Raw genomic sequence first — 116,310 nt, forward strand, 5'->3', positions numbered from 1 at the left:
CACTTCTTGGGTTACTCTTTTACCAATGAATAGTGGAATTGACCGTAACTTTATAACGCCCTCACGGCTGAAAGGGCGAGCATGTTTAGTGAGAGTGAGTTAAACCCGCGACCCTCAGATTAAGAGTCGAGTGCCTTAACCATCTGTCCATGCCGGGCCTTGTAAGTAAGTAATAATTTCAATTACAATCAATCTGGTATACGAAAAGAAGACAGAGTAAAAGCGAGAAAAGAGAGTGCTTATACAAATTACATACCTTCTAACAGGAAAGAAGTGTTAATGACTGAAAAATGAAGACAAAAACATTGGAGTATGTAATATGTTTGACACTTCTAACTGACGGAAGTATCATAATATTTTTATTTAGATGTAGTAATAACTAGCTAAGTTAATCATAAATTTAACACACATTTTTGAAACAAACATTAGACATTATTAAAAAGTTAATTTCACTTACTAGATACTGAATTTCCAAGTGTTTGCCCCTGCATAGTTATTAAACGTCGGCCTATTGATTATTTGAAGAGTCATATATGTAACTCAGCATTAATTATTGTATTATGATAATGGATTTCCTTGTGTTTTTTATATGTTTCACAACTTCATATATTATCTATTTTATTTTTATCATAAACATAAAATTACCTACTAAAGAATAACTTATTTCACAAATATTTAATATTGAGTATTTATAATATAATTGATATGTAGAATTCCGAGTGTTTAAGTGCAAAATTACCATATAAATACGTCGGGGTGTTTTAATAGACTGATTAACCAGAATCCCAAGATTGTTTACTCCATAATACTGTACATGTTATTCTCATCAAAATCATAATTATAACTGAAATGGTGATATTCTACATTTATTATCTTGCTACTTATTCGCCTAACTTACAAAATAATATGCATGCGTTTGTAAAGCATTAATATCCTTCCTATTACAGTCAGTAACACTGAAAACTTCAGTACTATCAACAAAATTAAGAAATTTATTACATTTTCTTTCATATATATAAATCAACAAGAACAAAGGTCCTAAAACTGAACTTTGAGGTACCTCACTTATGATATGAATCCAGCTTAACTGAACTCTATTTTTAACAATCTTTTTCTTTCTTCTGTCCAGCCAATTTTGTGTTTAATGAGCCAAATGACACACTAAATCCACACCTCTTCACTCAGCTACATAATCAGTAATCTTTTTAAAAATTTTAATCCTTGTTAAATCATTTAAAAACCATCCTTTATCAGATTATAATTACATGGACAATTTTTATCACCTCTCTGAAAAATAAGAATAACTTTACCATCTTCTGACACTTGCCCACTATTTAAGAACTAAATAAAATTAAAACATTTCACTAAATGATTCACATATCCAATCCTAAACCTCTTTCAAAATCCTTGGATAAATATTATGTGACCCTGAATATTATTTATTCTTTTAACTTCCTAATATTTTTCTTAATAAGCTAAGGATAGATGTGATTGTCTTGTTCAATATTTTATGTATCTAATAACTTATTACAATGAAGAATATTAGAATGTTGTGTTTCTTTTTAATTTCTTTGAATTTTGAAATTTAACAAAAACCTGATAGGCGGTACTGTTACATTTACGATATTTTCTGCATAATATATCACGATATTAAATCTTTCTAACTTCCTAATTAACTTACACCATTCTATAAAATTAAATCTACCAACACAGACAGTTATCGCTAAACAAGGTATTGTTTAGTATGTAGGGATGGGTCGAGAAAAATTCTTGCTGCAATAAATCTGTCACTCTGTCATGTTTACAAATAACTGCTAAAGTTGAGTCACAGCCTTACTTGAGCACCTAATTGCCATTATCGAGTGTTTCACAGCTTTCGAGACTCCCAATAGAGTTGAAGTTGAAGAGTGTGGCTAAAGTGGAAACTGAGATCTAGCAAAAGAGGCAAAGCGTTTCTCTTTCCTTTTCTTCTGCTACGCTAGCCAACAAATATGATAAAATTTTCAATAGCTTTAGTATGAAAGTAAAGCATTTACAGAGCACTTGGAAACAAGATAACTAAATACGACAGTCTTAATATGTTAGTTATAACTGCCACTATCAAGTAACCATTGAACACAACAGTGCTTAATGTGCTAAAGTTGAGTTATAATTGGCATTAACGAGTATTTCACAACGTGTATAGTATATTATTATTCTGTTATGTATAATATTGTTTTGTTTATACATATTTTTGTGTGGAATTAATAAAAAGGAAAACTACTACTTAGCAGCATATATTTTTTTTATGTTTCGTAAATAACAGTTTCATTTCTGGTCACTAGATAGCAGAACAAATTGTATGACGATCGTTTATGACGTTTTAATTCCTCAAACATGTTTGCTAAAGCAGTTTCAGAAAAAGGCCTGGCATGGCCTAGCGCGTTAAGGCGTGCGCTTCGTAATCTGAGGGTCGCGGGTTCGCGCCCGAGTTGCGCCAAACATGCTCGCCCTCCCAGCTGTGGGGGCGTTATAATGTGACGGTCAATCCCACTTTTCGGTAGTAAAAGAGTAGCCCAAGAGTTGGCGGTGGGTGGTGATGACTAGCTGCCTTCCCTCTAGTCTTACACTGCTAAATTAGGGACGGCTAGCACAGATAGCCCTTGAGTAGCTTTGTGCGAAATTCCAAAAACCAAATCAGTTTCAGAAAACTAAATAAATAAAGAATAGTCTAAAATAATATTCAAGGTATCAAGGAAACCTAATATTTACAAAAAGTGACAGATTTGTGTAAATGGTATTGATGTTTCAGCTTTAAATTATCAGCTTATTAATTACCAAAATAGTACATTATATAGCGACCTACTTTTCTTAAACTTTTCACTTGGGCTAGGTCCGGTAACTGTGTGTGTATATGTATGGTATTATGTCTTTTCTATCAATTAACATGATCCTAGCATGTGGTGGAATCTATTGTATGCACATTCAGTAAATTGGATTTGGAAGGCGTTGGTTCTATAAATATCCCCTTAACGTCAATCCAGCACTTAGGGGTACTTGTACCATTCTAGATGAACCTTTACAGCTTCACTTAAAATATAATACAAAATGAGAAAAACTGATGTGATATTAACAATACATATTACCGCTGAATTATTAAAATAAAACGAATATTCAATTGTCAAACTACTTCAATGAAATTCTTTAAGAAAAAGAAAGATGTAATTTAAAAGTTGCAAAAATTAAGTATGTTCTAAGGATTCCAATGCTAAAAAGCACAGAAACATGGTAGGAATGAATATACAAAAATCTCTACCTATGTAGCCAGTAAGTACAGGATCAATCTTACAAACTTGTGGTCATTGTCCACTGTACAGCACTATTCAGTTTTAATGGTTTTACTTAAATTTGAATTCATATAACTGATGGAAATTCAACATTTATTTGTAGGCAAAAGTTATTCTTGGAAAGATATGGCTACTTATATAGAGATATTTGTATACGGTTTTGTGTATTCATCTTTAACTTGTTTCTGTATATTTTGGCATTACTATCCCTACATCATACTTAATTTAAGCAATATTTTTATTAATTCTACAAAATAAGAATCAAATTTTTTATCCGACAGCCAACCAGTCTACAAAGAAATCCCAAAACTTCTTGTCATTTTCTTTAAACAATTCTACTGTATCTTATAAATTTGACTGGTCATAAAAAACAGCATTACTAGAAATTAATATAAAAAACGTATTGAATCGAAAAATACAAAAGACTCACGGTTACAAAACTACCTTATGCCACAATATCAAAAGCGGAGATTGTAGAAACAAATGTCAAAAAGATAAGTTATCAATTAAAATCAATAACACTGGTACACTATTACGAAATGACACTCTATTAGACCACCACAAAAGTTACCAGAAAAATGACATAAACCTCAGCCCAATGTTATGTATTCCTGGTGCAAACTTCATTTTAACAAAATTAACACCACTCTAAAAAGCCATATACAGTCAATTGGAAAGAATGCCTTGAAACCAAAGAAAGAATAAACGCCTCAAAAACTCCATACCAAAAATCGTAAAAGACACGGGTGAAATCTCGGTAGGTATATTGTATAATGTAAGTTCATCCACTACTAATCAAGAGAATCAAACTGGCAGAAATATAAATAGAATTACTTATTTAAAACTACAAAACAAAAATTCACTCTTCTACAAAAAACAAATAACAAAATATTATAACTGCACATAGAAATCTTCAAGAAAAATAACACCTTACCAGCAAACAAGTTCGTTATAAATAACTCCGAACAAGCGACAATATAATCACAGAGGGAAATGTTTTGTATTCTTGACCAAAAACTGTTACAACTCTAATATAGAAAAACATCTTCAAGACACATCAATCTATGTCAAAACCGTCAAAGAAGCTTAACTGAAAGATTCTCAAAGTCCAAAAGAGAAAAGTATTTTTTGAAAAACGACTAACACAATTAAAACCTTCCCACAGTTATATACCAGAACAAAATAAAGTTCGTAATGATGCATAAACAGGATTAACCTTCAAGATTCATAATGTTAGCATATAACTCTGTAGCAGAAACTATATCCTGATTATTAGATCAACTGTCGAAATTGTTGATAAATTTGTACCATCATAATTAGACTATGTAGAAGAATTCCTAGAAAAGTACATTCTTCAACATAAGTAATACTTCATAATTCCATTTTAACTAACTTAGTCGTGACCGTTTCGTACCCATCCATACCTAAAGAATAAGATAGAAATACCATCACTATCTACAGATCTTCACTTATAGAATACATCTTTACAGCGAACATTACCTTAGAAACCATCTGTAAAATACTCATTTTTTACTGTTCAACAAATACTTTAAATTCGGAAGCACTTTGAACAAACAAAAGAAATGAGTAACAATGAATAACAGCAGTAGTCACATTTGCAGTAATGTTCGTTCATGCAACTGATCGAAAGTTTTTAACACAAATAGAAGTAAATTAGATTTAATTCTAAAAGTCCATTACGGTATTTATATGAATAATTATAGAAAAATTATACTACAATACAATAGTTTTACTCATTCCTAAACAACCTTCGCCCATCATTCAAGTTCATACTAAGGCTACCTAACACAAAAGAAAAATTAGCTTTCTTAGACATAATCCTAAAAGCCCAAGACAGAAAAATACTGAGATATATGTATAAAAACGAATATAACCTTACACTAACCATGTCAAAATGGAAACAATAATAAGGGTCCTAAAACGAATAAATCGAAACTGCTATACGCTTAATGGAATTAAAATGGCATAAAAATATTTTAAAACACTGCTGTTCAAAACGAGTACTTTCAAAATTACCATATTACAAAGGAACAAAAATGACACAGCAGCAAGAGATACAAAAAAGGGCAAAAAGAAACATACAAAAACATCCCTATAATGAGTATTTCTTTTATAAGCAACACAACCACAACGAAAATTCGTAAAGCCAATAACCAATCCTAACTGAAAAACAGTATAGCAAAAAAAAAGGTAAAACACTGAAAAACAATTTCCTTACTCCTTATACAAACAAACACTGCTGTGTTCGAGAAAACAGAAGATAAGAAAGTCATACCAAAAACGTAATCTATCAAATCATATTTGGGGAGACATGCACTCAGTAGCCACTTTATTAGATACGCCTGCTCTTTAACGAAAATAGCCAAAAATCAAATCATGTGGCTGCAACTAAATATATATAAAGTATGCAGACACGGTCAAGAGGTTCAGATGTTGTTCGACCAAACATATGAATGGGGAATGTGCGTGATCTAAGCGATTTTGACCTAAGAACGATTGTTGGTATCAGATGTGATGGGTCTGTCAGCATCTCAGAAACTGCTTACCGCCTGGGATTTTTACTCACTACAGTGTCTAGAGTTTACAGTGAGCGGCAGTTCGGTGAACGAAATTGGCGAGAACACCTTGTTAGTGAGAGAAATCAGAGGACAATGGTCAGAATCATTCAAGCTGACAGGAAGCCCAAAAGTACTCAAATAACCATTGTAACAACAGTGGTGTGCAGAAGAGCATCTCTAAATGCACAATGCGTCCAACCTTTAAAAGGATGGGTTACAGCAGTAGAAGATCACGCTGGGTTCCACTCCTGTCACCAAAGAACAGGAAGATGAAGCTATGGTGGACATGGGACCACCAAAAGTGGATGAATGAAGATTGCAAAAAACTTCGTCTGGTCTGATGAATCTCGATTTTAACTGCGAAATGCAGACGGTAGGATCAGAATTTGGCATAAACAGTATGAATCCGTGGAGCCATCCAGCCTTGTGTCAACGGTACAGGCTGGTGATTGTGGTGTAATAATGTGGGGAATGTTTTCTTGGCACACATAAAGCCCCTTAATACTAATTGAGCATCATTTGAATGCCACAGTGAACTTGTGCACTGTGGCTGACCATGTGCATCAGTTTTCCATTGATTACATACAACAGAATAATGCGCCATCTCACAAAGCACGCATCATCTCAAGCTGGTTCCACGAATACGACAGTTACTCCAGTTACAGTGTACTCCAATGGCTTGCACACAGGGGCGTAGATTTTTTACTACCGATGGGGGGGATGATTTTTGCAACCACTTATGTAGACCGTTCAATTTGCAAATTGGTAATCTTGTTGCCACAATACTTCAAGGTTTCCATGTAGGTTTGTATAATTGAGGTGTTGCGAACAGTTTTCAAGATGTTAATAGAATAAAGACAAATGTGTCACAAATTAACTGCCACATGAATTTATTCCTGCACACTGCACAGTATAAAAGATGGCCATTATACTTGACAAGGTTACTAATAACTTTCATTGCATGAATTACATTTTCAAATATTAATGAAATTAGTAATTACCCTTGATAAGTTTATATCTACTGAAAAACTGTTCATGTTGTTTGATAAAAATAATTAAAATGTCTTTGCAAACTCTTGAAAATTACGCATCAATACAATGTAGCACGTAATTATTCATACTTTTCATTGAAGTAAGATTCATTTAGTCCTCTAGTCTACATGTTCCCAAACGTAGACCTCCTTTGTGATGATCTGTTTATGAATTCTTTCACAAGCTCTTCTATATTTATCTTGTCGACCTCATCTTTGTGACTGTGACAAACTGCCACATGGTTGAGGTGGCACTCGGACATAGTTGATCTTAACCACGTCTTAAACCGTCTTTATGCAGAAAAGCTGCGTTCACATTCGCAGCTAAATACTGGACATACAAGCAAAATTTTCATGAGAACAAAAACTTCACTAAACATCTGCTGGCTTGTGTCATGCATTTTACAGTAAGCATCCTTCGCACCTTTCAGAGATACTGCTTTTGTTGTTCCTTTGAACATGACCAACTGAAACTCGAGTCGTTGTGCAGAGATTTCTGGATAAAAGTTTATAACCGAGTTGTCAATCTTGCCAGATGTGATCATGTTCTCAAGTGCCAGATATTGCCTGAAGTCATTGTTGTCTGCATTGAATCTAGTGGTTAGATGTTCTATGACTGTGTCCACAAATTCAAAATATTGGCTTCTGCAGTAATCTTTAGCTGTTGCAGAACGGTGTGCTAAGCCATCACCTGTGATCCTTCTGGAGGGTCTGTGAATGCGTGGTAGTTCAATAGGCACCAGATCTAGGGAAGAAACCTTTTTTCTCAGCTTCACAAATATCTTGTAATTTTCCTCTGTTCGCAATACCCACAATTGCTCAACTGTCATTGCAGATGCTGCAATCATGCCAAATACTGTCGCTGATTTTGCTTGGAACGCACAGTTGAGTTCCTCTAATGCAGTTAATGGATGCTGAGCCATCAACAATCCTAAAACTGTCTTTTCTTTGTCAAATCCGTCCAGCAGATCCCGTGCTTTCACTGATATCTCTGATTTTTCATTTGCTAATCCAGACAAAGAATCGACAATGTCCCTGTAGTGATCATCAGCACATGTAATTGCAGATAGGTGGCACAACAAGCGTGTTGGACACAGTAGGCGGATGTATTTAACTGGACCATTGTGGCTGTCTGACGATACAATATTTTCAAATATTGTCTTGTATTTGCCTGACCTCTGAAGAAAGACAACAAGTTCATGTTCCCACTAAATAGAATCTCAAACACATTCAGAAGGTTCAACTGCATTTTACATTCTTAAATTAGCCTTGTGTACTCTGCAGTGAAAAACCAAAACGAACAAACATACAATTTGTAAGCCTGTGATGCAATAAAACAATTCAACAGACCAAACTGTAAGAGGGGATGATTGTATGCACCATACCTCCACCTAAAATGAAGGGGGATGTATACACCCCATCCCCCCAGGATCTACGCCCCTGCTTGCAGATCTCAATCCAATAGCATATCTTTGAATGAGATACAACGGGAGGTTCGCAGCATAAATGTGTGGCTGACAAATCTGCTGGAAATGCATAATGCTATCAAGTCAGCATGAACCAAAAATTTTAAAGAGTGTTTCTAGCACCTTACTGAATCTATGCCACAAATAATTCAGGCTATTCTGGAGGCAAAAGGGGTCCTACTCGGTACTAGATAGGTATACCTAATAAAATGGCCACTATGTGTATATGGAGAGAAACCGAAGGGCTTAAACACACGCGCTGTTACCTTGGCAATTAGTTAATTCGAATTATTGGTAGCAAAATTAAGGATTTAGGTTTTTATTACTTTATGAAGGTTGTTCTTTTTAAACTGATATGGCGTTTAATTATTTTAGTACAGGACTTAGAAGTTACTGAGAACAATTATTTCAAATATTTTAGACAACACATACATTATTCCATATAATTAGCTATATAATTACCTCCTTTTTTTCCCTTTCCTTTCAGATTCTGTGGGGATAAATTTTAAACTTCGAATGCTGACCCAAATTGGAGCTCCAATACTCTTACAGAGCATTCGGCTTGTAAGCTTTCCTGCCTTCATGAAGTTGGCAGATAAGAATAGCATCATTAAATTTGTCTAGTATTCTATTTTTCTATTTATTTAGAAGTTATTCAAGCTGCGTGTGATTTTGTTCAAGATTCTCATCCTTTACAAACGGTGTTTAAGTTTCAATGATACATTTTCCCTTCAACTAAGAATGATTTCTATGAACAACTGAGTATAGTCGTTGTCTTTGCAGCTTTATTTAGATACGTATTTCAAAGAGTGGTTGAGATGCATTGCTGAAAGTTTTGGACAATGGAATCACGACCCTGTTTTTTTTTTACTGAGATTAAATTCACTTTAAGCCTTAAAAATAAGTTACCCTGAGCAAAGGCTTACATTTCTTAATGTTGTCCTGAATGTCAATGGTTACAACCCAGCGTATCCCAAACTTTCTCGGTTCACGGCACCCTTAGTGTCTCAGCAGTTTTTTCTCGGCACCCCTAAGCAAAAATAAAAACTTAACAGTTCCGTTTATTAAATAGTAGATTCAAATAACTTAATACTTAATAAGTATTTATTTACTAACAACTTTGTAGCCGTTTGAAAGAATAATACACGTAAATTGAAGGTAAAAACAATATTTTTATTTCATTTTTAAATAACCACAATTACTAATTGGATGTATACGCTTGTTGGGCACTGCACAGCTTTTCAAACCTTGGGATCAGATTGGACACCACCACCCTCATTTCCTGTTACACGTTGATTTTCGCACGGTACTTGTTTTTTATCACAGCAACCGCCGAAAACCGACATGACATCGCAAATGGAATTAGGATTCGCTGAGCTATAGCACTTAGCAGCCGATATACATCTTTTGCTAATATCCAAAACAAGATGCTCGTTACAAGACTTTAAAAACAAAATTTGGCAGCTCAATAAGATTTTCTTCTTCTGCAGGGGTAAATTCAGATGGGGTCTTAGCCTTGAGTGGGTCTTGGATCCATGCAAACTTCTCCATATCTTCTGGAAAGTAATTTACAAACCAATCACTGAACTGTGTTAGATGCTTTTCAAAAACGGATTTTAGTTCATGATTCCAATCAACTTTAATGGATGTAATAAACTGCTGCAACAGAGAGAAACAGTCTTTGTCATTATCTTCATTCATTTTTCTTCTCCATTGTAGTAACTTTATTTCTGAAGGCTGAAACTTTTGCGAGTTCCAGAATGTGCGTGTTGCCTCCCTGCAGAAAGAGATTCAAGCATTCAACCTTTTGAAGAGATTGCACAGGTATGCTAATTTTGACAAAAATATCAGTATCCAAGACGTTTTTAATACATTCGTCTTCTTCTTCTCTGAGATAAGAGCAGAGTTTCTGTCGTAATTCGAACACACGGGATAGTACATTCCCACAAGAGAGTCATCGTGAGCTACAGTAGAACAACAAAGACGTGTGCTCAGATCCCATATTCTCACACAGTTTTTTTAGAAACCTCGCCTACTGTGGCCACGTTTTTATAAAGTTCACCACTTTCATCATACTTTCCAGAACTAAGGAAAGTTTTTAGTTTTTCAATATATATTTCTCTACAAGTGGGTTTACTCGACATCACCAAAGCCCATTCATTGCTGTTTCAAGTGATCAGTATACTTACGTAGAAATGACGCAAGTATGCATTATGAGATGAATAGATGGATCCATTCGAGTATGCACCCCAATTCATGAATTTATGCAGTTCCTGTTGTAACTCGTAATTATACAATATTTGTACAAATTAATTATAGAATAGCTGACTTATGTGTAAAGATAGTAATTATGCCTAAACCGTTTTATTTCTATAAAACGAAGATCCTAGGGTTAGCTTGTTTAATGTGAGAGATGAAATTGCCTTATCAGTGATATATTCAAGACTAAATTGCATTAATTCGACTGTCAGACTAGAATGATTAAACTAAAAGGCGGTGGATACCTTAGACTTGATAAGAACAATGTTACCGTTCAGTGTTAGAAGTGAAACTAAATGTACAGGAACATGATTACTCGATTGGTAAGAAGTGTTAACTACGAAAGAATCGCAGTTAATTCAAACTGTAACTCTAGAGTCGGATATTAATGAGCTGAGAATTATCCAAGAAGAAACTTAAAATTTGTCCTCTAAGAGGTCAGGGTTAAGTGTTAAGAAGTTTTGACAACATGTAGACCGCTTAAGAGCTACGGCTTTAATTTATTGACGATAATATTATGCTTGGTAGTAGTACTGGTAAGTGTAATATTATATAATGCACATGATAAATTTGCTTTGATAAAATTTGTGAAGTTAGATGGGCTATGTAAATTTAAAAAGAAAACCAGAATTGGGGGAAAGACAACAATAAAAGATTGGCCTATTAAGAGGCCACTAAATTGGTTGACTTAGATGACAGTGACCGATCTAATTAGAACGTAAACTGATGACAAAAATTGGATTAGTATAACGAATCGAAGGACAGTTATAATTTTAGTACTCTATTTTCTAGCCTGGCATGACCAGGTGGTTAGGACACTCGACTCGTAATCTGAGGGTTGCGGGTTTGAATAACCGTCACATCAAGCATACTCGCCTTTTCACCCGTGTAGTTGTTATAATGCGACGGTCGGTCAATCCCACTATTCATTGGTAAGAGAGTAGCTCAAGAGTTGGCGATGGGTGGTGATGACTAGCTACCTTCCCTTTAGTCTTACACTGCTAAATTAGGGACGGCTAGTGCAGATAGCCATCGTGTAGTTTTGCTTGAAATTTGAAACAAAGTGTTTTCCAAGGAGATGATGAGAGAGAGATATATTTGACACATTAAGTGTTGTATCGCTCATGTTCACCACATTACTTGGGAGAAAAGTATGACTTAAGTGACTTGGTGGATTTGTGTTGAGAGCTGAACCAGAACTACATCAAGCTGTACTCCAAAGGATTTGAAAAGACTCGACTTAACGCCAGAATGACTGGATTGCACTATGTAGATTTGGAACACTTCGGTTACCCAGCGTATTGATGGATGACTCGTAATGATTATATTATTTGTAACTATCATGTGACATCGTTCAAACACTGCACAAAATGTAATTTTTGTGTGTCGTACCAGTGGATCATTAACAGCTCCGTTATAAACTACTTCCATAGAGAGTTCTAAAGAAAAGGGCATCCAGATCCAAAAGAAGACAACCACGAAGTGAAGAGAAAAAAGAAGACATTGATTGTATGCTTGTTTGCAGTGTTTTGTTTATATTGATTTTGTTTGCAATTACGTACAAAGCTACACAAAGGGATATCTGTGCTCTGCCCACCACGGGTATCGAAACTTGGTTTCTAGCATTGTAAGTCCACATATATACCGCTGTGCCACTGGGGACATATATTGATTACAGCTTTTTATGATAGTAATCAAGCTAATTTGTGCTTACAGCTTATTTAGTTACTACATAATAGTATTGAAGTGTAATCTGTATATTTAATCAGTATTGGTGTTATCAGTTGAGATATATGATGATATTGATATGCATTTGTTACTACCTATTGAGTAAGGTGATAACAATAATGATGTATAGAATTTAGAGACAGGAGTTATATTGTTCGATCTGATAATAGAGTGAAGGAATGTTAGTTCCAGTTATTGGTTTTTTTAAAATCAGGAATAAAAATTTCCTGAGAGGAAGGAGAAGTGAAGCATTATGGTATTTTTCGTAGTTTGCAGGTGGACATATAAACTATTTGAGAAATCACAAGAATACCAAAGAGAATTAATACATGAATCCTGTTTTAGGCCAGAAAGTGATTTAGAAATCAAGGTTTTAGCTACCAGTCACCTAAGAGTTGTTCAACCAGAAAGAATCTGTCACTGAAGCTGCTGTCAGTTGAATTGTGAAGTTGAGTTCTGCTGCCGAAAGTATAATGTACGGAACAGCTACGGCATTTTCTCTCCTGCGAGATCCCAAGGATATGCATCGTTCTAGCTTTATGAAAGTAATCAATGCTACCTCTCTTGAACTGAAGAACTTAACTAAAAGTTGTTATGAAACAGTATGTGTGAAACATATAACTCAGAAGTATTTTTTGTTGAGCTCAGAGTAGTAACATTTAAAACGAGAGTTACTGAAGTTAATAAAAGATTGGAAACTATTGTAAGCAAATTCAAAAACTGTTGTAGTAAACTTTGATGTATATTCTGAGCCACAGTATCAAAGTCAAATTTTTTATTCTAATTGTAAACTTTCTTGAGTTAGTGTATTGTATGCTTCAGTCGCAATTGCATACATATGTTTGATATAAATTAGTTCTGACTTGTGGCAAATTCAACTAGTCCACATGGCCCGCTTGTTACAGTTTAAACTGATGAATATCCATAATCTTACCCAGAACATATTTGTAAACATTCATCCATTTTCGATCAACAAAATCTTCACAATATATTTTTCTCTCAGCTTTCTGGTCTTCTAGAAACTTCTATCTTATCTCTGTCATATTTATCTCGTGGGATTGTTTAAGCTTTTTCCATACTGCATCACCACAACAAAATACATTGAATATAGTACACGCATATGTAAGGAAGACATAAGTTTTTAATTTATAACAGTCATTTTGTCTTTGCTTCCTTGTCTGTGCTAAAGTCGTGAACATCTCGTCAATTTCAAGGATATTCTTCTTCACATACTTGTTTGTCATTGTACAGAGGTTCCAGAATATCCAATGTTCTTATAAAACCTCAGCTAAAAGTAAAGCTGCATCCGCCTTAGAACGTTGTGCCTGACTAACTCATTTCGGCCTGAGAAGGTAGAGCATATTTTGATTAATGTCTTTTTAGTTGAGAGTCTGCCATATGGCAAATCTGCCTTTTCAACGTTGTCAGTTGTCCCAATGTATTTGGATTAGTAACCGTGTCACAAGTTGTGGTTTATCTAATGTTTGATCCATGTTAAAGCCTGATTAATTACTTGCAAATAAAAAAAAAAAAGATTTACCACCATAAATATTTATGTTCTGCACTAATTTGGTACGATTCTGTGAAAGTCAAACTAAAAGTAACACTATTTATGTTATACTCACAAGCTAAAATTAATATTAACAAGAGAGCGACTATTTATTAATTTCTAACTTTCTACTTAATATTAGATCATTAATCAATCAAATATTTCCACATTTTACATTTCTAACACTTCTATACATACAATTTGGAAGGTAGCTTTATATTTTTATAAAATATAACCACTTAGAACACAGCTACATTAGAAACATTAGTGGTCGCTTATTGTAATAGGCCTGTGAGCTCTGTAATATAGTATTTTACAACAATAAAAACATATATATCTTGTAAATTACATAAAGTATATTACAATGAAATGTGTTGATTAATCAATTTTATGGACATTCATGGAATTGAAACTTATTTTAAAGATATGTAAACATATATTGTCAAGTACATGAAAATAATGTCAAAAATGACGCAACACTTCTCAAAAAGGCCAATTTGAAGGGGTATATACAAGGAATAGCCCTTCATACGATAAACAAATTGTCATTTTCATCGTTAGAACAACTAACTTAATGTTTCTGTAAGGGAGTAGACCAAATATATCTCTGGATTTTAAATTAATATTACCCTCATTCGTAGCTTATAGATAACATGCTTTTGTTCAGCTATGATTGCCGAAAGTTTACATTTTTTTTTTTAAAGATAATGCTTAGTAAAGTTTATTTATTTTGTTGTTAAGCGCAAAGCTACACAGCGGGCTATCTTTGCTTTGTGGATATCGAAACCTAATTTTTAGCGTTATAATCTCTCACACTTAAGATTGAGCCACTAATGAACAGTTATTATGACACATTTATTTAAATAATATCTGCACTAGCTGTCCTTAATTTTGAATTAGTGGATAAAATGGAAGGAAGTTTGTGAAGAGCACCACTAAGCGTTTAGGCTATTCTTGTCTGACCGAATGATAAGGTTAAACCGACATCATTATGACACAGTTCCCAGTTCTAAAGTACGGATCGCAATTTCTTCTTTTCTATTTTTTATGTGATAACAGAACAGGAGCATATATAAAACTGTACTCTAATCACTGACTAATAAGTTACACATTACATATACTAGTCAAGAAGTGTTGAAATAGGTTTTTCAGGCAATACGATAGATATCGAGTTAGACAGTGAACTAAAACTGCTTGTAGTATTTTTTCATGTTCGTTTGAAAGTCAATATATTAAAGTTGTGAGTTAATAATTTAAATGTGTTAAAAATATTTAATAAATTAGCAACTCTAAGTCTAAACTAATTTCATCCATACACTATCGTGTCGTAAAAGTCAATAAATTAAAATAATTTCGGAATTTATTATTTCTTTAATAACATGCAGTTCTCCAATTCCTTTTCCTGCTTCTGATTATTGTAAACATTCGATTTTTCATAGGATTACATCTTTATCGTTTAGAAACTGTACAAAAAAGGACTTGAACGTTATTGTTAGTTTGTTTATATAACTATTTTGCGATATTGCCATTATAAGTTTGAACTGACAGATAAACCTCACTTATAAAAAAAACTGTACATTCATTTTTCATAACTATTGAACAAAGATTATAACGCTTACAGTGTACGACTTATTAATTTCTGTAAAGTTGGCTTTATCACGACAATAACAATTCTTAATTTAAACATAAATTAAAGTCCACTAACCTGTAAGCATCCCTTTCACGGTTCACTAAATGTGCAAAATAAATAAACAACTTAATTATCGTCAAACAAAATAAAAACAGCGTTTGCACAAAAGAAAGTGAAAGTTGACCTCTAATATCCCACGAGAGCTTGAGGAATTCTTAGTGAGAAAAACAAAATAACATATACTAACTTTTTATAAAAAGCATTATACATTAATTCGGAAACAAAATGGCCCATAGATATACCAGGCAATTGCCCGTACTGCCAATTCGCCCCTGCATGAGTATAATAGGAGATTTTTTACAGAAGATATGAAAATATTCCATAAAATCTTGGTTAAATCGTGTATGCTTTTTGTATAAAAACTACTTAAAATCTACATATATCAAATTCTAAATATCTGTAATTATGTATAAACTATTTTCTTTCAAGCCCCAACACTATCTTAAATACGACAACAAATCCTCAACTTTCTAACTTGGCTACTCGATTTTTATCTATTATCTGATTCGCTGACAAGAATAACTCCACTCACTAATTAAAAACAAAGTTGTCATTCTTGTAAGAGAATAGTACAAGTAATGTCTTAAGCCTCGTTTAGCCTAATTTGCCTTTTACGAAAACTAAAAGTTAGTAATTCAGTTGAACATAGTTGAACCACAGAAGAACGAGAAATTACATAATTTTGTTAATTTTGCATTTTACGTAAATGAGAGATGAATATGTAATATGTTCAACATAAGAGAACGTATTATTACTGTACTGGTACATCACTACTAAATAAACAAATAACTCATCTTTAGTAATATGATTGCCTTTTTAGTTCTCTTTATGTTTTAATCTGATAGTTATTCATCTGCTTAAGTAAATTACAACATTCATGCTGATCTTGTTATTAATAAGTGATAAATATTTTTCCAAGTTTTGAAATTATTAGGATATAAAATTTGCCAATAGGTTTTTAAAGATTCTTAGTCAAATTGGCATCTTAGAAATTTTTATTTCTTGGATTTTGAAGGCTCACATAAACGTTAAGGGATTCAATAAGATTTCTTATCTTTGTAACCATTTACATACGTATAAAATATTACAAAATATCTTGTTAATAACGTGATATTGATGTAGTCCAAGGAGATTATATAAACTAAAAGAAACTTTTACGTAACTTCTTGATGTCATTATTGCATATGAATACAATCTGATGTAATGAGAATGACTAGTCACATTGGTAGCAATGACCGTTCTGGGTAAATGTGAGAGTTTTGCATGATAAGAAAATTTACATCTAGCCAGTCTTGTTTGGAATAGAATAAGAGTTCATTTGTACGTGAGCTCAATTCTCGCGATAGATACAACAAGTAGTTCACTGTAGCCTTGCTCCAAAACTATGTTTCTCAGCCGAATTTGCCAGACGATCCCTGCGTCCAAGCTTTGGTAGTCGTGACTCCCATTCCCTTTACAAGATTGAAAAACACGGAAATTTTATTTATTTAGATAAAATGTTGTTGTGCACTGGTCACCATTGGTATTGAAATCAGGTTTATAGTAGTATAATTTCACAAACATACCGCTGTACCACTGGGGGGGGGAGGCGATAAAATGTTGACTGAGAGCAGGCAGTTCAAACCTTATAAACCTGCTCACAACCCGTTAGAAGTTGCGACCCCCTGTCTGAGAAACAATGCACAAAAGAAAACAACAAAGCAGTTAGCTACAGGTGGTCTAGTGAAATAAGATGCTATCAAATTCATGGAATAAAATTTCGATAACATTGCAATCAGTATGTTGTAAGATACTTTTTATTTTAATATTTATTGATTTACTTTAATAAATTTAAAGTTGTACTTAGGAACTACCTGAAAAAGTGAAGTTTGAAATATTAAAAGTAATAAAATTTATAAACTGAATCATTTATTTATTTGTAATAAAGTAAATAAAAGTATTCTCTCTTTCAACAGGCAATGTGCGCGATATTTCATGATCTTGTCAATAACCGTCGGAAAATCTATGAAAAAGTAAGAGGAAGAAAAAGATGGCGGTATTTCAGAACCCATGGCAGCGGAATTTTCCAATGAAGAAATCTGGTGGGCAGGAAGAAGAATTGTTAGTATTTGGATATTCTTGCAGGTTATTTCGAGATGATGAAAGGGCTCTTTATATTGATCAGGGAAAACATCTTATACCTTGGATGGGTGATGAAAATTTACTGATTGATAGGTAGGCCAATACGATTAATATTGGTGAACGTAGAGAATAACTATTCGTATTAATAGTAAGATAAGTTTAAACATAAGGATTATACCTTTAATTTAGGTTGAAGTTACGGTTTATCTCATTATTAAGGAGGCATACTAAATAGTGCTGTATTAGGCTTAATTATAGGACCACAGATATCGCAGTAGTAGTACTACTATTGTTGATAGAACAGGGTGTCCCATAAGTCCAGAATCAGAGGAAAAATAATAAAACTTGTCACTACAAATGCTTTTATTCACAGAATGTGTTCAATGTGTCTACCATTGTTCCTGATACGTAAATCCAGACGAGATACCTAGTCATCAAGTATATGGTGAATGATGTCAGGAGTAATGGTGTTACATGTGTCAATAGTGCTTTGTTGCATGTGTTTGACACTGAATTTTCTCTGAATTGACTAGCACCTTCAAGTGGCCCTGGAAATAAAAATCCATTGGTGTGAGATCAGGGCTTCTCACTGGCCATTCTACAGGCCTTTGACATTTTATCCAATGATTAGGGAATTGTTAGTGCAGGAAGTCTTACATGGATGCTGTAATGTTCAGGACCACCATCTTGCTGTAACCGTGCAGTGAAATCTTCATCCTCTTTTAAGACACTGGAAAATGCTTCTTTGTTGAGCATGGGTAAATAGGCATCTCCAATAACATTTTCATTAAAAAATGAGAGGGCCTATGTTGCAGTCTTTCCACATGGCATACCATACCATTACATGAGTAGCACCTTGTTCCTTTGAAGAAGTATACCAGTGAGCACCTTTTTGAGACCTGTAGTGGATGTTTTATCGATTTACCTCACCGTTTCAATAAAGAAACAGCCTTATCACAAAACAGAATGGTGGATAGAAAATTGGCATTTTGAGCATATTGTTCCATAGCTTATTCACAACATTCCACCTTTCTGTTGGGTTCATTTTTGCTTAATTTCTCAGGATCTGAAGTTTGTATGGATGCCATTTGAGAGCCTGAAGAATGCAGTGGATGCTGCTTTTTTGACATTCCTGTTGCAGAAGACATTCACTGAAGGGATTTTTTGGGACTTCAGCCAAAATGAGGAAGGATGGCAGTAGTTATGTCATCATAGGTGGACCTCCTTGCAGGGCCACTGCATGGTTTATCTTCTGTGGATCCTGTTTCCCTAAACTTTGCAATAAGTTTGCTAACACAGCAAACGTCTTGGGCCTGAAAATTGTAAAAAAATTATCAATTACTCATATTTCCCTATGATTCCAGACTTAAGGGACACCTTGCATAAATACTACCACCATGCTGTTTAACAAAAGTTTGTAATATTAAGGTAATTTGTTAAGCTTAGTTTATATTCATAATTCACATATCCCCACATTAAAAGTAACAATAAAATAAATCATTTGTATTCTATTAATTATTACTATTAGCTAGAGTTAAAATTTAACTAAATAATATTACTTAGGTAGTTTTCAGTTTTGGTTTAAGGACTGGACAAATTTACTTGAAAAATTAAATTTAATAAATCATAAATGTTGAAAAGTCATATTAGTTTTATCATTTTTACTGCAAAAAAAGAGTGGTAGGTTTTGAATTCTTGTGGACAATTTATGGTAAAAGATAACCCCTACATAAAATATAGAGACCATTTTATATTTTGTTGATTATAAAGAGCAGTGACTTGTCCTCTCCATAATGGATATGAGTGATCATGTTTAAACAAATTATTTATATTTTAATTCTTTACTGTTACATGAATCTTTTTTTCTAAATTGTCTCATGTTCAAATGTTAAAATACAATGCAGTTGAGTTATAAATTTTTTTCAGATGTTTTGTATACTGGAGTTGAACAGTTATAGACATTGTTGTTTAAAATGTAATTTGGCATAAATGAATGGTCACTAAATTCTGCTTATATTAACCTTTTTGTTATGGGCTTGGTATAATATGCACAAGTTCGTCTACACCTTTGCACACATTAAGTACTTGATCTATAATTTATGATACATGTGTATCTTCACAAAATTTGGTATAATTTTAGTAAAGATTACTAGTATTCTGTATACAAGAAAAAATCAGATTTTATAGTGAAATATTTTTACTAAAGAATTGTTTGTGAAAATAGGCTGTTTCATTACTAGTCTGAATGTAAAGTAATTACATGTTGTGATTAAAAACTATACCGCATCCCATAAATCTCAAACATTATTTGTATAATCTATAAAACCTCCTAAATACATTTCAAATACAGTGGTACCTCGTTTCTCGAATTTAATCCATTCCAGAAGGCTGTTCGAAAACCAAATCAATTTTTCCCATAAGAAATACTGTAAATTAAATTAATCGGTTACAGACCTCCAAAAATTACGTATTATGAAGCATTTTAAGTAAAAATATTGCTTATTCATACCTGTATAATAATACTTACATGCATAAAGTCAACTACAAAAACTATAAACACAATAAAAAAACAATAAATGAAAATTTAACTGCATTTTACCTGTGCTGAGGAGAGCTGATGGCGTAAGTGAAAGATGGTGAGGAACGTGGAGAGTAGGAGGGTTATTATTGTTTGGAAGGGGAGTCACCTTTCATAAAAACGTCAGATAACTCTCTTTCTGGGCTTCTTTCTCTTTTCTGTCTCTTTGCACTGCTACAACCTGCTTGAGATTCACTGGTCCTATTTCTCACTAAAAACTTATCTAATGAGGTTTGTTTCTGCCTGCACTTTAAAATGTTTTGAAGTGAGGCATGGCATTGCCATTGAAAAGGTTTATGCCGTGGTTTGCTACAGCTTTGTCAGGGTGAAATTTTTCCACAAAACTTTGTAAGTCTCCCCATTTTCCACACATTTCCTTGATTAGTAAACTAGGAACATCCTCCCTTCCCTCCTCCTCATCTGAAGACACTTCCTCAGTTGTCTTCTGTTACTGCTCCTTCTGAAGGTCTTGGAGTTCTTCCCTAGTGAGCTCAGTGTTCTGGTCTCCCACCAACTCTTCCACATTATCACCACTCATATTCAAGCCCATACACTTGCCTAGTGAGACAATACCCTTAACAAGAGGCTCAGCCTCAAAGCCTTCAAAATCTCTATCTGCTACTGAGTCTGGCCAAAATTTCTTCCAGGCTGAGTTCATGGTCCTCAAAGACTCTTCCTCTAGGCTTTGTCTATGATCCTCAAGCAGTGGAGGATATTAAAGTGATTTTTCCAGAACTCTCTGAGGGTTAACTTTGTGTCAGAGGTCACTTCAAAGCACCTTTGAAACAATGCTTTGGTGTAGAGTTTCTTAAAGTTCGATATGACCTGCTGGTCCATGGGCTGAATGAGAGGAGTCATGTTAGGGGGCAAGAGCTTCATCATAATGAAACTGTACTCCTCCACCAACCCATCCTCCAAGCCTGATGGGTGAGGAGGTGCATTGTTCATCACAAGAAGGGCCTTGAGTAGCAACTGTTTTTCTGTGAGGTAATTCTTTACACTTGGGGCAAACACATCATGGACCCACTCCATAAAATATTGCCTGGTTACTCATGCTTTACTATTAGCCCTCCACATGACATTTAGTTTACTTTTCAGGACATTATTTTTCTTAAAAACTCTCAGGTTCTCAGAATGGTACACAAGCAAAGGCTTAAGTTTTAAGTCCCCACTTGCATTACTACGTAACAATAGAGTTAGCCTGTTCTTCATTGGCTTGTGTCTTAGCAGTGACTTCTCCTCCTTGGTGATGTAGGTCCTCTTTGGCATTTTCTTTTAAAAGAGGCCTGTCTCATCATAGTTGAACACTTGTTAGGGAATAAAAGCCTCAGCTTCTACATAGTCCTTAAATTCAATAACAAATTTATCAGCAGCATCTTTGTTAGACCTGGCACCCTCCCCATGTCTCACCACACTATGTATGCCACTTCTCTTCCTAAATTTTTCAAACCACCTCCTACTAGCCTTAAAGGCATCACTTGTATCAGCACTCATTCCAGGGGTGTTTTTCAGGAGGTCAGCATGAAACTGCTTTACTTTCTCACAAATAATGGTCTCAGAAATGCTATCACCAGCTAACTGTTTTTCATTTACCCAAATCAACAACAGTTTTTCTACCTCTTCCATTGTTTGTGATCTTTGTTTCGTAAGCACTGTCACTCCTTTTGCAACATCAGCTCCTTTGATGACCTCTTTATTTATTAGTATGGTGCAGACTGTAGACTTCGCCATACCAAACTGTGTAGCAAGGTCAGACATGCAAACACCACTCTCATACTTTGCTATGAGATCTTTTTTCACCTCTATTGTGGCTCTAACAACTTTTCTTTTTGGTTTGCTGCTTTCATTATCCTTCTTCGACCCCATGGTGGCTTATTTAATTAGAATATTTAGAAAACAAAAGAAAAACAAGAACATTCACAGCAGATTTTAGCGGGAGTGTGGACTGAGTGACAGGTGCAGGTAAAATGTTTTGGGCAAGCCTGGCGTGGGCCAAAAATGGTTGTTTGGGTTATCAGTCGGGTTATTTCTGGGGTTCGGGCCACAACAGCTTGGTTCAGGAACCAAGACATTTTTTCCTCAAACAATATGTTTGAGAAGGAAGTCATTCGAGAACCGAGGTACCACTGTATTTGTTTTCAGTAAGACTTTATATTTTATTTTCTATAATCTAACTATGTGAGGTCTGTCACTTGACAAACCTCAACCATCATAAAAAAATTAGGAAATATGAATTATGATATTTTAACAAAAAATTCAAATGTTTAGTCTAAGAAGCTAAGCCTCATAACACTATTTATTTTTATTATTATTATATTGACCTTATAGTCATAGCTAGCTAACATTACATAACTTGCACGTGCTCTCGTTACATACACAGTAATATAAAACTGACTTGTAGTCTTCCCTGTCTTAATAAACAAGTGTTTTGTAATATACAGTCACATTTCAATTATTATACATTTTATATATACATATATAGATTATTACTATATAAAATAAATTATTAAACTTTTTTTTTTAAATATAAAACTGTACATCAAGAAGTGAAGCAATTATTCCTTCTTATTACGACCTTTGTTCTTGGTTGCTGCTGGACATAGATTTCTAAACCTTTTAAAATTTTGTACCTGAAGGATATCAAACAACATTTTTTTAAGTTCTATATATACAGTTGAATAACCAAAAAAATCATAAATAACTATATCAATATCATAGAACTTCACTATAAGTTAAGTAACTAAAATGTACTTAGATTTTGAAAAATAGGAAACATCTGGCAGATTAAAGACACAACCTAACTTCTTGAAATCTTGGGGCAAAAGAACATGGTAGTCTTTTTCATGGATGAAAATGGCTGAGAAAACTATTCTGGGGACATTCTAAGCTGTTGATTGGTTATTTACTTTCGTATGTCAAAGTAAGTGTCCATAAGGGGCCATTTAAAAAAAAGGAAAGATTTGAATAGAGCCACTGTGTTTGATTCTGTACGTAAGCCAAAGCTCAACAAAATTAAAAGATATGAGATTCTTATTTTATATTATAACTTATCAATATTAGTAATTTGAGTTCCTAACTTGTATGAAATTATAGACTTATTTTTTGACATCACAGACATCTAATTTTAAACAATGCTGTCTTCAACATACTACATTACTAATTAAAATCTATATTTAGGTGGGTTCTTTTAATATTTACTTTTAAGAAATTAAATTTTGAGTTATAATCTATGATTTTATTCCAAACAGTGACATAAATTCAAATACTAATTCAGTAAAGATTTGAATGAAAATAAACAAATGCAATGACATGGCCTTTGACCCTGACCCATTATGAAAAGGTTGATCAAACTTGTGCCTCTTTGTTAAACTGAAGATGACCTAGGAAGGTCGAAACATTGTTCTCTGGTTATCAATAAAAGTGTTAATACCCATACCAGTCATTCTGATATAGAAACTTATGGTTAAATCAATGAATTTCATGAAAGTAATCAGCTAATTGAAATTAGTGTTTTTGATTATTACTGTTTTTAATTATTCCACCTACACAAATAGCTGTATTGACATTATGATTTCTCATCATTTCAATTAATCCAAGGTTGTTCCCCAGAAAATGATCAAGTAATTGAAATTGGTGTTTTCAGTTATTTCAACTTTTCATGTCTCATGTGAGAATAATCAGCAAGTTCAACTAATTGCTGGGCTTTACTTATGTACATTTTGATCATTTTACACAACATGGTCTTATTATCAGCTGAAGACAATGTTACGACTGACAATTTTCATATGAGCCATCCAGGTTTCTCATAAATGATGCTAATTATGTCCCTGCAACTTTATAAACTAATAAGAGAAATACAACTTTTTATAAAATTTAGTATAAGCTTGTGCAAATATTATTTAATTTGAATGAATTACTTAACAGTGGGGTCAAGCATTATGTTTTGATGACAAAAAATAGGACAGTTGAAATGTGTTTGTTGAGGAACCTGTTGCTATGCAAAATAAGCCAAAAAAAGAGAAGTCTTTCATTTTGCTTATTGTGACATTATTTAGATTTTTTTTTAAAACTATATTAAAAGTTCCAGTAGCATTTAGTAAACAACCATGATTAACTACATATATTTGAGACCTGTAATTGTTTTTATGGACTTGAAACTTTTTGTCAAAATGTACAACTAGGGAGATTTTTTGTTTGAGGGTTTTCAAAATCTAGTTATGTAGTTTATTTCAGTCAGGTTCTGAAGTTTCATCTTTCCTAAAAGCCATTATATTAATTTTGTAGGTTAGTTGACAGCATGGTTTGAATTTTCTCTACAATGAATTTTTATAGGTACTATTAAGGTAGAAACAGACTATATAACACACCTTAAATGCTTGTTGTTAGAACTTGATAGTGGTGATATCCTGAATACATATTTTCAGTTGATCACATTTTCATTTAGACTGTTACATAAAGTGCTGTTATTTACTTGTTACAGGATTTCTTTATTACCTCTAACTTTTTGTGTTAGTCGTAAGACAAAAATTACATTCCTCCTATGCTAATAAAATCAGAAATTTGTTAGAGATTTAATGTGTTTATCCAGTTTTAAGGATTCTCACAGATGCCAACTTTATGATGCAGTCATGCTGGAACTTTTGGTGTAGAAGGACTCCAGGATCTGCACTGGAGCCAGTGGCTGCCCTTACCTTAGATACAGGTTGAAGATTGTCAGCCTGAGGATTGAAGAGGAACATGTAACTGATCTGGGAAAAAAGGATTCTTTTATGTTTAGGGTATGAGGGATTTTGTAACACACCTCAGGGAATATGCAAATTTGCTTCTATTTTAAATTAAAAAGGAGGCTTGTAGCTCTAATAGCAATATAAAAGTGTAAAAATTTATAAATTAAGATTTGAGACTGATTTTGTTGTTAATTTTCATAATTCTTGTGTTTGTTTTTTAATAGTTACATTTTGAAAAAAATTTTAGATCTTTGATCTGTATTAATGTGAACTCACCTCCAAAGTTTTGTTTGGCTGCAAGAGTTAAGTTTTGAGTTAACTGAATATTTAAATATGACATGAAAGGGTGAGATTTGATCTGATCTAATAAACCTTAATAAAGGGATTGTCAAAGTAAAAAACATTCAAGTGCACAGTATTTATAGATGCAAGAGAATACTGTACATGGAACTAAAAAAATATTAGAAATTTCAAGATACTGGTTTTTCATTTTGCCATGGAAAAACCTCATGCCTAATATTTTATCTTGAGGTGAAAAATATACTGTGATAAACACCAGTGTAATCTGTTAAGTAATTTACACAGTGTTATATTTCTTTATTATGATTTTACCTCTTTGTGGTTGTTATAAATATACTATAGAAACTGTCAGTAAAATAAAATGTCTTATAAGGTTTAATATAATTGCATATTCCACTCTAGGCATGTTTGTTATGCCACATGTAACAAGCTTAAGAAGTTAAAGAATTAAAATATACTTTTAAAACTGTGATACAGTTCATAAAAACAATAGCAATTATGATATCATTAGGATTTGGCCAATGTCACAAAATGAAATTCAAATAGTGAAGCAGTTTAGCACATTCCCTGGGATGATGAAATGTTGTTAGTCTTGGTATAAAAGCATTATAAATTCTTGGTAAGTATGTTATAAAACAGTGTTGATCTTCTGAGGTTTATCATGCATACTTTACTGATTTGAATCTTCTCTGTTACATTTTTTCTCCTCATACTTTATCATATGTACTTTGATTATTGCTAAGAATTCTTTAAACTTGATGGTTCTATTTTTTATTCAACATTTTGTTTAATAATTAAAACATAAACAGTAATGTTTAATGAACATGTATAAGACTACTGTGTCCAGTTTGGATAATTGCACTGGATTTGGTTTAAAAGCAAAATATATTTTGAGACTTCATTGAAAGAAAAGCTGATAATCATTTCTTGACCACTTGATCATTGAGAATGATCATCTTTAAATCTTATTACATTTACCATGTTTAATGTAGCATTTGCATTAGTTTTAAATCTGTTTTTATTTCTGTGTTTACTTTGGAAATTGTACAGTTTTCTGAATTGGGTGCTTAGTATATACATGTTTACATGTATATTTTCTCAAACTTTTCTTGGACAAAGATCAATAGTTGTTTCATTGTGGTTCATTACTTAATAGATGGTTCTTTATTACATTAGCTACCTGACTCATAGATAAAATAAAATCAGTGTGTGAAAGATTTATTCCTGAATTTTTTTGTATTTTAGTAGTTACCAGCACTTGTAAAGGCTTCTAATCTTTTCACCAATCTACAATTCCAATTTACTTTACAGTGACAAAAAATAAGTATACATTATGTATTACAGGCTTTAACATTACTGTCATGGATTAGATAGGTCAACAGGTTCAGTGTTTAATAACTTGAATGAGAGTGTGAGACAACTTACATGTTGGATTTAATAATTCTAATGAAACACCAGTTCCTGGAACAGTTGGTTATAAAATATGGAAATTATTTCCTATTAAAACTGCTATTCAGTATCATCACTTTCAGTATTTTCCTTGTTAGAAAAAACATAACATGAATTACCAAAAATTATAATGTTTAGACCAGTGTTTCTCGTTGTCCCACATTGTATTACTCCCTTAGTGATCCCAGGCTATTCCAAATCTCCCCATCTTTAAATCATCATGGAATAATAAATTACTTGCATCATTATGCTCCATTTTTTACAATACTGATTAATGAAATTCTGTTAGTCTGTAAGACAAAACAATTGCATTATAATTAAGGTGACTATTTGACTAAAAATGAAAGAAAATATGAAGCAACTTTTATTTTTACAAAACAAAATGCTCAATTAACAAATTATTAAAGGTGATTATTTTACCAAAAATTGAAGTAAAAAAGCCTTGATTTTAGGATTTATACTTAATATCAGATTTCCATTCAAATTATGCAATTTTAATGAGAACTTTGAGCCTTGTGCTGAGAAATTAAATGAAAACTTAAAAAAAAAATGTCAGTTTTGCTCAAAGATTTCCATTTTCATAAACATTGATACATCTGGTCTTTTTTTGTCAAAATATTCATAACAGCACTGAAAGCACATTCAACCAAGCATGTAGTCGGAAATAGCAGAAATACTTGTTGGGCACCTGTAACTAATTTGTTATATTTAACACTGACTTAGGGATCCAGCCAGATCAGTTGTATATTTGAGGCATGAATCAGTTTCACACTGTCATCATTTTGCAAGTCCATCATCTCATTGATCTGATCAGAGTCCATAGTCAGATACTCATTATTTTTGCAGTTAAATAGAAATAACTGAGTGTTTCAAGAGGAAAAGTTCAATTGCTGGAGATTGGTAAATCTGTTATTCAACTCAAAACACAGGTTGGAAAGATGTTTATAGATGATTCTGAGAACATCATCTGATGTTTCACATTTGCTGAGATGTGTGAATTGGGACAGATTATTCTTCAAGATCTAGGCCTTCTAAAGGTTCATTTTGTTTATAAAACCACAAATTTTTGTTTTGCAGTCCATGAGAGTTTTTTTTGTTCACTCTGCAGTTTCTTATTTAAAGCATTCACTTTACCAAAAATATCTGCAAGATATGAAATTAAAACCTTGGATTCACTGAATTTCAAGAAAACTGAAAGACCTCACAGTCCCAAGCAAAGTCTAACAAGATGTCATACAGAGTGATGAACCTTTCCAGACATTTACCTTTTGAGAGCCATCACACAGTCTCATGTAGTCCTCATTCATATCCTGACAAAATGCTTTGAACCAGTCTTTCAGTTGACAACAGGAAGGGCTTTGATCACCTTTTTCATCATTTGGTCCAGCTTAGGACTAAAGGTTGCAGCTGCCACTCTTTCTGTGAATGACATAGTGGACAGTCATCCGAATTATCATCTTTCAGTGGTTTAAGTACTCCCTTGTGTTGTCCTATCATTACTAAAGCACCATCTGCAGCAGTGGACACAAGGTTGATAATCGGAATATTATTATAGATATCTTGTGCTGTGGTGTTAGTTGTCAAAGAGTTGCAAAGCATCATCTCTTCCATCAATTTTGGGTTGTGCTGGAATCTAGCATAGGTCTGTAGAATGGCTTCACTGTTTCAGACGGTTGTGTTGTTGAGGGTCAGTGGAAATTTGGTCATTTGGAAGATCACAATTAATTGTGTTTTGATGTCACCTGCAATTTCATTGATGAGTGACATGCAGTATTGTTGTTGAGGGGTAAGGTGGCAAGTTCCCAGTTAGCCCTTTTGTAATCCTGTATTGTCCAGAGGTATACCTTAAAAGCTGGTTTCAGCAACTCTTTGCCATTGGTGTGTGGTCAAGATTTTTTAGCAAGAAGAAAACTGAGTTCATAGCTAGCTTGGAGCCCACATTTGTACTAGTGTGTGTATTGAACATTATATCAAGCAGCTTCTGTTTGCTCTTTGACCTCTGTTCATTTAGGTCAGGGTTTCCAACCTTTTGGCACTCGCGACTTGAAAATGTAATTGATGAAATAAAATTAATGTTATCCCAAGCTATTTCTAACAAGGCTACGCGACTCCCCTGCCAAGGCTACGCCCCCCCCCTGCCAAGGCTACACAATTCTTTGGGGGTTGCAACCCACCGGTTGGGAACCCCTGATTTAGGTATTTGAAGTACATGGGGGATTTCTCTGCATATTCTGGACTATGTTTTTGAGGTGTCCTATCAGTTTTGCTGACCTCATGGAAGCATTACAGAGAGAATTGCAGCACAACAAGCAATAAGATTTGGTTTCATCAGTAGCATTATGAACAAAATCAAAATTTGAAATAGTCCACTGAATATTGGCAGACTTTATTGTTGATGTTTGCAAACAGCAGCTGCTCAGAAAATTTGATACAAATGTGGAAAAACAGAAAACAGACATAACACAAAAACAGAGATATTTTGCAAACAAATTTGAAAAAAATAAAAAACATAAATATAATAAAGCATGACAAATTCACAATATCCCCTCCACCAAACAGCTGATCACGTATCACATCTAGACACAATTCAGTGGCCCACAACTAACTACTGTATGTGGATGTGAGATGTATGAATATCAGTGGCTACCATAAAATCACCCACAATCATGGAAAATACTGCTTTGTACATCCACAATCCTGTGTTTACCAAAATATTCCAATACAGTAGTATAATACACCCACTGCCAGAAAACGTAGATTTTAGCAATTTAGCAGCTTTATATGCTGTGTCAGGCTAATGACACTATATCACCTTGTATATAACTTAATGCTGTACACATATAGATGATATAAACTATTGAAACTAGCATAAAACCTAAAGAAATAATAAGAAAACACAGGACTATTTACCTCTCGGCACACCAGACATGAGGAAAGCATTGGCTGAGTGCAGTTAACCTGGTGCTCACCATGTGGTAGCAAACGTCTGGTGCGGTTTTCATGGCCAGAGAAATGTACCTGCATGTCATGTCCAAGGAAAAGTTTGTGAAGGTACATAACCCTTCCCAATTCCTCCTCTTGTTTGAAATCCTCCACTTTGGGTCCAAGTGGACCCTGTTGAGAACCACTGGTTTAGACTTAACTGTAAAGACCAGGAGATCTCCTCTACAGTTTAACACTGTTCATTAATTTTCTTGAATTCTTTATCTGAGGTAGGCTTGTGAAGTGTCCTTAAATTTGTATACATTAAATATCAAAAAATATGTTTATCAGAAGTTAGTAAAGTTTGATCTTATTAAAGAATGCAAAGATTATGTATTTGTTTTATGCTTGTGTTTTTGTAAACAGAAAACACTTGGTACTGGCTATCTGTATGTGTAAGCATGATGTTACTTTTTTGCTTTCTGTCTAGGAAACTGCAAACAAGGATGGAAATTTTATAGAGCTAAGTTAAAGTAGTGAATTTTTATTCTTTTGATAGTGTCTAATATGAATTGTTTGTTCCTTTCTGTGATGTGGGCAGATATGATGCTCGTGGCTACCTGTATGACTTGAGAAGATACGAACCTAAACCTGATATAAATCCCCTAGAAGGTTTAACAGAAGCTGAGAGAAAAATAGAAGAACGGTGTGAGGAAGAAAGATATTTAGAACTGTACAAAGATGTTCAGGAAGAGGAAATGTATGAGGGTAGGTTGTGTTGATGTAATAACTTTCATTCATTTCAGTATAAGTTTTATTAATGACAACTTTATATTGACACTATGCAAGTTTACCAGTGTTAAGTTTCTTGCACTCTATAATGTAATATTTTCTAAAATTGTTGCTTTATAAGTTGTGACAGCATTTTATTTAGCACTTTAAATAAACATGAATTGGGAGTAAAGTAAAACACATTGTCAAACAATTACTTAAAACTAGTATGTTGTATTAAATTATAATTAAGGTATAATATTTTTACACTTTATAAGAAAGTTGATGGTCATGTATAAATGAAACAGGCAGATTATTATGCCAACCACGTATTATTTCAGGAAAAGTTATATTCTCATAAAATATCAAGAAGAGGTCTCATCCAATGCTTAGGACATCAGATAACTGGAAAAATATCATTAGTAAACATAAAACACCATCCATTAATTGTTATATTTGTTTAGAGATAAAAAAAAAATTAATGTAAATTCTGTAGCTAAGAAACATTTTATAGTAATATTAACACATTTGGTGTTTAATGAAAAGAAAGTTGAGTAGGAATCTGTCTCTCTGCTGTAGTGAAAGAAATAATGGTGTGTGTGTGTGTGTGTAACTATTTGTTATTGACAGTTTACCATTCTTATGTTAGTTCCTGTTGAACTATGTTGATACATGCTAAATAACCATCTTTTAACAAAATTAACCATATACTGCTATATCAGTTCCTGTTGAACAGCTCAAACATGTCAGTAACTGTGTTATCTGTCGTTAAAAGTGATATAACATTGTCAGTTACTGTTGAAAAGCATATACAAATGTTAAACAGTTTTTTCCAATCTTAAACATTGGTTCCTGTTGTACTATTTTGAGGCATTAAACAGGTGCTACCAAGCTAAGCATCAGTTCATTTAAACAAATTTGAGACATTAAATAGCTGATATCACTTCTAAGCATCAGTTCCTGTTGGGCAAAAGTGAGACATTAAATAACTGTTATGAAGCTCGAATAGCATTTCTTGTTGAAGAAACCTTACATATATTAAACAGCTGGTATGAAGTTTGAAATCAATTTCTATAAAATGATCTTGAGATATCTTAATCAACAGTATTAACTACCTGACAAGTCTGTCAGGCTTTTCCAAGTTTAATTAGTAATGATACAGTTGTCAGATCCTTTTATATCATTAAACTTCATGTACTCAAAGAATGTAATTGGGCTATACTACTTTGTAGCAAAAATTTTGTTTATTAACAAAGATATGACAGTATGAATAAGGATAGCTAAAAAAATAGATTGAGTACATGGTTGAACCATGGCAAGTGTATTACCATAAATGTCTTGCATCTAATGTAAGATGTATACACTTTTACATTTTAATTAAATCACAACAATCTGTAATTAAAGAAGTATCTCTAGATGAACTATTGTCAAAAAGTCATAATAATTTCACATATCATTATGTTTTCATATATTTATTTGTTGTATTATTTGTAATTTACTACTTGTAGTGCCTTTCAGGTCAGCATATATTGAAGCCATGGGGAAGTGATGCAAAATGTCAAGGCTACCCTTCTCAGACTTAGAAAATTTTGTTAACCATTGCAAAATGTGGTAAAAATCATTTCAGCTTCTTGAAGTTGCTAATTAATTTATATTTACAAGTGTTATGAATGTCTTGAGATCTCTAAGAGAGCTCTGTATATTATACATATAGACTTGACAGAACATTTATTGTAACAAGTTTCTTTCAACTTATTTTGGTAAAGTCATGAAATGTTTAGTCATTTGAGTGTAGCTCTCTTGAGTAAAGTTTGACACTTCAGTGCAAGATTCTTCAATGTACTTAAATCCCATCTTGTAATGTTTTCCTAACTTGCCACAAAAGTGTGGTTGTACCATGTGCTGTTGTAATTTTTAATCTGTTTTACTTAACAGAGGAAGAAGTGAAACGACTGAAAGCCTCTCTGGCATCGGGCAAAGCATACCATGAAATTGGTTTTAACTACGAAAATCGAGAAGATGATGAAAGTATTGAGTTGGAAGAGAGGAAAGGTATGCCATTAGGCTTCTTCTGGTTCAGGTTAATAGGGAGTTTTTATAATTTAATAAGTTGATGTATCACAGAAATTAAACTGTTGTAGTTACTTTACAGGTGTGTGTGTAATTTTGAGTGTGTATATAAAGAAGAAAACAGAAGAAGGAAAAAAAACCTGTAAATATACAGGGGCTCTTTCCTGATCTGAAGTATTAAACTCATAAAAACTATCCAGAATTATAATAAATTTTTCATTTAGAGCTTTTTTTTTTTAATATAAAAATTTCTCTTTTGTATGGTGTATTTTCTAAAATACACTGCTAAATTAAAAAGTGGGCATATTCAGGAATTACTGTCATTTGATACAACTACTGTAGACTTGCATTGAATAGGCTAAGATGTTACCAAGTACAAAGTTACTAAATAAATAACTGGGGAGACACATTAAATTATCCTTATAAGATGGTGTGTGTAGTGGCTGTAAATGCAATAACTGTAAGTGTAATAATAATAATAATAAAAAAAAGGCTGACTATAAATGTAGTAAATTATTGTGAATTTTTAAATATCCATCTGTGAATGGTTTGGTAGTACCAGAGGATGACTTGGTGCATTACTCATGTCACTTTTTTCCTTACATAATTACAACCACGTGACTTGTATAAATTATATAGTTACTTTAAAGAGACTACCCTAACAGGTGATGATGCAGTCTGAACACACACACACATAGTGAGATAGCAGATTCTGTTTTTATTTGGTTATGGTTTTGTTTAGCATTTATTTATTATTCCTTCTATCATTTAACTCATGCTAGCTCAACTTCTAAATATCATGTTTATTTTAAGTAAATATGTATGTGTTATGAAACTGGCATCAGTTTCCCCTTGGGAGTTGTCAATCAGGTCCAGCTTTGTCCGCTTCACTTCTGGGATATGGAGCAGGAAGTCAAGAAGGCTGTACCTTCTTCTTTATCTATGCAACAAGTTCTGTCTCTTTTGGGATGTTGAGGAGGTCTCTCTGCATCTTAACATCATGGAATCTTTAGTAATTTATTGAACTGTGTATCATTTCCTTTTGCTACTGTTGGGTAGGTAGTTATGGTTCATTCTGACAGCTGCTCTGTTGTTAGACATGACGGTTCTGGCATGTTGTGTTTTCAGAATTATGAATCTTGTGGCTAATTGCTTATTTTGTCCCAATCATATTCTCTCAACAGAGTGGTTCCTTCATCCACAGGTATTTATGTGGGTGTGTTCTCAACTCAGGACGTTACATATATATATGTGTGTGCCATTCACTAGCATGCTAAACGTTCTTCCTTTTGGTTTTCAGTTCCTCACCCCTCAGCTGTAGAGGTGGATGCTTTCAGTCGAGATTGGTGTGGTCTTCACCTATATGTCTACCTTCCAATCAGACTATTTTCCAGCATCATTTCTTCACATGTGGCTGTCATCCAGTCCCTTGTTTAATCTCAAGGACTTATTCCTCATGTAGTGTCTTTCTTTGCCCATACCATTTGCCATTCTTCCTTGTCTGTATATCCATGGCATTGGTTTTACTTCAGACTTTGGACTATTTATTAGGCTTTTGACTGTCCCACCCTTCTGTTACTTTCTTGTCCCAGTTTTTTACCTTGTTCTTTGATCAGAGTTTGTCCATATCATCTGTTGCTTATTATAGGGTTGTCCTGCTGAACACCATTCTCCCACTTCTGAAAAGCCTTCTCTTCCCCAGTTATTTCCCTCTTTTTTCATTTGTTTCATCTGGTCCATCTGCCACATCCCTTTGTTCTGCTGGATTGAGATCTCAGTGATGCTTTTCATGCCCTGTCTGGTTCTTTCTTTTGGTGAAAAGTCACATCATCATGTTTGTTGACTCACATTCAACATTTTAATGAACTATTATTTTATGAGTATGTTCTTAAGCTTGATATCAAACTGTATATTATAATTTAAATTTTCATGTTATAGATTATTTAATTTTGTAATTTAAAAGTAAATATTAAAAAGCACACTTAAACAGATTTTTTTTGTGTTGCATGTTATGCTAAATGCAGTACTAGTCTAAATTAGGTGTTTGTGATATCAGAATACAAAGTATATAGTTTTATATTAATTAAGGACTTAAATTACTAATATTTGAAAGCTAGATTTTAGAATGGAAACCTTTAGTCTTTTGTATTTACTGAGCTATCACTATATGTAGTGAATCAAAGATTGTGGCCCACTCACATGTTTCTGTTTTTGGAAACAGCCTTTTATATGTACTTCTGTATATGACATGTGAATAACCAATCAGGACACTTTGTAAAGACTGAAGGGCAGTTTTATATTATTGAATATGGGTGACATGAGTACATGTACACTGTATCATTGTAACTTCTGTATTGTTAGCCAGGCACAACTTAAAACTTAGTGTAATAATAGTTTCTATAAATGTAATGAGGTTTAAGCTATTTAGTCTATAAACATTTATGGTTTCATGTTATATATGTAGTCATTCTAGAATGAAATAGGCATAATTTATATTCATTTCCTAATTTTATGTAATGGTAGTGAGATGAGTCAAATTACCTGAATCTGTACAGAAATTCATTGGTGAAAATAATATAAAATATAAAGTTTTTGCTTGTGAAAGTTGAAAATTTTCTGATGCATAAAAGTACTTTTATTCTTAAAATTATTATTTGCCCATTGGATAGGTAACATGCAAAAATAAAAAAGGCACGAGGAGAACATTGATGAACAAACTGTAAAACTTAATAATAAAAAAATTGCTCTTTTGTGTATGAAAGCATTATAATGTGTATTAAATTAAAAGTTATAGTATGAAAACTGTAACAAGTACTAAATGGTTATGAGATCTGTTACAGATACCAAGCCCATGCTGAAAGGGTTAAGTCCTATTTCCTCCCTCTTCTGGTATGCAGGTGTCGTAGTTTTGATATTTATGCTATTACATTTTCCCACATCTTTTACCATTCCTCATATGTTATCCTTTACATGGATCAGGCCTTCCTCCCAAAACATTGGTTACCTGGGAAGGTGGTTTAGACTTTCCTCCTATTTCTTACTTTCTCATATGGATCTGTATTGACTACTTTGCCCAGTTCATTCACTGCTATGTTATATGATGCATGCTGCCTCCTTTCTTGGTTTTTATTCCTGCCTATTTGTTCCATGGAACTTGTGTTTCCTGTGAATTGTCATCTGTTGTGCTTATTAGTTGGACTCTTTAGCTCACACAGCTAGTGTATTCTGATGCATCCATGAATGATCAACATCTTCTTAATGTTTCTTTGCACCAAATTTTTTGTCTGACTATATCTATTTACTCAAAGCCACCATTCTTTGGAGGAGATCATTCAGGCTGGTATGTAGGTAACTCTCCAAACATTTGTCACACATTATCTGCACAACCTAGCTGTGTTCTCCTATGTTGTTTTTACATGTATCTGTTTGCTTTTTACTGGGATCAGTCAACATTTTATTTTTTTATTTTTTCATTGATGTACATCATTTTTCATGATCCCATCAGGTGGCAGGAGTTGTCTTGTCAGGTATGCTTATTGTTATCATATGATATATTAGCACTAAATCTGTATACATTTATAATTCTCATTGTTGAGATGAGGTGTTTCTTTAATAATTGAAATATACCTATTGGAAATACATTTTCAGTGTAAGAAAATGTTAACTTTCACCAATATGGTGAAAATTTAAAATTAAGTAAAATGATGTGTCTGGCATAACTAACCAAATTCCATTAAAAAAAAAATCAAGGTATATGCAGATAAATTTCAGTAATTTTTAGCTCTAGAAATTGGAGAGACACTGTGCATTAATGTAATGTTTTGTTGGCATATGTTTAAGATGTTTAATAATAATTGAATCATTAGTAATTGTATGCTGGAGTATAATAATGAAAAATAAAAAATGTTCAGGATATAACAAAAAACGTGTATACACTTAAAAATCTTCACATTGTTAATGTGTTTTGGGATGAACATGTTAACAATAGAATTGAACCAGAGCCTATTTTGTCTTCAGATTTCTTACTGACATTAAGAACACTATTTTAGAACAGTTGAAGTCAGTAAATAACTCACCCATACACATTTTGGAATTAAAGATGTGTTTAAGAGAAATGAAAAGTAACACCCCTGCGAAAGATGAAATTATCTTTAAAAAAAAAGTAATTTTGCAATGTTTGCTAAATTATGTTTTGTATAATCTGTCTTTATTTTCTGGTTATATACCAAAGAATTAAAAACTGCAGTTTAACTGTAATTTATAAGAGTTGTAAACTATATGTCAGTAGACTTAACAAGTTGTTTGGGTAAGTTATTGGAAAGAATCATCACTAATAGGGTAAATAAGTATGTGGAAGATAATGAATTAATAATCCCAAATCAGTGCTATTCAAGAAAAAATAAACTATTGACCATTTGGTCAGATTAACAAAGAGTATTTACATTGGATATAATGATGGTCATGTGATAGCTGCTGTATTTCATGATGTTGAAAAGTCTTATGATACTGTTTGGCATAATAGCCTAGTATTTAAACTATACTCTTCAAAAAAAGAAATGCAAAAGGCAAAATATGAGACAAATTGTTAACATGTTTATTTTGGGTAGTTCTGTATGACATTTGTGAAACTTTGCATATTCACTGCTGAACATCCAAAGTCTGCAAAGGCGAAGTCCACGCTCACTAGGTGAAGTTTAATGACACTCAATGTCAATAATGAGTATGCCCCCCGTGAACACCAATAACTGCTTGGCATCTCCTGCCCATGGAAGCATAAGATGACGAATCACATCCTGTGGAATGGCTGTCCATTCAGCCTGCAAAGCTGCTGCAAGCTGAGGTAGAGTCCGCGGTTGAGGTTGGCGCCGTCGCAGACGTCGGTCCAACTCGTCCCAAAGATGTTTGATGGGGTTTAAATCTGGTGATCTGGAGGGCCAGGGAAGAACGTTGATGTTGTGGTATCTCAACAAGACAGTGATGAGTCGGGCTGTGTGAGGACGGGCGTTGTCATGTTGAAAAACGTCGTTGACGTTCACCATGATGGGTTGCACATGGGGCCTAAGAATCTCGTAGATGGTTGCATACGGTCTGATCGAAATTCCTACGCAGCCCTGGTATGGTTGAGGCAGTAGACGTCGCAGTGGTGGTCCTATCCCGAAAGTGACGTAACCGGATGTTGCGATCTTGTGTGGGCGTGGTCACACAAGGTCTGCCAGATCGTGGACGGTCACGAGTTGATCCATGTTGTTGGTAATGATTCCATAGCCTTGTGATGGTGCTTGGGTGGACATTCACAGCTCTGGCAACATCTGATCGAGATTCGCCTGCTTCCAAGCGATCAATGGCGTTGTTGCATTGTGCTTCAGTCAGTCTTGGCATAACTGTATTGTGTGTTGGTGGCTTAACACTGAGCTATGGAAACCGAGAACCCGTCACTTTTATAGGGATTTTGCACATGTTGCGCTTGCAGAACATACAGATTTCTCAAACCAATTTGTTGGATACCCATGTGTTTTGGCGAAAAATCCGATGTTTTCCTCCGTTTTCAAAGTGCACAAATTTTATTGTCATTTTGGTCTGACAATCAGTGCCTTAACACGTGTGGCATCACATACTCTGAGCTTGTAAAGTTATTACATATATTTCTCTTTAAAATAACAAAAATATCCCTTTTGCGTTTCTTGTTTTGAAGAGTATACTTGCTGAATTCTGTACAAGTTTCATGTTCTTAAGATGAATAAAAAGCTATCTAACTGGAAGAAATGTGAAAATAAGAGTAAATGATGCCTTACCTGATAATTTTACACCAGAATAATATGTTCCTCAGGGTACTGTTATTAGCCAGTTGTTATACATGTTATATGTCAATGATTTATGTTGTCCTAGCTTAAAATTATTAAAGGAAATATATATTTTTACAATTTGCTAATGACATTGCATATCAGCTTAATTCAAAAAGTGTTGATAGAGCAACACAGAAAATCCAGTTAGCGTCGATTGATAAGGCACACTGGGATGCATTGTGGAAAATAAAAAGTATGGTCTAAAATGTACTGAGGTGAGTCATCATTTACTATTCCTACCAGCAACATATATTTGTTACATTTTTATATTTTTTGTATGAAGTATAACATTTTCTTTATAACTTTTAGACTATGTTGAGATGCTTTGGATTTTTTTCAATTTTTATTTAGGGAACAGATAATCAACTAATTTTCATTGAACCAGTTTCACAACTGTTGTGTTAAGTAGACAAAAGATGCTGTATTTAAAAGTTGTTTTTGTATTTCATATTTACAGAGGAGGAAGACTTAGATGAACCATATAGTGTTCCAGAAGGATTAACAGTACCTGCTGGCTTGGAACTGGTAAGTAAACATCATTGTGCTAAATGTGGCACTATTCTAAAAATTGTATATTTAGGTAGAACAGTTGCTGTGCTGTAGAATGTTAATTATTTCAGTATTTCTGACAATAATAGGATTTAAGTTAGTCATAAAACTGTATTTCCATCTTAATATTATGAATACAGGAGCCTCAGGCCATTAGTCTTTCACCAGTTAAATTGTTAACATTGCAAAATATATTGCATTTTTAAAACTTTAGGTAGTGCTCAATAGACTAGCTTAATATGCTTCAAGATACAACACTGAAAATGTTTTGAGTTTTTAGATGTCTCTGATCTACTTAATTTCATCTTGTAAAGCATTTGAAAAGAGGTACTTCTTTCTTTCATTTGTTATGTAGCCACAGACATTAAAAGCCCATACCATAATTGAGAAAACAGCCATATTTGTGAGTCAGCATGGTCCTCAGATGGAAATAATCTTAAAGACCAAACAAGCCACAAATCCCCAGTTCAATTTCCTTTCTATTGATAGCCCATTGTATCCATACTACAGGCATCTTGTTGTAAGCATTAGGGCCGGAACTTACAAACCCAAACCACCTGAACAGCCCAGTAAGTAACAAGTCTTTAATAACTTTAAATAAAAAATAACTTCTCTTGGAAGATACTATAGGTTATACTTAGATACCTAAAACATCTTATGAATTATACCTATATTTTTGATTTCTTAAATTTACTGCCTAAAATTTGTGCTTAAATTCTTGAGAAAATAAGGTTCCTATAGTCCTTTGAAATGTTTCTGCACTTTTATTTGTTAAGAAAGGGTTTTCACAGGTTCTTAAACCTGAAAAGTTATGGAATTACAAAGTCTTTTCCAGGGGTTGAAAAGTTGTATAAAATCATGAATTCCAATCAAAAACATAAACTCTGTGTTTGGTTAAGTCAGTTTGCTAATTTTGAAGGAATATACTGATTTAATATTGCAGGCATCCACACATATTTTTTGTCTTGTCTTGGCAATAAGTCGAATGTTTAATTAACTAGTGTTTTGATCCATCTAAATTTTGCAAGACAAATTCTATTTCAGTTCTCATGTTTCTTTACTGTATAAAAAAGCTTTATGATTTTTAGACATATTCTTACTTCATACATTATGCATCTTTCTAGGTTGTTCATACATTTAAAAAAAGTATATTAATTTTGTGTGAATGGAAGAGATTTAAGCACATATACCACAACCTTTTATATAACGAAATTCTGGCCATACTGTTACAACAACCAGTTCTTTGACAGCAGCAATCATAAGAGCCAGATTGAGATCAGATGAGCTGTTTTCTGCCCAAAAACTTAGCAACCAATTCATGTAACTTTCAAAACAGTTGGTAGTGTTGTCAGTAACTAGCTTGTTTGCTTTCCTGATATACAGCATTCATGACTAAATGAGGCTCTGTCTTCTGGAGAAGAGTATTTATTTCCAAATTACACTACCTGAATCAGTTTGACTGTCACACTGTTATACGAATTTATAGGGTAGAAAAATTAAGCATTTTAGAAACTTAGTAATTTACAGTGTCCTAGCTTAATTCAAAATACATTTTTTTTTTCTCAGAGAAAAAAATGAAGTATTGAAGATGTATATAAATATATACATTAATATACATGTGAAACTATAAGCACGTTTTTGATGAATCTTAGTAACATCTCAGTTTTGAGGTAACATGCTGCTGAACTGGATATGCTTTGGTCACTAGCTTACATATACACTGCTGGCCAAAATCTTAAGGCCAATGAACATAAAGAAAAAATATGCATTTTGCATTGTTAGACTCAACCACTAACCACTTATTTGAGTAGAGCTTAAAAAGATGAAAAAAGAAAAGGGAAAATAAAAATAAAAACCTTTTTTAGCATTTAATAGGGTAGATGTGAACACTATGAAATTAGCCTAAATACTAGCTGGTCAAAAGTTTAAGACCATACCAAAAAGAAGCTCTAAACTGGGTAGGAAATGCCCAACAAGTGGTCTCAGTAGTGAGTTGCACGGCCATTATTGGGAATAGCTTCAAACATTGGCTTTGGCATGATCAATATAAGTGTTTGCAGAAGGCTGGTTAGAATGTTATTCCAAGTGGTGAAGATGGCTTCACGAAGATCATGCACTGTTTGGAATTGACGTCCGTTTCTATAGACTTCCCTTTCCATCCACCCCCAAACATTTTCAATGGGGTTCAGTTCAGGTGAACACGCTGGATGGTCCAAAAGAATTGCATTATTCACCATGAAAAAGTCCTTTGTCCTGCAGGCATTGTGGATTGCAGCATTGTCCTGCTGAAAGGTCCATTCATTTCCACACAAATGAGGGCCTTTAGTCAATAAGGATGCTCTCTCCAACATACCAATGTAGCCAGCTGCTGTTTGATGCCCCTGTATAACCTGAAGCTCCATTGTTCCAATGGAAGGAGAAAGCATCCCAGATCATGATGGAACCTCCTCCACTGTGTCATGTAGAAAATGTCTCCAGTGGGATATTCTTATTGTGTCAGTGATGTTGAAAGCCATCTGGACTATCCAGGTTAAATGTTTTCTCATCAGAGAACAAAACCTTCATTTGCTATTCTACATCCTATATTTGGTGTTTCTCAGCAAAGTTTAACAAAGCTGTTTTTCATGGTGTGGAAGGAGGCATAGCCTTTGAAGACATTTATGGTTTTTAAAGCTTTTCTCTCGTAGATTCCGTCTTATTGTTCTTGAGCTACATTCTGCATCCGTAAGGGCCTTAATCTGGATTTGACGATCGGCTGGTGTCTTGACGGACATCCTGTCGAATCCTTCTGCTCAACGCCACTGAAGTTTTCTTGGGCCAACCACTTGAAATTCTTGTTCCGTATCCCTCAGGGTCTTTCAAGAAATTTGCAACAGCAGTTTTATTACACCCAATCTCACCAGCAATGGCACATTGAGAGAGACCTTGCTTTCGCAGCTCGACAATTCTGCCACGTTCAAACTCTGTCAACTTTTTATCCTTTGCCATGTTTTTACCCAATGTAACACAGGAGATGTCAGTGAGAGATGTTGACAACACTAATGCTTCAACACAAATGACTAAATTTTGTTACGTATTTACCGATTAACACTACGTTTAAGTATGGTCTTAAACTTTTGACCAGCTAGTATTTAGGCTAATTTCATTGTGTTCACAGTTTTCCTATTAAATGCTTAAAAAGTTTTTTATTTTCCCTTTTCTTATTTTCATCTTTTGAAGCTCTACTCAAATAAGTGGTTGAGTCTAACAATGCAAAATGCATATTTTTTTCTTTATGCTTATTGGCCTTAAGATTTTGGCCAGCAGTGTATCTGTATAATGATACAAAGGTAAATGTTACATAAATTACTCATTATAGACACGAAAGAAATGAGTAAAATGCTTCTTTAATTGTTTAGGCAGAGTATTCATGATGAAACTTTGTAGAATGAACAGCAACTGCCTGTCATGGAGACAAAAGTGTAGAGGGCGACATTTTGAAAGTCTTCTTCCTTTTGTCTTCAGGCGGAAGACTTTTGAAGCGTTGTCCTTTACACTTGTGTCTCCACATCAGGCAGTTGCTGTCCATTCTACAGAGAGTAATATGCTTGTTGGAAATAAATTCGAACAATAAAAGGTTTACACATAATCTACTTTTTAAAAATAAATATTGAAAACAAGTCAAACATATGTACAAAATATTCTTTACACTATAAAGTATCACATTTGTATCTAAAACTCTAAATAATTCTCTTTTCTTGTCCACGTAGGCTGATTCAATTACTTTAGAATCTATTTGACAAGATGAAATATTTTTCTCTTTTCTACTTCTCATTATATAATATGTGATGAATTTACAGTTGTGCATAGAACTTTAAATAATAATTTAATTTTCTTCAAAGTCCAGATATGCAGATTCAGCTGCTTTAGAACTCTCTTTCACTAGACAAATTAGTATTTTATCTCTGTTAAACTGTGAAAATCACTTGAAAATATCAGTTGTTATACAGATGTGATATACACTCACTGGGGCACATACATATATATATATATATATATTACCCGACTGAAGCTCAGAACTTCCTACAAACTATGAGACACATGATTTAATAATACTCACTTAAGGCAGTAAGAAAAATATAGGTTTCTTCAATGTGACAATGATTTACAACAGTTGAACTAAACACACAGTGTTTAACTGTTACAGAGTTACATAAAATTTATCATAACTGTTGCCTTTGAAGTCATTATTTTTAACACTTTTTATGAAAACTAAATAATCATTAAATATTAATCACTAACTCAACAACTTTTCCACTAAACAGTCTTGTATGATGAACAAGGTGTCTACTCACTATCCCAGTTTCATGACATGGCCAGCATTTTCATATGAGGATTTAGGAGACTTTAGCCCCAAGAGCATCTCTGTTCATTAGTTATCACTAGTCTTTTCTTCTAAGAACCTTCTAATACAGGTACAGGGTAAAGTATTGACCCTGAATACCTGTTGCTCCCACATTATTGTACTATTTTAGAGATATCTTCCCAATTTGAATTTTACATCCTAGAACTAAAATAAATTTCAAACTTCTGAAATATATTCATGCTCACCAATCCACAAGCAGGTAATGCAGGGATTTTCCACATCAGTCACATCTTAGAAATCTGATTATGGTGAGAAAACTGAGTTTATTTTTGTACATTTACTTAATGCAAGAATACTATGTCAAGTGGGAGAATGGACAACACTGGGTGAGTTGAAAGGTACTCTGTATTGTGTCAAGGACATTCAGAAATTAAAGCCACATGGTTGTTGACAACATGAGAACAAACTCAGTAAGGAAGGGTTTTTATTGTTACAGAGATTGAAATTCATTTTAGTTTTGAAACTCTAAAACTCTGCACAGTAATGTTATATGTTTCCACCTATTTCAGCAATGTGTGTATAAAACTAATTTAGAAGTATAAAATTTACAGTTCAGACATGTTGAGATAAGTTTGAAATTAAATTTGAATGCTATATGTTTTTCTTTATGAATAAAGTACATAAGTAAATTATATAATGCTAAAAATATTAATTCTACAGTATCTTTGAATGACAAATGTAGAAATACTTTTTAAAAACAATTTTGAAAGTTAATTTGACATTAATATCAGTTTAGACATGGCTATTTATCTTTTGATTTGTCTCCTGCTGGTACAGCGGTGAGTCTACGGACTTACAACACTAAAACTAGTGGTTTCATTTCCCTTGGTGGACTCAACAGATAACCCAATGTGGCTTTGTTATAAGAAAACACACTCGCTCTTTTGATTTGAAGAAAATGTATTTTGTGTTTGATAATTCAATCTGTTAATAATGGAAGCTGCTCAGTGTGGTTTCATGTTGTGTGTGTAAAGTCAGTAAATTGGTTCTCTGGTTCATGCTTATGATTGTATAATCCATACAAGTGTTTTTCTTATTCCTCCAACTATGGCAAATTTAGCCTTCATTGTATTTTCAGTTAATGAACATTACTTTCTCTTTTGAGCTGGTAACTGAAGAGAGATCTGTCTTTTTGTCAATTTGTAAAACTAAATTTCCTCTTCATGGACTTGTTAAACAGAATTTTGCTCTTATTTTCTTTACTTTACCAGAAAAACATGATGAAGATGATGATGATGACCATTATCTCCATCCTAGTCTGTTTGCTGCTAAACCTCTGAAGGAAACACCAGTAAGAATTTATCTGATTTTACATCTTTTGGTTAAAGTTTACTAAAAGTTTTATCAGGCTGTTGCCTATAAAATGTTGGATTTTTACAGGGAAATGTGAAACAAGTACATTGTTTTTCTTGTTTAATATACACTTGTGCCACTGACTTGTAAGTTTATAACTCCCATCTTTAAATTGTTGGATGTCCTTTGATGCAGTAAAGTCTTTAAAGGTACTTTGATTTACAAACGTTTTTTTACTTTAAAACATATGTCAATTTTTCATCACAGGTAACAGTTCTTTAGAGAAACAGGTCATTTTTGTTGTTAGTAAAGAGTGTGAAAAAAAATTCAACTCTTGTTTGATGGTTTTCAGTCAATCTATGAAATATCCATTTATCAAGTTTTTTTCACCTTACCTATTGCTTCAAGATATAAGGAAACTTTTGAATAATGAACATTAAGTTTATCTGCAAGTTCTCTCATGGTCAAGCGAGTATCTGATTCAATTAAGATCTTCAATTCTTTCTCATTAATGGCTGTCTGAGGGAAGCCCTGAGGCTCATTTTGAAGGCTTGTGTCACCATAGCAAAATCTCCTAAACCAATGCTGTGTTGTGCACTTATTAACTGTGCCATCATTAAATGCATGGTTGATGTTGCAAGCTGCTTTTGCTGCATTGTAACTAAGGTTGAACTTGTACAAGAAAATCACATGAATGTCAATTTTATCCATAGTGACAGAAATCAATATAAATATGGTTCACTTTATGAAATAAGAAAAATAAAATGAGTGTGAAATGAACCAGACAATATACTATATTATTCTAACAAAGTTACAATAATGCTTCTCTTTCTGCCAGTTTCAAGTTTCAAATTTGCACATGAAAATCTGACATTGCATATGCAACAGCCTGATAACTTAGACTTTGAACTCTACATGAATGATTGAACTATTACATTAATAAAAATAGAATTATAAGCATTCAGTTAATTAAGAATTTTGCTTCTCCAAGAAAATCAGTCTTTTATTCTGCAACTTCATTTTATATGTAATTAGAATTTTTTATTTTATTTACAAAAATGTAGGATTTTACTGTAAATGTTTAACAGCTGTCATATTGTGACTTTAAGGATTTACAGTGTGTATTACTTCCATAAGCATAGGATGTAAAAAAGAATACATACAAATTTGATAAATGTTTTTTAGTTTATCTATTACTCAGCTTATGTTATAAGATGTGACATTTTTAGAGAATTAAAATACACTTTCCTGTTACTTTAACATTATATTCCAGCAGTCTATACATTTTGCTGTATTTTAGAAATGGTGACTTGCAAAAATCTGTTCAGTGTTAAAATGGAAACCAAATTTTTATACTGTCTGTCCAGAGAGAGAGAAACAAAATGTGTTTGTTTGCTCCCTAACTCCTGAGCCTATTAATCTAATCTCAACTAAAATTTGTATGTCAACACTATTAACTATGGGGAATATCCTAAGGGGGTCAAAATAAAACTTATTCCTGTTTCTGTATTATAAAGCCTATTGGTCATTTACTGTTGGCCTCTATTCTAGAGATTCAGGGTCAAAGTTGCTGGATCATTTCTCAAACAACCATGCTTTTCTCATTGACAGAAAAATGATGGTTGTTGATCCCACCCTCAAACACCCCAAAATCTTTAGTTGTTGACAAATGAGAATCAAACTGAAAATGTTGTTTATGAAGAAGCTTTGTTATACTTTTAAAACTGATATAAAGTTTATGTTCAAATTATTGCTCTAAAATATATGATTGCTGTCAAACTTACATTGTTTTAATTAAATTCAAACATCCCCTGTCATTTGATGGGTATTTCAGCTTATTCAGCAACAGTTGATGCCAAGAGTACAGCAGTCATAAATTACAAAATAAACCTGTTTTAAAAATGTTGAGGAATCTTGTATTATAATAAATACTCTTTAATTTAATGACAAATCATACTAAAAGTAACAATTATTGCTTCAGTTTACCCTCCCAAATCTTGTGTTCCTGAGGGGAAATGAAGATGATGCATATGCTCGTCTAGTGAAGAACCTGAAAGACAAACTTGTTGACTACAGGAGCAGTTCTCCAGTGCCACTTGAGAAACAAAAGAAACATTCAGGTAAACAGAAAATCATATCACAACTAAGTTGGAAGAACAATCAATTTACAAATAAGGTTCATCACATCATTTTGTTGTCTATTTTTCTTTCAGATTTATCAGTTTCGTAATGGCTTAACCCTTTCACTACAAGCTCAGTATAACGCGCTAGTTCATTTACATGTTTGCACACGTTAAGTATTTGCACTGTAACTTTTGACACAGTATGTATATCTTCACAAAATTTGGTAGACTTTTAGTAAAGATTACAAGTTTTTTTGCACGCAAAAAACAGATATTTTAATGAAATATTTCTACTAAAGATTTGTTTGTAAAAATAGTCTGTTTTGTTACAAATTTGAGTCCAAAGTAATTTCATGTCATGATTAAGAAAATTATACTTCATCTCCAAAATCTCGAGTATTATATTCGTAATCTCTAAAACCTCCTAAATACATTTCAAGCATATGTTTTGAGTAAGACTTTATATTTTGTTATTTTCTATACTCTAACTATGTGGGGTTTGTCACTTAATCAACCTTGTAATCATCATAAAGAAAAAAAGGCAATAAATATAAATTATGCTTTTTTCATGCTAGAATAAGTGCATAATACAAAAATACAAATGTTTCGTCTAAGTTGCTTAAGTTTCATAACTTGCATTGACAGGGTGCATATACACTCAAGTCATGTATACAGTAATATAAAACTGACTTTTAGTCCCCTGTCTTGGTTGTATTTTAGTGGACTAGTATTTTGTAATATACAGTCACATTTTAATTATTATACTTTTTTGTGTATAAACATTATCACTGTTTAGAAATAAATTATTAAACTTATTTTTCTTAAAATATAGAACAATAAATACAGAAATAAAGCAAACAATTATCTCTTCTCACTACAGCCTTTGAACTCTGTTGCTGCTGGATGAGGTTGCTAAGCCTTTTAAAATTTGGCATATGGAGGATATCAAACAAAAAAATTTTAGGTCTTCTATATTAAGTTTAATAACCAAAAAAATCATTAATTATACTGGTACCACAGAATTTTTTTTTCACTATAATTTATTAAGCTTAGTAACTAAAATATACTGGGATTTTATTAAACAGGAAACTTTCACCAGACTAAAGGCATAACCTACCTTCATGAAACTTCAGTTTGAAAGAAAATGGCAACCTTTTCACAGATCACAATGGCTTAGAAAATCACAAAGGGGGCATTCTAGGCTTTTTTTTATTCACATATACTGTAGTAAGAGTATATAAGGGACCAATTCAAAAAATGGAAAGAGTTGTGCAGCACCACAGTGTTTGTTTCAATGCATAAGCAACACCTAAGTAAAATAAAAAGATATGGGGTTCTAATTTTATATTCTAGTTTGATAATATTAGTAATCTGGGTTCCAAATTCGTATGAAACTATAATATTAGTATTCTAACATCACAAATATCTAATTTTAAACAGTGTTGCATTCAACATACCCCGTGTCTCACTAAAGTTTATATTTGGATGTGTTCTTTTAAATCAAGAAATTAATGCACATATAATATTAAAGTTTGTATTATAATCTACAATTTGATTCCAAACTTATTGACAAAAATTCATAAAATAGTAGTTCAATAAACGTTTTAATACGAGTTAACGTATGAGATGACGTGGCCTTTGACCCATGACCCACCTCAAAATGTTTAACTGCACTTATGAAAAACCCTTCTATATTAGGTAAAAGTGGCAATAATTTAAGGGTAATTAAAAATTCTTCAATAATCATTGTTCATCAGTTCATCAGCATGAAGGATTTCCCTTAAATTTATTCAAAGGAGATTTAAACTTCCTTTTGAGTAAAAGATCTGTTTTAAATACTTTGGCAATGAGAAGTTGATGAGACTATTTTCTCTTATATGTTTGTAAAACAAAAAGTATTGTGTAAATATATTATTGTGAAGAACATCACAGGTAAAAGTGGAGTGTTATTGGCTCACTCTTTTTGCTAACTTTGTTTTTCTAAGAAAAACCTTTCAATGCAAAATATCAATTTTTTTCTGTTAGAAATTTTAAGATCTCTTAAGTAATGTTTGTATAGTGCATTTTTTCTTTTCAAATATTGACTATCCAACGTGCAAAGTAATTTTGATTTTAAGATTAAAAATACTTTTATGTGTTTGAACATTTTAAAATTTCACATGCAACATCTTTATAACCACCAAATAAATATCAGATATTTTCCTTAAAAAAAAATTATCTTATTTTCACCACTGTCTCTCTGATGGTTGGGTCAGTTTGACTGACCTTACAACCACCATAAAAATTAAGAAATGAATGTTTTCATTCCAGAATTATTACAAGTTAAAACTTGGTCACAGATGTTTAGACCAAATAGCTTAAATCTCATAACATTATACATTTATATATATATTTATTAATTTTTATATTGACCTTTCAGCCATTTCTGGCTGATGTTGCAGAAGTTGTAATGATGCAGTACACTGGCATTCATGTTACCAATTTAAAAATATAAAACTGGTATTTACAAAGTTAACTGTTGTGATTATATTTTAGTAAAATAATACAGTCTCAGTTATAATACATTACCTATGTATATACATTATTACTATTAAGAAACAAGTTCTTAAACTTATTTTTCTTGGAACAGTAAGTGAAGAAGTATAGCAAACAGTTCACTTCCAGTTACAAGCTTTGTACTTGTTTGCTGCTTGCCATAGGTTTCTTAGCTTTATAAAATTTTTCAAGTGAAGGATGGGAAATTAATTTTTTTTTTATGTTTTATATATACATTTGTAACAACCAAAAATCATAAATTATTATATCATTACCACAGAATTCTGCTATATAAGTTATCAAATGTAGTAAATAAGCTCTATTTGGGTCTAAACATGTATGAAATTTCAACTCATTAAAGTGTCAAATTACATGCTTTGAATCCAGAATTGAAAATAAAGGATTTCCCATGTAAATATTTTGGGAAGGCTCAGAGAAGCACATAGATTACATTCTGAGCTTTCATTGGTTATTCACAAGTCGCAGACAGAAGTAGATTTACATAAGCATTTTCTAAATTTGCTATATCAATACCATAAAATTTCACTATAGTTTATCAAGTTTAGTAACTAAACTATACTTGGGTTTAAAAAATATGAAATTTGAAGCTCACTAAAGTTTTATCTTACCAGTTGGAATCTTGTATAAAAAGAAAGACTTCTTTATTCATATATTTGAGAAAGTCTTGTTAGGGGAACATTCTGATATTTTGATTGGTTATTCATATACCATAGAAATAGGAGTGTTTTCAAAAATGGAAAGAGATGGGCATGGCCAATGCATTTTAGTCAGTAAATATAGCAATAACTCAGCAAATATAAAAGATAGGAGGTTCTTATTTTATATTATAGGTTTAAATATTGGTAATTTGAGTTCCTAATTTATAAGAAACTATAGATTTTATATTTGGATAACACAAGCAGCTAACCTGAACCAATGCTGCATTCATTATACCACATTACACACAAAAATCAATATTTAGGATTTCTTTTTTAATACTTTTAAATTATGAAATTAACTAATGGTTCATATTAAAATCTGAATTATAATTTACAATTTGATACCAAACATTGACATACATTCATAGAATAGTAGTTCAATAAAATTTTAAATGCAAGTCAACAAATGCAATGTTACATGTTTTTAACTCGTATCATTAAGGTTAATTAAAGTGCAAAGTGAAAAAGCAAAAGACCAAATGTTTTAAAAGTGTTATATTGGGTTGTATACATGGTTTAATTATTGTAAATAGGTAATGTTATTCTACTATTTGCATTGCTGTACCATAGTGAATGTTAATTCAGCTATTTGAGATGTTAATTTATTATTGTATTTTAGAGTTGACAGGTAGCAAACACACCATACATAAAACTGATAAAAGCCATCATTCTACTAGCAAGAGCTCTACACCCCCTCCTGATGAACAAATAGCCCCACTCACACAAAATGTAAACTCAGACCAGCCACCACCTCCAGGTGAAGGGCCTTCTGTTCAGTTACCACAAAATGAAGAAAGTTTTGATGATGGAAATGATTTCACAGAATCTGCTGATGCCAATAAAATCATCCCACCACCTCCAGATCTCCAACCAGTGATTGACAAGATGGCCATTTATGTAGCCAAAAATGGAGAGGACTTTGAAATAATTGTTAAAAGTAAATGTAAGTTCTCTTGTTTGAGTTTATTTGCTGACCTTAATTGGTTTGTTATCGATAAGAGAGACAATGTAGCATAAAAATAGTTCGAATTTTAAAGGAATAGATAAGATATAATAGAAATTACTTACTAATCTTTAGATATTTAATGTTTTTGAGATTTAATATAAGGTTTATAATAAATGTTTTAAAATTAAAGCTGACAAAAGATTTGAATTTCTGGAGTCTTGGAACCAGTTTCATCAATACTACTTATTTAAGAAGAATTATCATATGAAACTGCAAGAAAGAGAGGAAGAAGTCAGTAAACAACAAGATAATCCACAGGAACTAGAAGAACAAGATGATAATGAATCATATTTAGAAATACAGCAAGAAGCTGAAGAAACTATTCAGTCTGAAGAAGAAGTCAGAGAAGAATTACATCATTCAGAAGAAAACTCAAATGGAGTATCACCCATAGAAACTACAGCAAAGGAAAAGGCTCTATCAAAGCCTGTAAAAGGTTAGAGAAGAAATTTATTTGGTCAAACTATGTTAGCAAATAAATAAGAATATGTTGTTTTTCCTTTTCTGGTTTTAGAAGTTTTAAATTGTTAGTTTCAATCTTCATTCTAATCTAACTGTAGAATTTTGTTTTTAATTTTAGTTAATAGAAATTTGCCAGTGCTTGTGTTGTTGTCACAAGTATGTATATTTGCATTATGAAATCTTATCAAAAACTTTGATTATGTTTGACAAAATTTGAAGTAAGGGTTACATTTTTGTCTATTATGAATAAATGTGAGTGTGTAGGACAGAGGTAGAAATCACAAAAAAGAAAAAAATGTACCTTAGGAATAATAGGTAACAAGAATTTGTAACCACATTATTATGATTACTTATCATAACCTCTGTATGTTCTTATATATTTTCAGGTCCTGTAAGTTTCTCTATTAAGCCAAAGGATAATGAAGTACAATCTCTTGAGAAAAAAAGTGCTTTGCTTTTGGATGAGACAGATTCTGAGGAGGAAAAGCAACCCAGAGAAAAAGAGCAGCCTAAGGAAACAAAAGAAAATGTTGAAACTACAAACAACATTGAACAAGGGAAGGATGATGTAATACCTGACACTCCACCCTCTGTCAGTGAGTCTTGCACTGGTAGGTCAACTCCTGCTGAAGGAGAGCACAAGTCAACCAAACGATTCAAACCTGAAGAGCTAGAAGCTCGTTTGGGTGAGTACAGAAAACTAACAGTACATTAAAGAAGAAAATTATATACCAAATACAACAAAAGCCTATAAAGAATACATTTGTTTTAACAAGGCAACTATTATAAAATAGAAATTTGTTTTTACTTGTATTTATTTGAAAACTATTATCATGAGTACTTAATGAGAATAGCACAAAGTATTTGAAAAAGTTCAAGGAAAAGGTTGTAAAATGCAAATCAATTTCTTTAGACGTGTCTGTGAATAGTCTTTTTTTTTATTCAGAAAATGTTTCTTGTTTTATCTTTAACTCTCTCAACATGGGCTCGGTCAGTTTGACTGACCAAGTGACTTCTTTGCACTCATTCAAAGTTTTTATAGGTTTGATACTGCTAACCTTTAATATAGTGTGTATATCTTCACAAAATGTGGCATTGTTTTAGTCAACGTTGTAAGCCTATCACATACAAAAAACATATTTTTAATGAAATATTTTTGATAAACTAAAGATTTGTCCTTGAATATACTGTATATTTGTTATGAATAGTTAGTGTGCAAGGTTAAAATACTTTTTATCATCTCAAAAATCTCAAATGTCATTTGTGTAACCTTTAAAACCTAAATACATTTTAAATGTTTTTCATTAAAACCTTCTATCTGTACCCTAACTTTATTTCTGCAGTAGCTGCAATGTCATGTTTAGCATTATAGTGTATCCTAATGATTCAAAAAAAGTGATTAAAAATAGGAAAGGACCATGTTTCAAAGACTGAAATCTCTTTTTCATTCTGCATTCTTTGTCTAACAAACCATTGGGTCAAATGTCTCCCTCTACTCTTTTTTTTCATTCAGAAAGGAAAAGGATATTGCTGGTTCTCCAAAGTCAGTTAAAAAGTGTTACATTCTGGGGACATCTTGGTGGAAACATGTACATCAAAAGCCATTAAGAATGTACCCATTTAGGTTCCTCCCCTTGCTACTTTGAATTCCTCACTGGTAGTTAACGTTTAGAGGGATTTTTAGAAACATTCCTGAGTAAGAAATCTTTGCTTGTTTCTCCAGACAAGGAGTTTTAGCTATGGGACATATCTCCACTCTTAAATATTGAATTATGCTGCCTACCAGTTCTCTTGTAATAATGTTTATATCACCACATCTGCCTGCCACTGTCAAGCCAGGTTATTTATACTGTACAGTTTTGCCTTGTATTTCTAAACCCTTTCAGGTGTTTCCAGCATCAGCATTTTGAACTTCTGATGCATCTTGTGGTTTTTTGGTGTGTGCTCATGGATCCTCACTGCATCAGTTATGGTGTTACTCATCCCTCATATTTTAATTCTTGCCTGAAGTGGGTTGAGGAAAAAGAGGTATAATATTTACGTACTATAAATAAAATTTGCCCTGAGGCTTGGAAGTTGATATCACTTGTTACATTGTGGAAAGTTCTGATGCACTCCATTCCACTGGTACAGTGGGAGTGCAGACAGATATTTCCATTAGAGTATTTTGCCCTCCATAGTTGCATTAGTAGAGAAATCCATGTACACATCTGTTTCTGTCCCTACAGTTGTATCCAGTAACTGCTTAGTGTCTTCTCCTTTGGCCCCAAGGTGCAGAATTATTAGACAGTAATGCCCTCTGTCATGGGAGTCTCCTTCTTCCAAAAGAGATCTGCCCAATTATCTAAGGGCAAGTTCCATGGAGATTGATAGACTTCTTTCTACTAACAAGAAGGTTATCCTTCTTCTAAATAATTGCCTCTTTGATACAGTGGAACTGTGAAGATTTTCATTCTAATTTGGATGACTTTAAGGTCTTGATCAATGCTTATCATCCCATGTGTTTTTCCTTGCAATAAACATTTTTTCAGCCTGCTGATACTGTCACCTTTTAGCAATTTTTGTACAGGAATGACAGGTTGTGTGATAGTCATGTTCATGGATGTGTGGCACTACTGGTTGGTCAGCACATACCCACTTTGTACATCCCTGTAGGCTGTAGCCATCTGTACTTCTGTGGGTCATACATTGTATGTTCTTTATACATGTCTTCTGCAGAGACTTACAATCAATCTGTCAGACCTTAATGCTCTTATGAAACAATTGTTTTCCTCTTTCCTTCTAGGTGACTTTAATGGATACAACCCCCTCTGGATTAGTGCTGATATTGATGGAGAGGGGTCAATCTGTGGAGTGTGTGCTCTCTGATCACAACCTTTCTCTTTTCAGTACTGGTTCTTTCACCTATTTTCATGCACCTAGTCATTCTTTTACAGCTGTTGGTATATCTGTCTCTTCACTTTTTTTCTCTCTCTATTTCTTAAGATAGTTGACAGTGACCCACAGGGCAGTGATCATTTTCCCATTGTTTTGAGGAAGATTGGTCATGGTCATATCTATGGTAGAAGTTAGAGCAGGCTGAGAGAGTGATGAAAGAGAGCCAGTTACTGGAGTCATTAGTCTTCCATCTATCAAAAACTGTATGGAGGCAGTAACTGATTATATAGTTCAAGCAGCTGTTCATTCTATTTATGAAACCAGCAGACATGGAGGACTTAGAAATTGGCCAAGAATATCTTTTGCACATATCCCATTTTACTACCAAGCTCATTGTTTTCTAGCAGGCTCGTGCCTGGTTGGTCAGATGTCAAAGTCAGAAGGGATCCTGGATTAAGTTCATTACAAGCATCTCTTCTACCACCTTTTCTAAAGGCATCTGAGACAAGATTTGGAAGATCAATGGAAACTATACTTCCCATCCTTTTTGCATATTACTCTCCTATGGCAAGGAAGTTTGTGATGTACAGAGCATTGCCAATAATCTTGGAGAGTGCTTTTCTCATCTTTCATGTGCTTGTGTCTTTTCTTCAACCTTTTCTATGACCAAACCTGAGGCTGAGAAATCCCACTGTCCTTCCAAGCAGATTATATTTGTAGTTAGAAATACCCATTTACTGTAGTGGAACTTAAGCTTGCTCTTACTTGGTCTGGCTGTACATTAGTAGGACCTGATGATCATAATGAGATACTTCACTATCTCTCTTTTGCCTCTCGTTTTTAACCAAACTTGTTAGGAGGGGTTTTTTCCTGATGCTTGGTATGCCACTGTTATTCTTTGGTTTTCAAAGCCAAGTAAGGGTCTCACGGTTCCTTCTAATTATTGTCCGTTTGTTTTGACTAGCTATGTCTGTAAGATTGTAGAGAGGATGATTTAATGCATGTTTTGTTTGGCTCCTTGAATCAAACAACCTTTTCTTACTCACTCAACATGCTTTCTGTTGATAGTGTTTTACCACAAAATCACTTGATTCATCTTGAAACTTCAATCAGGGAAGTATTTTATCAAGATAGAGCATCTTGTTTCTATCTTCCTTGATCTTAAGAAGGCTTATAAACACTAAATTGGTTGCAAGACCATTTACCCATTTTTATTTGTAACGTTTTGCTTGATCAGAATTTCCATGTTCATGTGGGGTTAACTTTGTCCAGATCCTTCACACAAGAACTTGAAATCCCTCAGGACTGTTGTCTTAAGTGTCACTCTTTTCATTATAAAGATCAGTGGTACCTCTTAACAACGTTCACATTTCTTGTTGATCATAGAATGCATGGCTTATTAAGTGGAACATTTAAACTACTATTACTGTCTTTTTCAGGTGGACCACAGCTAATATTTTCACCTTCTATTTCTCTAAAACTGTTTGCATTTATTTTTGCAACCAACAAGGCTTACACCCTTGTGGTGGACTATGTTCTTAAGAAACAGATGGTTTGCCATTCCTTCTATTGGCCTTTTTATCCAGGGACAGCTGGTTAAATTAAATCTATCATTTATGATATTGCTGAATCTGGTGATCAACCCATCTTAGTGTGGTTCGTTACAGTCTCCATCTGTGACCTTTGTGACATCTGAGGAAGCCAGATACTTCTGATTAAAAGTACGGTTTTTTTTTTTACCAACCAACCTTCAAACCATTCTTCTGTTTTTATTTTTATGGATGGTTCAAAATCATATGACTCCATTGGCTCTGCCATTGTTTCTTGAGGCTCAGTGGTTTCTCACAGATCCTCTCTACAGTTTCTGTGTATAATGCCAATTTTTATGACATTTTGCTAATAAGTTCTTTTAGACACTTATAAGTGACTAGCTCAGGTTTCTCTGTTTTCCATGTTTATCCAGTTTATCTGGATGCCTGGACATATCTGTGTACTAGAGAACAAGCAGGCTGACATAACAGCTAAGTTTATTTGCTCAGGCATTATTACAGCCTTACCTGTCCATGATCAGGACCCAGCTTTGTACCAGTTGGCAGTTGATTCAGGATGATCAATTCATAAAAAGGTTTTCAACATCAAATCTTTTGTTGTTTTTTGGCCATTTATTTTCTTAAGGATCAAGTGGAAGACATTTTCTTGTATATCTTGTGCATTGGCCACAGATTTTTTAATTAATTTTTCCTTTAATGTGGGACTCACCTGCCAATTTGTGACTTTTGTGACACTCAAGTCACAATTGGCCATGTCTTGTTCTTGTTCCATTGTTAGGACTGGGAATGGCTGCACCTTTGTTGGTTTGCTTTTATCATTGATAACACAGTCCAGTTTTGTTTGTTTTTTATTATTGCAGGCCATAAACCTTTTTAATTTTATTTAAGCTTGTTACCTGATCTTGAGGTTTAATGTTTTTAATTTTAATTATTTTTAAACAATTTAAAATTTTAATTTTGGAATTTTTACCAGTTTGTTGCAGATATTCCAATTACTTTGCACCAAAAAATGCCAGCCAATCAACCAAAAGACCTCATAACCACCTTAAACTAAAGGAAATAAAACTAAATAACCTCTATTTTTCTTCCTAGAATCACTTCTATTGGTTATAAATAATATTCTGTTAAATATCATAGAACTATTAGCAATTTGTGAAAGAAAAGATACAACAAGGGAGTGTGGCAGAAAAGATCTTATTTTCTAGTTTATAGCTCTGTAACTGAGTAATAAGTATATTATAATTATTGATGTTACATACCATACTTTGAGTGGTAGAAAATAAAATACAAAAGAGGAAAGACAGAGAGCAAAGGTCACAATTCTCTTAATAGGGGAAGATTGAGGTGTTTTTGTTTTCTTTTGAAATGTAACCTGTATGCAGAAAAATTGTTAAAGGAGACAGAAATATGTTTTTAATATACAGTAATTTATATATATATATATATATATAGTATTTTTTATGACAGATGTTTTTAAAGTTCAAGTTGTATTGTGCAATTTTTTATATCTAAAATATGTTGATGTTTATATTTAACTGATATTTATGAAAGATATTTCACAGAATAAAACCACATTAATAATTTCATTTTGCAGCAGAAGAAAAGAGAAAGGACAGGCTGGCAGCAGCTGCCAGGGAACGACTTGCTCAACAGTCTCGAGAAAGGCAGTTGCAGCTCGAGCGTAAGAGGAGAGCTGCATTGTTTCTTACAATGTTGAATAAAAGCAAGGGAAATTCTCCACAGGAGATAACAGAAGAGGCAGCAGATGTGGAAGATTTTAAGAGAATGCCTGAGCAAAAAGACATTGTTAGTAGTATGGAAGTTGAAGAATTTAATCTTGGGCTCTCTCCTCTGACAACCATTATAACTTCACCTACAAGAGCAGGTGCCATCACCCCTGATATAAGGTGAGGTGGAAAGTGTTTTTTAATAGTATGTTAATCCTTTCACAATGAGTCACAGGTCAAAGGGAATGTTGTTGTGTTTGTTAACTTGTATTCAAAATATCATTGAACTACTCTTTAATGAATTTATGTCAATAGATTTGGAATCAAATTGTAGATAATATTATATATGAGCTACTTTTTTTATTTAAAAGTAAATATTAAAAGAGCACATCCAAATATAGATTTTAACGATTCGCATGGTTTGATGAATGCAGCTCTTTATAAAATTAGATGTTTGTGATGTCAAAATACTAATACTATAGTTTTTTACAAATTAGGAATTCCAATTATGAATATTATTAAACTAGAATACAAATTTAGAACCTCATATCCTTTTATTTTGCTGCAATATGGCATATGTACGGAATCAAATGCTGTGGTCCCATTCACATCTTTCCATTTTTGGAAACAGTTCCTTATGTGCACTTACTTTTAATAAATGACATTTGAATAACCAATCAGCAGCTTAGAATGTCCCAGGAGAGGTTTCCCCACCATTTTAATTTTTGAAAATGCTACAACATTTTTTTGATCCAATATTTCAATGAGGTAAGTGTTGTCTTTAGCCTGCTCAAAGTTTCATATTTTTTTTTAAATCTAAGTTCATCTTAGTTGCTGAGCTACATAAATTGTAGTGGAATTCTACTATAGCACTATAGTTATCTATGGTTTTTATGGTTATTCAACTGTATACATAAAATCTAAAAAAAATTTCTTGATATTCTCCAGGTACAAAATTTTAAAAGACTTAGCAGCTTTTTTTCCAACAGCAGCTGAGTACAAAGGTTATAGCAAGAAGAGATAATTGTTTGTTTTACTTCTTGATTTATTGTTCTATATTAAAAAACAATAAATTTAATTATTAATCTAAACTGTAATAGTCTCTATACATATATATAATGTATAATAATTGAAATTTGACTATATATTACAAAATGCTAGTCCACTAAAACACAGTCAAGACAGGGGAGACTATAGGTCAGTTTAATATTACTGATTACCTGACCTGAATGTATGTGCACCCTGTCAATGTAAGCTATGTAATGTTAGCTAGACATAATTGGAAGGTCAATGTAATAAAAAATAATAAATATATATGTAAATATATAATATTATAAAACTTAAGCTGCTTAGACTGAACATTTGTATTTTCGTGTTATAATATGTAGTCATTCTAGCACAAACAAATTATAATTTATATCCATTTCCTAATTTTTTATTACACTTACAAGGTTGGTCAAGTGACCCTACATAGAGTGTAGAAAATAACAAAATATAAAGTATTTCTTAAACATTTGAAATGTATGTTGGAGGTTTTAGAGATTACACAAATAATATTTGAGGTTTTGGGACAAGTAATAGTTCTTTTAATCATAACATGAAATCACTTTGCACTTAGATTAGTAACAAAACAATTCTATTTTCATAAACAAACCTTTAGTAAAAATATTTTATAAAACATATTTTTGGTATACATTATACATGTAATCTTTACTAAAAGTCTGTCCATCAAGTTTTGTGAAGGTAAATGTGCTGTATAAAAATTTTAGTGCAAATACTTAATATGTGCATATGTGTAGATGAATTCATGTATATTATACTGAACCCATGACAAACTCACCATCTATAATTTATTATAATTCTCAGAAAATAAATTTATAGAACAATAATGTGCAAAAGTGTTAGGACAAAGTCAAAAATTAGATTTGAGGCTACTTTTAAAGAACAATGGAAGGTAAATCACGGGTGAAACATCAAAATTTTATTAAATTCATGTTTAGTAGAATAGAAACTCTGTGGAAGTGCTTGGCTTCAGCAAACAGCCAGTATTTTGTATGTCCCCCTTTTGCTCTTATAACTGCAGATAGTCTTGCAGGCATTGTTGAAACATTTAATCAAAGTGTCCTTTGGGATTTTACTCCAAAAATCTCTAATATACTCTCATAAAATTTCTTTGAAAGTAACTTTTGATTTGTCAAGTTTCTGATCTGTCAAATCCCACATCTGCTCGATTGGTTTGAGATCAGGGCCCTATGGAGACCATTGCATTATTTGAATGACTCAGTCTTCATCTTTCTCAGCTAAATAATTTCTGCATAGTTTGGGGTCATCATCTTCTTTGTAGTAGAATCCTTTACTAATAATATGCAAATTATTAGGCAAATTGTGAAGGACCAGTATCTGATGATACTTACACTACTCTATTATTCCATCTATTTCAAGTATCTCCTGTCACCTCAGTGGATAAACACCTCCAAACTATCACACTGCCTTCCTCAAGCTTTATGGTAGGTGACATGCACTGAATTAAGCATTTTTTGCCTTCCTTCTGTCAGATGCACAATCTACACTTTGAACCAGATATTTCAAACCTGGGCTCATTCATCCATAATACCCTTTTCCAATCATCAGCAATCCAGTTTTTGTACATTTTTAGCAAATTTCAGTCTCCATAATATCTAGAGATCGAAGGAAAGGTTTTTTAACTTTGAGAATGTAGATCTGGACACTTCTGTTATTTGGTTCATGGTCATTTATTTCATGCTTGAGATAAGTGGTAGTCTTCCTTCTGTTCTGAAGGCTGCATAAATAGATACTTAACATCAGTGTCATTGAGTTTACATGTTGTCTCTTACAACCGAGGATGTACTTCACAGTGTTTGGAGGAGCATTTCAAGTCTTCAGCAATTTGTTGGAGAGTTTAACCAGCATCAGATAAAATGTTTATGCAAACTTTCTGCTTTACTGACAAATCTGATTGCTTTTTGAGTCATGGCATGAAGGCAAAGTATGTTGTGTTAAACATTGTTTTAATCAGAGTTTATTTGTGGATTGCTATTAAATTAATTTCTTCTGGTATACCGTAAAGATCAATAATGAAGTTAGGTGTGAGTGAAGTAAATTAAGATGTGGATTTATCGATAATGACATTTTAATCTTGACTGTCTTGCTTTGGGCATCTTCTTCTCCACATTTCATGAGGTTTAAAAGGGTTACATTCAACATTTAATTAAGGTGATTTTTTATCATGATATATGAATAAATTTGGCAAAGAAATGTAGCTAATAATCCTAATTTTAGTAATATATGGTTTTCAAGTTCTTAGTTTTATAAGGCAGTATTAAGACAAAATCCTGAATTTCCCTTAGTGGGAGAATTGAGAAATTTTCTTTCTAGGCATCATCTCTAATTTATTTACCTCTCATCAAAGATGTATGAAATTTAACATAAATTAGTCATTATAACATCATCACTGCTTTGGCAAAACATAATTTTCATAGCCTTCAATCTTCTTTAGTTACAGAACAACAAAATGTAACATCAGATTTACTCTTGCCGTGCCCACCTGTCACATTCTCTCTTTCAGAATTTGTCAGTGGTTCCTTTTTATATTTAATACTATATTATATATAACCAGTATAAAGCTAATGTTGTAATCTATCAATTGATTGATTGCATTGTTTGGCAGTTTCACTTTCAATTTCAGCTTTATTTCAATGGAAAACACATTAACAAGCTGTGCTGAATTTTTAATTGCTCTTGTCACATAGGTAGAAAGCCAGAAAAATTATGATGGTTATGGAACATTGTCTGATTTTTAACTGATATTTTGTTTCCTTTGGTGCATTATTTAACCCTACCACTATAGGTTAGGGATCAAATGTCATGTCATCATGTTTGTTGACTTGCATTTAAAATTTATTGAACTACTGTTTTATCATTATCTTCTTATGTTTTGTATCAAACTGTAGATTATAATTCAATTTTCATATTATACATAATTTAATTTAAAAGTAAATATTACATAAACACATCTAAATGTTGATTTTTGTGTGTCATGTGGCGTGTTGAATAATAGTTTTATAATTAGATGTTAATGATTTCAAAATACAAAGTCTACAGTTTTGTATGATCTAGGAGCTCAAATTGCCAGTATTGAATGGCTAGATTTAAAATAATAATCTTTTATCTTTTCTATTTGCTGAGAATCAAACATAGTGATCCCTGCTCACCCCTTTCCTTTTCAGGAAAGGTCCTTTATATATGTTATCTTGTATATGTGACATCTAAATAACCAATCAGAAGCTCAGTCATTTTCAAATATAATGGCAGTATCTCTTTCTTTGAAGACAAGCCTTCATACTAGTAATTTGAGTCTTTAGTCTGTTTGAGATTTCATATTTTTTTATACACAAATATAGCTTAGTTATTAAACTTGATAAATTATAATGGAATTCTGAAATATTGATGAAGTAGTTTATGAGTTTCTAGGTTATTCAAATGTATAAATAAAACCTAAAATAAATTTTTATTTCACATCTTCCATGTGCAAATTTTTTTAAGGTGACTGAGTACAAAGGTTGTAACTAGAAGAGATAATTGTTTGCTATAGTTATTGCTCTATGTTTCAATAAAAATAAGTTTCAAGAACATGTCTGTAAATAGTAATAATCAATATACATATAAAATTTTTAATAACTGAAATGTGAGTGTGTTTTACCAAATTCAAATTTACTGAAACATAGCCAAAATACCTGACTTTGTAAAAACTAATGGTCAGTTTTATATTATTGGTAATATGAGTACACAGATGATGCATCACTGTAACTTCTACATTGTTAGTCAGGTACAACTGAGAAGTCAATATAATTAAAAGTAATAAATATATATAAATGCATAATGTTATGAGATTTAAGCTATTTAGTCTAAACATTTATGTTTTCGTTTTATAACGTAGTCATCATAGAATGCAAAAAAAAATATTAATTTCCTAATTTTATATGGTGATTACAAGATTGATAAAATCGACTGAACCCATACAGAGAGTTGTTAGTGAAAATAACAAAATATTGTGTTTTTAAGAAATGTTTGATAAAACTGTTTGAGTATTATAAAGGTTTTGCACATGAAATTTGTAATATTTTCTGATCCATAAAATTATTTTTAATCTTAAAATGAAAATTACTTTGCATGTTGGATAGGCATATTGTAATAAATAATATAAAATTATATATTCAAACATCTAACATGCCCTCTACACAACCCCTTTCAAACATGTGGTCAGCTTCTGGTCAGTTAACTCTTTCTTTGTGAAACTGGCGATGATCGAAGAAGGTTGAAACGTTCGCTCCTCTACGTAAAAAATTTTCTCAATCCAAACAAGCTGTTTTTACATATATATTTTAATTGACATGAATTCATAAAATAGTAGTTCGATAAAATTTTTCATTGCATGTCATCACATTTTTTAACATAGCCTTTGACCCATGGAGGTAGGGTTAAGCCAGTGTATCTTGTTACATATACACTTTAGGAACAGGATGTTTTTATGTTTTGTGTCATTAAAACTTCCTTTATATGTAACAAGTAATTTTGTGAAAATCTGAATTTAATAGGCATACATGTTACAATTTTGGCTAGAATAAACTATCAAACAAGTGCTTAGAAATCAGTAAGATAAACAACTTGTATATATGTATTAGCGTAACAGCTTTGTCATGTTTTTATGTATGGATGGATTCTTCATTGTAAGTGTCTATGACTTGTTGGTGATAAATTTCAACAATAAAAAAGTCAAATGTGTATATATATATATATATGTTTGTTGCACTGTTATCACAATTGTGTCCAAAGCTTAACTCATATAGGGTACAATCAACATCTTGTAGTTGAATGTGGATGACCTGTATACAGTGTGTGGTTTACAAAATTTCCTAAGCCACAGTCAAAGGATTAAATATTTGTCTTTTTCATCAAAGTCCACACAGACTGGTTCAGATACTTAAGAATGTAATTGAAAAGACAAATTATTCTTCTGTACTCCATTATTACAGTACAATGTGTGATAATTTCACTTTAAAAATTACCACTAATTGCTCTTTACAGTTGAAGTCACTAATCTTTTATCAGCATAAGTTATAAATTCACATTAATATTACTGTAGATCCACCACTTTACATGATTAAAAAAATAATTTATCTTAAAAAATTAAGTGGCCCAGATCCTTGGTTGCTAAAACAACAATGAAGAATAGTTATTAATTTCTGGAAAAAATTGGTGGGAGTCCAGACCTCTGCCTTTTTATATAATGCTATGTAATACAGTCACCAAACAAAATTATAAAAACAAGTTTATGCTTTATTTAACAATGTACTAGTGGGAGTATTGGTGGTGCTTGCTACCAGCCAGTTGCCTTTCCTTCAATTAATTGTATATTTGTGACATTAATTGATTACTACAATAATTGAAGAAATGTGTTGATTGAAATTATTAACTTCAATTAATCACTTATTTGTTTTTTTTGATTAATTGCTTTGCCCATTTTTATGTATCCATGTCTTCATCTGTAATTAATATTTTGCTGTAAAAAACAAAGCCATGAAATCATTACTAGTATTTTTGTTTTCACAGTTGAATTCCATTATAGAGTTTTTATTTTCCTATCCCTAATACAAAATGTTAACTTGCCTTTACAACAGGCAATAGATCAGATTTTACAATACTACTTGTTATATTTATTCTGGTGTAAGTAAGTTATAACTTGTTCTTGCATTAAATAAATAAATAAACTATTATTCTTTTTAGTTATCTTTAAAATATTTAGCACTGATCCTATGTTTTTTTTTATTGTTTTTTTAAAGTTTTGTATTCTCAGAACATTTCATTTGCAGAAACAGTCCTGTATCTTCTACCCATTCATCACCACAATATGAAATAACACAACAAAGAATATCATCAAAGCCTCTTCCTGTTCTTTTGGCTCATGATGATGCCATGGAGCCAGTAAAGTCATCTTCAAAATCTCATTCTAAATCAAAGAAGTCTTCCAGATCTCATAGAAAGTCCAGGTCTAAATCACCTGCAAAGAGTAAGCACAAGAAAGTGAGAAACAGATCTCGTTCCCGTTCTAGAGGAAGGTCACACTCAAAAGGAAAAAGACCAAAAACTCCACCACTTGCATACTCTCAAGTTCGCAGGTAAGAATATTATATCTATTTTTAAAAAAATAAAAAGATTAGTTATTTTTCATGTCTTTCATGTATTCTTAATATTATTTATTATAAAAGTTACCTAATAATGAAATGCAAAAGTGTTTGCTTATACTGAATTACAAATACTATATCTTGGTCAGCCAAGTGCTGCAGCAATTTCAGAGTGAGCCCTCATCAGTTCACCGAAATTGATAATGTTATCCAGATGATCTGTCTAGACTTTCAATGTGGTAAAAGATCTTGGTATGGATTTTAGTTGTTTCCAGTCCAGTATTACATGTTTTTTTAAAAGAGCACATGACAACATCAAGTTTTATAAACATTCCTTTCAAATCACCTGCAAAATAAAACTACATCTGAAATGTTAAGATTAGAATTTATATTATTTAACAACTGATTTCATGTTGTTGTTTTATTTTTATTATTATTCTTGTTACATGTTCTATAATGCATGAATTTTATCATGTGATCACTATTACTGCCATGTCTAGGGTCTTTTTGTAATACTTCAGTTATCACATATTTATGTCTGTGAAGATAAAATACATCTTTGTTTGAACCCTAACTCTGTCAAGCCTGTTGGGCCAGTCCCAATCAAAATTTGTATGTAAACACTGAATTGTGTAAAAGGTTCTAAATTGAACTTAAACTTATTTTTATTTTGTAAAGCCTTTTGGTTAATTAGTCATAGCTTATTGAGTCAATTTCAATCAATCTTGGAAGATTAACACTTTAGAAAATGTTGAATATTATAACGAGATTTCAAAGTATAAAAGTTGCTGGATTGCTTTTCAAGCAACCATGCTTTTCTCATTATCAATGAGATCGTGTAGGGTGTTCAAGGGTGGTATCACCTCAAAATCTTTATTTGCTGATATATTAAAAGCAAATTGCAAATATTGTTTATGGTAAAACTTTGTTATAATTTGTCCTCCATGTGGATTCCATACCTGATGAGGGGACATCCCAGGAAAGTTTCTGTATTTTCAGTTTACCTTCTCTGGGATCTGAACATCCACCCACGTGTTTGCCATGTGTGGCAGTTTGTGAAGGAGAGGATCCTGATTTTTGAGGGGTTGAACCCCAACTCACCACTTTGGCCTTGAATTCCTGTAAATGGGTGGCTCCCCCAGGGTCAGTAAAATGGTCCTGTTGGGCTAGAGTCAACTGAGTACCAGTATTGGGCATTCCCAACATGTTGTGGACACTGTCTGATGCTTAGTGTTTTGATACAGTGCTCACAAAAGCCTGGCATTGCTGCAGTGATTTTGTTTGGCATTGTAGTGCATCCCATTGTTGGACTTGAAGATGGATGGGGTCAGTGGGCACTGAATCATTCTCCTTTTACTATGAATCCCCCCTATAAAACAAATTGTAAAACACAGATCATTGGTAAATGACCATGCCTTTGACGACTCTGACTGCTGATCTTCAACTTCACTTGATCTTGCACCTTGTTTTCTGATTTTTCTTTTCTTATCTGACAAACTTTTAAGACACATGTCTGCCCTTTTTTTTATTAATTCAGAAGGGATTAGAGGTGCTTGCTACGGTCAAGGAACATCTACAAAACACAGTGAATTCCATTTGAATACAAAGGCCATAGGGGATATACCCATTAAGATTACTCTCAATGCCCCTTTGAATTTCTCACAACTGTTTATTTTTCATGGGTATTTGAAGAATATACCAGAGTGGGAAATCTTAGCTGATTTCTTCATCCAAGGAGTTTTTTTCTACAATGTGATGTTTGTCTGCACTTAAGAATGGAATTGTGCTGCCTATTAATGTACTAATTTTGAAGTTTAAGTTGCCATGTTCACATGCCACTGTCAAGATAGGATATCTAAACTGTAGAGCATAGCCATATGTTCCCAACCCTCTTAGATGTTCCCGGTGTCAGTGGGTCGGACATTTGATGGCATCTTGTTGTGGTTCTGTGATGTACTCATTATAGTGGCAAAGACCATGATGCCCATAAATGCTAATTAGACTGTTCCCACCCCTCTTGCTACTAATTTTTCCCTAAGTGAGTGGAGGAGGAAGAGGTACAGTGTTTGAAAATGGTTAACAACATTTCTTACCCTGAGGATCAGAAGTTATTGTCTCAATCTTCATTTTGGACACGTGCTGCTCTGCTACGTTCCACTACTACAGTGGAAATGTTCCCAACCCTCTTAGATGTTCCCGGTGTCAGTGGGTCGGACATTTGATGGCATCTTGTTGTGGTTCTGTGATGTACTCATTATAGTGGCAAAGACCATGATGCCCATAAATGCTAATTAGACTGTTCCCACCCCTCTTGCTACTAATTTTTCCCTAAGTGAGTGGAGGAGGAAGAGGTACAGTGTTTGAAAATGGTTAACAACATTTCTTACCCTGAGGATCAGAAGTTATTGTCTCAATCTTCATTTTGGACACGTGTGGGAATGTTCCCAACCCTCTTAGATGTTCCCGGTGTCAGTGGGTCGGACATTTGCTTGTTGTGGTTCTGTGATGTACTCATTATAGTGGCAAAGACCATGATGCCCATAAATGCTAATTAGACTGTTCCCACGTGAGTGGAGGAGGAAGAGGTACAGTGTTTGAAAATGGTTAACCCCTGACTCACTTTTGGACAGTGGGAATTCAGGCAGATCTTTTCATGCCTCCATCAAAGTTGTTCTCAAACCATATGAAGAGTCTATGAATAAGTGAGTTAACAAGTCAACATCTACTCCTGTTTTTGTGTACAACATTCCTTGTAGTGACTGATTGGGTCTGTTTCTTTTGGCTCTGAGTTCTGCCATCTTCTCAGGTCTATCTTTTTCAGTCCCAAGATGTAAAATGATTATTCGTTCATGCCCTCAGTCTCTAGAACCTATATCTACAGACCTCCTCCTAATAAAGAAAAATGGCATGGTCATAAACTAAAGGATCCTCCATGTAAATAAAAATAACCACATTGATACAGTGATACTGTCAAGGTGACAGCATAGACATCAAAACCAAAAAGACACATAGATCAAGTTCACAGCTAGCATCTCTTCTACTACCAGTTCAAAAATCATATGGGACAAGATTTGGAAGGTTAGTGGGAAATGTACTTCCCTTTACATCTTACTCTCCAATGGACAGGATGTTGCTAGTGTCCAGAGCATTCAGTGAAGATGAGAAAGCCCACTTGTAGAGAAAAATATATATGTAAAAACATCTGGTTTGGGTTGAGATAGCTAAGCACACCCTCTACATTCCTACACTCAGTTACACAACCCTCTTCAAACATGTGGTCAGCTATTGGTCATTTACCTCTTTCCTTCTTTGTGAACCTGACGATGACCGAAGAAGGTCGAAATGTTGTTCGCTCCTTTACATAAAAAATTTTCTCAACACAAACCAGCCGTTTTTACAAATATATTTGTCCAGAGCATTACCTATACTCTATGTGGGAGTTTTTCTCTTGCATCTGGCACTTCTGTTTCTTATCCCCATTTCTTGGCTGTCAAGTCTCGGGCAGATCAATCACCCCTTAACATTGGTGGAACTCAAGCTTGCTCTTCATCAGTCTCGCAGTTGATCTTCAATATGAAATGCTGTGCCATCTTTCTTCTGCCTCTCTTGCTATTCTACTGGTTATTTTTAACCATATCTGGCAAGAAAATGACATCCCTGATGCTTGGTGCCAGGGTATTGTCCTATGGTTCACTTAATTTGAATTTAAACATTGATTAAGGAAGCCTTAACCATTGTCCTATGGTTCACTTAATTTGAATTTAAACATTGATTAAGGAAGCCTTCCTCAAGAAAGAACATCTTGTTTCAGTGTTCTTTGACTTTGAAAAGGCTTATGATACTACATAGAGTCCAAAAATTTTGCAGATCTTCGACTCCTATGAGTGGTGTAGCCATTTACCCATTTTTATCTGGAACTTTTAACCAGACAGGTGATTCCAAGTTCATGTGGGTTCAACACTTTCCCATTCTTTTCCACAGGAACTTGGAGTCCTTGGGCTGTATTGTGTGTGTCACACTTTTCAGTATCAAGATTAATGCTATCGCTACACAACTTCCTCCTACTGTTGTAAGTAGGCTTTATGTCAACGATTTCTACATCTCACATCAGTTATCAAACATAAGGCTTATTGAGTGACAGCTTCAGATTGCCCTCAAGCACTTGTTGAAGTGGATCATAGTAAACAGTTTAACCTTTTCTTTCTATAAAACCCTTTGCATTTCTGTGTCCTCTTTTTCCATCTCTTGGGGTGTGGATTGATGTTCTATTTTCAGGATATATCACACCTTTATTTGCTCCAAACTGGACCATGGGTTTCTGGTCTATGTTTCTGCTAGAACCTCGGCATTGAAGCTGCTGGACCCCATTCACCATGTGGAGTTTTGACTTTGCACTTCTCCAATATAGAGTTTATAAACTTAGTCCCATGTACCCCCTCTTTGCCTCTGCCATTTGCAGCTTTCTTTGCAGTGTGCTATTAAACTTCAGCCCTTACCACAGCTTCCCACCTCTGGTTGTATCTTCCTTTATCTGTGGACTGTACTTTATCAAAATAGACTGTTAGCCATTCTTCCCTTTGGCTATTATACCCAGGGGTAGCTGGCTGAATTGGGTGTGTCGTTAAATCACATTGTTATCTCCACTGATCAGCCCATCCCACCATGGCTTATTATCATCCGCAAATGTGACCTTTCTTTTAGTCGTCTGAAGAGGACAGATACTCTTGATTGAAAGTACCATCTTTTTTTGCCAAACATTCTTCCATTCCTGTTTATACTGATGGTTCAAAATCAGGTGCTTCTGTGGGATCTGCCATGGTTTATGTAGCTCAGTGGTTGCTCATGGGATCTCCTCTACAGTTTCTCTATTCACTTATGAGTTGTATGCCATTTTTCTTTCTCTGGATCATGTAGAAGCTATGTAGTACACAGATTGTCCTATTTACATTAACTCTCTGCTAGCCCTGGAATTGCTTAGCATTAGTTCTTACCATGTTCTTGTTGATGTTCAACAACAAATGGCCCATTTTTCTCTATCTTCTGTTTCAGTTTTTATGGATACCTGGCTACGTCAGTATTTGTGGAAACAAAGCTCACTGATATTATGGCTAAGTTCATCTGTTCTAGTACCATTACAACTGTGCCTATCCTGTATATGACTATGGTCTTATATTGAAGGTTCAGCTTTGGCAGTCAACTTGGAGTGAACATTGTAACAAGCTTTTTCAGATCAAACCTGTTCTTTGGTTGTTTTCTTTCCAGAAGGATTGGAAGGAGGAAGTTGTCCTAGCTAGAGTATGCATTAGTCACAGTTTTTTTAACTCATTTTCTTTTATCTAGGTCTGATTCATCAATGTGTGGTCTGTGTGATACTCAAGTCACGATATGCCACATTTTACTGTTGTGCCATTGTTAAAACAGTGAGTAACAGCACTGTTTTAGACACGTCTTTTTATAGGTTAATCCCTGTTGTTAGACAGTGTTATTGGCAGTGGTGGCACTGTGTTTTGGCCTTTTCAATTAATTTAAATGTTTTATATAAATTTTTGACATTTTTTTAACTTGATTTATTTTTACATTTTGCATAATAATTTTACTTTTTTACCATTTGTTTACAACAGATAGCCTAGTTGCATTATGCCAATAAACACCAAACAACATTGTTATGAGTTTAAAATTTTAATATAAAGTTTATGTTCAAGTTATTACTCTGAAATATATGACTGCTGTTAAACCTATATTGTTTTAATTAAGTTTAAATGTTTTCTGCCAGCTGGTGAGTATTTCAGCTTGTAATACAAATCTCCATCTATTACTGTCTGTGCTACAGATATAAAAATGTTACCATCATTAGCAAAAAAAACAAACTTGAGGAATAAATTAATATAAAAAATTACAAAATAAAGTGCAGCAACAAAAGGGTCATCCAGTGACCTTTATGATGACAAAGATATTCTGAGATGGCATGAAATTTTTTTTGTTCATTGTATTAATAGCAGTTAAAATTAAGGCATATACGTGAAAAAAGTTTCTTTAATAAATAGTCCAGATTTCCCTGTTATATCCACAGTACTGTTTCATTTTGTCTCATTGTGTTTAGGTACATTTCAACCACTCCTGAACTTATAAATTAAATATTTTGGTATTTCATTAAGTGCTGTATGAAAATGTTCTTTCTTAACAATTACTTTGAATACTAAAAACTATATTTGGCATTTTAGTAAATTATGAAGAATTTCTTGTGTGAGCATTTTTTTATTTTTCTTCATTAGAAGATTTTCTCCCCCTCAGAAATAATATTGTCATGTATAGTATCATAAGCTACATTAAATTATTTTATATCATTGCCAAACAGGCTACAAGTAAAATGCTTTACAGGTACACAGTGGCACTCTCTCTAAACAAAATACTTTGTTTCCATTGGTCCCATTGACCTGAAATTGGTATTGGAAAATTTCCTCTTTCTGTAATTGATGCTAACTTCTGTTTATTGATCTAGCTAGTTCTTTCAAAATGTTTTAGTTATTACATCAAAAGTCTTTCTTTAATTGCATGGCTTGAAAGAACACAAATATATAATTATTTTGTACGCTATATTATGGTAATAAATGGATGTTACCAATTCATTTGCTGTTCGTTTTGCCAAGATCATTCCATTTACCATTGGTAGTTGGTTTTCTCATTGCAAAAGCTGCTACTAGTAATTTTAAAGTAGCTTAGTCTTATGGTGGCCTTTGCTTGGCATGATTTAAAGGCTGACTGAAGTTGTTTTTGAAACACTTGTACACAACTTCTAAAAGAAAGAAAGAAATAGCTTTCATAAAGTATAATATAGTAGCATAAATACCATATGTGTAATTAAGATATTTTGATTGCAAAATTTATTTGAATAAAGAGGGAAAGCTTGTTACATTCTTAGGCCTGTCATTATATTTATTACTATTTTAAAGTAGCTGTCTTTCAAATGAAGTAGCTACAAGAACAGAAAATTCTGCAAATATACAAATTGGTTTAAATGCTGAAAACAAACTTTTCCTTATGGTAAATTGTTTCTGAAATGAATAGGTTATTACCAAAACAAAAGAGAAATACCAGTGACTTTTATAATTTGTAGAGCAAGTGTGTGTGAAACCCAGGTTGGTGTGTACATTTTAGTTATACATCCATGTCATATAGTGGTTGTAATTTTATTATAAATCATAAATGTATCAAACATATTTGGTGTTTGAGGAGCTTGTTTTCCATGTAGAAATGGGAATATATTCACACCTGAGATTTCAGTATGAAATATATTTTGAATAATAAATCCTTATACTAATCGATAAATCTAACTCCAAATTTGTTTTCCATTACATTAATTCTCTAAGGTGATTTGCTTTATGTAGTTAAAATGTTTCATTTACTCCATTTATTGCATTACTCTAGGTCTCCTTCTCCAAAAGAAAAACGTAGTTCTTGGTCACGATCTGTATCAGATAGAAGTAGACGAAAATAAAGTGTCTGTATTTTTGGTGAGCAGTTACGTGTATTGTAATGTAAATAAACTATTTTATTAGCTTTTTTGTTTTTCAAAAGTGATTTTTCTTTCCTAATAATGCTTATTCACATCTATTTGTAAAAGGGGAAGTTGTGATTTAAGAAGCATTATAATTCAGATATTTCCAAATGTCGGGAAAGTCAATTTAAATTAATTATTAAATGACAATAGTTCTATTACCTTTTGGTATCAAAAGATAAATAATTACTCTGAGATATAAAAAAATAAAAACTACTATTTAACCTTTCAGATGTTCAGAGAAGTTGATATAAAGTGCCATTAGTTCAGTACCTGGTTTTATGTAAATTGCAAGTTTCAGTTGAAGAGAGTTAATAATTTTCAAAAGGATAAAATAGTGTGATGATAGTGATTCAGTATTTGGCTGTGTTATCACTTTGCATCTTACTTAAGAACCTTGGGTCAACCATCCCCATGGCATCAGGCCATACTGATAAATTTGAAGTGAAATGATACAGAATTATATGTCACTTCTTTTTCAATTAAATGTAGTGTGATTAAATATATTGGTTGTGGGGTGTGATCACAACTCTTACATTACTATCAATTTAAGACTTCCTATTATTATTTGTTTCATAACTTTTTTCTTGTTTAAGGAGTCACTACAAGATGTTGTTTAAGATTTTAAAATAAAATTTAGGTAACTTTTTTATGCAAATAACTAAAACCATTTTTGAATCTATAAATGTAATATCAATATATCCAAGATCCCAACATAAAATAATTTTAAATTTTACTGAAACCTGTAGTTAAATGTAGCCAAGATATACAGCTTAAATTTGTAGAATTTATTTCAGTTAGTAAATAGCACACATTAGGGAAACATCAAAAGTTTCAGCATAACTATCATTACACAATGGTCATTTTAATGAAGTGCAAACTATTATACACTTCAAGACTTTGATCTGAAGAAACTGGCTTATATATTTAATGCTGTGAGGCAAATAATCCAACTTCTGAAAAAGTTAAACATCTAAGTTAGCTAAATATATTAACCTGCAGCACCACAAATAGTATTGTTCAGGTATCCTTACTTGAAACCTATGTGAAAGTGTTACAAAGAAAGTTTCCTGCCTCCCTTTTTCTTCATCTTTTGTTAGCAATGGAAAAAAGATTATAGGAATTAATCAAAATTTAGCTTCTTTCAGTATTACATGGTTTTATCTGTATTTTTCTTCTTTTATTATTATAAAGGAAAAGCCCTCATGTAGAGTTCATACATTGTTTCTAAAACAAAGTTGAAGCTATAGAAATCATTGATTCCACCACAATGTTATGACTTACAAAGTGACCTTTTATTGACAGACAACATTTTGATTATAAACAAAATGAATTATCTAAAATCAGAACCCTTTACAAAAATATGACTATTGTAATCGATCACATTATTATGTAATGGTTAGTGGGCATTATTAATTTTAATTATAGATATTTCTTGTTGCAATTTTCATCAACCCAGTTTTCAGATTGTTAGAGATGCCACCTATTTCAAATGACTGAGCATAAGGAGTGTAGATAGAGCCCTTTTAGATTTGTCATAAACAAGACAATCTGGGGAACAGGGGTTCTTTTTTTTTTTCCATCTTGTGAACAATCGCATTGATGTTTCTACGCTGCTTAGAAAATGAGAAATACCCATCGACACGAGTGCTGATTGGCTGACAAGCACTGATGATGGAACTATGGATTCCCCCCACAGACCCAGTATAGAGAAGCACTGCACTCAAACTATTGGAGATACAAATATTTTTTGTTATTTCAAACAAGCCATTTTGACTGTCTTTTATTTATTATCAAAATTTATTTTTATCTCACTAGAAATTTTCTTTTCACCTCTTTCAAGCCCTGGGGGAACAATTTATCACTTTATTGTATAGGCCTACATAATAATTTGGGAGTTGCAGCAAGTCATAATATTTGTCTGTTCGAGCATATATTTGTAATGTATACACCAAAATCTTAATGGTTGGCATCTCTGTTGTTATACTGTCGATGATAATAAGATTCACAGACCTTCCTCCAAGAATCAAATTATTATTTGTCAGAACTTGTTATTAGTAAGTGGTACTTATTTAAAGTTTAAACTGTACACAGTGAATGCAATATTGTAAACTGGTTGTTAGAAATAGGTATATTCTTACATGTGATTATGAATTCACATTTTTTTCCCAACAAACTAATGTTTAGCTTTAAAGTCTGCTTTATGTTTTGACATAGGTCAAAAATGGCCTAAAATATTATCATCAAACACATTAGAGAAATTTAGTTTTACCTTAAAACACAAGTCAACAGATGTTTTTCTTGGCACTGTTAGTAATAAAGTAATGAAATAATACATATGTGTGTACTTGAAACATAAAAACCCAAAAGATTAATATACATATTCCAAACACTTGCAATCCAATAGAAAGTTCTAAATATCACTCATGTTATTGTGCAAAAACTTGGCAATGATTTTTCTTGGATATGTATTTACTCCATTTCAAATTAACCTTTTTTTTTTTTTTTTTTTCCTAGAATGATAATCATAAAATTTGTGGGTGAAAAATGTCAAAAATATTTAATATACTTTGGAGAATTTAAAACTGAAATGTGTATGAATACCAACCTAAAGAAAAAAGGTTTAATTTAAGCTTGCAAACTGATATAACTTAAAACAGACATGAATATATACAGAAGCTTTTGAAAAACTAAGTGTAACAGACCAAATACAAAACAGCATAAAATTACATGATGATGGAGAAGTATCTGAAACTGTCATTAGTTTAAAAAAGTAATGTAAAGTAAGGTCACCAGTGTCTTTCTATTAACTTTTCTTCTCTTGTCAAGAGCTTCTTTTGACTCTGGTTGACAAATTTTTGGCAAGCATCTTCAGTTACTTGACGACAATTTCTCATATCCAGATATGAAAGACTAGAACACTGTGTAAGGGCCTCTAAGCTAGTATTGGAAATGTTTGCACAAGAGGAGACATTAAGAACTCTTAATTGGTTTGACTTGACTGCACCAAGGACAGCTATTCCCATATCTGTTACTTTATGGCAATTACTGAGATCAATGCAGGACAACAGTGAGAGGTGATGTGCCAAAAGTCTTACTGATACATCAGATATATCTGTTCCAGCTAATCGTACTTTCTGTAGCTTGTGAAGGCGGGTTTTTGATTCAGCAAAACCTGGGTGGGAATCAGGAGGACTGGAAAGTAACTCCCGAATTGAGGTATCAGTTAGTCCTTCAACCCAACTGATGTCTAAGGAAGACAATAAAGGGCAATAACAAGTATGTAAAGATGACACAGCTGCTGCTGAGCAACCATTCAGAACTAAAGCTTTTAGTCGTGATAACCTTGCTATCAGCCAGGAGAGTTGACGTTGAGATATGTTAGTCCAACTCAAGTTCAAAGAAATAGGCTGTCTTCGAACAATACCCATCAAAATATTGGCAGTTATTTTCTTGCAGCTAAAGTCCAGATGTGTCCAAAGCCTAGGATCCACCATCCAACGGTTCCAAGTTTTACAAACTAGTTGACAAGTAAACAAGTCACTTGCAGACAAGTAGTGAAACACTGGCAGCATCACTTTTTTTTTTAATGCTAGGCTGTTTAAACCATCCTTTAATGTCTTCTTTTTTTCTGTAAGATTCTCTTCAAATGGTTCTGGCTTTACTACATGTTTAGATTTTTGCAGGTTTGCCTTGTTTTTTAAAGTGGTAATTTGTGGTGAATGAGGTGGTACGTGTTTTTCTACTCGAGTCTGTTTGCTTTTGGAGAATTCACCATCTTCACTTAACCTCTTGGTTCTCCTCTGTTCTGCTTCATCATTACCTTTGAGACAAGATGTAGCTTTAAACCTCTTGGGAGCAAAATTGCTGTCTACTTTTTCAACTTTCACGTCACACTTAGTAAATTCCCTTGGGATCCATGTTGAATCGTGTTTACTACCACTGACATTAATATTAACTGAAAGAGAAGGTTTCAACTTCATTAATTTACACTGCCCAAACTCTGAATTCTTCCTCAACCCTTTCAAACTTCTCACAAGACACTTTCTAGCTGCTATTCTTGACAAAGAGCAAGGCAACTGAAGACAGAACGCTGTGGTAAGTTGTTTAGAGGACTGAAAAGATGTTTTCCTAATCAATTTACTGCCAGCTAACTTGTGGCTACTCTTAATGTTAAGAGAACATGTAGCACAGGATCTAACATGAGCTTCAGTGGCTTGCTTCTTCAGTTCTTCATATCTGTGTTTGTACTGCTCTAAAATCATGTTCTTATGTTTGGGAGGTGAAGGATGAATAATTTCTTCCTGCAAGTTAGGAAAGTAAGGAGTGGTTACTGGGATCTAGTATTTCAGTTTATGGGATTTTATTCATTTGAAAAGTTTACAACAGGTTTAAAATGAAATTAATATAATTCAACTTTTAATAAAATGCCAAAATAAATGATTTGTGCATATGCAGAATCATGCAATGTTTCAGTATTGTAAAATCACTAAGCAAAAAGAAAAAAATAAGTTTAGTTCATTACGTAAGTGATAATTTAAGGTTATGCAAGATCTAAACAAGAAAACAGCAGATTAGTGGCAACTATTATTACATCAGTTGCACATTAGACAGGCTTAAAGTAAAGAGATTGTGTATCACGTCATGTGTAGATTTTTAGGTATCATAAGTCAGCAGTCTGAAGCATTTAAAAGCAGACAGAAGAGCACTTAGCCATTACAAAATCCTTTTAATAAAAACTTGTATTACATTTCCTTATAAAAAAAGGGAGAGAGAGAGAAATATTTCATCATGGTATATGTACTTGAAAACAAAATTATAATTTACAAAACACGCACACAGTTTTTAAAGAAATGCACAGTAAAAAAAATTGATCACTCAAATCCATTAGGATACCAGACTTAAACAAGGTCACTGGTGTTTTAACTAATGCTCCAATTCTAGTCTCGAAACAAAAAAATTTTTTTCTTTCTAATAGAAATAGCTGTTTTAGTTGAGGAGAGCAATGCTTTTTTCAAAACAAGCATTCATTTTCTTTCTGTTTCTCATCATGTATAGAAACATGATATTTACAGATTAGTATATTTTTTGGAAAGTTGCAATAAAAAATAAGTAATTTAGGCAGACATGAAATACAGTTAAGGTGAATAAATTTTAATTAAAAAAAAACTTATTCATCCATTTTTCTTAAGGCTGTAATTTTGTCATTCAGTTAGCTACAGAACAAGGGATAAAGATCATAATGCCAAACATTTTAGTGTCATTCTAATAAAATGTCAAATTATTTCACTTTCACAGTTAATACATAAATATGTAAATGAAAATGCAAGCTATTTGAAAATCAAGGTCTGTGGCATCCAGTATTTACAGATTTATTAGAAGATATTGAGTTACATAAGAAAAGGTACTCACAAAGCAGTACTAAACTTTCGTGAAATTACTTGAGTTTCACTTTATAAATATACAAATTAGTATCACATTTTGGAAGCAGTTTCATGCCATGTTTATAAAGATTATATGAACTGAAGGTTAGTTTCAGAACTTAGGTATATTTACTAAGACAAAATTTTTATAAAAACGTTACATTAAGCAAACTTTTTTTTTTATATATACAACAAACTTATCACAGTATTTGTATCACAGTATAGTGCTACCATCTGGGCTATGAATATCTACCTGTAATGGCTACAAATATCCCTTGCACTAGTGGAAGTTTATGTATACCAATACATAGTGGGGAAATAAATAACAAGGTACTACAATGACTACTGATGTAGGGTTATATTTAAATGTATTATTAGGATGGCTTGTTTGACAAAGACTAATTAAAGTAGATTCAACACCCATTTACTCTTTAGTTCAAGGATGATTAAATATATCACAATGAAATATGCTGTTTTAAAACTTCAAGATGTAAAACTAGACTGTAGAAACAGTAAACAAATAAATATCCTGTGAAGTGCCAGTTATTAGTTGTTTTTTTACAAAGATATAGAAATATATCCATAATTAACACTATTATAGAAGTACTTAATGGTGCATGGCAATATAGAGAGAAAACTACAACTCTCCAGTTATGAACATTGACAAAAGGAAAACATCACTACATTTTGAAATGTTTGGAACCAAACAATAACTATAGGAAGAGAGCAATGTGACAAAAAGGGTCAATGTTTAACAATTCTATGAAATTTTAAAGTATCACATAGACTGAAACAGTTGTCATTAGTTGCTTTCCTTAAAGAAAATGCTCTACAGTTAGGAAATGGGTTGCATTACTCCTGTCTCAATCTTAAAGCTTCGCTGGTAGTAAAGTTAGAAGACGCCTGGTACATGTACGCTTACTCACCCTATCTTTATCTGTGGAAGGTATTACCTGCCGTTTCTTTAGAATATTTACTTCTTGAGTGGAAGAACCGTCTCTTTCTTCTTTATCCTGATTATTTATCCATTCTAGCTTTGCCTTAGGAACAAAATATACGTGACACATTAAATATGTTTGATACGTTTTGTTTGTTTTTATATTACTGGCACAAAGCTAAATCCCTACATTAACCTTTCATTTATTTAGTGGTTACACATAGGACTGTTTTATTAACATAGTGAAAATTTTGTTTTTAACAAAAATATTTTATCACACTAAAGATATGGTAGAATTATAATTATATGCAGTAAATAAAATGTCGAGCCTTTCTGTTTGAAAAAGGAAGAGTTAGGGTGGCATCCGATTGGGGTGTTTAAGATTGTAAAGGGAATTGAATGGGTTGATGCATCATCTTTTTTCATATTAAACTGTAAGAACAGCAGGACTGTGGAACACAAGTATAATTTTTGGAAGGGTAAGAGTCATTTTCAGTTAGTAAAAGTAATGAAATCACAACCAATTATTAACTAATCCATAGAGACTTGACATTCTGTGCATCTTGGTTGAATGGTTTTTTTTCCCACATAAAATCTTAATATCAATTCCCCATGAAAAATAAAAAAAAATTTGGAGGGTTACATGATATGGTCTAAACTTACTTCTTCCTGGGTAATTTTATTTCTGACTAAAATTACTTTTTGTACAAGATATGTGTCTTATAAAACTCCTATTTTTTCTTCCTCCCAACTCCTAGCTAATTTGCTCACTTTCATGTAAAAGTAATATTTTGTTAACAAGCTCAAAAGTGTATAGCACATCTAAATCTGCATTACTATTTATGTCAGAAATAAACATTTTGTTCAGAGTTCAAAATAGAAAAAAATAATTAGCAACTATCAAATATATAAGAAGTGTACCTTTTTTTTTGCATGATTTACATCTGTAGATCCTGAAGTATGTTTCACAGTGTCACCTATATCTTGGCAAGTTCTACTGTTTGACTTTAGGTTTTCACAGCCTGTGAGATTATGGAGTTCTGCTCCTAGTGCTGCAACTTTGACAGGTCTTGGGGTATCTGGAGGTTTCTGACGACCACTTTTTATATGTCTTGGCTAAACAAAATCAAAGCCAGACTGATAAAATCTGGGTAGCTAGCTCAATTGACCAACCTCATAATCACAAAAAATTAATTTTCCTTTTTCATGCTGGAATGACCACATAAAACACAAATGCAAATGTTTATTTAGTCTAAGTAGCACAAGTCTCATAAAATTATATATTTATTTGTTATGCCTAACAAACATTACATAAATTGCATTAATACAGTGCATGTGCACTCCTGTTACTTTATCAAAAAATATCAAAGTTTCCTGGTCTTATACTAGTGGACTAGTATTTTTTATTATAGTCACATTTAAATTAGTAAACATGTGTATATAGATTATTACTATTCAGAAATAAGTTATAAAACTTATTTTTCTTAAAATGTAGAACAATAAATAAAGGAATACAGCATAAAACTATACATCTTCTAGCTACAACCTTTGAACTTGGTTTTTGCTGGACATAGGCTGCTAAGTCTTAACATTTCACATAGAGGATATTAAAATATTTTTTGGGGGTTTATATATAACCAAAAAATCATAAATAATTAATTTGATACCACAGAATTTCATTATAATTTATAAATTTTAGTAACCAAGATCTATTTAGATTTTAAAAAATAGGAAACGTTGAGCAGACTAAAGACACAACCTACCTCCTTGAAAATTTGGACTGAAACACATACCTTTCCACAGATTAAAATGGCTGAGATAATCACTGGGAGAACATTCCAAGCTTTGGACTGATTATTCTCATCATATATTGTAGTAAAAGTATATAAGGGAATGTTTCTAAAAATGGAAAGTGGTGAACAGAGCAGGGCCAGTGTTTGTTTCAGTACTTAAGCCATATAAAAAATAAATGAGGTTCTCATTTTATATTCTAGCTTGTAAATATTGGTAATTTGAGATTTTTAAATTAAAAATTAACTTATATATAATATTAAAGTTTGAGTTATAATCCATAACTGACAAATTCATAAAATAGTAGTTCAATAAAATTTTGAATGTAAGTATAAAAAGCACCATGATGTGGCCTTTTACCTGTCATGAAAAGATTAAACAGATATTGCACAGACAAATATCAAAGCTTTAAATAATAGCATATGTTTCTAAAAATCTCAAAAACTGATTGCTTCAATCAATTTTATATAAATAGAACAAATCCAATTTCATCCATACCAAAATGAAGTCCTTACAGTACTGTTAAACAGGGTTTCTAAATTGTGTATATACTATCTTTATAATATCTTTATTGGCAATTAAAGGATGCTGCTGATTTACAAAAGGACTTAGATCATTTAGTGAGTTGATCAAATAAATGGCAAATAGGTTTTAATTATAATAAATGCAAGATAATGCATGTGGATTATTATAATTTTGTTGGGAATAACCTTAACGGGAAAAAGAAAGTGATCTTGATGTAATAGCTGATCAGTCTCTAAAGCCATCCACAACAGTGTACTGTTACTAGTGGTATGACAAATAGGATTTTAGGTTGTATCTATGGAAATATTGAAAAAAGTCTGGAGGAGTTATAATTTCATTGAACAGATTACTGGTTAAGACCACATTTAGAATAATGCATTCAATCTTGGGCTCTTTATCTTAAGAAAGACATCATTTTCTTGGAAAGGGTTACCTGAGATGGGGTGGTTGTCATATGAGGACAAGCTGAAATCTGTTAAATTATTTTCTCTTGAAAAAGGATCTGGCAGATGTGTTTAAGACTGTAAAGGGAATTGATAGGGTTGATGCATCATCTTTTTTCATATTAAACAATGAAAATTGTAGGACTATGAAACACAAGTATAAATTTTGGTATGGTAAAAGTCATTTCAGCCAAGATAGTTTATTTTTCTAACAGGATGGTTAGTCTTTGGAATGGGATGCCTTCAGATGTTGTAGAGACAGTAAATTTAAACAAGATTAAGAAAAAAGCATGGTGATAAATGTATAAATGATAAGGGCTGGCTTTATTGAAGTTAATTTAGTTTAGAGCATGGAACAGCCACGATGGACCAATAGGTCTCATGTTGTCCAAAACATTATGTTTATAAAAAGATCAACAGGCAAACCAAAACTACTTTTAATAATTTTTAGATCTTAGCACATTTTATTTTTAATGCACAGTATAAAAAATCTTTCATGTCTGGTGTTCTAAGCCATTCCAAGTTACAAGTAAAAAATTCTGTAGTATTACATAATGCATTAACCTTTTCATTACAGGTTGGGAGGAATTCACATGGCTTGTATTCAAGAAAGTATCCATAAGAGTAATTGTACTGTGATTTTTTATAATAAATGCATACAGATGAGATAGAATATTTTTTATTTGATATTCTAACTTTTAAATATCAAAACGTTGAGTTTCTAAGTTATACAAAACTACAAACTTTGTATTTTGACATCACAAACGTAATTTGAACGAATGCTGCAATCAACATACCACATTACAAGCAAAAATCAATGTTTAGTGTTTTTTTAAATACTTATTTTAAATTAAGAAATTAACTAATGTTTAATACTAAAATTACAATTATAATCTATTGTTTGATACCAAACTTAATGATGTAAATTCATAAAACAGTAGTTGAGTAAATTTTTGAATGCAGGTCAACAAATGCAACAACATGACCTATGACCTGTAACAAGAGTTAAGCAATACTTGTAACATTATTTCAATCACTGATATTATTACAATCATGCAAACACGTGTGCATGCATCTATGTTTTTACCTTCATTTGTTCAGGTTTCCCATCTCTACAACACTTTGGACATTCCCAACTGTTAGGAAGATCATCATTGAATGATCCTTCTTGAGGCAGTTCTGGAAAATGTTCATGCAGACAGGCTGGATGTACTACTTCCCAACATTGTGAGCACTCCATGAGACTTGCTGAATCTGTATCTTGTGGATCATTTACCTTTTCCCTACCATCTCTGCCACACATCATGCAACATGCTGTATGAGGTAGTACAGGCTGTTTTAAAGACAAAATGTTCAATATTTGTTTTACTATTCAATTCAAGAGTAAACTTGATTTTGATTTCTTTTTAGAACTTAGGTTTTGGTAATTTCAACTTCCCAGTGAAGAAAACTGTCATAACCAAGGAAAAGATTTTAAAAAATGATTGGAATATAAAATTATTAATGTTGCTACTAATGAAAACACCCCAACCATTACACATTTTAGTTACGTTTTTTGTTGAAGTTCAAGATTTAAGATTGTGAGTAAATAAATACCAACTCTATAATTTAACAATAAACAGGCATAATTAAGGCTTCATTTAAAATGACCTACAATGTAAAAATAATTTATCATTGCCCCATCTCTTGGAAGGAAGATCAAATGCAAAAATATTTTACACTGAAACTGATAGTGATATTACCTAAAATTGTATTCAGAGTTGCTGTACAGTTTCAAAATACACTGCATTACACCTACATAACACCTTGTTAAAACTTTGTACTGCAATTCAGTGGCACAAGAAAATAAAACAAAAAGTCTTACAGCCACGCACTGCCGACTTATACATGACTGCTTCATTCTCCCTGCTCCACCAAACTTTTTCATGTCCTTGCAGAAATGACAGTCACCACAATCTGACCGTAAACATGGTTCACACTTCTTGCAACGTGTTCGTCGCCGTCTAGTATTGTTACTGTTGCAACTGGTGATCTTCCCTCCTGACTTTCCTTTTGTCATTCTTGGTTTAGTTTTTGGTTTCTTCATTAGATATAAAACATACTAATTACCTTTTATGCCATGTTTCATACTATATACCTACAACCATACCTTAAAAGGGCTTATGTTTTCATAAGCCTTAATCTTTCAAAAGATATTTAATGAATACCTTGTTAAGCCTGTTTCTTCAGAATAATTTAATGTTAAATATTATTTCCAACTTTCATTACTATCACATACACAAAAAACTACTTTACAGTAATAATGCCAGTTATATTAAAAATAAAATCATTTGACATATAATGGCAGTTTTTTGTATTGTCCTCAGTTTTGCAACAAACAAAAATGAACAGTTGAGCCAATCAATATAAAAACAAATTTAAAAGTAGTTATAAATAATTCAAACTTTAAATGTGCTTAAATATAATCATTAAACCAACTAATAGTAAACTGAAAAAATACAATATAACTAAGCACGAATATATAAACAAACAACAATAAATAAGTTTTATACCTTTGATTCTGGCCACCACAGGACAGAGTTACCAGTGCAAGCTAACTGAGGATTGTCATTCTTGTGTTCTTGGAGTAATGTCTGAAAAGTTTTAACACAAAACTTTTATGGTAATAAAATTAATGAACATGTTTACAAAAATACCTGTAGTATATGTTTACTCACTTACTGTTAGGATAACGTAGACTTGTATTTTTCACATGTAACATGGAAATTCATACTGTAACAAATTTAGAAGTAATTATGACTATTCCTTACTTTCAAGTTACAGGAAGTGAATTTGTCACATCACTATTTAAGTAGCATAAATTTTAAAATAGTACTATTTTCTTTATCATTAAAATAACAAAGCATCAATTACTTTTGTCAGCATTGCATTCAGATATGTTCTTTACAAATAAAATAATAACTGTCTATTTTTCAATGAAAATTAACCCAAATATCGAACACTTGTACACTATTATTACACTGCAATTTATGAAACATCTTCATTACATAATAAACAATGCTAACTTTGTATTTAAAATTATGGATAAAATATTAATGTTTAAGAAATCAAGTAAAAATGGAAGGTCAACTTTAAGTTCATTTAAAGAATACCTTAACATCCTGTAGGAGAGCTTCAGGATTAGCGATCAAGTCTGGAACACATTTTTTATTAGCTGGAAGCCTCTGTAGCCAGTTAACGACAGCCTGAAATGTGATACAATTTACAGTCACATACTGAAAGATAATCACAAACATTTTAAAACATGCCTATAGATTGTTCTATTGTGTATTAAGTATTACTTTTGTTAATGTCCTCAAACAAATAAAAAATAGTTTTACCTTCAGTCCAGACAGCTCAAACTGCGTCAAATGAATAATTTTTTTTTCAGATTCCTCATATAATTCTCCATTAGGTATCTCAGCTGGAGACTTTCTATGATATGAAGTCAGCAAATGTTTTTGCATGATGATAGGTTTAGAATCATTAGATGTTTCAAATTGTTTACCATTCACACTTGGAGATTTTTTAACATCCATTTTAGAGCTAGTTACTCGAGGTGCATGGGGATAAGATAAATTGAAATGTGGGCTCAGATGTTTAGTATCAATAATTTCTCTTGTATCAGTGAACATTGCATGAGGATTACATGTAGGTTCCACATTCACTGTGCTTTCTTCTTTTTTTGGTGAAGAATCATTGAGATTGATTGGTTCACCATCCACATCACACAATAAGTGGTTTTTACCCATTACAGAATGAGCATACCGTTGCAGTACATACCACAGCATCTCCGTATAGAATGGATATCGAAACTTCATAGGTACCTAAGAAAACACTACTAATAAACTTAAACTGCATAAAGAAAAACAACTTTTTACAGGTTCCAATTCCATTAAACTTCTAATTACAGAGAATAACTTACACGTAGACACTTATTTTAAGATAGTTATGAAAAAACCATTTATCAAACACAGCATACATGATATATATGAAATATGATTTACCAAATTTCATTACAGTATTCTCTGACCTAAAAAAAATTAAATCATTAATTAAAAAAAAACTGTACTAACATTCACAATTGTGTACAAGTGTTATTAATGAAAAAAAAACTTACATGGGTTGCATCTTCTATTTCTGCAATTCGTAATTGTCTTTCAATGGCAAAGTTATGTAAAAAATTACCCCCAAATACTAATGTATCTTCTGGAGTATACACAGCATGTATCCAACCTGTACAAGACATTTAGCAGTCAGTGATTGAGAATAACAACTGTTTGAAATATCTGTTGTACAACAAAACTCGGTGTTTACTCACTGTAAGCATTTAAATGAAATTACCAATTCACTAGCAACATCTGTAAAAACACCTTACACTGTTGCTATTCTAGAAAACTACTTATACTATCATTGTTAACTGTAATGATCATAACAACAATCAAATCCTAGAATATATTCCTAGTTATTTGTAAATACCCCCCATCCCAAAAAAAGGCTAATACACCATTTTGAAATGTTAGAAAAACATGGTAAAATTATAATCAAAACAGTTTATGATTTCTTTGTATACAACTGTATGACCAACAAACTTAGTCATATTGAAATGTCCTCAAATCTAATAACGAAAATACACTATGCTTCAAAGAATTTAAGTTTTTCTGACATTGTATGAGTTTTCACAATCACTTTGTAGCAATCTGTAGCATTATTTGACTTCAATTAAGAATGCTGATTTGTTAGTTTGCTTGCAAGTGCTTAGTAAAAAAAAAGAAAAAAATAATTTTCTCACAGCAAACTTACAACATGCACAGATGTGCTTCATAGTTGTGTTTCACTTACGTGGTTTTTGGTATCACTTGTTTGTTTGTTTTTGAATTTTGCTCAAAGCTACACGAGAGCTATCTGCACTAGCTGTCTCTAATTTTGCAGTGTAAGACAAGAGGGAAGACAGTTAGGCAACATCACCCACTACCAACTCTTGGGCTACTCTTTTACCAATGAATAGTGGGATTGACCATCACATTATAATGCCCTCATGGCTGAAAGGGCAAGTATGTTTGGTGTGATGAAAATTCGAAGTCATGACCCTCGGATTACAAGTCAAACACCTTAACCACCTGGCCATGCCGGGCCTTTTAGCATTATAGGCCTACAAAGTTACTGCTGAATAAAAGGGGGAAAATTTAAAAGATGATTCATTAGCAAATTTTTCAAACCACATGCTGTGTTATAGAGAGTGGCAAGAAAAGGTGTTGTAGTGAAATAACTAACAAGACAAGAATCATATGGTCTAGAAATGACAGCTTTTAAGCAAATATAAGCTTATACTTTGGAATAGGCAGAAAAATTATAAAAAAAATCAATAAACTACTTATTCACAGATAAAGCTCCATAAAAATGAGAGTTGAAACTTTTGTTTTTCATTTTTCTTTGCTAGTTAGACTAAATGAATCAAAATATTTTTTTCTGGAGTTAATAATAGTTGAAATATTTAATTATTTGTATATAAATTCTGAAAGTTAATATGCAAGTGTGTATTGTATGCTTGAAAGATTTTCTCGCAAGTCAATATAATGTAAATATTGGTAAGTATATAGTGAAATAAATGTATGTACTAGATGTTACGTGTTGAAGAAAGCAAGATACGAGCCAAATTAACAAATTACCCATAACTGGAACTACAGGTAAACTGAAAATAAACATTTGTTAAGCCTAATCTAACTGTGCATGACAATATATATTAACTAAGCTCTAAATTAAAAACCCTAATCTAATAAAGTACAATATCAAGAGAGAAAATCTGTGTGGACCCATCTCCAGAATCTCTACCTCCCCACTGTCAATCAGTGCTTATGTTTCTGCCTAAACTTGAAGTGATAGTTAGGCAGAATAACATACAAGTCACTAAGTGTGTGGGTATTACTATTGGTGAAGGTTTGTTGCATGATAATTTGCGTGTAAAAATCAATTAAATCATGTGAACTTAGGGAAGCATGGAAGTGAAAGGCTTGTGATGTGAAACGAACTGAAGTAAGTTACCTTGTCAGAAATAGAAATTCTCTGCTGCTTGGTATGTACTGTTGATTAACATTACCTGCTGGAATAAAGAAAGTATATCCAGTTTTAAGTTCAATCCTTGCACATTTCTCAACAGTGTCTCCAAAGAACACATCCCCCTGTTTTCCAGATAAAACCCACTGTTCATACAGGGTAAGGTTTCGTTCAGTAGGAGGAATTAACCAAAACACCTGAAAAACAAATAAATCTGTACACATGCTTTCATATTCTCTTAATATCATATATTAGTATTATTATTACTATAAATATGTCAGAAAAACATATTGAATAATAAAATGGTTTTATTAATGGTGCTAGGGTTTTATTGTTTGCCTTTTAAATGTGATTATACTCTTGAAATATAAAACTTAATAAATTTCCACCTCCCACTTCAAATTAACATATGTCTACTATTATATCATTTATAACCAACAGAAAGACAGTTATCTATTGAAAGATGTAAAATGGTACAGTTATTAATACAGAGTTTTAGCTATTTCATTTTATGTTTGGAAGTTTCTTTGCAGAGTTCAGATCAAGTAAAGACACTTATGCCTTAGTTACAAAGCAAGTTAAATAGTTATAAAAATTATTTTTGTGTGTATTATTATTCCCTTCTCTTATATGTATTTTTAATTGAATATGAATTATTTAATATACTAGAACCACCATTACAAAAATGAGTAGGCTTAAATTTCATCAGAAACAAACAACAAAACAAGTTCAAAGGTAAGTACAATATTTTTTGTTTTTCATGTATATGTTTTATTGTTACAAAAGTAATTAAAATGTAAAAATTAGAAACTTATTAGGTAAGATAAAGATAATAAAAAATTATTCCTAAGATATGCTCACAAGCAGTTTGTGCATTGTCATTCAACATCACAATGTGAGCTACCCATATGCCCAGGGATTCATATCTTTATGGCAACATTAATAGTTACACAAGTCCAAAGGACAACAAAAAAATAAAATTATATAAAATATGATGTAGAATGTTACAGGTCTTCAGCTATTTAGGATAAACAATTTTGGTTTTCAGTTAAAATCTGCACTCATTCTAAAAAGTGTAATTCAGATTTATTTTTTATGATGGTTACTGGGTCAGTCAAACTCACTAAATACATAGTTAGTGTAGTAAAATCAACAGATATAAAGTTTTCCTTAAAAAAACAAAAAATGTTCAATATATATGTAAGAGATTTAGCAAATGATTTTATTATTATTTTTAATATGGGGTAGCCATACCATTCAACATCATTATCTATAAAATAAAGGTTGACTGAATCAGTCAATAATATATTTACCTTCTTTCCCTTAATGATATGATACCAGACTGATGTCCCACCAAAATCAATGTGAAAGTCTGTATAACACCCCTTGACACTCATAAGACAATACCTAAATTGACAAAGTTCAATTACAAAAGTATAATGTACACAATGTTGTAGAGTGTCAAACTAAAACTACCTTTTGCCCATACTTTATTCACCCACTAATAATTATGTTGTTGTAAAGACGTTTTTTTTACTTTAACTCTAGCCTAAGGTCACATGATTAATTTCTTATGATTTATATCAAATTAGCTTTTTTCCAAAAAGTATGCATAGAACTATTTTCTAAGCAAAAGCTTATCATTGCTTGTTACTGAGACAAGCAGCTGCAGGTTTTTATTTCTTCTTGAAGTTTTCCCATTTATGGCTAATTAAAGAAATTTGGAATGCTTTGTTATAATTTCTTGGACCTCTCCACAATCAAGTATTAAACAAAAAAAAGATACAAATGAAAAAAAATTTTTACTGAATAATATAACTGGCTGCCTTTGAATTACAAAATAAGGAATAATTGTTTTGAATGTGTAGGAAATTCATCAAAATAAGAGTATATTAAACTTCAGAAAGTGTTAACACTACTATAAAATAAAAAGTGGAAAAAGAGAAAGAGAAAACTGAAAATAAAGTTTAATCATAACAACTCTACAGGTAACTTAATGGTAAAAAATACAATAAGCATTATAACTACATTTATTCAGAAAGTTTAAAACAAGTTACAAAGTACATTTTAAAAACTCACTATTATAATGATTATTTTATGAAGACTAAGTACTTAAACGTTTACAAATAGATATATACATGTTATAAATGTCTAAAAATAAATCATACTTTTGTACTTTGGGATACTTCATTTCTTCTATAGCATTAGTTGCTTCCGTCTGACTTTCCTTGAGATGCTGAGGCCATACCCAATCTACCCAATCCACCTGACGAACCTGATAAATACACATCATTTATGTGTTGGTTACAGTGTTTTGGAATTTATCTGGATTTTAGTACTCCTAAGTTATCAAACTTCATCTTAAGAAAAGTAAACAATGAGTTAAGTATTCAGCTTGTTCAAAATTGAATTCATCTATAGTTATTTATGAATTAACCTCTTAAGAAGTCTAATAACTGCCAACATTGAGAAATAATTATTAAAAGATGTTTTTGAGATAACCCTAATTTATATGCTTTATTACTCTCTCTTTCTAATCTTAATTGGCTTTGAAACACGTTTGGAAAACTAACTGTAGCCAAAAATTGCTGTTTGTGTAGTACATATGATAAAGTTAAAAGTTACCATGCAACTAAGTACATGAATCATAAATGTAAAAGAAACCAGTTTTGCTGTTGTTCTTAAACATTCAATAGTTTTTCTTGACTTTTTGTTTTATTTCACAAAAGGTGCTTCTAAACACAACAATTTTTGTCAGTATTTCTCACAGGGAAAAAAAAAGGGGGGCATTTTTCTTTACATTACTTACAACACCCAGTGCTTCTGTTGTCAGAAAGAAGGAATTGTTTCTGTAATCTTTAATTTTGTTTTTTCCACAGGACCATAACATAACACCAAGCAAGTACCTACAACCTACTTTTATCTTGAAAAGCATAACTCTTAATAAACTTAATAACTCTGCTACTATAATACAAGTGATTAGTTTTTAGAGAGTCAAGGCTACGACAATATGAAAAATCCAAAAACTTCCCATCTGTTAACATGGAGGCTGATTTTTTTTACACTATTTTTGCTCTATAACTCAGCCAAAAATGATGAAATTTCTGGACTTGTGTAAAATATTCCTCACTGTCCTGACAATAATAGTCTGTGTCCCCATTGATAATGATGGACGACATATGAATATATTTTCATATTTTTAGAGAGCCAAATTTAATCAACATTGCAGGGCAGAAGGTATGCACTCTACTGAGTGCTCCTCTAGTTTTGTATATTTATTTATATTCAGCAAAAGTTAATACTAAATGTTATTAAAGATATTTGTTGTTCTTAATCTACAAACAATACTATTATTTCAGTTATTTCTTTATTAATGTAATTAATGTTTCTTATACTAGTCAAAAATGTGGTCACCAGCTTGCACTTCAAGTCACGATCACAAAATATTTTGTTTGTTGTTTTTTGTTTAATTTCATGCAATGCTACACAAGGGCTATCTACACTAACAAAATATTTTAAAAGCAACAGAACAAAGTAAGAATATTTACATATAAATAGCTTTGAAAACAATGTAGACAAAATGTTAATTCAGCCATGCAGAAAAAATTCATGGATTTCCCATCAAGCTCAAATGTTTACTACAACTCACCAAGTGTATCATCATGAAATCTGGTAAGTTTTTGTAAACCTTGAAAGTGTTGTAATTTAAAATAACAAAAAATCAGGTTTTTAAAAAGATTTTTCCATAAATATTTGAAGTATTTACCAAGTCATTCTGAGTAAAAAGTAGCTTTCATGAGAACAATAAAAGTAGTTCCTTTCATCTTAAAGTTTTACTATTTCATTTGCACAACCTTTAGAACATCTATAGTGGAGTAAAAAGTTGAAAGGTATGAAATAAATTGAATAATGATTGCAGTAAATACCAAAATGTTCAAAATTACTCAATAGTTTCAACTGTTAATCTTTTCACGTTTGATATCTTTTAAGGTTTTATTGCTGTACTTTCTCCCAACTAGAACAGAAATTATCTAGGAACAGATTCTAATAAATGGATAACTGTTTCTAGACATGGGTATCATGTAATGGTGGACAACCAGTTTGCAAGTACTCAATTGGCACACCTTTTAGAGGCTCAAAATATAACGATGAGACGGCAACAATTCACAGTAATAGAAGAGTCCCAAAATAACTTGCTAATAAGCATTTAAAGTGTTACGATGATGCTTTTTTTCAGAAAGACAATGCTGTGATAATGAAATGGGAGGACTGAAGAGCAGTACATGCGAGAACCACAAAATATTCAGCTGGTTTTGTTGAAAAGGATAAAACTTGCATTTGTAGGACCAAAAATTTTTACAAAAAAAACATTCCACATAGAAATATATAATGAATACATGGGATGAGTTGATAAAGTAGATCAGTTGTTGGAGCCATTTGACCCAAATCATAAATCCCATGAGTGGTTCAAGAAGCCAGGCCTACACTTGCTGATGTGTATGCTGCTAAATAGTTTTCTTGTTTATGAAAATACTTCAAATGAAAAATTCTTTCAAGTGGTATATCATAATGATCATACAGCAACTGGTAGAAACACATAATTCAGAAGGAATTGCCACTTGAGAGAAATTCACTGCCAGCAATACTCGTGCATGTTGCAAGCAAAAGTGTGAAAAAACTGTCCATGCTGTAGTTCCTATTCCACCTTTGCTTGGTAGTTCAAATATGCATACAAAAAAGTGATGAAGTATGTGTTATCCAAAATGGAAGGAAAGAAGGGAGTGATGCAGTGAATGCCTTGAAAAACTAGACCTATGCATACAGAGCACTTGGAAATATGGTACAATAATTAGGATTCTTTTAATTATGTAAGTTTACTTCAATAAATTTATATATTGATATATTTTTAAAAGATGACAGATGACATGTTATATAAGTAATATGTTTATAAATATGCATGTAAAGACAAAACATATAAAAATTAATGATTTTTTTTGGTGGGTAAGTAACAGTTGTTTTGCACTACATGTGGCAATTTTCATGATTCATATGGAAAGAGTTAATGCTAATGTGGTTTTATTGTTTTGGGGAATGTGATCTTTTGTGGCATCACTGGTTTCTCTTGGTCATGCCCATATGAGATATCTTCTGTGGGCTCTTCACAAATGATGGAACCTTGATTGGGATTCTCTTTCCATTTCCAGTTACCTTCCTTCTTCCATATACGATGATTTGGTTTGGCGGCTGTACTAGGCCTGTGTGTCCACTGGTGTGCCACTTCCTTCTATGCATCAGGGTCTACATCTTTTCTGGACACATACTTATGAGGATGAAGAGTATGAGTTAATCCTTGGAGAACTTTGGGGCCATTGATCTGTGGACAAAAGTGATATGCATTTCACTGTTCTTGAACTTCTGTCTGTACATCAGGCATTTTGTCATTTCCTTCTCATAAGACGTTATCTTGCAATAATTCTTTCAGTTATTTCTATGTGGTGGTAAATATCTACATTGCGGGGGACCCTGTCCATAGATACAAGTTTCTGGCCATTGGATCTTTTATTCTGAAACCATGCTTATCACATTTGCCTAATTGCAATGAGTTGCCTTTGCTATAGACCTTAATACTAAGTTTTCTCTCTTTTGGTCACCTGTACATCATTCACTGTTTGTATGATTTCTTCCTCTTTTAAAAGTCAGTCTTGGTTTTCAAGGTTGGATCAACTGCTTTCCCTCCCCTATCCCTCATCCACTTCTTTCTCCCTTCTTTTTTACCTTTATTCACATGCCCTACTTTGCAACTTTCACGTTCTGCTTCTTCACATATGGTCTTCATCTGACATGATGTATATTATGTTCTAAAATGCATATTTGAAAGGTATATAATTTTAGAATATCTTCCACTTTAACTACCTTACAAACAAGTTTGAGTCTTATTTATTGTTATATATTTTTAACAAAAATAACTGAAATAGAAAAATTACAAAATTTTCAGTGTATTTTAATGGAACTTCAGTAAAATTAAATATGTAAACTTTAAGGAGCCAGCATTTCATCACAGTTCCTAAATGCAAGTTCATTTACTCCTTCAACATCAGGCAAAGAATACTGGTTGTTGTGGTATTTTCCATAGTACACCCTAAAGTTATAGTTGTATCCACATCAATTCTTTTCACTGTTGCACATGAAAAATAATCTGATGCCAAATCTCAAGTGTATAGTTTTCATGAATTGGTGAAAACCTAGCTGTCCTTTCCATTAAACTAGAAAAAATAAATGCCTGGCTCACAGGACATTATTGGGCCATACTGGTTCATACTGCTACATATCATATTTCAGTATAAATATATAGAGCAAGAAATGTAAATATATCATTCTCAGTGACATCTTTCCAACAGATACCATTTACAATTCCATTAGCTCGTGGATTAGCATAAAAAAGCCTTTGCTTTTTCATTCACACAAAAAACAATATGGTTTATAACTTCACTTGTAATAAACGTTTAACACTAATAAGACACTCATGTTATCTGACAAGACAACTGTAGGTTGATCCACTAAAATTATGCTAATGGCAGCTCCAGTTGAAGCCAAGCATCATCAAGCACATTAAGAACACATTTCCATCCTCCAGCTACTTCATTCAGTTGAGGCAAGTCTTGAAACTGAATGTTGTCACTGCAATCTGAATAATCACTGCTATCAAATTCCATATCACTTTCACCTGATACATACTGACTACCACTGTCACTATACCCTCATCACTTGACACTTTTTATATTATTTTACTCAAACTGCAAATGTATGTAAAGCGAGACATGTATATAGCTAGTTACCATTCAATCAACACCTACACGCAACTGACACCACCCCATTATTATTTCAATCAATTACTGCATTACTTATTTTGTGAAAGTTTCTAATTGGTCAATAAAAACAACAATTTACATTGAAAAGCATTACAAGACGTTCAGTAATGCTCTGACAAGCATAACAGAATACTTTCCTTCTTAAACATAAACTTAAGCAGGATGACTTCAACAGTGGCATCATCAAAGTGATAATCAAGACTTCCCATGATGCAAACATCAGTCACCACAGGGAAGGGGTTAAGTAAGAGCCAAGAAGGCATGGTGAAACAAACTTCTTTGAACTATGTTAAAAAGATATTTGTGTCAAAATTGACCTTCAAATGAACAAGATGTTGAATGAATCCTAAGAAAATGTCTCTGATTTAAACCACCAGCTCACATGAGCAACAACAGAAAGTGACTGCTGAAAAGGACTGACTAATTTCTGTCAGAAATGAACTAAAATAAGTCAGTTGTTTCTGTTGAAGAAAATTACAGTCCCTGAGCATGGGACTAGACATGGTACAAAAGCAAGTCCAAAGGAAATGTCCCAAAATTGTTAGTTGATTATTAGTTGGTTGGAACTTGTTAGCACAGAGCAACTAGGCTATATGCACCAAACAACCAGTAAAAATGTAATGGTAAAATTATTATAAACTATAAAAATAAATCAATTTAAACAAAACAATGACCAAAATTAAAATACAAGATTTAAATTGAATTAAAAATGCCAATGGCTGTTAAAATGTTAAAAATTCAAACAAATGGTACAGTGTCACCATTGCCAATAACACTGTCCGATGTCAGCAGTAAACCTATAGAAAAGACATCTAAAATGGTTCAGTCACTAATGGTCGTAACAACAGCAAGCCAGTAAAACATAGTGCATTGTGACTTGAATTTCACAAAGGCCACACATTGGTGGATCAGTTCCAGATCAAAGAAAATGATGAGTTAAAAACCTCTGAATGACATGTAGTCCAGTTAGAACAATTTCCTCCCGATACTTACTGAACCAAATTGCCCATAGAACAGAAGGTTTGATTGGAAATACTTGTTGCAATGTTGTTCAGCAAAGTTGACTGCCAAGTGGCATGAAGACAAATATTCAATGCAGAACCATAGTCCCTATACAGGGATAGGCATAGCTATGACAGCACCAGAAAAGATGAACTTAGCAGTTGTGTCAGCAAGCTTGTACCCACCAATACAAGCACGGCCAGGTATCCATAAAAACTGGGTACAAATAGAAGGCAGAGGAAAAAATGGGACAATTATTTATGAATATCAACAAGAACAGGGTGAGAACTAGCACTATGCAATTCCAAGGCCAGTAGGTAACTAAGATAGTACAATCTACATTCTGCATAGCATCTACATGATTTATGGCAAGAGAAATGGCATACAACATGAACACAGAAACTATAAAGAAAATCCTGTGAAAAACCACCAAGCCACAACAAACCATGACAGACCCTACAGGATCACCCAATTTCAAATTATCCATATAAACAGGAATTGGAGAATGGTTAGAAATATGTTTAGCAAAGAGAATATGGTAATTCCAATCAGAAGTATTCACCATCCTCAGAAGACACAAAGATGGTCACAGGTGGGGATGATAATTAGTCATGCTGGGATGGGCTGATTATTGGAGACAGCAATGTTTCCAATGACACATTCAAATCAGGCAGATATGCCTGAATACAAAGGCCAAAGGAATCAATCAAAAACTTAATGTCATCCAGATTAGAATGGAATCCTTGACAGTTCCACTGTATCAAGGTGGCAATTTTTACTTACATTGAGGAGAACCCTTCAATTTATGATCATGCTGTTTTCTTTATTAGAAGGAGGTCCATGGATCCTTCCCTTGGTTAAGTGGGCAGGTGTTTGTCAGTAGGCATAGATTTAAGTGACTGAGGGTGTGAACAAATAATTATCCTGCATCTCAAAGCTGAAGAAGATAGACTGAAACAGATGCCAGAAGCCAGGGCCAAAGAAAGAGAACCCAAGCAGTCACTGGAAGGAATGGTGGGGACATAGATAGGTGTAATGTTTACTTATAAACTCGATTAGCCATTAAGGGCAAAAGAATATTCACATGGTTTGAGAATGACTCTGATGGAGACACAAAAAGATCTGTCTGCACTTCCACTGTAGCAGTGGCATGTAGTGTAGCAGCATATAGGGATAATAACTTATGAGCCTCAAAGTGAGAAATGTTATTAACAGTTTTTAAAAGCTGTACCTCTTTCTCCTCCACCAACTCATGACAAAAACAAAAGTAATAGAGGTGGGAACCACAACAATTAATGCATCGAGATTTACAGACCGACTCATAGACATCATGGTCTTGGCTACCACAACAAGCACATGTTGAAGAGCCATGACATGATGTCTTTGAATATCCAAACTCCTGGCACTGGAAACATAAGACAGGGTTAAAAATGTACAGCTGTATTTTATAATTCAGGAAACCTGCCTTGAAAAAGGCAGATGGACAAGAACATGTAAAAGTCAAAATTAACAAACTGGTAGGCAACATAATTCCATTCTTACAAGTGAAGATGCTGTGCACAACAGACATGCCTTGTCTGGAGAAACCAGTAAGGATTTCCAACTTGGGAATGTTCTTCAAATCATTCTCACCAACAACTCCTCATGAAAATTTCAAAGTAGCATGAAACACACCTCAGTTGATATATCCCCAATGGCTTTAGAACTGAGTTCAGTGTGTTTTGGCACAAATGTTTCCATACTGTTCCCATAACATAGCTTCTTGACAGACAGTGAAGAGCTTGTAAGCCCCTCTAATCCCTTTTGAATAAACAAGGGAGAAATGTGCCCTAAAAGTTCATCAGACAAAGAACAGTATAAGAAAATGAGGTACAGATGTAGAATGACTTGGAGACAGCTCGTCAAAGTCTTCAATACATGATTGTTTATCAGCAAGTTGTTTTCTTAATATTTTATTTTTAATAGGATTTTGCAAATCCATAATAGAAAGAGAAATATACAGTGCACACTGACCCCACCCACCATGGAGTTTTACAAGGAGATGCTCAAAAATGCCAAACAAGGCACTGCAGCAACATCAGGGTTTCATGAGCACAATATCCTAAAATCAGCATCAGACACAATGTTCACAGCATCTGTTGTGAATACTCAATACTTGTATTCAGGTGACCCTTACCCAAAAGGACCAGCAAACTGATACTGGAGGGGCCACCTCAAGGCCACTTGTCTACAGGAATTCAAGGCCAAAGTGGTGTGTTTGGGCTGGACCCCTCTACCACCAGGATCCTCTCTTCTTCTTCATGGGTCACCAAGCATGACAAATTCATGAGTGAATGTTCAGATCCTAAAGGAGATAAACTAAAAATACAGATTGGTTGATTTAGTGTTTTATGGCACAAAGCAGCTAGGCTATCTGTGCCAAACATCCAGTGAAAAGGTAAAATTAAAGTAAATGTCATAAAATTCATAAAAGGAAATGAAGGTAAAACAAAACAGAGTTAAAAAAAAACAAATGTAAATAGCATAAAACTAACATTTACATCTAGTCTACAACATTAAGAGAAAAACTACAGTTAGAGAAGTCATAAATGGCTTTCTGTAACATAATGGTAATTGTCATAACCTACCAGGAAGACTAACAGGGAAGTACAAGAAACACCATCAGTCACCTGAAGTTTGCCTTTCCAGTCCTGGTTCCAAATCATGTGACATTATGGTCATTTTCAAAATGTAAAGTAATAAACGATTTAAAAGAAGTGTAGCAAAATTTTAATAATAACTTGGCAGGATGACTAACAGGTAGTTCAAACAGCAGCATTACTCACCTGAAGTTGGCCTTTCCAGTTCTGGTGTCGAGTTATTTAATGTTATGGCCATTTTCTAATTTCAAATTGAACAAGAGAGACTGTGATTCTTAAAAGGGAACTACACTAAAAAACAGGTTTAATGTATAAATTAAAAAACTTAAATGACATTAAAAAGATTAATGGCCTTTAAAAAACTAAAAACTTTACCAAGGTGAACAGTGTCACCATCACCAATAACACTGTCTAACATTATGGACAAACACTGGGACAGAACATGTTTCAAATGGTGCCGTCGTTGAGAGTCATAACGACATCAAGAAAGGAAAATGTGGCTTTTTGTGATCTGAGTGTTACACAGACTACACACTGGTGCATCAGTTCCAGATAAAAGAAAATGATGGGTTAAAAAACTGTGACCAATGCATAGTCTAGTTATAACAACTTCCTCCTTCCGATCCTTACGGAACCAAGATGGCCAAAGTCCAATATAAGATTTTATTTGGAAAAGCTTGTTTTCTCATTGCTCACTCCAAGTCGACCATCAGCTGGCACAGAGCCGAGCCTTGAATACAGGACCATAGTCCATGTATGGAATAGGCACAGCAGTGATAATGCCAGAGCATATAGATTTAGCTGTGTCTGCGAGCTCTTTCCTGCAAATACCAATGTGGCCCAGTATCCAGAAAAACTGGATAGAAGTAGATTTTAAGAGAAATGGGCCAGTCAGTTTTGAATATCGGTGAGAACAGGGTGTGAACCAACGTGAAGCAATTCCAGGGCTAGTAGAGAAATAAGCGAGTCAGTATAAATAGTGCAGTTTGAGTACTTCTTAGCTTCTATGTGATCCAGGGTTCACCGATACAGAGTGCAGGATCAGGGTGAATACCCCGTTGGCAGCAAAAGTGCATGCAAACGGTTTTAGAGAGAGAGAGAAATTAAAGCCGTTTGCTGTGGTCCACTTCAGTAAACGATTGAGGGTAGTCTATAGCTGTCGCTCAATATATCTCAGGTTTGTTTGACGACTGGCATGAGATGTGAAAGTCGTCAACATAGAGCCCGTTTGCAACAGTGAGAGGGAGTTGTTCAGTGATGACATTAATTTTTATATTGTGACACTCAAAACACAGCCCTGAGGGAGTCCAAGTTCCTGTAGGAAAGAATGGGAAAGTGTCGCACCCACACAAACTTGGAATCTCCTGTCAATTAAAACTTTTTTAATAAAAATGGGCATATGGTCACATAACCCATATATATAGGTTTCGCAAAATGCCATACCTCCATGTTGTGTAATAAGCCTTCTCAATGTCAAAGAATACTGTTAAAAGATGTTGTCATTTGAGAAAGGCTTCTCTGATTGATGTTTCAATCGAATTAGGTGGTCCATGGTGGAGTGCTGTCATCAAAGCCCATGCTGGGTGAACAAGGAGATTGTTTGATTCGAGGAACCAAACTCTAAGGTCTTACAGAGACAGCTTGTCAAAGTAATTGGATGGTAGTTTGAAGCAATCTTGGGATCCTTCCTAGGCTTAGAGAAAGGTAGGACAACAGACTGGCACCAAGCATCAGGAAAAACATTCTCCTGCTGGATCCAATTAAAAATAATTAGAAGAATAGCAAGAGAAGCAGGAGATAGATGGTGCAGCATGTCATAGTGTACATCATTTGGTCCAACCGATGTACTGCCAGACCGATGAAGGGCCAGTTTTAGTTCCACCAGTATAAAGGGACGATTATAGTCATAGAGACAATCAGCTCAAAAGGAAAGAGGTGATCACTCTACCCAAGTCTTGATAGCTAAGAAGGTGGAGGAAGAAGCAGTAGTGCTAGATACCTGGCAAAAGCTTTCACCTAAACCATCGGCAATGCTCTGGATATCAGCTACTTCCTGACCATCAGAGAGCAAGATCGAGAGGGGACACAGTAATATTGCCCACTGACCTTTCAAATCTTGTCCCATATAACTTTGGAACTGGTGGTAGAAGATATGCCAGTTGTGAACTTAATTCAAGATTCCTTTTGGCTTTCACATCTTACTCACCGAGCACATGCACAGGCCCACTGGAAAGAGATGTGGTTTGAGAGTGTGAGATATCTACTGAAAATATCCCAGGCCTGTTTTTGAGCCTTCCATGCCATGTGGCAGGAAGGATTCCACCATGGATGAGGATATAGTGGAAAACGTGTCTAGGTTTTAGGAATACATTGAGCAGCTGCTTGTATAATACAGTCAGTTACTGCTGCCACACAGTCGTCTATTGATGGCTGACAGACGATAGCAGGATCAAGTTCTGAGAGAGCAGTGAAAGTGGGCCAGCCTGCCTGATCCAGCTTCCACTGGAGCACACGGGTTGGGTGGCATCAACCATGGCCAGTCTCTCTCAAAAGTATAGGAAAATGATCACTAGCTCATGCATTATTGTCAACTCTCCATGAAAAATGGGAGAATAATGAAGGAGAGCAAACTGAGAGATCAATAGCAGTAAAGGACTGACTAGCTGTGTGAAAATAAGTAGAAGAACCAGTATTGAAAAGAGAAAGATTGCTGCTCAGAAACTTCAAGACATTGTCATTTACCTATTGACTGTATTTTCACTATTCTATTTAAATTTTTATTTGGAGAATCCACAGGAGAAAAGGAAATTTCGGTGCCCACTGACCACACCCACCATGGAGCCCTACGGGGAGATGCACTACAATGCTAGACAAGGACACTGCAACACCAGGGTTTCATGAGCACTATACCCAAACACCAGCATCAGACACAATGTCCACAACACCTGCTGAGAACTTCCAACACTGGTACTTAGTTGACCCTAACCCAAGTGGGGCCACCCCAAGGCTGCCCATCTACAGGAATTCAAGGCTAAAGTTGTGTGTTAGGGTTGGACCCCTTAACCACCAGGATCCTCTCCTCCCCTTCACAAGTCACCCTGCACGGCAAACACATGGGTGGATGTTTAGATCCCAGAGGAGGTAAACTGAAAGAACAGAACCTTCCCTGGGAGATCCCCTCACCATGTACAGGAATCCACACCGAGGGGCAGAACCAAGGAACCCAAAATGGTTAAACCATCTAGAGATAATAGCTGTATATGTAGGAAACTTTAGAAACATACCTTCGTGTCATGCCAAACTCAGGGTGAAAAAAGACTCCATGTTGAATTAGCATAGTGATAAAAAGCAGCTGAAGCAAAATATATCTATTACCAGCTGCCACTCCCCAGTTTCCTTGGAGACAACTAAAAAGGCAAGAGTAAAACCTCACAAAATACAGAGAACATGGATGACTGCCCACTGCAAGATCAATATCTGAACCACTCCTGACAGACACTGGGAGGTCATGAGATCTCAAGAAGGGAAGGGAAGTGGAAACCATAAATTAGAAATGAAGGTATGGGCAAAACAACAGGAAACAATACATGAATTGGTGGAAAGATGGTGGACTGATTTCAACCAAGGCTCACTAACATCAAGGATAGTATCAATATATAACATTCTAGAATTGGAGCCATACATAAATTCCTAAGGGAAGTCAAGGGTAAACAGACATGAGCCAATATGGTATCACAACCTAAAAAGATCCTAACAACATGAAACCACATGGTAAGTCCCAGAACCAAGGATAAGATGCATGCTGAAATAGAGGAGGCAGGAGCAATGGCATCTTGAGAAATGCAAAAAAATTTCTTGGAAAACCTCAAAGAAAAGTATATGTAAACAGGACACCACAAAGATAGTATGAGTATGAAGCAAGCACAGATACAAGGCATGTGGAAACCAGACAAATGATTCAGGAGATACTCCCCAGTTGTTAATAATAGTAACCTAACAACTGTTGACCTAAAACCTAATATACAATATGATTTTAGGAAAAGGCAAAATAATTAAAACTTCTCTAGGAGAACAACATACTAATTCCCTCAAGTAACTGTGAGGCCAATGGGTCAGGAAAATCCTGAATATCATGGGAAGGAGCAAAAATCAATGGTTGGGAAAATTGTTCATGTATTAAGGATAAAATATCACACACCTGTAACAAAATCCATTAAGACAAAATGAGTTCTAAGAGACTCCCCAGGTTAGAAATGGTAGTAACTGTGAAACTCACGAGGTAGATAAAAAGACAAAGTCCTAGTCAGCTGTCAAAAGCTCACCAATTTCAGTAGGAGCCTTGGTAAAATCCAAAAATAAAGGTTAGACCCTGTAACATTTGATCTCCCAAAATATAAAACCATCATTGGGGCACCTGCACTTGAGACCCAGGATAAACTCTTATCACTAGTATAAGCCTGAAGTGATAAGGTTAACATCTTAATTTATAGCATAGAAAGGTTTCACCAAACTTCAGTGCAGAAATAAAGTAGCTTGAACTAACCAACAAATACAAATATAAGAATCTGATTGAAGATATCAAGTTTAAAAATAACCATGTCATGAAAAAACAAAGTCAAACATGCAGCAATCAACAAACAAAATAGCATATCCAAACTCAAATGCTGCTAGATTACACCCTTGTGCAAATTAATTGAAACAAATGGTCATTTTACAATATTCTCAGCATGGCGGCCGGTGTAGGCTCGCTGGACCCGCTGATTTCCTTTAATAGTCGTTTTTTCACACAGACGGCTTCATCAGCTGTGTTTTGCAGTACGGTCGATTTATTTTTTGGATATATGACGAAATTTTGAGAAATATTACGTCATTCAAAATTGCGTTATAAGGGCAAGGAGACCAGTCAAAAAAACAACTTCTTTTCAACTCAATGAAGAAAAAACGGTATCAATGGGGTCTGAAATACAAAAACTGGACACAAGAATAATGGAGGAAGGTGTTATTCAGTGACGAGACTCATTTCTTTGTACAGGGTCAAAGAAGTCTGCATGTTTGCAGATCTCCAGGTGAGAAACTTCGAGAATCTCACATCAATCAGTTTGTAAAACATCCCTTGAAGAAGACGTTTTGGAGCTTTTTCAGCTACTTTGGCGTTGGAGGCTTACATATCGTAGAAGGTATGATGTGAGGACCACAGTACATCGAAGTTTTGCAGAGAAGGGTCATACCAGAATTGAAAAAGATTTCCAGATGGATCTGACATTTTTCAGCAAGATCTGGCTCCATGCCACATATCGAAACTTGTGAAGAATTTTATGACTACAACGCGAATAAAGGTGCTGGACTGGACTGGAAACTCTCTGGACTTAAATCCTATTGAAAATTTTTGGGCGATTTGTAAAGAAAGACTTCAGGGAAAAAGACTGTACTATGAAGGATAAGCTAATTGAGCCCATAATTGAGGTGTGGTACCGTGATCGAAAAATTAGTCCACAAGTCGACTGCAATCTTTACTCGATGCCAAAGCGGATTAATGATCTTCTGAAAAATAAAGGTGGTCATATCATGTATTAATTTGAGAGTAATTTTTGGATTCTCAGAAATAAAATGCAAAAAATTGAAAAAATCATAATTTTCCCTCTTGTTTCAATTAATTTGCACAAGGGTGTAGAAGTGATAGTTTAGTAGACACAGAGAGGGAGCCCATGTGTGTATACTGTACTCTCATTGGTGGAGAGGTGGTGCATGATACTTTACAAGACACACGTTGGGATAACTTGATTCTAATAGGGGGAGCAGAAGGATCGTGGCATGCATAAAGAAAAAGTTTGTATATAAAGAACAGCACCAAATGGGAATAGCTAATCTTATGTGAAGAGAAGTATCGTTTCAGAAACTAATTTATTTAATGCTTTTAGAAACTAAGATGTTAAAATTTAGATAATATAAAACGTTGGATTGTAAACTACATTTCCATTCTGAACTTACCAACACACGCTGATCATTTAACTGATTTCTGAATGCAACACCATCAAAGATTATGAAATGTGCTAAGTCTCTATGGGAAGCGTTATACAGGGTGTTCGGAAAGTCACTGAACACATATATTTATTAGCAGACATCTTTCAATATAGAATACAGGAGGTAAATATGAATTACAATTATAAACAATGTTGAAAGTGACCCCCGTTGGCATCAATACAGGTTTGGATCCTTCTTATTTAGTTTCAAAACACTGCTATCAGTTGCTGGCTTGAAATAGACTGAATGAATGCTGTTATAAAACTGCACAGTGACTTTCCAAACACCATGTAGTACTTATAGCAAATATGCAAGATAACACTTTGAATTTGCAAAAAAAATGTAAAATGTTACTCATCATTTTTGACAAAATACAAACATACCACAGCAGGTGATTCCACATAATGTTCCAATCTTGTGTGGCTGAACTCTAAGCTAATAACATTTAAGAGTTTATCTCGGTTTGTGTTTTCAAAGTATTTGCACCAATCTTTCATAGACATTTCAACATCCTTCTGTGTCGTGACATCCATAACATCTAGCATCCTTCTGCTTCCTGTGAAATTAAAAATAAACACAGTCCAAGCTAGTGGAACATGTACACTTACTACAAAACTGTGGAACAAATGTATAATATTCAATTCCCAGGGAGACAAGTACATAATACAAACAGACTAATGAAACATGCTTATGTAATACCTACTATCCCATAGAACATTTATAACATACTTACACACACTGGTGAAACAAGCATGTAATATATACTTGTTATCAGAATTTAATAATACACACAAGCTTGTAATGAAAAATTATACAAGTATGGGGTTGAATTATGTAGTAATTCACAAATTTTTTTTTTACTGTTCACTTTCTTGCTAGCTATTACTCTTAAATAATAATGCTCATGAAAAAATGCAAAAATTAAACACATTAGTCATAAATGACAAATCTACTTTTAATGCATGTTCATTTTACACTAGAATATAAACTGAGATTTATCTCTCACTTGTAAACATACGAACATACACTGAGTGCTTAAGACTTTAATAACTTACCTACACATTGGCGAACATCATTAACTGTGAAGTTTTCACTAGGCATGCTATAAAACAACATAAAACATCTGTTGATGAGCATTCCAATTCATCATAACTCTCTTACAAACACTTTAAAACTGCGATGATAAATTTATTGCATAAAAAAGTGAAACTATCAAAACTTATGACATAAAAATAAGCTATTTCATAATTTAATTTTTACATTATCTCACCCTGCTATTTTATAAGTTTATTGAACTTGGTAAATAATCACCAATACTTTCTGGTATTGTGAGTGAAAAGCAGTAAATAATATTAAATTTATCAAAACAAAAGTTGTTATAGAAAAAAAGATTTGGGTATCTAGTTGATCAGTGTCTTAAGCCATTCAAATAATGTGCTTTTGTTAGTGAGAGAACAGAGAATTTTAGGTTCTAGCTACAGACATATTAAACATAAATCTAAACTGGTTTTAATTTCATTGCATAGGTCATTTGTTAGACCAAATTTGCGGGACTGTGTTTAGTGATTCATGTCTTATCCAAGGAAGAACATTAAACTTTTAGAAATAATTCATAGGAGAGCTAGTAAGATGGAAGGTTTGTCATAAAAGAACAAGTTATGATATCAGAAATTGTTTTTTCTTGAAAAAAGAAGCTTTACAGGACCTGACTGAAGTGTTTAAGATTGGTAAGACAATGGTAATGATGATAATGGTGGGACTTGATGTTAAAGATATCAATTTTGAGAGGGTAGAAGTCATATTCTGTTAAGACAATTTTATTTTCCTGATATGAAGGTTGGCCTTTGGAATGGGTTGCCTTCATATGTGAAAAGTGAAGTTAATTTGTGAATGTTTAACACAAGAATGGATAAGTATTTTAATGATAAATAAAAAGTATTTTATTTTTAAAGTTTAAGTTTAGTGGATGATATGGCTTATATGAACCAGCAGGCCTATCACTGTTCTTAAATTATACAGGACAACTACAAAAAATTTTGCTGCTGGAGAAAACAAGTAATTTTGGGTAATTTGATGATTCTAATTTCAAAAATATACCCAGAATCTGTCAGTTGCCTATAGATTGAATTATTGTAATATCTCAATATTTATCAGCACTATATGAAATACCATATATGCCCATCCTGCCACACCTACCTGCCACAATATTTAATAGTTCTCTTTTATGTTTAAATTTATATTACCCACAAACAACAGAAAAACAAGTTTTTCATACATCAAATGATGTTATACAACACATTATGTTTTAAACAGGTAATCATTAATTTTGCTCAAAGTGCAAATTCTGTTCACATGGGAAAGCTAACAACTAGCTTTGATAAATGCAACAGTTCTTGTCACATAGTTCGATAGCCAGAAAAATTTTGAGAGTTAGAGAAATTGTATACTTTTTGCATATTATTAGTCTATATTCTTTGGTGCATTATTTAGTTAAAAATTATTTAGCATGTTACTTAATTGATATAAAAAAGTAGAGTTAAATGTCATAAACAACAAGAAAAAATAGGGTAATTCATTCCTTGTTTTTAATGTTTATTCTTATTATAAAAATAACTAAAATGTAAAAACAGGGATCTTTTTAAGCAAGTTAAGATTAGGTGAAATGCACAATAATAATAAAAATATTTCACAAAGCATGCATGTAAGCAACCTGTGAAGAATGTAATTCAATAATATAACACAAACTGCATGTTTGAAAAGTAATTTACAACTTTTAATGACAAATAGTAGTTAGACACAGTTCAAAGGACTATCAAATAATACAATTTAATTATTATTATTAGATGTACTGTTATGAGCTTAAAGCTACTTATGATAAACAAATGTAATTTTATGTTAAAATTTGTAGTCATTCTAGAAATGGTAATTTAGATATTTAAAATTTTTTTGTGGTTATGAGGTTGGTTGATTTACCAGTCCTGTATAGATAGCATAACAAAAATAGCATAAAAATCTAAATTTTACTATTAAAAAAAGCTTGAAATATACTTCAGAGGTTTTAAGGATTACACAGAAGAAATCTGAGATTTTTGAGACGAGGAAAAGTATTTTTAACCTGAACATGAAAATTACTTTGCAAACATACTATTTAAAACAAAAAACTCATTATATTCATGGACAAATCTTTTAATTTATTAAAAATATTTCAATAAAAAATTATTTTCTATAATTTTAATTAAAAGACTACCAAATGTTGCAAAGATATACATACCATATTGAAAGTTAGAAGAAAGAAACCTATAAACACTATGAGTATAAAAAGGTCACGCATTGGTCAAACTGACTGAACTCATGTTTAGTGTGTTAAACTGGTATTGCTATTATGTATTACTTTTGAGCATTTCCACAATTATTTTTGAATCACCATCATTAAATTACTCAAACAGTTGCATTCTTACCAGTAATTTTTTTTGTCTTGTGTAATGGGACTAATATTTCAATTAATTATTGAATTAACAAACTCACCAACCTAAATATTCTCAGATTTAATGCATACACATTTTTCATGTATTTTATTGTAATACATCTCTTTTTGTACCCTTTGTCCTTCCAAGGTTGTTCACTCAATATACAAATTATATCTGACACTGCTGCAAACTTATACAAACTAATCTTACCGCATTCCCAATCCAGACTTTTCTTTAAATACAAATGGGAAGTCTAGGCCATGCTCCTGCAGATATTTCAAACTAAAATCTATAACAAAAACAAATAGTTTAACACTAATTCTTTCATTAATTTTGTAACTCATATACAATGATTATAGCATCTAAAATGGTACATTACTCTCAACTACAGTTGCATATTACTGTTAACATAAAACTGATTCTTATTAGCAGCAATATGACTTAGTAATATTTAAAGTTTTGAGAATGAAATAGAAATCTATATAGAAGTTAAATAGATTTATTTTTCTACATATAATTAAATGAATACAGTTGGAATACTTGCCTTCACCTTTCATTTCCTTCACAAAAAAGGGCCCAAAATGATTGCTGGCCAACTTTTCTTCCACTGAAAACAAACGTTTTCCTTCAATCTCTTCATCTTGCAAGCAGTCATCTGTATAATGTTTCCTTTCCTTTACTCTCTAACAAAAATGAATGTCACTTTTTAAAAACAGTTAGAAAAACTTCACAATTCACTCAAGTGAAATTATCGCAAAATTTAAATGATATGGCTAACGAAAGTTTACAAGTGTAACTAGTCTCCAAAGTAAATCTTTACATCTTCAGAACAAACAAAACCAACTTGCACAACATTTAAATATTATATGTAACATATTTTGATATTTGTTATTTTCACACTATCAACATATACAAACTTTGTATGGTCACTTCTTTTGCAAAAAAAAATATTCTAGTTGTTAAAATTAATGCGCGGTACATTTTTTCAAAATGTAAAAATGGAACAAGCAGTTACACTTAGTCAGTTATTAATTATGTTAACATTTCAGAATCCATTTTCTTCTACAATGAAGTATTCCCATTTCTTTATTTAAATACCATACCACAGTTACTTAGTTTTTACTAATAATTATTAAAGTAAAAGTGACACATATTTAGACTTTTTCATATATGTAACGTTTAATATTATAGATTATTTATTTCAAGTTAAATATCAAATAATATTCATACTTAATTACTTCTGGAATATTAAATAAAATATTACTTTAACGCTTATTCCAGAACTGGCACTATGACAGTAGTTAGTTACTCAAGTTTTAAAGTACACAAAATAAAAAGTTCAAACTTAACTTATATAATGAAGATGAAGAAATTATTCTATAGAAATACTACTAGATGGAAAAGTAGGCACTTACTGACACAAACTAAGAAACATGTGCACTAAAACTTAACATGGAACAAAACCTAAAACAAAGCGTTAGCCTATGCGCTAGCCTAAATATAAACAAAATTGAACACAAAATATCATTTGAACAAAAACTATTAAAAAAAAGTATGACCTAAAAATTTAACAATTTGCTCACATCTTTATACAGAGTACATGTTCTAGCTATCCTTACTGTAGTAATTAAAACTTTTTACATTTAAGCTGCTAAAAAATTCAAGGATAATTTTTACACAGACTTTAGTATGCAGCGGCGTACTTTCAGAGGCTCTCATCGTGCTACAATTACCGATGGTTACCATGATTATAAGCTGCTACAGATACGCAATCTGTGAAACTGACGATGACCGAAGAAGATTGAAACGTTGTTCGCTCCTCTACATAAGAAATTTTCTCAACCCAAACCAGCCTTTTTTACATATAGATTTTTCAGTACAGTGAGTTTGCTACACGTGTATGTGTGTGTGTATTACAAAACCTTTATATTAAGTTTAAAATTTGTTGCAGTAAAGACGTACCAAAATTAAATACAAACTGATTTTACTGCTAGAATGAATTTTTACTTCTGTGGTTCAAAACAAATCATAAGGCAATACAAAAACTGTTATTCATTATTAAATGCACCAATATCTCTTTACATTTTATATAGTTTTTCTTAAACATATGCTGCACAAAACAGTTTTTGAAACTTAAAAGGGGGAGTTTATTTGTTTAGAATTAAGCACAAAGCTATACAATGGACTATCTGTGCTCTGCCCACTACAGATATCGAAACTAGGTTTCTAGCGAGGCGAGTCCGCACAAAAATCCCGCTATGCCACTGGAGGGTAAATACACACATACACACACGTTTATGTTTAACTATGATAGCATTACTTAGTTTAAGAATAAAATGTTACAGATTTATGAACTTTTAAATGAAGACTGCTTTAAGAGTAAAGTAGGCCACACACACACTACTGTTTACATCTATCACTGGATCTATTTTATTCATAATAAATAGTAAACTCCTGGTGTATCTAAAACAAATCAACTAAATATTCAATAAACTCAATTTTACTTGTAGAAATTAACTACCAAAATTGCAAAATTAATTCTATCGAAAACGTAAAAATAAAGTAAAAAGTATTTTAAATCAAAAACAACTCTTATGACCAGTAAATGTTCTAATAGATCTGTTAAAAACACTGGTTTTATGTGAGCTAAAGACAATAAATTTCTCAAATTCCACACAGACACAAAAAAAAAGGTAAAATGTTTTAGAATTTATAATTTTACCTCTGTAATAAACAGTGGGTAAAGAATACGTCTGTCTGAAGTTTGTTTCATGGCTTATATTTGAAAGATGTAGATATGTTTTTATTACATGCATAATATATACTAAAGCAAAGCTAGACTTCTGGCACATAAACCAAGTTTTTTAATTACTAAATACTGTAAACACTTCAAAAAACGGGCAATAAAAATAATACAACTTTTTGTTATCTTGAGCATTTTGTAAGCTAATAATACAAGCTGGTCTCAAAATTACCGATGAAACATCTCATGGTTGGAAGAAACTCATCTTCTGGCATTGCCTAAAAATTGATATGAATGTGGAACCTAGAGTCATTGACTGAAGTTTAGGTTATAGCATTCATTCTTCATACTCTTCGTCACTCTCCACACAATATTTCAAAACAATACTCGAAATAACACCCTTTGTGTATTATGAAACAAGTGTACATTTATACTGGTGTTCTCAAAGTATATACCACAATGATTAGTTCAAAATTAATAAATGGTTTGGTTTGAATTTCGCGCAAAGTTACACGAGGGCTATCTGCACTAGCCGTCCCTAATTTAGCAGTATAAAACTAGAGGGAAGGCAACTAGTCATCACCACCCACCACCAACTCTCGGGCTACTCTTTTACCAACGAATAGTGGGATTTAACATCACATATAACGCCCCCGCGACTGAAAAGGCGAGCATATTTGGTGTGATGGGGATTCGAACCTGCGACCCTCGGATTACGAGTTGAGTGTCTTAACCACCTGGCCATGCCAGGCATTAATAAATGAAAACAGCCTTGCATAAAACAAACATTAAGATCAAACCAACCAACTTTTCCAATGGTTGGTGTTTGTTATTGTTTTCTAAGTTCAAGGTTATACAGGGGTATCTGCACCATAACGCAGGGAATCGAACACTGGATTTTGGCCTTGCAAGTCCTTTTTCGAAACAAGACGACGAAGATCATACGTATTCGAATAATGGGAACGTCGTTCTCCATTCATTCATATTTAATTCAAGCAATGTTTCAATATATATACAGTTTAAGACTGTCAGACTGCTTAATATTCAAGACTCCTCAACTTCTACAAAGCTGTCTATGTGTCGTTTCCTCTCAGGTGAAAGGTCATGAAGGTAAATAAAATTATCACAGAGCTCACATGGATGCGTTACGCCTCCAAACGGATACGTCAACTCGATGTCACGCGGTATCCACTGTCATTAAGTTTTATCAATAAACATCAATAACTTATTTTCCTAGCTCTTACAACAGAAATCTTCTTCATACTCTTTGAACACCATGCATCCTCATACTGAAAGGTGTACAATGTTCAGTGACTGATAAACTTTTATATTTTGTGATATTAATTAATTGCTAAAAAAGTCTAGAAAAAAGTATTCGGGGTATTTGAATATAATAGAGGTAACTACCAACAATGATTAAAGAACGTATTTCATACGAGTGTTATACAAAGTGTTTTTAGTTTTAATTCGTCAACACTAGCCCTTGTTAGACTCTCGGCATTTACACACTTTGATGACATTAAAATCATAATTATATTTAAAACATAACTATAAAAATTATGAATGCATCACCAATTCAGAAAGTATGTTTTCATTTTATTGTTTTGCTAGGTTGATTGATTGTTTGTAATTAAGTACAAAGCTACACTATGGGCTACCTGTGCTCTGCCCGCATGGGTATTTTTCTAGTATCTTATGTCTGTAAACATATTCCTGGTTCATGTGTTGAGTCATTTTCTCGCAATTACAATACATATGTGCCTTTTGACACAACTATATCATATCGTATTTTGAATAGTCGATTCATTTGAAAATTAATTCATACATTACTTTATATAAAATTACCTTTTGTTCATGAAAGATACTTACATACCGACCGTGAAATGAACCACATCTTGAAAATTAATTTTCTCAACCCAAAAGAGCCGTTTTTACAAATATATTTCTCTACAAGTGGGTTTTCTCGACATCACTGATAATTACTACCACTTGACCACTCCAAAGACCGTTTTCAATTCAACAATGCATATACAAAGACCTTAATATTAGTTTAATCCACCCTATTTCAACAAATTGTTAAATTTTAGTTAAAATATTCAATCATGAACAAATAAAGTGTAGGAACGTTATGTGCCCTCAAACGACTGTACTTCCCCGCCGAACGTTGAGAAAAGTATATATTTCTACTAATAAAACTTAATCATAATTTGTTTTTCTGCTGTATTTTTCAACAAAAATAGTAAAACATTATCAATTTAACGAATATGATGGGAATGAGCAATCTTTTCTTCACAAACGTTTAATTTTAAAATACTGTTGGAGTTACATTCACTTATCAAAAGAAACTAACACGAATATGCAGACTTACCAGAAAGGAACAATAGCACGACTTAGATATGCAAACAGCAAAACATTTTACCACGATTTAGTTTATTTCATTTATTACTGGCCAACGAAATTAAATCTTAGTGTCAATATTTCCTCAACACATTTTTGTTCTGGGTTATATTAAGTGCAATTTATGTGTAAACTCTCCTAATACTAAACATTCACTCAAAAAACAGAAGAAAATCAGAGTAACTATGTTACTTGTGAGTATATTATAAAAATTAAAATTAAACCAAGGTTCGTTTTTTATTTTTCTATAAATACATTTGATTTCAGTTACTCATCAATGGAGTAAGTACGTGTTTTCTTATAGCAAAGCCACATCAGGCTATCTGCTGTGTCCACAGATGGGATTCGAACCCCTGATTTTGGTGTTGTAAGTTCGTAGTCTTACCGCTGTCCCAGCGGAGGACCATTGTAATTAGTTTTGTGAACTTGCGCCAAAATAACAAAGTATTTATATTAATGTATTTTAAATGAAAAAAATTCTAATACAATATATTGAACAAAGTTTACGAACTAGACCAAAAATAAACCAGAATTCCTTTGATTAATGATTTTATCACACATTTAACCCCAGAGCAAATCAAGATCCCACAATTGGCAATTCCAAATTAATAAAAACAGAAAACTAATTTCTACAATTTTTTTTTTTTTTATCCAGTATACTTTGAATGTTCGAATAATTATTTTAATTTTTTAAGTAATTTTCGTTACCCAATGGTTAAAACGTAGCTTAACTTTGATCTGATATTATAAGCATTTTAGCAGCATGAAATAAACTAATCCCTTAAAAAAAAATTCGGAGAGATCCATTAATGATGTATCATGAAACCTAACTTCTTGTGGAACTACCAAAAATGATTAAACAAGTCGAATAATTGCTCAGTTCTACCATCTGCTGCATTTACCAAATCGCTACTAGTGAGCCTTGTAAGTTGTATTCTAAGTAGGTTGTCATGTTCTTGATTCTAAACACATCCATTTTCGAACAGTTGCTTACGTAACTGAAGTGATTTGTACAAGACTTACGTGCATTACCTCTGAACAACAATGAATTAAAACAAATGTTTACAGCCATTATTAATTAATGGTCGGTTACCTGTTAAGGCTACACAATACCAGACGTTCAGGCTCAGAATGTTGATAGGCTTTTTAAGATTAAGCCGATATTATATAAATAATGTTTTCTTTAAAGTTGGTTTAAAACTCCGCTGATTTTGTCAGTATCCTTTTCTAGTTATTACTATTTCATCTACAGTACAATGACTTTTCCTTGATCTATAAAAAGTAATTAAAATGTGCTGTAATCAATCACTAAAAGTAAAACTTTGCTGTAACTACTTAATGAAGTAAACCTGACACTGAGGGATAACACTTTTCTACACTATATTGTAACTTACAATTTTTGTTCGCCATCCAACGTCAAATAACTCGCATTAGTTGGCAACTGTTATGAAATGTTTCGTCGGAACCTTTTGATAAATCTTATGCAAATTGTTACAAAGATAAAAACCCATTTAAAATGGTAACTTATACTTTTGTCATCTCTGGTATTTTGGGGTCTACAGTAAAAACAAGAGGTGGGTGTGTTTACGCTATGAAGAACTAACATGGGATTTCTGTTTCATATTTTAACATATTAAGACTTTACACACTCTAGAAATATATTTTCTTGCTCTTTACGTACTATTAATAACTGGAAAATTTATCATTAACAAATGTTTTGGTGGTACTTCTGTTAGCACAATTGCTGTCAAGTTTTTATTTGAATGTTATTTACATATCGATAACACAATAACACTGACTTACTGAATGATGGCAAATACAAGGTGTAATGAACTTTTACTATTGTTCATAACTACGTCGCAAACAGAATGTAACACAAAGTAGTCTAATCGAAAACAAATTTCGCACAAATGACAACAGAAAGGTACGTTTTTGTCATTTCTCTTCAGCTTGGAAGGGTGAGATACATTTTTTTTTTAATAATGCATAGGTATTTAATGACATACCTAACTTTCAAAAAACAATTTAGTTTTAATGTATCATGTTGTTAAAAGAGTAAACATTATACAAATTTAAGATATATATATATATATATATGTATGACATTTGAGAATCAACAATAGTGCATGTAAAAATTGTACAAAACCAACGCTTCCACTGTCGAATCAAACTATCTCAGTAATTCTCATCATTTTACTAACATAATTATGTTTACAGCAATCGTTCACGATAAGTATTTTTTGTAGTGGATCCATTTCTTACTATATCAGTGTGTGCGCGTGTACATTACAAAAAATGATCAAATGGGGGAAATTCTGTAAAATAGCACATAATTTTAAACTTACGAATAAGCTATATATATATATATACATCTGATGATCAAATGATGAGCCATTTCAAGGACTAATTTCATTGTAATGAATTTTAGTATATAAAACCTTAATTTTTAAACAACGTTAACCAATGGCAAGACTACCAATATATTCAAATGTACATCAGTTGTTCAACATTTTATCGCTGTATGTTTGTACACTATTAAGTTGTCAACAGTTAAGCACATAAACTATTATTATCATAAAATTACTCTGTGTATAATGACTGGACTTTCTGATGTACTTGTAACTTTTAAGAAATTATGTTAAACAAAATGGCTACAAGTGTTGCATAGCCCATTTGATGGGTTGAATAAGATCATGTACAACTACGATAATAACAAAAGTAAATGTATAATGCCGACTAAATTTTGTGTTGAAAAAAAAAATCATTATTTCCGTATACAAACCAGTAGTCTTCTTTTTGCTTGTTGTGGTTCCATTTCTTAACTGTCTAATAATTTTTAGTATTGTGTAAAGCCACGTGCTCTCTCTCAAATCCTTCTCCCATTACCACAACGTACGTTAGTGTTAATCTTGAACGTTGTTCTATATCCCCTCACAACTTTCTGTTTGCGTACAGCCAATTTCAGTCGAAGAACATTTCTGTGACGTTAAATCGCTTGGCACGTGACTTGGGAGAATCATGTCCAAATCACGTTAAATTTTTGTGCATGCTATATTCCATAAAGCACAATACCTCAAATACAAAAATCCACCAGTTGTTATATCTTAGTGATACTTATACCTTGAATAAAATTACAGTACATGTTACTTCGTATTAATTTAATTAAGCTATACCAAACAAATACAATAACACACGAGCTCAACACAAGCTACACCAATGAGAAGCGTACTGTATGACGTCATTATTCAGCTGCAATTAGAAGACTCTAGTGGTAAACTCAGCAATTACATGAGACCACAGTGAACTCTGCGTTTTTACAATGAAAGATGTAATATGCGAGAAACTCTGCGAATAAATATTAGTAACAGTTACGGAAAAATATGCTTATTACATATTCAAAAACAATTTAGTTAAAAATTCTTATTTGAAACAGTTTTTGTGTGACAAAAAGAAAGCATGTTATTTTTCCCATAAGACCTAAAAGTTTAAAAAATTAGTTTTACAAAATAATGTGGACTTTTTTAACATACTTTTAACGTGTGATGTAC

General features: G+C 32.9%; 2 protein-coding genes across 6 annotated transcripts; one reads left to right on the top strand and one right to left on the bottom strand.

Annotated features, from left to right (window-relative positions):
- Nucleotides 1-17,625: 17,625 nt before the first annotated feature.
- On the top strand, nucleotides 17,626-72,417 carry su(w[a]) (suppressor of white-apricot). Its single transcript, XM_076481811.1, has 13 exons — nucleotides 17,626-17,842; nucleotides 30,327-30,493; nucleotides 32,432-32,548; nucleotides 38,867-38,934; nucleotides 39,314-39,527; nucleotides 44,575-44,654; nucleotides 46,638-46,776; nucleotides 50,653-50,976; nucleotides 51,170-51,475; nucleotides 51,888-52,187; nucleotides 57,523-57,835; nucleotides 64,546-64,851; nucleotides 72,283-72,417. Exons 1-13 carry the CDS (start codon nucleotides 17,658-17,660, stop codon nucleotides 72,350-72,352), a joined length of 2,589 nt encoding a protein of 862 aa, XP_076337926.1. The 5' UTR covers nucleotides 17,626-17,657; the 3' UTR covers nucleotides 72,353-72,417.
- A 1,268-nt stretch (nucleotides 72,418-73,685) lies between these two features.
- LOC143238016 (lysine-specific demethylase 2A-like) lies at nucleotides 73,686-116,005 on the bottom strand. 5 transcript variants are annotated; one of them, XM_076477892.1, is made up of 17 exons: nucleotides 115,545-116,005; nucleotides 108,167-108,305; nucleotides 107,833-107,911; nucleotides 105,211-105,257; nucleotides 104,539-104,711; nucleotides 89,793-89,899; nucleotides 88,938-89,031; nucleotides 87,668-87,821; nucleotides 85,691-85,806; nucleotides 84,912-85,397; nucleotides 84,684-84,776; nucleotides 84,084-84,164; nucleotides 83,396-83,611; nucleotides 82,619-82,864; nucleotides 79,694-79,888; nucleotides 78,789-78,875; nucleotides 73,686-76,716 (listed from the first exon to the last, which is right to left on the bottom strand). In XM_076477892.1, the coding sequence occupies exons 1-17, from the start codon at nucleotides 115,575-115,577 to the stop codon at nucleotides 75,202-75,204; spliced, it is 3,861 nt and encodes a 1,286-aa protein (XP_076334007.1). In that variant the 5' UTR covers nucleotides 115,578-116,005; the 3' UTR covers nucleotides 73,686-75,201. The 5 variants fall into 5 exon arrangements, with proteins under 5 accessions (XP_076334007.1, XP_076334006.1, XP_076334005.1 ...); XM_076477891.1 differs by having other exon boundaries at nucleotides 78,762-78,875; XM_076477890.1 differs by lacking the exon at nucleotides 115,545-116,005 and adding an exon at nucleotides 109,306-109,423.
- Between the last annotated feature and the right edge of the window lie 305 nt (nucleotides 116,006-116,310).

This window comes from Tachypleus tridentatus, chromosome 13, assembly GCF_004210375.1.
Source record: "Tachypleus tridentatus isolate NWPU-2018 chromosome 13, ASM421037v1, whole genome shotgun sequence".
NCBI classification, from domain to species: Eukaryota; Metazoa; Arthropoda; class Merostomata; order Xiphosura; family Limulidae; genus Tachypleus; species Tachypleus tridentatus.

Coding starts and splice junctions, on each gene's coding strand:
- LOC143238016 (XM_076477889.1), bottom strand. CDS start 109,368: ATGGTAACCATCGGTAATTGTAGCACGATGAGAGCCTCTGAAAGTACG. Junction 85,807..87,667: donor TACTTTCTTTATTCCAGCAG/GTAATGTTAATC, acceptor TGTCTTGTACAG/GTTGGATACATGCTGTGTAT. Junction 82,865..83,395: donor TAAGTCGGCAGTGCGTGGCT/GTAAGACTTTTT, acceptor TCTTTAAAACAG/CCTGTACTACCTCATACAGC.